General features: G+C 43.3%; 1 long non-coding RNA gene across 5 annotated transcripts; it reads right to left on the bottom strand.

The window, feature by feature from the left end:
* Positions 1 to 68,298: 68,298 nt before the first annotated feature.
* Positions 68,299 to 141,925, bottom strand: LOC111094386. 5 transcript variants are annotated; one of them, XR_005385424.1, is made up of 7 exons: positions 140,527 to 141,925; positions 134,812 to 135,035; positions 127,815 to 127,933; positions 108,203 to 108,313; positions 105,575 to 105,658; positions 104,171 to 104,368; positions 68,299 to 68,537 (listed from the first exon to the last, which is right to left on the bottom strand). It is a non-coding gene; the product is annotated as an uncharacterized LOC111094386 (long non-coding RNA). The 5 variants fall into 5 exon arrangements; XR_005385428.1 differs by having other exon boundaries at positions 140,818 to 141,925; XR_005385425.1 differs by lacking the exons at positions 104,171 to 104,368; positions 105,575 to 105,658.
* Positions 141,926 to 144,179: the final 2,254 nt, after the last annotated feature.

The raw sequence follows: 144,179 nt of genomic DNA, 5'->3' as shown, positions 1-144,179 counted from the left end.
CAACATCTGACATGAAAGACTTAGAAATTATTTAGACGCATTATTTTTCTGTCTTCTGTAATTGTTTAGGATAAACATATCTAAACCAGTACTGTCCAAAAGAAGTTTCTGGGATGATGGAAATGGTCCCCATCTATGTTATCTCATACAGCAGTCACTAATCACATGTGATGTTGAAATGTGACTGGTGCAAATTAGGAACTTGATTTTTCAAATTTTATTTTATTTTAATTCATTTAAACTTATATAGCCACATGTGAACCATATTGGACAGGACATGTCTAGCACACGTTATTGTCTGTGCTTTCCATCATCCACAGCTAGGAAAGGTACAACTACATACTTTATCTCTCTAATTTCTTGCCAGACAATATAATCTCAGACTCATTGCTTCTCAGTTCTTAGCAGAACTCCTTTGAAAGGACAGAGCACCTGGGTGGCTCAGTGGTTGAGCCTCTGCCGTTGTCTCAGATAGTGATCCCGGGGTCCTAGGATCGAGTCCCATATCGGGCTTCCCACAGCGAGCCTGCTTCTCCCTCTGCCTGTGTCTCTGCCTCTCTCTGTGTGTCTCTCATGAACGAATAAACAAAAATCTTAAAAAAAAAAAAAAAAAGAAGAACAAGAACTCCTTTGTTATGAAGGAGGATTGTCTGAAGGGCACTTATTTCTCTTTGGACTTACCTATATATTCGCCACTGTTCATTCAGCTCCTACTATGTACAGACACTATCCAGGCTCTGAGCAAACAGTAGCAAGCAAACCAGACAAGGTCTTCCCTCAGTTTATTCTACAAATCATTTAAAGATGCTAAAAAACATAATACAGTAAAAATGAAGAAAAATGAGTAAGAGAGCCAAACATACACTGCCTATCGGGAAACAACTTAAATATAAGAATAGTAAAAGGTTGAAGGCAAAAGAATGAACAAGGGGCCCAATAAAGAAAGGCCATAGGGAATGATGGGTCTGTGGAACTGGAGAATATTGCCTGGCAAAGGCTAGTCAAAGTTGAATATATATTTTTAACACCCTGCAGGCCAAGCAAAACCTGTCTGCAGACAAGAGCCAGACCACCAGCAGCCATATAGTAACCACCTAAGTCGCCTTATTTAGAACCCAGAGAAGAAACGTCCATTCTGAAAAGCTACATTTCAGCTAATTGACAGGAATATATTTTTATCTTAAGGAAATGGAATCTTCCCTTAAATATAATTTACATGATAATTAAAGTTAAGTATGAAATAAATGCAAATATTTATAAAGTATAGTTTGATGAGTTTTACAGATGGATATCCCCATGTAACCACCACCCCAAGTGGGATTTAGATCAGGAGTTGGCAAACTATGGCCTCTGGGCCACATCTGGCTTGGTGCCTATTTCTGAATGGCCAACCACCTAAGAATGGTTTTTATATTTTCATATGACTGAAAAAAAAATTTGAAAGAATAATATTTCTTGACATGTAAAATACATATGAAATTCAAATGTCAGAGTCCACAAATAAAATTTTATTGGAACACAGCCATGCTCGTTCATTTACATATTGTCTATGGCTGCTTTGTGCTGCAATGGCAGAGCTAAAGAGTTGTAACCCAGACCACATGATGGGAAAAGCCTAAAATATTTACTATCTGATATTTAGCAGATAAAGCTTGCCGACCCCTGATGTAGAACATTACTGTTACCCCAGAAAATTCTCTTGTGCCCTTGTACGGTACATTCTCCATATTCTCTACTCATTCCAGGCAACAACCAATCTGATTTCTATCACTATAGATTAAATTCACCTGTTCTAGAACTTCATACAAATGAAATCATATGAAATATTTTTTCTTTTTGTCTGACTTCTATCTCTAAATACAACGTCTGTAAAACGTAGCCACGTGACATGCATCTGCAGTTTGTTCATTTTTATTGCTGTGTAGTATTTCATCATGTGAATCTACCACACTTGCATTATCTGTTCACCTACTGACACCAGTTCTGAGTTTTCATGAATAAAATTGCTACCATTCATATACAAGTCTTTCAGCTAAACACTTAGTGAAATTAGTGGGTCATAAGATAAGTGCATGCTTAACCTCGTCAAAAACTGCCAAACTTTTTGACTCTCTTCCCAGCAATACCTCAGAGTTACCATTTTAGTACATCCCTACTAGCACTTTTTAATTTAAATCAGTCTAGTGGATATAACTTGATATCTTAGTGTGGTTTTGATTTGCATCTCCCTGGTGACTGAGGATGTGGAGCATCTTTCAATATGCTTATTAGCCATATATGCCTTTTCTCTTGTGAAATATCTAGATCTGTTGAACATTAACAATTATTCCTATTTTCCTATTTGCCTTGACTACTTGGAAGCTTAGAGCTCAAGGAGAGGCCAAAATATAACAACTATACAAAACATCCTGGCATTTGGTGCATTCTAACTGAATCTTGGTTTCATCATCTGTTTTCACCCTTATATCGGCTCTCTCCCATTTTCTTCACCTACTTAATTTTGATCCTGTGTTTTTCAGTTTCTTTAGCATGACTCAAATCCTATTGTGGAATGAAGCAGGTGACAGGCAAAAAGAAGAAGTATGAAACCGGCTGACTTGCCTTTTCTGTACCGAGAACTGTGCTGGGCACTGGAAATACAGAGAGGAACATGTCCTCATCCTCCAGGAGCTCATGGGAAAAGAAACCCGTAATTCGAAGACAAGGTAACAAATGCAGCAGCAGTGGCTTGCCCTGAAGGACAGTGGGCTACGTGGGAGCTTAGGGGACAGAAAACTTTTTGGAGATATATCTTGGCTCGGTGTTGATTGAAGAACGAGTCAGTGTGGCCCAGAAGGAAAGAGGAGCCCTAGGGATGTGATGGGGGTGTGTATGCAAGAGAGAATCTTTTAAAACTAAGGAATATTTCATGCAAGATTGCATGATGCATTCTGAGAACTCACAGAATTTAGCACAGCTGCAACAAGAAATAGGAAAGGTGGAGGAAGTGAAAGGCAGTCATTTGACACCTCCTAAAGTCTCAAACCCAAAGTCAAGGGCAGGGAAATATCACTCATCTTTGTTTTTGTTTTTGTTTTTGTTTGTTTGTTTGTTTTTTTAATCACTCATCTTTGGTAGCAGGACCTGGCAAAGTCACATTGTAAAGATGTGGCCATTCAAAGTGTGAAGAATTGGGGCAATTCATGCAATCTGCCACAGGGGTATTCCACAGAAGAGGTAAGTACCTAAATCAAAATCTGGACAAACAGTTGGATCAGATGGACTGGATTTCTGAACTACATTGGGTGTGAACAGCAGCCTGGGTGCTGCGGTTTCATACCTCTGAGACACTTGAGAGAAATACAGAACAGCACAGAAGATTCAGAACTGCTAAATAGCTACAGCTCAGGTACCACCAACTACAGAGCAAGAGTTAAGTGAACGGGAGCTTCACCTAACAAACTGAAATGTACCCACAATGGCAGCTATCCCACTATCACACTATTCTCTAGATGGAATTTTTGCATTTAGAACTAAAACGGAGATTCTGTTTTAAAAATCCACGTCAAAAAAATAAAAATAAAAAATAAAAATCCACGTCAGCAGTGATTCCATTACCCAATTATCACGAAGTGTGTGATTATAACCATTGGATAATTAAACTATAATGGCACTAATGCAATTGCGTTGTTAAAAAATATCCCTGAGTACCACGCTCCCCCCCAGTACTAGTTAACTACTATGCTAATGTCTTGGCACATGTGACTAATAATGAAATGAGTTATAACTGTGTGTTTGGATCACATTACATTGCTTCAAGTGTATCATAATATTTTATAGTTTAATGGAGAATCTGGCTTATAGCAATACAGGAAAAATAAATCTCGGCCAATCATCATCCATTTAAAAAAAAAATCTATATTCAGCAGCCGACAAGATTTTAACCATCAATAATAATTACCCTGAAACCTTTCTGACACAATAGGTAGATATTTAATATCAATAACATAAAATACACCCTCACTAATGGAGATATATTAAGATATTGATTAGTTATGCAAGAAGGTTTATGCTTATTCCAGTCCCACTAGTAATTATGAGCAGGCTATTGACTACTCCTTGAACCACATCTTTTAGTCCATTTCCCTTTCGCTACCCCAGAGTACACTTGGCTGGCAGATAATCAGAACAAACAGACATTCCTAGAAAATGTGAACCATATGTGCAGTCCGGCGCAGCAGGCGTTTACTGAATGCCTACTAGGTGCACTTTACTGTGTTGCCAAGACCACATGGCTATGAAGGCACAGCCCCTTTGCTCGAGATGCTTACAGTCTAGTGGGGGAGACAGACAGGACCACAGAACGTGTAATGGGGAAAGATGTGCTCCAGGCATGCTGAGAAGCAGCTGAGGTGGGGACTTGGACAAGCAACTAATGACTGTAACATAAGGCAGAGGAAGCAGAAGCAGGGCTGGGAGGAAGCAGGGGAGTTGGAAGACTGCCTCCAAGAGTGGGGCCTTTTCACCATTTTTCTAAAGTTAATATGTTGACATGACAGTTGCTAGGACTCAGGGGCAGGGAAAAATATCAAAGGAAGTAATGTGAAAGCAAGACCTAGAGATGTAGGCAAGAAAGACTGGAGGCTGCCCAGCAGGTCCACTACCTGACCAAGGGCAGCCCCTGACTCAGACCAGCTCCCCGTAAGCACCCTAGGGCCTGGCTAGTCCTCCCAAGGCCCAGGTCAGTACCTCAAAGGAAACACTAACACTATAGGGCTTGGAAGGAGAATGAATGAATGAATGAATGAATGAATAAATAAATAAATAAATAAATAAATAAATAAATAAATAAATTTTTACTTTTTATTTATTTATTTTTTTTACACAGAAAAGGAGAAAGTCTTACCAAGACAGTGAAGAGGAACTGGTGGTGAGAAATCAGAAGAGACTGGAGGAGTGGCATTTGGGAACCAAACTTTAAAATGATGCAAGAAACAAATGGATTTCTTTTGGTGTCAAAATTGCCTGGGATGATTTCAAATTCTCTCACTGTCTCTCTCTTTTTCTCTCTCTGCTGGACTATTTCCAGCCTCTGAGTTTCCATGCCTACACCTAGAGGTGATGGTCCTTGTCCCTACCCTAGTCCTGGATCCTTGTTTCCTGCATTTGTGGTGAGCTGGGGTCTTGAGGGGGCCCGGGACCCAACAGAGAGCCAGAGCCACCACTTTGCAGCTCCAAGCATCCTATCCAGCAGCTATTCTGGATTCAGTAAATTGCTGTATCCCTTTGGGCAGCAGGAGACCAAATGGCGAGGGTGCCACCCCTGCGTGGCGAGTTCTTCCAAGAATGAAGCTCATTAGCAATGCAAAGCAACGGGAAGAGAATATTCTTTTAGCGTTGAAGACAAGCGCCAATTCCCCAGGCAAAGACTGATGTTTTTATTTTTTTTTAGAAACATTTTTAAAAAATAGAAGACTCCCATTTTTTCACATTCCCTTGAATGGTACAGAGGTAAATGGAGTGAGAGAAAGAAGACCCTTTTTTAAATACGATCTGTTTTCTTGTGAGCAGGCTGTTTAGAATGCCAATGCCTGCGGGCTATAGGGGAATTCAGGTGAGAGAATTTCCTTCCTTCCAAATTAGAAAACAAAAGAACTAGACCTCAAGGCCATTTCTGCTTTGAAACTCTTCCTGAACATGGTGTTTCACAATTACAACACAACAATTAACAAAGAATGATTTTCTTTCAACTAGAAGTAGAAATGAAACACAGACACCCTGCCGGTCACTCCTGGTGGCAAAGTTGCTGCAAAGCAAATAACAAAGCAGCAGAACTGACTATGGTTTTCTTATCAGAGCCAGCCAACAAGAAGTTTATATACAATGGTTTGTACAAAACCTTATTTTCCACCTCAATGCACAGAGAGGGGAGCCTCTGCTCACTACAGGGGTTAGTAGAGCATTCCTTACACATAGAAGGTGATGCCAATTAGGAAAAGGTAACCAAACCTTTTAAAGCTCATCAGAGCCCCTTAATGGCCTCTACCTAAAACTGTCATAACTTGAGGCAAATAATAAGGAAGCTCCCACCTACAGTTTCACAGAGCCCTTCCAACGCACATCAACCATCTTGGGGTATCTCTTTTTCAACCAGCTAGTGAGCTCCTAGGAACTGGGCATATTCCATTCATCGTTCTATTCTCACCTCCTGCTGCAGGCTCTGCCTACTGGTCAGCAATTAATATGTGTTTATTAAATAAATGATGTAGACTTTGATGCCCAGGGAGTTTATCACTTGCCCAAGATCACACACTGCTGATTAGTAGCAAAATCAATCCAAGTCTCCCAGTGCCCAAGCCCCTGTGTTCCTTCACAATGCCTCAAAAGGGATTAAGTTGATTAATAATGGCTTCCATTTCATGACACACATGTCCCCTGGCCCAGTACTATCCATACATTGTTAATTTAATCTTTGTTACAACCCTAGAGGACAGATAGTCCCCATTTTATAAAGGCCTACCCAAAGGGCCCATCTGTCTAAAGTCACAATGCAAGGAAATGGCCAAGCTGGCTGACGTAAGTACCTTACACCAACCTGGCCCCACATGCCCTGCTTTCCCCACCCTGAGATGGCCTCCTCCCTAACCAAAAGAAACCAAACACATTTGCCAGCATGGATCCTGAATGGCCGGAGACCACGAAATGACGAAATAAGTTGTTGATGCATTTTTGGAAGGTGTAAAAATCTGTTTCCTCTTGGTGAGAATTTTATGATAAAATCAGAATCAAGCTAAAAGTAGGATGAGGGAAGGAAAAGAAAGGGAGTTTGGAGATGCTGTATGCCTGTTTAAATCCTTTTAAGGCACAAACTGAAGTCCTCTAGGGACACAAACAAGGAGAGGTGTGCTGGGACAACCCAAAGGATTCTAGGAGCGGTTGCCTGCTATGTGCCTTGGTTCTGTGAGATTAGTTATTATTTAAGAAGCACATAGAAATAAGTAAACACACTTTCAAAAGGTTGGACTTCTATCTTCCTCCAAAAAGCCAACAAGGAGCTCCCGCTAAGAAATTGTCACAAACATACAAAGAATCATGTTACTACCACAGGAGTCTTTTTCCTACAGCCTGGAAATGTGATCTTTTCTGTTCAAATGTGGTTAAAATTTGTTGGGGCTGGAAAACAGATTATTCTTTCCTTGAAAGGGCAAACCGACTGCTTTGTGGCTAGTGCAAACAGGTTTTATCTTGGCTGATTTAAACTCCACTTATGTCAGGTGGGACCCAAACAATGTGTCTGCTCTGACTCCCCCTATCTTATCTAGGTAGCTGGATCGCATGGGCTACTGTGATTTGAGCACCAGGATGCTGAATCCTGGTCTTGAGGTTCAAGAACCAAACACAAGAAAAAGAACCACAATCAAATTAGAATCTTACTGACTCCAACATCATGGACTATTTGAGCAAAACAAAGCCAGAGATGATTCTGCCCAATACCCTCATTCTGAGGAGGAAACTGAGCCTCACAGGGAAGTGGCTTGTGGCCTTATAAAGCATGCAAGGAAAGGGGTTGCTTTACACCAATGTCATGAGCCCACAAGGTACCAACCCAGCAGAAATAGCTATGTTGTTTGTTATTATTGTTGTCATTTTTACACTGGAATTAGTTGCAAATATTTTAAAAAATTAGGAGATTCAGGGGCATCTCAGTGGCTCAGTCAGTTGAGCATCTGATTCTTGGTTTTAGCTTAGGTCGTGATCTCAGGGTCGTAAGGTAGAGCCCCATATCCAGCTCCTTGTTCAGCAGGGAGTCTGCTGGAAATTCTCTCTCTCTCTCTCTCTCTCTCTCTCTGCCTGCCCCCCTCAAATAAATAAACAAATCTTTTAAAAAAATAAGATTAGGACGTTCAGTATGGTGGTTCTTAAACATAGAATCACCATATGGCCCAGTAACTCTACTTCTGGGTATATACATGTGAAATAAAATATATATTGGTCTTTGTCCCTGGTTCCTGGCACAGAGCTCTTAAAACTATTGTAATTTCCTAAATGGTAAGAACACTAGGCGAATCCTTTGTTCTAATATGTGGTCTTTGACTCAGTTCCTGAAACAAGGCCCCTAAATCTCCTGGAATTTTCTGGGTGTTAGGCATGTCTTTGGTTCTTATGAGGTAACTCTTAGTGGGCTCCTGGATAGCTTCAGGATGGGAACTGGTCACCAGAAAGACCATGATTAGAAGCTTGGACTTTCAGCTCCACAGCCCCTACATTCTCTGGGAAGGGGAGAGGGGCTGGATATTAAGCTCCCGAGATTCCCAAAGGTGTGGGCTTTAGAGAGCTTCCAGGTTGGCAAGCATATCCACATGCCACCCCAACTTCATGGGGACAGAAAGCCCCTGAGCTCAGGACACCTCTGGACCTTGGCCTATGTATCTCTTCATTTGGCTATTCATCTCTATAATATTGCATATCCTTTATAAGACACTAGTAAACATAAGTATTTCCCTGAGTTCTGTGAGTTGTTCTAGCAAATGATTAAACCTGGGAGGGGTTCAGGGGAACCTCTGATTTACAGCTGGTTGATCAGAAGCACAAGTGACAATGTGAAACTTACAACTATGTCTGCAGGGAGAGGGGTGGGAAGTCTTGGGAGACTGAGCCCTTAACCTGCAAGGTCTGTGCTAACTCCAGTTGACATCATTGAATTGTAGGGCACCCAGCTGGTATCACAGAGAATTGCTTGGCGTGGGGGAGAAAACCCAGACAACTGGTATCAGAGGTGAAGTGAAGTAATGTGCATGTGGTAGTAGTATGAGGGTAAAGGAAAACAGTAGTGATTTTTCCTAGATGATACCCAAAGGAATTGAACACATCTCACTCAGGTATATATATAACCCAAGTGTCCCTCAATAGATGAACAAATAAACAAAATGTGCCATATACTAACAATGGAATATTATTCAGCCTTAAAAAGAAAGAAAACCCTGACACATGCTACAACATGGATAAACCTTAAAGACATGGTAAGTGAAAGAAGCCAATTGCAAAAGGATAGTGTGTAGTTCCACTTATATGAAGACCTAAGGGTAGTCAAATTGGAGACAAAGAGTAGAATGGTGGTTACCAGGGGCAGGCATAGGAGGGAAATGGGGAGTTAGTGTTTGTCGGGTGCAGAGTTTCCATTTGGAAAGATGAAAACAGCTCTATGGATGGATGGTGGTGATGGTAGCACCATAGTGTGAATGTACTTTATGCCACTGCACCAAGTGCTTAAAAGTGGTTAAGATGGTAAATTTTATCATTATGTATATCTTACCACAGTAAAAAAAAAAAAAAACAAGAGACATTTCCGCATAAATATCCAGACTTCCAGTGTCTTTTGAAAAATAGAAGATCTGAGCCCACATTCTCACAGGGATCTGAGAAGCCTCTGTGCCGATTAGACAGAGGAGACACTCCAGTCTTATGTGGTCACCTCCTCTCCCACTGCACCCATCAACCTTACCAGCTGAGCTCCTGAGGCCACTGCGTCCCAAACTGAGTTGCACATTGGAATCAAATAGAGAGCCTTCAAAAAATACCCCATACCCAGGCTCCACCCCATATAACTAAATCAGAATCTCTGAAAGGTCAGGCCAACACACTGGTCATTTTTTTTTTTAATTTATTTATGATAGTCACAGAGGGAGAGGGAGAGAGAGAGAGAGAGAGAGAGAGGCAGAGACAGAAGCAGGCTCCATGCACCAGGAGCCTGACGTGGGATTCGATCCTGGGTCTCCAGGATCGTGCCCTGGGCCAAAGGCAGGCGCCAAACCACTGCACCACCCAGGGATCCCCATTTTTAAAAGCTTCCCAGGCCATTCTAATGTGCCTCCAGAACTGCTCAGCACCACCAGCCCAGAGTTCTGATTCCCAGTCTTGGCCACACAGTAGTATCACCTGAGGGGGCATTAGAAACTATTGATGTCTCCTGTAGATTCTGACTCCATTGTTGTGGAATGTGACTATTAGGATTTTTAAAATTTCATTAGGTGGTTGACTATACAGCAAAGATTAAAAAGAACCACTGTTAGAGGCACTTGAGTTTGTATTTCCATAGAAACACAGCACTTGCTTTACCTTTACTCTTCCACTTTGCCAAGTTAAATACCTAAATAATTCAAATATATGTTGCATATGTATATGTATACCACATGCATACATACATATAAAAACATAAATGTATATATATGATTTTGTGAGACAAGTAATTTAAGCGGCACATAAAACAAGTAAACAAGTCACGGTGTGTGTGCACGTGTGCAGGTACACACTCCATCATCATGCTACCCTCCATGATTGACTCCAGACTCACCCCATAGACCAAAGATAAACCATCAGTGAGACCTACAGAACAGTGCTCACACTAGAGTTTAGTGATGAATGAGTTGAGTAATTGTATCCTCTCTAGAACTGGAGACAAAAATGACTATTTCTTGAGCACTCATGGCACCTGTGTGCTTTCCTTAACTATCTCAATTACTCTTCCCAGGCACACTGAGGGAGATACTGCCATCCCCATTCCAGATGAGGTAAGCGTGAAGACCTACACAGTGAATACTTTGAAGGGAACACCACTCCTTTGAATTTGTAAGTTCTGGAATTTTTCTTAAAATCAGCTATAATCTTTTACAATCACACCTTGTATGTTCCCAAAATATTCTGTTAAATAGGATTTTTGTAATGTGCTTCGCATTTTAAAGGCACTAAGGGAATTTGATATTTGTAAGGAACACTTCAGAGAACCTTTTTATAAAACAAATAACCCTTTAGTACTATGAACACTAATAAGCTCTTAATGTAGCTGTTTTGTGAGTTAGGTGTTACAACTGCAGAGCTGATTTTCTTACAGGATACTGAATCTGTTTCCAATGTATATTCCAAAGAGTATGTGTGTAAATCAGAGAATGTTTAAGAAAGAATGTTCTGGGTAGAAGCAATAAGCTTCCAAATTCTGCCTCCTAAAATAATAATAGTAATGCTAAGAAATATTCTTTAAAGATTTATTTATTTGTTTGTTTGTTTATTTATTTATTTGAGCAGGGAGATAGAGGGAGAGACTCTAAGCAGACTCCTCACTGAATGGGGAACCCCACACAGGGCTCAATCTCACAATCCATGAGATCATGGCCTGAGCCAAACCAAGAGTCAGACACTTTACTGACTGAGCCGTCCAGGTGCCCCCAATAATGCTAAAGTTGTCTTAAGTTTCCTTCTCCCAGTTTTCCAATTGCAAAATTTGTCATTCCTTCCTTTCAAAGAAATGCTGAATTGAATTGAAGACCACATCTCTCTGTCCTATCTAAATGGTCTTTCTATAATCAATTTTCTATCATTGTGGCAGATAGACTATCTATCAGCTGAGGGGTTGCTGGCGTGACTCAGTAGGCTAAAATAACAGCAAGGATGATCCCAAACTCAACTGCTTGTTCTGTGCTCCCCTGTTAGTTCACACAAGAAAACTTAAACTGAGCTGAAAATGGTCTAGTTAGTTGTACCATAGGCAGAGAAATAGAGGTACAGAACTTTAGAACAGAATGTTCCTTTAAAAAGAGAACTGAAAAGTAATTTATTCAACAAGTTAGGAACCAACTACAGCTGTTATAGCCTCAGGCCTCTAACAGAGATAACCTCTCGGGAGCTCCTGGTAAAAGAAGGGGATGGAATACAGAATCAACCCCTGCCACCAGGAATTTGCATTTTAAAGTATGGGCAGTCTTTATTCAGAGGCTGCCTTCATAAATGTTCAGAACTCATAATTTTACAGGTGGTGGTGACATTCCCCAGACAGCATACAAGTGTTTATTTCATCCTTCATGCCCTTGAAGAGGAGCACAGAACCAGCCTTGCTAAGGGCTGGGACCTAGGATGAGGAAAGTGACATGTGATTCTGGGGCAGAAGGAGGAAGTGAAGAAGGTAGAAATCATGAAGGTTTAGGAGGTTCAGGTGGAAAGAGATATGTTGGCCTGAACCAAAATTCTGCAATAATAAACTACAGAATGTTTAGCGTTTCTCTATTTTAGTTTCTGAACTGCATTCCTACTTTGTCCCCAAGCTGCCACTCACATCTACCCTCTTCCCCACCAAGGGCTAACATCTCACCTTGATCTGCTTCAATCAAAGCTCCACTGGGAACAAAGAAGTTCAGACTAACTCCCTCATAGATAACAACTACAGGCTCTGGACAAACTATAAAAACTAACCCTAAGGCCCTGGAGAGAAACCAGAGCAAGGAGAAGGGTGGGGGAAGTCTCACTTAGAGGAGCCTTGAGTGCTTTGATAATTTTCTGCCTCAAAACCAAGTCCCAGAGAAGCTAGGCAGCTAAAACCGAGATTGAAAATTGGCAGTCTACCATCTTGAAGAATGAGTAGACAGAGCTTGGAGTGACCACAGCAGCTAGACAGTGAGGTGGGAAATCCTGGAAAGGAAGGAGCCAAAGAGAAGCAGCCCTGAACTTTCTACCCAAATCTCTGGCTCATTATTGAATTACATGTGTGCAGTGAAGGCTCCAAGGACCCAGCTAAGGCTAGAAGAACTGAATAGATATTGCAGCTCCTGCCTATCTCAGAGGAAAGAGAATTTGGAGTTTGAGTCCACCAAATGCTGCTAACACCAAAAAATCAATACTCTTCAGAGGAACATAACAGAATTCAGAGCCTCTACAGCATATTACTTACAAAATGTATCCAGAACACAAGCCATCCTTATTAGTTGTATCATGACAGGAAATGTGACCTCTATTGAATAGAAAAGGCAAGCAATAGTGACTGACTCCAAGATGACCCAAATATTAGAATTAGTAGATAAGGATTTTAAAGCAGTTTTTATAACTATGCTTAGTGATGGAAAGGAAAATGGTTTATAATGAATAAACAAATAGGCAATTTCAGTAAAGAAATAGAATCTATTTTTTTAGACAAATAGAAATTCTAGTACTGAAAATACAACATCTAAAAATTCACTAGATGGGTTTACAGAAGATGGGAGAGAACAGGATACAGAGCCAATGAACTTGAAGATAAATGAATAGAATGATCCAGTCTGAAAAACAGAGGGGAAAAAAGTGATTTAAAAAAAAGGGAGCCAATATCAAAAAGCCTAACATACATGTAATTGGAGTTCTAAAAAGAAAAAGAGAGAGGAAAATAGGGTAAAAAAAATTTTTTTTGAAGATATAAGACCAAAAAAATTCACAGATTTGGAGAAGGACATAATTTGCAGATTCAAGAAGCCCAGTGAAGTTAAGCAGGATAAATACAAAGAAAAACACACCTAGGCTCATTACAGTCAAACTTCTGATGCCAAATATAAAGAAAATACCTTGAATATAGGCAGAGAAAAGAGAAAAACAACACCTTACCTACAGGGCAACAATAATATGCATTATTCTTGACTTATGATGAAAAAAATGGATGCCAAAAGATGGTACATCTTTAAAGAACATAAAGAGAGGCACCTGGTGGCCCAGTCAGTTAAGCATCTGTCTCTTGATTTCAGCTCAGGTTATGACCTCAGGGTTGTGAAATCGAGCCTGGAGTCAGGCTCCATGCTGAGTGTTGAGCCTACCTGAGATTCCCTCTCCCCTTCTACCTTTCCCTCTGCTCCCCTCACATACATGCGCTCTCTCTCTCTCTCTCTCTCTCTAATGAACTAAAATAAAGAGCAGAAAGAAAAAAAAATGTCTATTCAGAATCTATATACAACAGAAATATCCTACAAAAATGAAGGAAAAATTAAGTTTTTCAAATATATGAAAACTAAAAGAATCCATTGCCATCAGGTCTGCACTACAAGAATGTCAAAGGGAATTATTCAGACTGAAAAGAAATGACACCAAATTGCAACTTGAATCCTCAGGAAGGACTTAATACTACCATAAGTGATAAATATATGGGTAAATAATATGAATTTCTCTCTTAATCTGTTTAAGATATATGACTAAGGCAAAAATTATAGCATCCTATTTATTGGGGTGTTTAGAAAATGTACATGAAATACATATGACAACTACAGCATAAATACTAAAGGGGGAGGGTAAAAGGAAGAAAATCTTAGAGGTTCTTACCTTTTTTTTTCCAAAATAGTACAATTTTAACTATACAAATAGGCCATGAAAAATTAAGGATATAAATTGTAATCCCTAGAACAACCTCACACATACACAAAGCGCAAAATGGTATTCCATTCTTATTAAAAAATAAATAAATAAAAGCATAAGTCCACAGAAATACCACAAAACTGTTCACAGCAGACTCATTCATACGAGCCAAAACTTGGAAATAGTCCAGGTGTACATTCATGGAGCAACAGCTGAGCAACCTGTGATGTGTTCAGACAATGAATACTTAAAAATACACCAAGCAAAACCAGAAAATAACTGATATATGCAGCACAGATGAATCTCAAAAACATTATCTAAGTAAAGTTCTAGAAGACACTAAATTTAACCTGTAGTGGGGAAAAAAATGAAATATTAGGATAGGACAAGGTTTGACTGGGAAAGAGAATGGAGGAGCTTTCTGGGGAGATGGTAATGTTACATATCTCCAGAACAGTTTGTATTATACTAATGTGATGGCATCTTAAGATTTGCACATTTCACAGTATGTAAACTTACCCCCCAAAATAAATTGTACCATAAACAAATACTGAACTCTAGTTAATGACATGCATGTTGAACTATATAGTAAGAGGTATACTGGTATCTTCAACTTATTTTGAATGCATTCCCCCCCCCCCCCAAAAAAAAGAGAGAATGAGAAAGATGAATTGATGGATGTCTATTGGCTAGAAGGATGAATAGATGGATAAATTTGTGATAAAGCAAAATGCTAATTCCAGAACATAGGTAGTAGTTTGAGTCTTCAGCCTCCCCCAAAATGTGTGCATTTTAATCCTTCAAAGCTGTGAATATGTTACAGTACCTGACAAAGTGGGTTTTGCAGATGTTATTAAGAATCTTGAAGTGGGCAGCCCAGGTGGCTCAGCAGTTTAGCACCACCTTGAGCCCAGGGCCTCATACTAGAGACCCGGGATCGAGTCCCATGTCGGGCTCCCTGCATGGAGCCTGCTTCTCCCTCTGCCTGTGTCTGCCTCTCTCTCTCTTTCTCTCTCTCTCATGAATAAATAAAATCTTAAAAAAAAAAAAAAGAAGAAGAAGCTTGAGGTGGGGGCGGGGGCAGTGCCTGGGTGGCTCCATCAGTTAAGCATCTGACTCTTGATTTCAGCTCAGGTTATGGGATGCAGCCCTGCATTAGGCTCTCTGCTCAGTGTGGAGCCTGCTTAAGATTCTCTCTCTCCCTCTACCCTGCCCCTCCCCATGCTTGCACTCTCTGTCTCTCAAAATAAATAAATAAAATCTTCAACAACAAAAAAGGAATCTTGAAGTGGGAAGATTATGCTGGATTATCCAGGTGGGCCCACTGTAATCACAGAGTCCCTAAAGAAAGAGGCAGGAAGGTCAAAGGCAGAAAAGGGGACCACACAAGCAGAGGTCAGAGCAATGCAGCCACAGCCAAGCAATATACATGTCCCCTAGAAGCTGGGAAAAGCAAGGAATAAATTCTCCTCTAGAACTCAACCCTCCTGACACCTTGATTTCAGTCTTATAAGACTCATTTCAGACCTCTGACCTCCAAAACTATAAAATAATATACTAATGTGCTTTTAAGCCAGCAAGTTTGTAGTCATTTGTTACAGAAGCAACAGGAGACTCATACATAGATACATGGCTGTTCACTGCACAATTCTTTCAAATTTCTGTATATTTCGAAATGTTTGTGATAAAATGTTGAAATTAAAAAAAAAAAAAAAAAAACTCCCATTAGCCAAAGGTAAGGAATTGGGTAAAAGGCAAAGTAAACTATTTTCACAATAATCTCTAACAACCTCTCAACCCTCCCAAAGTTATCTGAAAGTTCTAAATAAAACCCCTGTTTGTCATTAGAATCATAATCACCTGATTATTAAAATTAGATTAAGTTATGGGGGAGGGGTAAATAAAATTTTCTGGAAAATGTGAAAGAATCAAACTTTTTATTTAAAGAATCCACCACAGGGGGAGGTCACCCTGGCCTGGTAGCTCTCCTGGATCCCATTCCATCCCATGGTAAGCTTATTTATGTTTTTCTTCTACCTGTGAACCCTTGGGACCTCCAGAATGTTCAAGGCTTATTTTTATTGTTGTTTTTCTTCCTTAGAAGAATCCAAGAATGGAAGAGAAAGTAGGACAAGTAGGGACAGGCAGCAATTACTTAACTAACTGGACCAATTGTATATATTTAAGTTGAGTGTTTATGTATCAGGGACCCTCTGGGTTAGAGAAAACAAGGCTATATTTTACTTCACCCAGATAATAATAGGTTTTGGTCCTTTTTAGGGATCACTGGAATCTGGAAGTTAGTCTTCCTTGCGTCCTTCTAAAGGTGCAAACTGCCTTTGAAAAGAACAGTACAAATTCATACCAAATAGAAAACAAAAAGCAGGCAAACCTTAAAGTTGATTTTAAAATTTATAGTTTCAAAATGGCAAACAAAAGCTTCAACAAAAATTTTAAACCAAGTTTATAGCTCCAACCATGGATAAAAATAGAACAGAGTCATGCACAGAACTCATACACAGCCTCAATAGAGTTGTGTTCTCAGGAAGGGAAAGATCTGATTTCTCAAAATCTGTTTTTCAAGCAAAATGAATAAAATATCTCAAATATTTTATCATAAGTGCCAAACATGGCAGATGGCATTTGCATGGAGATTATATAATCATATTGAAAACCAACCATAAAGTTCTAAGAATATATGCAGAGTGAAAATACCTCCACCTCATCCTCTCACAGATCAGAGCAGCTCTCCTGCAGGGAAGGCCCTCAGCCTCTGAAGGCCAGAGAGAGAAATGCAATCGGGTGAGAATTCCATTTCTCTGGCTCAAGATTCAAACTTGAATCAAGGGTTCAGTCGGTGCCAATGCTTCTCATTATCACAAATACCCAAAACCCAGTGATTAAAGCCCAAAATAGCCATTGAATTCAAGAAGGATCTACTTTATAGATTCTTGCATATTATTTTCATGAAAGACCCAAATTTTCAAATCAATATTTTTTGAGCGCCAATTAGTATCTTCAGCAATCACTATGTTTTGATTAGTGCTTGGTTTTGGTAATGTCTCATCTCAATATATGTTTTGGATAAATGAATTCATGAATGTGTGAAGTTATGTTTTAAGAAATGGTCTTGTTTTCTAATGGAACGTGAGGAAGGCTGTTTCCCTCAACAAGACCACTAGCTGCTGCTTTTCTCACAAGGATCCAGGAGCCTTCACTCCATCACACCTAACAAAAGTGGCACATTGAGCCACTTTTGAAAATTAAATCAGCTTTATGGAGCTGTAATTTACATAAAGTAAAATTCACCAATTTTAAGAGTAAATTAAATGAATTTTAACAAACGTTTATAATTATTGTAGCTACCCCTACATTTATGATCAAGAAAATTGCCATCATCCAAAAAGTTTTTGCCTGCTCCTCACAATCAATTCTATCTCCCTACGTCCTGCCCCCAGGAAACCACTATCACTATTGTTTTACCTTTTCTAGAAACGCATATAAATTGAATCATATAGCAGGTAGTCTTTTCTATATGGCATCTTTCGCTTATCATAATGCATTTGAGTTTTAGCCATGTTGTTGTGTGTATCAATAGTTCTTTCATTTTTATTTTTCAGTAATATCCCATTGTACGGACGTACCACAACCGATGGGCATTTGGGTTGTTTTCGGTTTGGAGCAGTATGAACAAAGGAGCAATGGACCTGTAAGCATAAGTTTTTGTATGGACATGTTTTCTATTCCCCTGGTTTAATTTTTAAGAGTGGAATTACCAGGTCATATATAGTAAGAGTATATTTGACTTTATACTAAATCGCCAAACTTTCTTCCAAAGAGGCATTCCTAAACACACACACACACACACACACACACACACACACACACAGAAGCATCCTCAACAGCAGTGTATAAGAATTCCAGCGTGCAACATCCTTATCAATACTCAGTATAGTTATTGTTGTTGTTTTGTTTTTTTTTTTTAACTTCAGCCACTCTGGTGAGTATATAGTAGTATCTCATTGTGCGGTTTTAATTTGTATTCCTCAGCTAATGTCATTGAGCACCTGTTCATGTGTTTGACAGATCACTCCTGATCACTAGGATGTTGTGTGGTATATTGCTAATAACAGAATCAGAAGGATCAAATAATTTCTCCCTTGAAAATAGTCCAGAGTCATAAATCCAGAGGTATGTAGATTCTGGAATGACTGGCTCAAGATAAGACCACACCTAGAAAAGATAACATACCTTAAAAAGATCCACACTTTAGAAAAACCTTTCAAAGCTAAAGCTGAATAGCTAAAGGCCAAATTAATTGTCTGCCTTCTCTCTTCCTTAGGGGACGGAGGAAAAAATAAGAAAAACAATCACCTCACAAATGGAAAGATCTGGAAATGATACAGCAGTTTTTTCTCTAAAAGACACCCCCACATAGTATATCACTAGCTATCAGATGGCCATATGAGATCTGAAGGCTTCAGAACACTAAATTTGCCTCTCAAAAGAACCAAATGTTAAACTACACCACACATGTCATTCGTCTCTTACAGCATTCAATTTTCTCTTCATCTTATTCTTTTTAGGTGGGATTCAAAACACCCACCAGGGATATATTTTTTTAGAGAAAGAGAACGTTGTTTTGGTAGAAAATGTGTTCAACTCCTAATCATTTGTCAAGGTTTGTTTTTTTTTTATATGAGATGTAACTTTCCATCTACTTAAAGTACAGTAAATTACTCATATTCAGGACATCAAAAAATGTCACCCCTTTACTTAGGAAAAGAATAAAATCAGTCTATACAATTATCCTCTCCATCACTAACAGTCTTTAAAAAAAGTCTTAAGGAACATATCTGTATAATTCTTCTAAATTCTCTACTAGAAACTGGCATCAACCCTGGGAATCTCTTCTCCAGAGTTTCGATCTTTGTTCCAATTGTATCCTCAGACATCTGCTCTCCAGCCTTGAAGTTGAAGAATCAAGCTCAATAAATTGGACATTTTTTTCAAAAGCAGAAAGTCTCCTCAAAAGTAATTTCTATAATAACTTAATTTTTGTCATCAAAAAAGGAGAGCAAAAGATAAAAGAAACAAGGCAATAATCTATTTACCGCTGAGATTCATTCATTTGCATCACCCTTCCTTCTGTAAACCTCACCTGTACGTGTATTTGGTCAGAGAGCAGGAGATGGGTTGGCTAGCCCACATTCTGACCTCACAGGTACAGACATATGGCGATGATGAAATGAAGGAGCCTCTCTTTTGGGGACACTAGATATTTCCATCCTCTTTTATAAACTATGGGGGATGGGAATTATATCTGTATCCAACTAGATTTTTGTTCCCATCTTTAGGATACGGAGAATACTCCATTTTCATAAATACTCAATACTTGACTTATTTCTTTGACAAGCATATTTTCCAATGTAAGATATGCCACTTTAAATCCAAATATAAATTTAAATGCCTGAGATTTGGCCAAGAAACAGATTGAGTATCAAATGAGAACATTGTGGTATTTCACACACTTATGTGTTAATTACTCCAACTAGGATTGATTCCCCAAAGATGTGTTGCTTGACATCCGTCGATCAGTCCTTTTGTGGAAACCAGAGTTATCTAATCAGTTGCAAAACTCAGAATGATAAATACAGTTATGGCTTGCCCCCTCCTCTATTTTCTCATGGAAGTTCTTTGCCATAATCCATCTCTGAATCCAGCCTCAAGATCATTTAACTCTGAGTAGTTGCCCCCAGCCCCAGTACCACCCTGATATACCCCAGCCCCCACACCATTTGTGCACCAACCTTTATTCCCTTCATCTCTGCAGTCAGCAGCAGAAGAAAAATAGTGCAAGCAGTAGAGGGAATAAGGGAATCTGAAAACAGCATTCCTGTAGTTCCTAACACCATCTTAAGTAGGGGCGTTGATCCTGCCTTTTTAAAAAATTCACCACACATGGTAATTATCTAATTCATGTCATTAGTGATGTTTTTCCAACATTGTTTTTTTTAAAAATACATCCAAAGCATTGTTATTCCCTTAAAAATCCACCTGCAGGTATAGGATGTGGAGAGGGGGGCCAAACTCCTCTGCACCACATCTTCATGCACCAAGGCTCATGCCACTCTAAAGAGATACAGATGCAGAAGCCAGGAAGGGCCACAACCTGGAACACTCTAGGGGTGAGCCAGTGCCTTAGAATTCTCCAGCCCGCAGGTGCCAGTGACTGCCTTCCCCCTCACCACCTTCCCCCACCACAAGAACAGGGCTGAGACCATGCCACTTGGTAGCAGCTCTTACATTATTGATTGATTAAACAGCATTGATTAAACCAGCAAAACCTTCCAAACTCTGGGGACTCACAAAGCTCAGGCCTTCTGCGTGGCCAGGTTTTGCTCACCCCAGAGCTCAGGAGAAAAGATTTCTGGGGTGGCCCACCTTTACTCTCCCTGACTGCCAAATGTGACCACGAAGGAGAAATAACTTAAAGGAGCGAAAGAAAAACAGCTCCGAATAGGACATTTCTAATAAGACTGCTCCACTGTAGCCCTCTGTGACATTTACAGGTGTAGGATACAGGAGTCCTTCCCTCTACTTGGGCTCCTTCTAAATACACATAGTTCTCACAGCTTAGAAATGAAGTAAGAAAGCAGAAGGTCATGGAATGTGTAATCTCAAGTCATAGATACTTAGAGCCAGAATGACCCAAAGGTCTTTTAATCCAACCATTTTATTTTACAGACAAAAACACTAGGACCAAGAGAGGCTAGGTATAATTTATTCAGGATTATAATCTGGTTGTCTAAAATCAATTTAATGCACCCTCCTTCCTTTACCTTCTAAGACAAAGAACTATAAATTAGTAAGCCAACAATAATGACGATGATGATGATGATGATGTAAGTTTGTTGTATGCTTACTACTGCCAGGCACTGTGTTGAATGCCTTTCACAGATTTCATTTAAACCTTACAACAAGTCTAGAGGCACATACTCTTATTATCCCCATGTTAGAGATGAAGAAACTGAAACATGTTTAAGCCACCGGCTAGAGGTCACATAGCAACTAGATGAGAGAGCCCATGCCCTTAGCCATACATTCTATACTCACTGAAATTCAATACTCCTGTTGTGACCCTAAGCACTTCCTGAATCATCACTACATAAATTACTCTCAGTATCCTCATAGATCATATTTGGTCATGGAGAACCAGGATAACCCATTTCTCCAAAATATCACAAAACAGATGATAGCTGCCTTTCCACTTGCAGTATAGACTAACTGTTTTGGTATTCTCTGTTCTCCAAGCAAGCTGGACTGTCTACAGAAAAGCCAACTCCATTTGACATAACCTTAAGAAAACCAATCCTTGTTTGGTATTTAAAGGACTTTTCAGTATTTTCTGCATACATTTATTTTACCGCCAAACACGTTTTACCCTACCACCTGTAGCAGGCATGAGTATCCAACTCTGCCTTTGAAAGCCTAACACCAAAATGTTCACTCATCTGACAGCATCCCAGAGCCTGGCCACCATGTGCCAGCAACTCCCAGGGTCCATGAGGATGCCAGAGCACTGTTACTCACATATCAACTTCACCCCATGCACCTGGAGAAAGAGGGCATGAAGACTTGCTCATGAAGAAGTCTGGTCTGGGATATTCTAAAATAGTATAAAGTGGTAACAGAGGCATTTCAAATGAGTTCCCCATACCAGCAATATTCCCCATCTGGGAGCACAGAAGTGGCTGGACAGAAAGACACTCATAGAGGTAGTATGGGGGTCATGGTTAAAGTGAGTGGGCTCTGCCCTCAGGCCTCAACGTGAATCTTGGATCTTACATTTCCACACTCAGAGATCTTCAGCAAGCTATTAACCTCTGAGTCTCAATTTCCCCAACAGTATAAGGGAAAGAACAATAGCAGCTATCTCAGGAAACTAGTGTGAAGATTAAATGAGATAATATATTGAGCGTCTAGCACCATGCGTAGCGCATAATACAAGTTAACTGTCATTCTTGATGTTTTTGTTTTATTAACTCCAGCAGAGAGAATTCTCCTCAACTTTAATCTAGGAGAGGAAAGGATGAGATGGGGCTGAGGAGGGTGGGGGATGGGTGGGAAGTTCATAAAAAATTAGGCAGAAAAATCTAATGCCAGTGGATCCCAAAACCAGGAAAATCTAAGGAGTGACTCTAAGTCTAGGCACAAAAAGAGAATCTGGCCAATTATACCTACTTTCTAAGACTTTTCAAGTATATATTTATAGCGTATGTTTAGGTGTTTATGCTTAATATATAATTAGCCATTTTTCTTCAGCATATCCCGTAATTATTTTATCAAATGCACATCTGTTTTAATTAGGCATGTACACACTTTACTATACTGTAAATGTCAAACACACTGTAAAATAGCTCAGAGTACATTAACACATAAAAACAAAAATTCATTTGACATATCACAAACAGCTGCAAGAAGCTCATAGACTCAACCAGCTGCTACTCGACAGCTTCCAGCCAACGGCTGTTTCATTGGGTCCCTCAAAGATTGTTCCCATGCTGGAGCTGCAATGTCTGTTTTCAGTTCTCTTGCCTCAACTTGATTGTCAGACATGTTTGGGGAAGTATGTGTGGCTTGGCTGGAACCACACATGCCAGTCAGTCCTTAGCTTGCCAAGTTGGAGAATCTAGTGCAACTAATAATACCAAATACCTCAGATCCAGAAGGGGCTTCAGCTGTCAATTAGTAGACTCCCTCATTGCACAGATGGCAACACTGGGAACCCAACAGAGGAGCTGAGTTAGTGAATCTACCCAGGGTTATCCCTGGGTCATTCAGTGCCCAATCTGGTGTTCCTTCTACTCCAGTGGTTTCTTAACCTGAGTGTGCATCAGAATCATCAGAGTTACTGGCATAAATGCCAATTCCCAGAGCCCACCCTGACCAAGAATCTTGAATGGGAGGTCTGAGTACAGCCCAGGAATATATATTTTAACAAGATTGTTGGCAATTCCAAAGCTATTTTGTATGCAGAATATATATAAAGAACTCTTACAACTTAAAAAGCTATGTAACCCAAGACTCGAATGAATATTCTACAAAGGAAGATATAAAAAATGGCCAATTAGCATGTGAATAGTGATCAATTTCATAAGCCATCAGGAAAATGCAAATTAAGAACCACAATGAGATATCATTTCACATGCACTCAAATAGCCAGGGTTAAAAACACTAACACCATCTAATGTTGGCAAGAATGTGGAGCAACTAGAACTTTCACACATTGCTGGTAGGAGTGGAACATAAGTTATTTTGGAAAGCTATTTGACACTTTCTTATCAAGTGAAACATACCTTTGCCCTATGACCCAGCAGTTCAATCCCTAGATATTTTCCCAAGACAAAAAAGACATATCTCCCCCCCCCCCAAATAGTGTAAAGAATGTTCACAGTAGCTTTACTCATATTCTCTAGGAAATAACTCAACATGGCCATCAACAGAAGGAAGGATAAACAAACTGTAGTGTATTCGTAAAGTAAACTACCACTCAGCAACAAAAGGAACTATTGATATGTACAAAATCTCATTGATGTTATGTTGAGGGAAAGAGGTTGGACACAAAAGAATACACCTGTAGGATTCCTTTTCTATAAAGTTATAGAATGAGTAAAATTAGTCTATGATGATAGAATCAGAACAATGATTGCCTATGGAGAGGGAGTTGACTGGGAAGGGGCTTTCTGGAATGATAAAAATATTCTATATCTTGATAGGTGCATAAGTTACATGGATGTATATATTTTTAAAAACTCATCAAACTATATGCTTAAGATCTATGATTTTCATCATATATACTCCCCAATTTTAAAAGGAGGAAATAAATAAATAGCAAGTTCTATAGGGACATATTTTTACTAAATACTGCTATCTTCCCTACTCTGATTCATTTTTTTTTACTCCCTTACCAATATTTCTATCACCTCCCAAATAATCTACTTGTACTCAAATCCTTGTCTTGGGCTCTACTTCTGGGTAATCCCTTTGGCCACATTCTCTGAATATGATGCAATAAAACTAGAAGTTAATAAAAAATATTTAAATAAAACCAAAAAGAAACCTTTATAAACTCTTGGGAATTAAAAAGAAAAATATCCATCCTAAATAATGATAAGGTAAAAATAAAGAGCAGAATGCCAGATAATTATATACATCACATTTACAGGATATGGTTAAAGCTGTACCTTTTATAATATGTAGCTTGAACATGTTACTTTTTTAAAAATAAAATATTGAAGTTTTTAACTCAAGAAACTAAAGAAAAAATGACAAACTATATCTCAAGCAAGGAAAGAAGATAATGAAGATAAATACATACATAAATGAATTAAAAAAATAGAAAAACAAAATTGATAGATGATAGTAAGAACTGGTTCTTTCAAAATTGAATAAAACAAACAAATCCCTGGATAAGCTAATCAATAAAAACAGAAAGTAAAATCATAAATAAATACATTTAGGAATGAAAGATGATAGATGAATGGGTACACAGAAGATTTTTAAATTACAAGTGAAAAATTCACCAGGTGTGTAAATAGATTAGCAAATCTCAGTGAAATGGATAACTTTTGGCAGAGTAGGGGTGGGCGAAAAGCAACAAATTGACTTGAGAAGAAGTAAGTTAATTTTTAATTACCCCTGCCAACAAAAATTCTGGAGCCATATAATTTTATAGGTAAGTTCTTATAAATCCTCGAAGAGCAGAAAATTCTCATTCTATTCTAAACTGTCCCATTACACACACACCAGAAAAAGGACTGTCCACTTTATTTCATAAAGTCATCTTCACTGTGATACCAAACATGGCCAAAATGGCACATGCACACACAGACACATCACACAAATGTAGGTGTCCAGAGAAGGGTTAACAAGCCTGACTGCTAACCTTAGAAAGATCTATTTACAAGACCGGCCCTTGACTGGCATCTGGGAACTTGGAATTCAGGAGGATTCCCATCCTCCTAATTGATAAGAGTGGCTCACCACACCTAAACTGTTTGTGCAACAGTATGCTTTATGCTGAACACCAGCTTTCCCTCTGGCAGCCTGAAATTTTGGTACCTGCCTAGTACAGGCTGCCTATGTGATCAGCCTCCAGTAAAAAAAAACCCTGGCCCCTGAGTCTGTAATGAGCTACTTTCCCAGTAGACATCATTTCACATGAGCTGTGACACTCTGCTGGGGGAATTAAGCGCATCTCATGTGACTCCACCAGAAGAGGACTCCTAGAAGCTTATGCCTGGTTTTCCCTTCACTGATTTTATTCTATATTCTCTTACTACACTAAATCATCGCATGAGTATGCCTATCCACATGCTGAGTTTTGTATATCTTCTTGTGAATTAACAAGCCTGGGGATGATCAACACAAAAGGCACTAGCCCTTATGTATAGATATTAAGGTTTCAACTGAGGTGCTAATAAACATAAAAATCATAATTTTCCAAAGTCAAGTTTGAGTTTAATAATATAAGTGTTAGAAATCTAATAATAGAAAGACAAAATCTAGTGATATAGTAGTGCAGATAGGGGCAGTAAGTTTTAAAGTATATTTTTTTTACCAAAAGAGGGTTGAAAAGGCATTCAATAAAATTTAATATTAAATCCAAAAATTACTTAAAACTGAAAATAGAATGCTTAGAACTCCCCTTCTCCTGAAGATGATGATTATCCTCAAATCTTTACCACGATCACATCAAATAATAAAATATAGTCCCTAAAGCCATCCTCGTTTAAAATTGAGACCAAAATAAGAATTCCCACCATAACCACTACAATTAACACTGTATGGAAACTATTCATGATGCCATAAAATATGAAACAAAAGTGAGAGGCATTATTGTGTTCAGTAGGAGGAGATACTTACATGCCTAGAAAATTCATGTTTAGCAAACTATCTGAACACCAGAAAAGTATTTTAAGAAGTAATTCTTAAAATAGGGGTGCCTGGCTGGCTCAGTCATAAAATATGTGACTCTTGATCTTAAGGTCGAGAGTTCAAGCCCCATGTTGGGAGTAGAGATTACTTTAAAAAAAAAAAAATTTTTTTTAAACACAGAACACTAAAATAGGCCGTGCACAAAAGCTACAAAAGCTACACAGTCTAGAAATAACTTTCAAAAGCAACATGAGTGATCCATCAGAAGTAAATTCAAAACTCTCTTGAGTAAAGGTAAAAGTCAAGAGTTACTTCTTGGATGAGAATACTAAATAGTATCAGGTTACCAATTCTTGAGTAATTGATAGCTTTAATATGAATGACTGAATATACAAATGGACAATGGCCAAGCGTTATATAAAAACAGAACTCTGGCCCACAAGTACAGCTACTGGCCCAGGAAGCCCACCCCTTCTCTAAAATAAACAGATCATGAAGTCAGACTTGCAGGAAGTCTCTACTCTACTAGAGTCTATTACCGTTAATAACAATCCAGGAAGTTAAAAAAAATAACTTCTGTAACTATTAGCCCAAAATGACCAGGACTTGATTAATAACTGACAGCTTCCCTAATTTTGATCACTGTTCCTTCATTTCCCCACTGACAACTTAGGGCCAACCAGAGAAAGCCAAATATGTGCCCCTAAGCAATCACTTAAGATGCCCCACTTTCAGTTCACCTATCTCCCACCACTCCATGCCAACGGTCTCCCATCAGGGCACCCCTGAAACCCTCCCTTCTCTCCACAATAAAGTGTTTCCACTCCTCTGCCTGCCTTTGAGTCTCTGCCAAAACACAAGTGATGGTGGCTAAGTCCCTTGCTACAGAAAACTCTAAATAAATAGCCTTTGTTGTTTTCATGTAGTTGGTCTTGATTTCTGTAACAATACTGATGAAAATTCCAACAAGCCTTTTGTTTAACCCTGGCAAAATAATTATAAAGCTCATCTTGCAGGATACATATCTGAAAATAAGAACATTTCTTAAAAACGAAAATAATGACAGGGTCCCAGCTCTTGTAATATTTTTAAATAATTAATAAAACAACATACATATTTAGCCTTAAGCCCAACACCAATATGTGTAAATTTTCATTACTTAATAATAGAATCATCACAAATCAGTAGAAAAATGAAGATCTTTTCAGCCCATAAAGCTGTGACAATTACCCATTTGTGAAGAAAAGTCCAATTAAAAACATCTCAGGGGTACTTGGGTGGCTCAGTCTGTTAAACATCTGACTCTTGGTATCAGCTCAGATCATGATCTCAGGATTGTGAGATCAAGCCCCATATCAGGCTCCACACTCAGCCCAGAGTCTGCTTGAGATTCTCTCCCTCTCCCTCTGCCTCTCTGCCTACATGTGCTCTCTGAAAGAAAGAAAGAAAGAAAGAAAGAAAGAAAGAAAGAAAGAAAGAAAGAAAAGAAAAGGTCAGTCTAAAAAAAAATCTCAGAAATATTTCCAAGTAAATTCTAGAGAGATTTAAAAGGTAAATATAAGAAGTTACAATGATTAAAACAAAACTATTAGAACACATAAATGAATCATATCTAATCTCTAAAAGTCTAAAAGGAAATTTTAAATAGGAAATAATCAAAAATATATATAATTTATGCATTTAAAAATAAACAGGACAAAAAACAAAATATTTATACTAAATACCACACAAAAATTATAAATATATATATATGTAAATAAAGAGCTTTGATAATCAGATCAACATATAGATAAATGGACAATGTGTGGAAAAGTCATAAGCAGAAACAGAATGGCAAGCAAGCAAAGAAAAACAGACAACAACTCAAGTAATAAGATGCAGCATTTTAGCTTTAAAATTAGTCATTTTCTTAAAAATAGGATTACCCAGTGCTGATGAGGTAGAGCGAAAAGGGAGCTCACTTCTGGTGGACTGTAAGTGGTACAATCTTTTTGAAAAGTGTTTTGGCAGGGCACATGACGAGCTCGAAAAATATTCATATCAGCCAAGCCATTCAGCCTAAGAACAGGAAAAACAGAGTCATGCACAAAGATGCTAAATGCAGTCCTATTTATAATAACAAAGAAGTTGGAAACAACTGAAATGCTTCAGATTGGGAGACTGGATAAGCAAATTATGGTACATTCAAAAGAAAATGCTATTCCCTTATTTAAAATGTTTATAAAGAGTTTTTGGTGATATGGGGCAATGCTTATGTCAAATATTAAGCCAAAAAGCACAAAAGTACTCATTTGTTCAGTTCCATATGATCTCAATTACGTCAACAATCTAACAACTATATATATAGTATACGCATATACATATATGTGTGTGCGTGTGCCAGAGCGCGGCTTGATTGTCTCAGAATGGCAGGATAAGGGAAGACTTTTTGATTGTTTCTACTTTTTTTTTTTACCACTTTTTTCAATTTTCCATTAGAGGGGTTAGAGGAGGCAAAATTTTGTTTAAAAATTTTAAAAATATTGGTATGAAGTTTCTCATACCAATATTAGATTTTTTTTAAGAGAAGAAACTGAAAGAAAGAAAGAAAGAAAGAAAGAAAGAAGAAGAAGAAGAAGAAGAAGAAGAAGAAGAAGAAAGAAGAAGAAAGAAAGAAAGAAAGAAAGAAAGAAAGAAAGAAAGAAAGAAAGAAAGAAAGAAAGAAAGAAAAAGAAAGAAAGAAGAAGAAGAAGGAAGGAAGGAAGGAAGGAAGGAAGGAAGGAAGGAAGGAAGGAAGGAAGGAAGGAAGTATATTGGTGCCTGTGGGCTAAGAGGTTACCTGATTAATTAAATACTGCCAAAGAAGATCTCTACAAGGGGATGTATCCACCATGTAGGCCAAGGAGACATAATTACCATAACATGGAGGGACCCTTCCCCACAACCTTCCAGAAACCTCCTGCTTTTCCAATGTACGGCCAAAAAAACGGACTAGCAATCCTAGGGGGCACTGAAATCTAAAACAGTTGTGAGAAGCTTTTAAGTTCTATTTTTTTTTTCTGACTTTTTGAAACCTATTTCAAGGGGTTCCATCCATGATTTCCAACTATAAAGGCGTTTTCAACCCTCTGGTTTTGTCCACATGCTGTAGAAATCAGTATGAAAGTGATAGTCTCTAATGTGATTTCACCAGGGAAAACGCCTAAGCAATGCCACATAATTTAGAACAATAGATGGTTCCAATCAATAACCTTGGCATCTTCCTAAATCTTTTTATAGCTGTTCTTGTCTTGCCCTGGAATACATATTTGGTTCTATCATCCGTGGGAGGCATGCAGCATGTTTCATCATAACATAACTGGTCAGAACTACTCTGCATATATCAAGTGGAAAGCCATTGTCTCAAAAATCTCCACATGCCTTGTTTGCAAGGAGTCTAGTTCCCTTCTGATACTCCTCTTACCCTTTGATAATCCAAACTGGCTGAGAACATTCCTCCAGAATGGGGATTCCTATGCAGGTGACCACAGTTCTTTCCAGGAGCATCACCTAGTTCCTCGGCACTCAGTTTCCCTGAAGCAGCATCCATGTTGGGCCCCAAGGTTCCATGTTCAGTGCTTTGCTTCGCTAATACAACCACATCTGGCTACGGCTTGGGCCCAGAAAGCAGGTGAGTGGGGGGGCCAGGATCTGCTAACACGAGTCCTGGGGCCCCTTTCTTCCCCTAGGATTCACACCCAGAGGTCTGGACTTTGCCTTCGGAACCATAAAAACACAAAGAACATAGCTAGATGGCATCACCCCCAAAGAAAGAGGCAGTTTTTCTGTCTTCAAAAGTGGATTGCAGGGACCTCTTCCTAACCCCCTGAGACTTTACAAGTGACTCCAGACTACCCACTCTTCTGAGGGCTACCTTCATGGGTTTTGGCAGAGGAGAAGGTAAAATACACAAATGTACCTCCCTCCGCTCCAATAAAGGCCTTCCGTTTCCATGGGCCTTCCCATCACCAGGCAGGGCTGCCTCTTACCAGGTTCCACACGTTAGGAGTTTGAAGCTCAAACACTTGCCTAAGGTTAGATGGCCAAGCGTCCTTTTATAGTTTTCTCTCTTCCAATGTAGGCCCTTGTCCTATTCCCTTCTGTCTCTTCTCTCCCCAGTCATCTTCCTCCTCTCTAGCTTCTCATTCATTAGCAATATTTCTTGAGAACAAATATTAATCTAATATTTAGTAGGACACAAAGACATTAATCCATGCTCTCAAAGAGTCTGTCATGTAGATATAGAAAGAAGACCTGCAAAAGCCATGAGACAACAAGCACTAATTTTATTTCTACTTCTCATTTCATTCTTCACCACAAACCCCACTGTCTGTGTCTTCTGCTACCAAAAAAACAAAAAACAAAAAACAAAAAACAAAACAAAAAACCCAAACAAAAAAACTTTGACTCTTTTTCTTTTACCTATCATTACTGTATGTGTACATCATACAAAGGCTGAAATATAACTACGGTTTCCAGAACAATAATATAAACATCCATGTACTTCCCATTCTACCTAAGCAATAACAGCATTTCCAGTCAATGGTTGTCTCTTAGCAGTTGAGATGGTTAATTTCTGGGGGTGCTTCAGAATGGACAAGCTTAGCAAGACTCAGCATTCTTCCAATTGGAGAAGAGTTGAAAAAAAAATAAGATTATGCAATCAGACACATGCTTTCTGTTGGCAGCCCTTTGGTCCAAAGATGAAGTACAGACTGATGTCAGCCAAGGGCTACAGGGCTTTGATCCTAACACACTGCAGAGGGCTCGAGGAGATGGGGATCCGATGAACGACAAAGATGACCACGAGCAGCTGCACACACAACAAGCTGTATCAGGAAGCATGTGGGCAGAACTGCATGAGCCTCAATGCATGAGAGTGTCCCATGGAGGCTGCTGTCCAGCAGGGGAGGAGGGCCAGGGACTCCTGGGAGAAGGGGGACCAGAGGGGAGCTTACAGGTCTCCTCAAAGTCCAGGGTCAGCAGGATGGCAGGACGTCTCTCTAAAGAGCCCTCACAGCATAGGGTCTTATAACCACAGATGCTGGGGGTGGTCTTGTGTGGTATGCAAAGCAGGCCTGCATGGCTAAAATCATGCTTATCTGGACTACTTTTTTTTTTAAGATTTTATTTATTTTGCATGTGAGAGAGAGAAAGAGAGAGAGAGAGAGGGAGGGAGAGGGAGAGGGAGAGAGAGCTAGCATGAGCAAGGGAGGGACAGAAGGAGAAGAGAGGGAGAGAGAATCCCTAGCAGACTCCACGTTGAGCCGGGGCGCCTGACAAGGGGCTCGATCCCACAGCCCTGATCACAGCCCTGATCACCACCTGAGCTGAAATCAAGAGTCGGACGCTTAACTGACCAAGGCCACCCAGGCACTCCTGGGCCATTTTTAAAATAATTGAATATATAAAATTTTGAGTTGGACACAAGCAGGCTTTTAAGCTATTGGCTCTCAGTCTGCAGTGAAGAAATAGATAACCGAAGGGCCCTCTTTGGCCCACTTCTATAACACATACTCACCTACCCAGCATGGCAAGTGTTTGTCATCTCCCTTGGAAGAGACCTTCCATCACCCACCCTTACCCCTTCACCACTCCCACTGCCCAATCTGACTTTCAACCACTGGGTGATGCTGGGGAGAGGGGAATTCTTCCTGAAGAAGGCACTTGGACAGACCCTCAGCCTGACAGCTGGCAACAGCAGCACATCTGCACATCAGCCCCAAGGTGCCCATATACAGCTGATATACTGCCCCAAGGGGCTGATGTATATAGGGAGGAAAGATGGGAATCTTCCCATCTCTCTGACCATTAGGGTTTTTGACCACAAGTAAACTAACAGCCTTGCAGGTATCTCTATGAGTCAGAAATGGACTTTTCCACCTCTATTTTTAGACACACATACACACACACACACACACACATACACACACACACCTGTATGCAGACTCTTTGTAAACTTTAGAGGAAAAAAAAAAAGGAGATGAAACATCTGAAAAGTAATCTGTGAGATCCTTCTCACTTTATTCCATGATTGAAATATAGAAATAATGGTAAACTTTTTTTCCAAAAATTTATTTTGAAATAGGACCTTTACATATCATGTCATCTGATGCTAATTAGTAAGGAAAAATCACTCAGCCACAAAACATTTAATGGAATGCCTAATAATTAGCATTTATTAAAAATGTATTTATTTTGGCAGAATCAGATGCAAGGATATTTAAAAAGTAATAAGTATCAGGTCAACCAGTCGCCTCAATGATGCAAGATCACTCTTATAATGTACCTACGAGGTCTTACTCATCTAATGGACCCTCCATGGCACCCGTTGAAAAACAACTGCATGGTTTTACAGGGGATCCTCTCAAGAAACTCATTGATAATAGTGATAAAAAGAGCCAACCCCAAGGAAAGGCTAGGCCTCTGGGGTTGAGACCATCTCCCTGCACAAAATGGACAAGGACAATTAGGCAATTATCTAAATAATGCCTTCTCACTTTTCCTCCTTGCTCTTATCTCAAGAAAAGCTTCCGAGAGCTCAGACGAATATGGGTTTTGTTTATTTTTGCTTTTGGTTTATTTTCTTCATGTTTATTGAATCATACAGATAAATACATTATCCAGCCCTTTACTTGGGGAAAAGCAAAGGATCAAGGAACACCTTCATGTCTTTACCAGGCACTGGCAAAAAATTACTCTGCAGCCCTGTACCGGGGCAATGTGACTCATTTTTGTCAGTTTTCTTTTTCCCAGTGGGTGAAATTTAACCAATACTTTGTTAGCGAAGGTCTAGTTGTTCCCCAGAGGAAAATTATAGGAGTGAAGATATAACCTCTGCCATGCCACATTTGAGCTTACAAGGATAGATTTCTGGGTCTAGCCACTGTTTTGAAATTAGGTTTTAAAAGGAACAGGTTTGTTGCTATGGATTTAAGGGGCAGAAGGGCCAACATTCACTTACAGTTCTCAAAAATAACAGCGAGCAAGAATATTTCCATCCTATTACAGCTCAGAAGAAGGATTAAAAAGAGGGGGGGTGGGGAGCGCGAGAAGCTCCCTGTTGGACCAAAGTGAAGCACTGATGTGGCCACGAATGCTAATAACATTAACTCTGCATTATTGAGATTCACACACTCACTCACTTCATTAGCAAGAGCATCCTCCAGATTACAACAGACGTAACTGGTAGCTTGAAACTAATAGCCATGGGCTGCGTGGCCATCGCTCTGTCGGCGCATCTCCGGGACCACTTCCCCTGACAGCTGCTTCCCGTGTATTTCAACCAGCTGGAAAATCTGCCTTCTCCTTCTCTTCTCCCTTTAAAGCAGAAGCCTGCCAGAGGATTTCGGTGCATTAGGACAGACTTTATTAAACAACTTAATCCATCTCTGCCTGCCTAGCATGGCCTAGGGAGTCCTAATTAATCAATAAGCATTTATTGAGTGTTCCAGTGCGCATAACAGTCCTGAGTCAGGTGCTGTGGAGCCTTCAAGGATCTAGTTAGGAAAATGGAGCACATGGCGTCCTAGAAGGTTTCCTGACAGTATGAGTTAGCACGCGGGGAAGAGGAGGTAACGTCTGTGGAGGGCCTCCTGGGCACCAATGCTGCGCTGGATGCTCTATATACATTATTATTTCAGTTCATCTCTATTAATTTGCTGCCATAAGAAAGTACCACGGACTGGGTGGCTTAAGCAACAGAATGTATTTCCTTGCGGTTCTGGAAGTTAGACGTTGAAGAGCAAGGTGCTGGCAGAGTCGATTTCATTCCGTGGCTTCTCTCCTTGGCTCACAGGTGGCCATCCTCTCTCCTGCTTTCACGGTCTTTCTTTGGTAACTCACTCATATCTGTGTCCAGATTCCCTTTGCCTATAAGGATGCCAGTCATGCTGGATTGGAGTCCGCTCTAAAGACCTCATTTTGACTTAATCACCTCTTTAGAGCTCTTGTCTCCAATGAGACACCGCTACCATCCAACCTACTGGGGTTAGGATTTAAACTAGGACTTGTTGAGGGGGTGGGGGGTTCAGTTCAGCCCATAACATAATCATGCCATGGAGGTAAGAGAATATGCCAGATAGGACTCCTTCTGCTTAAAAACAAACCCAAACAGGGCCACCTGGGGGGCTCAATCTGTTAAGAATCTGCCTTTGGCTCAGGTCACGATCCCGGAGTCCTGGATCCGGCCCCACATTGGGCTCCCTGCTCAGCTTCTCCTTCTCCTTTTGCTGCTCCCCCTGCTTGTGGTGTGTTCCCCACCCCCACCCCTGTCAAATAAATAAATAAAATCTTTGGGGAAAATATAAATAAATAAATATGAGCCAAGAAAACAGAAAATTGGACCCAAACAATGGGTTAGGATTAAGGATATAATTTTTAGTGATAAATAACAGGAAAAAAAAATCACAGAGGCTTAATAGAAGTTTGGTTCTTACTTTCAAAAAAGATAAGAAATAGTCCAAAACGGGAATGGCCCTCTAGGACAGCAGGGACCTGGGCATCTTCTGCAGTTTTTGTTCACAAAATCACCTCGTAGTCCAAATGGCTGCTGAAATTTCAACCACCGAGTCTATATTTCACTTGGTCGATTCTGTTCTCTCAGAAAAGCTCTCCTTTCAGAGTTGTTAAGAAGCCTGCAACATACTCAGGGCTTATCTTCCCTAAGCTCCAAATCCAGTGGAAAAGAGCAAGAGCCTATCCTCTAGAAATATCAGCAAAGTTTTGCTTGTGTCCCATTGACCGGGATTGGGTCACACGCCCATTGTTGTGGCCAGAGAAATGTGATGTCCTGACTACCTTGGCTCCAGACACCAACCCAGAGGGGCTGAGCATGTGGCTGGCACGAACTCCAGAGGGAAATGTCATTTAATGCTTTATAGGTGAACGACAAATGGATGCTGTGCAGGACAAACCACAAATGTCCACAGGGTATTTTCCACAGTGTTCAATTCACATCAGGACAATGAGACTGAGAAAGGCCACGTTACTTGGCCAGGCCCCCACACCACTGGTGGAATGAGGATTCAGATGCTACCTGAGACAGCAAAGTCCTACCACTTCTTACTCTGTTGCCTTCATAGATTCAAAGCCCAGGGATATCACCATGGGATGGAGCGAGGTAGGAGGTGCTCCAGAAAGAAGTGAGTTAATGAACCGTGGGTAAGACTTAGATGCCAGGGGAACCAAAATAAAAGTACCACAGGCAAGGAGATTTTCTTCACAGAAAATCGGGGCCTGAAGACAACCTATGGAATGGTTGTCCTGGCAAAATACCAGGGCACCCTCAGCCACCACCACTGAAGACCACTTGGCAAATTTTCAGATCATTAGTAAATATTCCAAGGAGAAAAAAAGAATGTGTTTTAGAATCACATGGTTTGAGTGGGGAAACCTGTCCCCATCCTCATGGAGGGTCAGAGTAAACAAACACAAAGACTCTAAGAAGTCCTGAGTGATTTCATTTGGCTTGACCAGAATTTCCCAAATAACTTTTATTTGTTCCTCAAAGCTTTTGGTTGTTGGTTGCTTTGTTTTGAACACCTATTAATATCTTTCGTATTCTGAGAAACCAACGTTCTTTGGAAGGTACTTCGAGAGGAAGGAATTGCTGATTTAATCCAAAGCCTGCCTTTTTAGAAGAGGAACCCAACGGGTCAGGAAGGTTAAGGGGCATCACCAAGTGAGTGGCAGCCCTGAGACTAGGAGCCAGGCATCCTCTCTTGACCTAGTACAAACCGTTTGTACACACTTGCACAGGGGTGGTGGCTTTCAAAGTACTATTATGTGAAATTATCTGATGTTGAACATGACAAAACTAAACCTGACATTGTTCTCACTTAACATTTCAGGTCTCACTGAATGACAGTGATAGGATCATCTAAGTAGATGAGCAGTTCCTGCGTTTCCAAGAATTGGGGTGTGTGTTTCCACGGGCTCTTGCCTGCACCCCACACCACCAGGAAAGATACTCAGAGTTAAATTACCCGCAGCTCTTACCCTACCTTACCTACTTACTCCTCCTATAGGGCTAGGAATTATTTCCACGTCCTCCCTTTTTCCTGTAAGTTTTGAGCAGATACATCAATCAGTCAATCAAGAAATATTTATTGAGTGTTTACTATGCTCTCAGAACTGTTCTAGGCTCTGTGAGGCACGCAACTATAAATCGACCTGGTGATTACATATTGGATATTTACTATGTGAGAAACCCTGCTAAATATTGTAGGAGGTACAAAGTTAAACAAGCTGTTGATCCTTTCCCAAGAAGCTTCCCATCCAGTGAGGATACAAGGTAAGTGCTCAAATAAACACAATGAAAGGCAACATATGATCATGGAAGGAAACAGTTGTTTGTCGGTTGGTTGTTAATGGTGGGGGAGGCCTTGGAGCTGGAGTTCTAGCATCTGATCCAACTACACTGGCTCCTCTCTGCAGGTGAGGAGTGAAGTTATAAAAGCTGTTGGGCTCCTGATTTTGCAGCTGAATGCAGGAAAGCCTCTAACAGAGGTTCTTAACCCAGACTGCAAATTGGAATCATCTGGGGACATTTTAAAACACAGATGTCTGAGGTTTCATCCCTGACTAGCTGACTCCAAATCTTGGGGCTTAGGGCATTAAGATCGTATTTTCTTTTTAAAGCCTCGCCAGGTGACTTTGGTGGGTCAGGGTTGAAAGCTGCTGGCCTCAAGCTTTGCAACAGGCCAGATGGGAGGCGGGGAGGCTGAGACTGGGCTAGATGGGAACAAGGGAGCAGGAGCTGGACTGGGGCACCATGGTGAAGGAAGAATCCAGAGGCTCATACTTGGGGCAGAGAACAGAGCATCGAAGATGACTTCAAGTGACAAAGCCTAGAATGGCCATGTGGAGAATGTGCTGAGCAACAAGGATTCAAAGGTGTCAAGAACACATTAGAGTTGAACAGCATGGATCAGGTCTGCCTGGAGCCTTTCTCTCCCACCCAGGGAGACTACTCCCAATCAGGGAGACCATTCCCAATCAAGGAGAGCATCCCCAACCAGGGAATGAGCATTCATCCTGAACTAGTTTTTATTTATTTTTTTCAAAGATTTTATTTATTCATGAGAGACAGAGAGAGAGAGAGAGAGGCAGAGACACAGGCAGAGGGGGAAGCAGGCTCCTCACAGAGAATCTGATACAGGACTTGATCCCCAGACCCCGAGATCACGACCCAAGCCGAAGGCCGAGCTCAACCACCGAGCCACCCAGGCATCCCCTGAACTAGTTTTTAAAGCACCTTCAGGGCCACTATTGTGCAAGGATCCCACAGTCAATTCTCTGAAGCATCTTCTAATCACAAGCTAGCCTGCCTCGGGGTCTTGAAATAATAACCTCAAGATGGGCTAAAGCTAGTGAGTGCTTACTGGGTGCCAGAGCTGCACTACAACTTAGGCTCTTATCTCATCTCATCCCCCCAACAACCCCACCAAACCAGCCCAACTGCCATCACAGATAAAGAAATTGAGACACCAAGAATTTAGGGACCGTGCCCGAAGTGCCACATCTTATGAGCAGAAGGACTAAAATGCTAAGGATCAATCAGATGAATGTTTTACTCCTTATTTTCCTCTGTAAAAACATATTTTGTGTAGAGTGTCCATGGCCCAATTTTTGTTGACTGAAATTTTGCTGAATTTCTATTAGTGACAGTGACTGAGTTATGTAGGATCAAAGATACACTCAGAGGGAGCCCCAGAGGATTTGGAACAGGGAAACATATATAGATTCATTTAATTCTCACAAGTCTCTGAGAAGACTGAAGTTCAGAGAGGTTCAGGATCTTTCCCAAGCACCACTGGGAAAAGATGAAGTTGAGATTTTTTTTTTTTTTTTTTTTTATGATAGTAACAGAGAGAGAGAGAGAGAGAGAGGCAGAGACACAGGCAGAGGGAGAAGCAGGCTCCATGCACCAGGAGACCGACGTGGGATTCGATCCTGGGTCTCCAGGATCACGCCCTGGGCCAAAGGCAGGCGCCAAACCGCTGCGCCACCCAGGGATCCCTGAAGTTGAGATTTGAACCCAAGTTTATCTGAATCTAAAAACCAGTGCTTTTACATCATAACCCTGTCCTGCCCCCAGTGTATCTAGGACTAACCCAGGACCCTGACCTGATGGCTGATGTCATGAACAACCCCCCTAATGTGTTTCTCTCCCCCTCACCTCCCCACACACATATGCCCAGCTCCCTCCTCTGCCACCTGCCCACCCCATAGTGGCCCTGGCTCTGGCTCCAGCAGCGGGATAGGCTCCCTCCTAAACAGACCAGTAAGGTGACTTCAGGTGGCAGTTGGAACAAATGGCGTGAGGCCTCCTCAGGCCTGTGGGAAATGTGTTCAGGAACAAAACCCCAAAAGAATCCCCTAGCAGCGCCGGCAGCCAGGTAGAGCAGAGGAAGATATCATGTTGGCGCAAAAGGACTGGACTCCTGCAACATCCACTCACCAAGTGACTGCCGAGTCTTGTTGTCGGGAGCAGGAAGCGGGCAGCCGGGCACATTCCAGCCATTCCATCACCCCCGGGCTCGGCTGTGCTCAGGCCGTCTTGAGGCCAGCCAGGGAGTGTCCGGCCTGCCACCAACTGCTTCTGTCAAGCCACCTGGCTGCCAGAAGAAGGGTCTGACCAGAACCTCAAGAAGTGGAAAACTCCCCATCTCATCTCACCAGTGCCCTGTGACAGATGCCGAGGTAGGCTACAAGCTGAAACAAGTCAGGACCCCAACACCATGTGGATGGTGGGAGAGGGGTGGCTGGGAAAGTGACTGACCCTGGTATGAGTACAACACACTTTGCAAGACAGCTCATTGATCACACCATCAGGGAAGGTGAGCACAATCATCTAGCCTCTTGCTACCCAATGTGTGGTCCCCAGCGCAGCCGCAGCAGCACCAGTACTGCCTGGGAGCTGGTTAGAAATGCAGAAGCTCAGGGTTGTCTGCGTGGCTCAGTTTGTGAAGCATCTGACTCTCAATTTCATGATCTCAGGGTCGTGGGATGGAGCCCCACGTCGGATTCTATGCTCACTGGGGAGCCTGCTTAAGATTCTCTCCCTCTCCCTCTGCTCCTCTTCCAGTTTGAACAATAAATAAATAAATAAACAAACAAACAAACAAACAAACAAATTCTTTAAGAAAGAAAGAAATGCAGAATCTCAGACCCACCCCAGACCTACCAAATCTGACTCTGCATGTTACCAAACTCCCCAGTGACCATACACACACTGAATGGGGTGTGCTGATGGAGAGCACCCTTCTGGCTTTGCAGGGGATGAAGCAGGTCTAAAGAGGTCAGGGGACCTTCCCCAAGGCCTCAGAGCTGGACCACGCCAGACCTGAGATGGATAGTAACCCCCCACGGACCCCACTTTCCCTTTGTTGGTTCACTTACACCTCACAACAGCTGCACGTCATAGGCAGAGCAGAACATACTGCATACTACCCCCACTTTACTAGTGAGGAACTGAGGAACGGAGATTTTAAGGAATTGAAGGAACTGACACACCAGGAACTGACAGCCAGGACTCAGGCCAGGAACTCTACTTCATTCTGCCCAGTGTTCAAGGGCAGGGGCCCACAGACTTTTCTATAGAGGGTCAGATGGCAAATACGTTAAGCTCTGTGAACCATTCAGCCTCTGTTGTGGGTTTGTTTGTTTTTTTTTTTTTAAGATTTACTTATTTCTTTGACAGAGAGACAGAGCACGAGTGGGGACAGAGGGAGAGGGGGAAGCAGATTCTTCACAGAGCAGGGAGCCCAGTGTGGAGCTTGATTCCACAACCCTGGGATCATGACCTGAGCCGAAGGCAAACCCTTAACCAACTGAGCCACCCAGGGGCCCCCCTAAAAAAAAAAAAGATTTATTTAGCCTCCATCATGATTATTCAACTCTGCCACTGTAGCAGAAAAGCCATCATAGACAATAAATGAATGGGCAGGACTATGTTGTAATAAAACTTTATTTTTTTTTTGTAATAAAACTTTATTTATAAAAACAGGCACAGGGCCAGATTTGGCCCCAGCTGTAGTTTGCCCGGCCTCATATCATCCTGCTTAATGCTTACGAAGGCAGTCTCTACACCAGCCTTCCTATCCTACTCCGGTCACTGGGGAGAGGAAAGAGTGAGTGGGGCTTTCTTCCCCCAGGGAGGGCCCCTCCCAGAATCTCATATAGCACAGGATATTTGTCTGGGGAAAGAGAGGCTTTTATCCTGCCCCAAAGGGGTTTGGAACAAAACAAGGTAGACCTCACCAGGGATGCTGCATCTGGTTAGGCAGGACTGGCCCTGAGGAGGCTGGAAGGGGCTTAAATCCTTCCTGCTTAGCCCTCACTGAGCCAAGACGTGGCTCGGGACACACCAGCTGGGGAGAAGCAAGCCCTTTGCTAATTGCTCTGCCCAGAGGGGACCCTTTCTGTAAAGGGGTGGGGGGGCTTTTCTACTTCGTGCTAGCAGCAAACTCTGGTAAATCCAGGTCCCACTGCAGGCTCAGCGCCCTCCCCAAAAGCATTCCTGCAGCAGAGACCTGCTGCAGCTGCTCTGCCAACACACTCCTGTGGCAGGGAGGGCGCACGAGACAAAAGGAAAGAAACCCCAGTAAGCAACGTGGGACTCGGGAACAAAGCTAGGGACCATCCTTTAATGTTTGCGTTCATTAATGTTCCCGTCAATTTTAAACACTGGGGTAGAGTTTCCAGACTTTGCAGATCATTTAAAAGCTTAAGGGATTATCAAACTAGTCATTTAAAATGACATTTTCACTGCGCAAATATTATTCCATTAAAGAGCACGCATGGCACAGGCCGCCATCAGCTTTGGCAGGGTGACAAGGCCTTCCTGCGTCGCATACCCCACTGTTTCTTCATAAAGCTGTCAAGCCCCCGCTTAATGAAACATATATAAACGCAATGATGTTAGCCATGTCACAGCAAGCTAATTCATTTTGGCTTTTTCCCCGTTGTGCTGCCCCATTAAGGCTTTTATCAATGTGTCCTCGTAGGATCACCCCAGCAGGTCTGCCATTGGTCCAAGGAGATGAAACCCAAGAAAGTGTTTAATTTCCAAACAGGCCTAACATCTTAAAGAAATAAATAACCAACAGACCCGGATTGAACGTAATGGTAACATGCACAAGGCAGACAGAAGGAGTTTTACAGACTAAAGAGATACTGTAAGATTAATAAACAGGCCTCATCCCTTCCCAAGGTCCTTTGACCTGAAGAGCTGCTGACCTTAGTTCTTGGGGGTAGGTTTCCTTCTTTAATTACTAAGTGACTAAAAGAGAATCCACTTGGCATAGCCAGGGCTTAGAAAAAAAAAAAAAAAAAAAAACCTCTTGAAGCTATTTCCAGACCGTTTTTCAAGACCTGCATCTGCCTGGCTGTTCTGGCTCTGCCATGCTTGACCTTCTCTGGGTTTGCTCACGGAGTCTGGGAGAAACGGACAGACGCCTCACTGTGTGGCTCTCCCCTCGTCGTAGTCCAATGAGCCAAAAAATGACTTACATGGAAAATGGGGAAGCCTTCACCCACCCCAAAACCTCCAGAGGTCAGACCCTTTTAGACAACAGTGAGAGAAGACTGGCAACATGATCAACCGATGAGGACTCACAAAGCCAGACGGGGCCGCTCACCGACTGTACTAGGGGTGCCTGGACTAGAGCCATCTGAAAAATCCTGTCTCCTTTTTAAGGGTAAATAAGAGGATAGAACTGCTCAGGAAAACAAGCATTTCCAGCGACTTTCTTCTTGCCATAAAATTACTTCCCTTGAACATACATCCCTGAGGAAAATTCACAAATTGGCCCAAATGACTGGATGTCACTATTTTCAGCTGCAGAGATCTGCTTACGTCAACGACAAGCTATAAATACTGAGCCACTTGGGAACAGTGTTTACAACAATTCCACCTAGGACTAGGCTTTGACACTTGAGGCCTAGGAAGAAAGAGTTCTTGAGGAAATCCGTCAGCCTCTCCAAGAGGAGAGAGCAGGTCTGGACCATTCTACCTTTCCAACCACCAGCCCAGATGTGTGTACGCATGCATACGTACGTGCGCACACACACACACACACACACGCACACACCAAGGCCATGTGCCACCATGTGCTGTGTATAACACCTGACTCAGGCCTCTTCTCTCCAGGGACAGCTAAAGAAATGCCTACTCAACCTGTTTCTCATGGGAGCCACTCCTGCCCATTGAAAGAAAGCAGTATTTCCTAGAATGCAGCAGTGAAACAAAGGGTCAGATAATTTGGGGTTAAAAAAAAATCTATCCCTTTCTGGGTGATTCAGAAGAAGTCTGTAGGGCAGCCGGGGTGGCCCAGCAGTTTAGCATCCGTCTTCAGCCCAGGGTGTGATCCTGGAGACCTGGGATCGAGTCCCATGTCGGGTTCCCTGCATGCTAAGCCTGTTTATCCCTCTGCCCCTCTCTCACTCTCTCTCTCTGTGTCTCTCATGAATAAATAAATAAAATCTTAAAAAAAAAAAAAGAAATTTGTATAAATTTGTATATTCAAGGCTCTGGAAAAGTCCTATGATAAAGACACTTGCCAAATTTTGTTTTACCTGGCATTTGGCGATCTTAACTTGACCAGTGAAACTTCTTTTTTTTTTTTAAAGATTTTGTGTATTTGAGAGAGACAATGAGAGTGAGAGAGAGCACAAGCAGGGGGAGGGGCAGAGGGAGAAGGAAGCAGAGTCCCCACTAAGCAGGGAGCCCGACGTGGGCCTCAATCCCAGGACCCCGGGATCATGACCTGAGTGAGGCAGATGCTTAACAGACTGAGGCACCCGACCAGTGCAACTTTTATCCGAGCAATATTCATTATCAAGGAACACAGTCTTAGAAACTTTGATGGAACACTAGTTCGACACAAACGACCCCCCAAAGAAAGAAACTCTGATGACACCCAATCCGTAATCCTCAAACAGAATATTTTCAATTCAGCATGGACACTTCCAGAAAAGGGGGCGACATATTCATGTAGGATAATCCTGATTTTTCAAAACCCAACAACCTACCCTCCTCCCTCCACCGTACCGTTGACTGAAGCAAATACCCCATAGTGTGTGCAGCTGTGGACAACTGACACAAAGGCATTTGTGTACAGGCCTTCCAAGCCATCAAGGGGAGAGAGAAATTTGTTGCCGGGGAAAAACCTAACTGCACACTGCCAACACCAATAGTCTTCCTCCACAACAGACTTGGTGCCCGTGCCAAAAATCACTCTCGGTTCCCTTTTTAATTCTGCCCTCCTTTATCCACTAAGACTGGGGGGAAATTATTTTGATTGGAATTGGACAGCCACCTGCAGCTAGATCTTTAGCTGTTATTAGTATTCTGTTTAAGCCCCTTTACAACAAGCTCATTGAAAAAGACAGTGGACTTTTGAAGTTGTCCAGTACTATCTCCAGTGATTTTCTCAAGTTAACAACCTCCATACCAGCCAATTGTGCCGGCTGGGGAAGGTGATAATCTCCTCCCCGGGGTCGTGGTCAGGAATTAAGGGGTCTGGGATAAATTACAGAAGCAGTCTCTGCCAAGAGCTCTCTTCTCCTTGATCTTACCCCATGCTTCCTCGCTGTATTTTTATTTTAACACAACGCTCAGGTGCTTTTCTATCCTCTCTTTCCTACGTTCCTCCAACAATTCAGGCCCTGGTGTCTTTCCCCAGCCTCACACCCACTTGGAGCTGATCTCTTAGGTGCTCAAATCCTGATCTGGAGTGACGCCTCTAAACATTGCTTGCTTAAAATGATTTCTATCCAGTTACCCAGGATTCTTTTTCTAACAGAGAACACAAACCGCTCCCCTTCATTTTAAAACCTCCAACACTCCAACCTCCAACACCCACTACACTTGTAATAATAAGCCTTTATACTTGCTTATTCATTTACAAAGAATCTCCATATACAAAGTCCCCATTTACCTTCACGTGGTACTGTCACAGGGACTTGGGAATATGCTTCTTGGGTGCTTATTATCCAGCCATTGAACTCAAGAGAGCCAATTTGGTTCCATTTTTCTGTATCAGTAACTGAAGGAACTCAACCAAGTCTGAGCTGGTCTCCAAGATGAATGACAAAGAGAGAATTCAAATTTATCTCCCACAAAGCCAAAGTCCTAAGAACTCAGAAGAGCCCTTAGTTCTTTGTAATACTGAGGATGAAACTCCATGGGTAGCCACAGAGAACAGGCTTTGATCCTCCAACTTTGTTCTTCCTTCCCCTCCTGCCACAGCTGAGACCCATTCCAGGAACATCCACCTTGTGCTATTTTTCTTGGGGGGCAGAGAGGGTTGGCAGGTTTCCGTTTCCTTGCTTTAATTTTTTTATTTTAATCAGTGGGGACTCAACCCTTCACTGTTAACACTTTTCTATCCCCAGATGAAAGTAGAAGTTAATATCACAAGAGTTGAGACAATGGAAAAGCCCAAAGGAAGCACTCCTAATAAGAAATAAATCCACCAGGATTCAAATCCTGGCTTCACCATGTAAGGGCTGGGTCACCTTGGGCAAGATTACTTAACTTCTCTGAGCCTGACAGCCTTGTCTGTAAAACGAAGATAATACTGCCTTCTTCGTAGGGTCCTTGTAAGGATCAAAGGAGTGAATAGTTTCTAGCACCTAATAAGTACTGGATGGCATTTTATTATTCTTCTGTCTGAATCAGCAGAAAAATGAGACTAATAATAGTATGTAGCCAACCTATTACTCTCTTTAGCACAACGAGCACCCAGCGGGCTTAAGGGCTATTGATGAGGTCGTACAGCCCTCCTTTGTCATAAAAAGTCCCTTCCTTCTCTTACAGAAGCTCATTATTAGAAAACTCGTAGAAAGTGAAGGCTACACTCTGAAAAAGAGTATGATATATGTTGGTAAGTTTATAAGAGCTATGAAGGAAGTCTGGATTCACTTTGCTCAAACATTAAAGGCAGGGAAAGTCATATTCATTGCATGTCTTCCGAAGGGCTTGATCCTTACTGCAACCACATGAGGATGGCACCGCCACACCCATCTCAGGATGACACAGGCGGCCTCAGGCTGTCCTCAAGAACTTGCCCACAGCCTTCAGGTGGCAGAGGAGGGATTCAAACCCAAATCTTACTCACCTTAAAAATCTATCCTTTCTACCAAACGCCCACCAAACATCAAAAAGAGGATTGTTGTTCTTTTATCTGTTTGAGAGAAAGACCTAATATTGTTTTAATGCTGACTCATTGTTCCCTGGCACCCCCATTCTACTGCAAAACATCACATTCGAAATCATGACGGATAACAGTATTAAGGCAAGAAAGAGGACAATCAAACTAGAATAGAGGCTAGACAGTTATACCGCATCTGCCTACCCTATGAGGTTCTAGAAGCTTCTAGAATACTGAAAGAGCCAAAGGTTCTCAAGAACCAGGACAGTGCATAATGATGAAGGCCAAGTTGAGAAATGGTCAGCAGGGGGCCTGAGTTTGTTTTTAATTTTGGTGGTTTTTTTGTTTTGTTTTGTTAACCATACAAATTGCAGGGAAGCGAGCCTGCTTCCTACACCTGGGAAAACCTTCACTTAAATGATTCGCAGATGTTCAGACCACATCATCATCATAGCACGGTCCCCAGCGAAGGCTTCTGGAAACCTAACTGAGGCTCCTTAGAGGCCAGGACAGGGCCTGGGAGCTGGACACCGAGAAGACATGAGCTCTAAGATCTGTCCATCTGTCCTCACCCATGTTGGCTTCTGTCCCGCCTCACCATGGCTGCTCACCAGTGAGCTGAAACAAAGTCAGCCTGGACAAGCCAGCAGCTGGATGGCTCTGTAGCTGGTTTCTGGGGTGTCACCTGTCAGCCCTGCTCTGCGCCCCCACCAGGAGCAGACACTAGAAGCTGCACACTCGGCGCAGTGGGAGAACCAGGCCCCCAAGCCAGCAGATGTGGCGCAGGGTGTTGGCTCAGGCACGTACAGGATGTGCAGCTTGACTCCATCCCCCTTCGCGCTCTTCCTCTGTGAAGCGGGGTAACAGTGTCTACCACTGGGGCTGCCGCAAGTAGATGAGTTAAAAGACGTTATACCTGCACAGAACTTGTGGTCGGAGCCATAATAATCACTGACATTTATTGAGAACTTCCAACGAGCCAAGGCTACACACTAAGTGCTTTACGTACATCATCTCATTTAATCCTTAGTGTAGCTACATGCGTGGGAGTCCATTATTCTCCCCATGTTTACAGAGAAGGATGTTGAGGGGAAAGACTGCCAAGTCACTGGCTCAAGGTCACACCGACGGGGTCAGAGGGGAACAGAGCCAGGCAGCCTGGCTCCGCAGTCCATGTTCTCACTAACCAGGACCCAAACACGGCTTCCGTTCTGCCAAAACTCTATCTGCAGACTCTCACCATAGATACGCACGCTGAGTGTCTTCTGTACACCAGACACCAGTCGCAGGACACAGAGATGATTAAGATGCGGTTCTTCTGTGAAGGGAGTGAGCGCTTGGCAAGGGAAGAGCAAAGTAGTCAGGGGGCTTTGGAAAAAGTGCTCCGTGCTATACAGCAGTGCGAGGAAGAGGAGCTAAAGATCGATCCCAAGACCAGAGCACCTTCCTTGGCAAGGGCCCAACATTTGCGTTCTTATAGCACAATCAAGCGCTTCTGGACACGCATTGCTTCCTCTCCGGACAACTCTATGAGGAAGGCACCAGTGCTAAGCTCTTGATGGATCAGAAAACTGAGCCGCAGAGATTGTATTCTCTTGCGAGGGTCATGCGGTCATCAAGTGGTCATCAAGTGCCAGATCCTGTGCATGTGGTACTCTAGCCATCATGTGCTACTACCTCCCATAGGGGACACACCATCGGCCCCACACATCCTCCTCTCTCTGATCCTCTTATCAACCAGGAGAGGCTCGGAGGGGAGGAGCTATTACGTGATTTGCTTGGATCAGCCACAGGGTCAAGCACAAGGTCACAGAGCATGTTTGCTGCTAACACCGTAGCCTGGGTCTCCCCTGACAATGGTGCCTCATGGCAGGCGGGAAGGTCACCCCTGGCAGGCCTGGGGACAGTTGGCAGCCTTGTAGAGACACCCACTGAGGGCAGCCACTGCTGGTACGCCCTCTGCGGGAGCCCAGCTAAGGCCTTGCCAAGTCAGAGGCACACAGCTTTCCTGTGTGAGCCATCCTCCCCTCCTGCCAGCGGGCGTAGCGTGCAGAAAAGATGTGCCGACCCCTCTGTGCCTTGGACCACTCTCCCGGTCTGTTCTCTTAGCCCCGAGAACTCAGGGCCATCAGCAAAGGGCCAGGATAGAGAGCTGCGGAGGAGAGAGGCGAGGGAGCTAGGGTGTGGACTCTACTTCTCCTGTCTGGATCTGCTTAATGTCAGGGATGAGCAAAAACCTTCTAAGGGTCCCTCAAGGAATCTGCAGCCTCACCAAGGAAACAATAAAACTTGCAGGCAATAGCTGAAAATCACGCAGTGCCAAAACGAATGCCAGTGACCTCGAGCCATGTCAAGGGTTTTGAGGACAAGTGGAAGCCCCACAGTGACTGCTGGGAAGATGTCACGAACACGGGGATTGAGCGGTGCCCAGAAGTGTGTACTGCAGCTCAGAATTTTAAATAGGGCCCCCTCTGAGCTCTGTCAACACTGCTCCTCATCCGATGACAAGATAACGGCTGTTTCTGCTACAAATCGCTTTGCAACATCACCCTTCATACCTTTGGTCCCAGATTACGTCTCAGATGCTGCCTGGCCGGGAAGCAAGGCATGCTGGTCCTGCATCACCCTGGTTCCTCTTCCCCAGGGAGCCAGTTGCAGATCTCGGCCCTGGCGTGGATTTAAAACTAGGTGCCCTCAGCGGTCAGATCGGGCCTTGTCACCCAGGTCCTGGCACTGTCTTCTTCCTGTTTCACATTAACATAAGCATTTCTTGAGGCACCCTTTGCATTAAATTAAATTTACAGCCAATAAAATGGGAGGCTCCCTCCACCAAACTCAGCCTCTTTCCGCACCCAGTTTGTATAATGGACAAAGCATCTGAACAGGGCAGACAAAGGGGCGCTACTACAGACTTCTCTATTAAATACTGAGAGTAGGGGCACCCAGTTGGTTCAGTGGTTGAGCATCTGCCTTTGGCTCAGGTTGTGATCCCGGGGTCCTGGGATCGAGTCCCACATCGGGCTCCCTGCTCTGGGGGGGAGCCTGCTTCTCCCTCTGCTTGTGTCTCTGCCTCTGTCTCCCATGAATAAATAAATAAAATATTTTCAAAAAAATTAAAAAAAAAAAAAACAAATACTGAGAGTAGTAAGTGTGGGAGGAAAGGCACATAACTGTTCTCCCTTCAGAGCACGGTGACCTCGTTTACAGCTGTTCTCTGGCAGCTGGAATGAGAACTTGATTTCTGGCTGAGAAAACCAGCACTATCTTTCCCTTTGTTCACCTGGCAAAGATGTCGGATACCGGATACCGCAGCTCCTGGGTCTTGCTGCAAGTCTCATCGATGGCAGTTTGCAGGATGAACATAAAGTGAGTGCTGTCCCCAAAGGGCCAAAGGTCATGGTACCGGAGACTAGATTTATAGACTGTTTCCAACAGCTCCATTGGCTCCAATGAAGGGAAAAATGCCTGTGTCCCTGTGGCAAATTCCAGTTGGTATTTTTTTTTCCCCAAAGAGATGTATGAGATGGTGAGCAAACACTGGACACTGTGCCAGGATTGGTAAAAATGAATAATTCCTACTTGTATTGCTTACAATTTCTTAGACTTTAACTGTTCATCACCCTAAATTTTAGTTTTATGCTCACGACACTCCTACCCCAGCAAGGCAATTTGGTGGAGAATCATATTTTAAGGAATCCATCTAAATGCTCCCAGGGTTTCCACATATTTCTGGATCACTTTTATCACTGGTAGATGGGACCAGCATGTGAGCTATCATCCTTATTCATTACCAACCTAAAATTCAGACAAGCTGAACAGAACAAATTAAGTGAAAATATTAGCTGTAAAATAAAGCCATGTGTTTCATTGCACACCCCCAGGCTGATGTTTGAGAAAAGGTAACACCTGAGTCTGTGTACCCAGTAATCTCTTTTCACAAAGCACTGAGGATGTCCCCACTTCTAAGGCCTGTATCTTGAAACGGTTGCTTTACAGGAGGAACTCAGGATCTGCGAGTCACAGGATCAGGGAGGGATGTGCGCTGAGGCTAATCATTGTATGCGTTCAGACACTCATTCGACCAAATTAAAAGCAACTAAAAATAAAAGAACCCGTTAGAGGTCTCCCCAGTCATACCTCACTGATCTGTCTTCCAGGTGACTATACAGGCGGCCACATAAAAATCTTGGGATTTCTCCCAAGAGAGTCAGGAAAACCATGTCTTCCCCTAAAGGCCAGCACAGAGTCTAAGATATGTGCAAAGAAGAACCTACCAGCAAAAGGAGGCAGGCTACTTTACTGAGATGTGGGGGAACCAGCTCACATTTCCTGAGGTCCTACTGAGTCCCAAGCACCTCGTACACATTTTCTCACACCGAAACCCTATGAAGTGGTGCCATTAGCACCCCCTCCTTATTTTGCAAATGAGCCACAGAGGTTGAGCTGTGCAGAGCAATTGTGAAGGTCACTCGCCAGAGGTGGGTGGCAGGGTCTAAGGCCTGCCTCATCCTAAAGCAGGTGCTGCCTCTGACCATGACACCTAGCAAAGGCACAATCACATAGGAAAGGGGTTTTTTTTTTTGTCAACTGAGAAATGCAGTGCAAATATAAGGGACCTGGCCTGAGATGCGCTCTCCCTCTCTCTCTCTCTCTCTCTCTCTCTCTTTTTGCAGCCGCTACTATTTTAGTAGTGTAGCTGACTCGGTTTCAGAGCTTCCCTTTTCATAATCTTCTCTGTATTTAAAACATTAAGTGTTGCTGATAACAAATACTGACAAAACTAGACAAGAAATCAGGTGTGCCTACAGTAGCAAGCCTTGTGTTCATAAAAAATAAAATAAAAAAAGCAATGCTGGCCTCTGAGCATTGCTCAGCAGACCCTTGATCTCTTGGTGAGCATGGTAGGAGGAGGACACACAACCTGGATTCCAGTCTCTGCCCTACCATTATGAAAAAACCTCAAGCTGGGCCAGCAGACTGTGAACTTCCTAAGGGCAGGAATCCTACCAGAATTACCCACCAGGAACTAGCAAGGTGCCTGACCTCCAATACACACATGGGGACCCTCAATACACACATGCTACTTGATGGATTGGATGAATAAATGAAGGAACAAACAGCGACTCTGATTCTACAAGAAGCATTCATGTAGAACAGAAGTTCCGGTTCTGACATTAGCTGGCTAGGTATCTCCAAAAGTCTATGAAGTTCCTCTGCATCTACTCCTCATCTACCCAAATAGGGTAAAAATGCCTCTGCCATAGCCACTTTATGCAGATGCGATATCAAAGGAAACAAATGGACAGACGAGCTTGGTTCGCACCTATTCGAACATAAGTTACACCACCATATCATAGAGACGAGGAACTGCAGTGCATCACAGCCCACGCCATTGCTTTACAGATGGGAAAGCTTCAGCCCAAAAAGAAGGGTCAAGAACTGGCCTTTTGCTTGCTGCTCTACCTTGCTGATGACATATTAGCTGAGTTCACAGTGCCCTTGCCAGAGACGGCCGATCTTCTTCAGGCTACTTCATTAGATGGACCATAACCTCTTCCCAAATGAGATACTCTTCAGAAGCAGATTTGGACAGAAGATTCCTCCTTACATGCCTGCCTCTGCCTCCTGAATGTATTGGGAGCTATTGGGCAGAGTTATCCAGAATATGGAAATACAGTCTAAACCCAGCTGATAGATTTTTTTTTTTTTTTTTAAGATTTATCTACCTATGTTTGAGAAAGAGAGAGAGAGAGATTGAGAGTGGAGGGGAGAGGAGGGGCAGAAGGAGACAGTCCTTAGCAGACTCTGTGCTGAGCACAAAGCCTGACGCAGGGCTTGATCCCATGACCCAACACCATGAGCCAAAACCAAAGGGGCCACCCAACCAACTGTACATCCTCCGCCCCACCACCCAGCTGACAATTCTTCTCATGATGCTTGGGCAGGTCCACCATTTGGCCTGTTTCTCTCTCTGGCCTCAATCTCCACCACTGTCCAGGAACTCCTCTGTTCCTACCTGCTGGTGTCCTCACTATCCTCTGATGTACTTAACACATGCCAGTCTCTGTGGCTCCTGCTACATCATTCTTCCCTATCTCCTTCCACTTCTCCATCCACGTGCCATACATCAGTGCCTTGAGATGTGATCCCTGACAGCCATGGTTCTGGTTCCTTCTCCCTTCCTCCAGCCAGCTCACACACTGATATCTGTTATGGGTTGAATCATGTCTCCCAAAGAAATATGCTGAAGTCCTAACCCTTGGTACCTGTGAATATGACTTTACTCAGGAATAAGGACTTGGCAGATAGAATCAAGCTAAGAGAAGAACATACTGGCTGAGGGTGGGCCTTCGATCTGATGATGGCTGTCCTTATATACAGAGATGTGAAAACACAAAGGAGACACAGGGAAGAAGACCATGTGAGGACAAAGGCAGAGACTGGAGTTACAATGTCACAAGCCAGAATATCAAGGATTTCGGGCAACTACCAGAAGCTAGCAGAGGCAAGGAAGGATTCTTCCTTAGAGCCTTCAGCAGGAGGAAGCACGGCCCTGCAGACACTTTGATTTCGGACTTCTAGTTTCCTAAACTGGGAGAATAAATTTCTGTCATTTTAAGCCACCCCATGTGGTACTTTGTTATATCCGCCCTAGGAAACCAACACAGCATCTCAGACCATCCCTTAGGCTTGCACGCACCTGGCTCACCACACGGTACTGGTCTCCTTGTCACAAGCATATCATAGACCTATAAACTGCCCGAGGAGAGGAACTGGCTCACAAACATCTTTGTAGTCTCTCTAGTGCCTCGTGCCTAGAGGCCTGATTAATTTAACCTCAAGCAGGGTGACTCATCAGGAACAGAGACTGCATTAGAAAGGGCACTTGCCTTCTCCTCTGATTCAAGTTCTAGCAATGTGGCAAGGTGGAATTTGGAATGTCTTTTTCTTTCTTTCTTTCTTTCTTTCTTTCTTTCTTTCTTTCTTTCTTTCTTTCTTTTTATTTTTATTTTTTTTAGAGAATGTGTATGTGCAAGTGGGGGGAGGGGCAGAGAGAGGGAAAGAGAGAATCTCAAGCAGGTTCCACCTGCAGCGAGGAGCCCAATGCAGGGTTTGATCTCACAACCCTGTGATCGTGACCTGAGCCAAAATCAAGAGTCAGACGCCTAACCAACTGAGCCACCCAGGCGCTCCAAAAGCTCCAACTTATTGAAACAAGCTTACCTAAACTCTTTTCTTATACTTTACTGTCACCAAACCCTACACCAAATATATCCAAACTCCTTCCCCTGCCTCTCTGACCCTGCCTAGCCCTATCTACCTTACTTTCCCCCACTACCATTATACATGTGTGTGTATGCATGCACACACACACACACACATACACACTCACCTATGGCTTAATTATGTTGGACTTGACCCTGTGTTGTGGTCCCTCTCAATCTTCAGAGTCAAATCCTATGTAAAATTAACTCTGAGATTCAACAGTCCAGCCCTGGCATAACTAGACAGAGAGATGACAAGTTAAACAGTCCTGGCCACTTGGCCAGCCACCCCACTCTGTGCACATGGGTGTAAGAACTTGCACTCCCCTCAACAGATCTTAATTTTAGCAGCCTCTGGTGGTTCAAGCATCTCAACACACTGAATATGTATCTAGTGTCTAAAGACATGCATTTTTCAAGCAACACCATGTTGTAAAGTCCACACCTATGCTGGACCCAAGAAGCAATAATCAGATAAAATTCGACTGTAAGTGATTTTCACTTGACCGCTGGGTAGTGTATGACTCGTGGATATTGATTCCCTTCTTCTCTCCCCTGCTTATTCTCTTCTTCACCTGAATCATCCCTTGTCTTACCTCTCTGTGAATCCAAATCCTACCCAGCCTTCAACATTCAATTCAAACACGATTCCCTCCAATAAACTTTCTTTCATTCCCTGAGTAATCACTCCAGTCTCTCAGCTCCCATTGAAACCTCTCTTTTGGCATATGATTATAATTACCTTATTTTATGGGTATTTGGATCTATCTTTTATCTACTAGTTAATTCCAGACTTGAAAGCTCTAGAGAGCAACAATCAGGTCTTGTAATTTCTAAGTTTGGGGAATTAAATGAAAAAATGTAATCAAAGGGCCTACATGATGCCTAGTACATAATACGTGCTCAATAAATGTCAAATCCTTTCCTCCTTGCATATCTCTGTATCCCCAGAGAACTTTGCAAAGTCCCTTGAATCTTGTAGCTGCCTAATAAATGTTAGTTGAACACATGAATCAGTGCATAGAAATTGGTAGTGTTTCAACTAAGATCACTGAGTACAATTTGGATATTTTCATTTTCCTCAATTCCTGAATTTGTGGCCCCATAAAGGTTATTTCTGTTACAAGCCTCTGAAGCAGAAAGTAGTGTTGTGATGCTGGAGGCACATGGTGGAAGGCCAAGGTCACCCAGTAGTCAGTCCAGGAGTAATGTCAGATCACTGCAATAACCTAAGACCTCAAGAGCAGGCGGACAAAATAGGCAGCATCGTAGCCAGCTTTTAAGCCAGTTAATTAATTCAGTCGTTGTAAAGAAATGGCATACAATTAATCCTTAGTTTTGCACTCATCTCATGTCTTTGATATTCTTTTATTAATTTCTAGTGTTTTCATGTTCATATGACAGATCTACACCTCATCGTACATATCACCACTTTGCTTAGCAAGTTTAGCTTGCATAGAGTTGGCACCCTTTGGTACTCTAAGTTATTAGAGGCTGCATAAAATCTAGATGTTTCTGAGAGGGAGAAGCAGAGAACAGATTCAAGAAGATCCTTCCTTCATCCCTCCTCCCAACACCACGGGACCTATGCAGTCCTCCTGAAAGGGAGTATGAAGAATCCCAAAACTCTATAGATGGCTGGTCACTCCAGAGCAGGTTTGCCCTGAGCATTGGGTTACCCTGTTTGTGTTAACAGAAAGAAAAGCCAGCCCAGAGCCCCAGACCCCCCTGGCAGAGCCCTGATTTCACACACATTTTCCCCAGATTCCTATTGGCTTGGCTGGAAACCACATATTAAAACCCACCAATCTTTCCACTTGAGTCTGATGAAAGCTTCAACAGAAACAGCTGCACTTCACATGTGGTTTAAGTTAATATCTTATCCCGACGGTTTAACTCTAGCTGGCTGGCCTGCTTTTTTAATATTCACAATCCTCTTTTGTTTCGCATTAAGAATATGTCTTTCATTACTCGCCAGAGCGGAGGAGCACAATGAAGCTGGTAGCACTTCATTTCTGAAATGTCTGAAATAATTGTTTGTATTCTGTGTTATTTAAGGAACACTCCTAGTTAGTTATCTCAGAAGCATATGAAAGTGTTAAACAACCTAATATGAACATTGCCTGACCTACGGGGAACATTTTCCTATTAAAAAGGTAAAGCCACACACTAATGGCTCAGATTTAGTTTCTAAATCCCAGAGCTTGTTGAGTCAAGCAACATGATAAGTTCACTGTTTTGTTTCCTCCAATGGCTCTCCAAAATATCCCATCCCTTCAACAGATAGGAAAGTCTAATCAATAGGTACCTAATTTCACACGCAGGCACACCACACACATATGCACACACATGCACACACACGCACACACACACATTTCACATCCATACTAGGCTCAACTGACTTTCAAGTTCATAGAAATCATACAACTCTGCTTTCCCTGGAAGAATGTACATCGAGTTCCAAGGTTTACCCACACCAGCTCCTCCTCATAGGATGTGATGCAATCTGGGTACATCTCTGCTCCATGATGTCATTTATTGTACAACGGTGAGCTTGAGGTGCAGGGAATATTTCACAAGTTTCTCTTTGTCCTAGTAGCTCCCTAAAAAGGCTCAAAACTGGAAAGACTTCAACAAGTCCTTTTTGCACTCATTAGTCATTAAAGATAAGGCTACATTTTTGGAAAGATCTTGAATTTTTCCCATGTTTTATTTCTGTGTTTCATCCCTCACTTTGAATAAGAAGAAGAATCACCACAAAAAAGAAAAAGACGGAAAAAATTGCTAACTATTAATGCGTTAATATGTGCCAGGCCCTGTTCCACATGCCATCTAATTTAAGCTTTAAAACAACCAACCCAAGGAGTGAGGTACTATTATTATCCCTGTTTTATAAGAGAAGCTGAAGCACAGAGAAATTAAGGAACTTACCAATATAGCGTAGTTAGTAAGTTACTATGGCAAACAGTACTATGTAAATCCCAATATCTTTTTTTCTCATTGTCCTCTAGTCACAGAACTATAGAAATTAGAGGTGTATTGATTTCTACTGCCTGGCTATATGACCACCCAAATAATGATGATGTGCTAATCAAAATTCTAGGATGGTCCCCAGGACCCCACCCCCACCCCATAGACATGCCCTATATAATCCTCTCCTCTTGAGTATGGGTGGGACCTGTGAGTGATGACTCTTTCAATTAGGTTACCTTGCATGACAATAACAAAGGGATTTTACAGATGTACTTAAGGTTCTAAATCAGTTGACTCTGAGTCAAGGAATAGAGAGTTTACCTTGAGTGGGACTTTCCTAATCTGACGAGTGCTTTAAAGGAACAGGGCCTTTGCTGAAGCAAAAGATTCAAAGTCAGAGAGATGCTCCTGTTGGCCTTGGAGAAGCCATACTGCAGAGTGGGCCACATGGTAGGGAATATCAGGTAGCTTCTAGGAGTTGAGAATGGACCCTAGCTGACAACCAGCCAGGAAGTGGGACCTCAGTCCTATAACCACAAGGAACCACTGCGCTTGACAAAGTACCCCGAGTCTCAGCTGAGATCACAGCCCTGGCTGACACTTTGAGCTCAGCCCAATGAGATCCTGAGTGGAGGACTCAGCTAACCCACGCCAGTACCCCTGACCCACGGAAACTGTGAGGTAATAAATTGGTTTAAGCCAGCACATTTGTGATAATTTATTACACAGCAATAGAACATGAATACAGACTACCTTTCTCAAACTCCTTTGCATCTGAATGTTGCCACGTGACTAAGTTCTGGCCAGTAGCAGAAGTAATGAAAACAATTTCCCTTCCGTGCCCCACACCCTCTCCCTTTCTCTCTCTTTTCGGGCTGGAGAATAGATGTGGTGAGCCATCTTAAAACATGAGAATGAGAGCAACTACCCAAAGATGGTGGAGCAAAATAATGAGGAGTCTGGATCCCTCAAATTACAGGGTTGCCTAACCAGCCCTGAACTATTTAAACCCACAATGTTATGAGGATGTGAAATAAACTTCCATCTTGCTTGTTGAAGGTGCTGTTATTTTGTTTCTGTATCAGGGAACTGAAGCTGTACCCTACCTAACAGTGGCAGAGCTTAAACCGAATCTAGGCATCTGACCGCAGAGCCCATTCACTTAGCCCCTTCACTATCCTGCCTCCCTGGCAATTTATGGCATTGCAGTAGGATTAGAATGCAACACTGTTAGAGCTAAAAAGAGACTGGACTGGTTAGGTCAGTCAAGCTAGTTAAGCAGACAGGAAAAGACACTCAGACTCCCTTGGATGATGAGGATTTATCGCAAGGCTGTGTGGAAAATGGGATGCCATAGAAGTTGCCTCATCAACTTTGCATCCCAGGTTGGAGGATACATCAACCTCATGGAGACTTAGATCCAACTCAACATCTTTGGGCGAGACAAAGCTCAAGCAACCTGTCAGGTTTCTCGGCATTCACTCTGAAGAAAAGACACTTTGATTGGGCCAGATCTCCACCAATCAATTAAGTAGCTTGGTTATGCAGACTCTCCACAAGGTACCTCAGAGCCATCTGATTTCCCTTGCACCAAACACAGACATGGCTACCTGCGGCTGCAGCATGTCTGCCCACCCAGTCCGCGGTAGCCAGGATAAAAGTGGTTTCTCTTAGACCCATGTCCCAGCAATACGTGAGATGCAAGAAAGACGTGGTCTGAGCTCTTTTATCTGACAGAAGTGATGCTTGCTCATATGTGCCACTCCAGTACTGAGACGTGGGTCTTCTCCCATTTCAGGGAGGAAGATCCCAGAAAGGGAAAGAGACTTGGCCTGGTAAAGAGGACAATTTCTTTCCCACTCATCCGGAGTGGTCTGTATCCCCCTACCAGACAGTACTGGTGGCCGTGGCTTTTCTGCTCCTGGAAGCCACCCCTTAGGTAGCCTGAATATAGACATTTACAGGATCTCCGAGACAACGCTTTGTCTGCTGTCTATTGGTGACAACACAACACTTTTCAGAGTCTTGTCACTTCCCGCAGGACACCATTTCAGAACCCAACAGACACATCACAGCATACAAAATGAAATGAAGAATTGAGGCAATTAACAGATTTCTTAAATTCATTTCTGACCCAGGTAGCTAGATAACTCATCAAGTCTCCATTTCACAACGTGTGTTGTTTTGAGGTAAATTCGACCCTAGTGTATTTACTTTTCAATAAGTCCCAAATTCAAAACCACTCAACAGAGAAACCCCTCCTGGGATTTCACAGCCTCCGTAATGAAGCTCCCTTATTGAAACTAACTTAAATCTCTCCGGAGCTAGCTAACGTCCTTCTGTGCCATCCTTGGAAAATACAGAACAGCCGGTGTGCGGGGTGGAGGGGGCGGGCGCAGTAGGAGAGTGAAATAGGTACACAGACCTTGATATTAAAGTTTTCTGATTCTTCAGACTGTCCAGGTGCTTGCTTTTTGAAACTGCACATGGCTTATACTGCTATTCTTGTAGTTTAAGGGGGGAAAAAAAACTAAGTAAAAGCATCAAGAAAGCCAGCGGCATTTTAAGAGATTTCACTTCTACTTGATGCTTGTATCCATTTTCTGGGAGCCAAGAGGACGTATTATATTATACAGGGTCTCTGGAAACACTTAGAGTTCAGAAAGACCTACAGCCTCAATCCAAGCAGAGCAGGGAGAGTGTAAAAGCAAAATGCTGACCTTATTTTCTTCCATATCACACTGGGGTAAATGGCTTGCCCCCTCCAGGCCCAGCCTCTACCAGACTCTATGCCTAGGAGGCCAATCCATCTGCACAGCATCAACGGGCTCCCACATCCTCTGACTTCTGATTGAGACTGACCAATGGTCAGCGTGGCAGTTAACTCTGTGTCAACTTGGCTGGCCATGGTAACTAGATATTCAGTCAAACAGTATTTTTAGATATTTCTGTAAATGGGATATTCTTTTAGATGAGATTAACATTTAAATCGGTGGACTTTGAGCCAAGGGGTTCACCCTACAGAGCATAGGTGGGCCTCACGCCATCAGTTGAAGGCCTGGCTAGGACGGAGACTCCCCTCCCTCCAGAGAGAATCAGTACTATTGGCAGACAACCCTTGGAATTGCACTGTGACTGTTCCCTGTATTCCCAGCGTGCTGGCTTGCCCCATCAGGATTTGGGGCTTGCCAAATCGCGTGAGCCAATACCTTAAATCATTGTGTGTGTGTGTGTGTGTGTGTGTGTGTGTGTGTGTGTGTGCATACAAATCCTGTTGGTTCTGTTTCTCTAGAGGACCCTGACCGATACTGGCAGCCGTGGTAGAAATTGAGTGGCAGGAAAGGGAGCAAGTATCTATTCCCAGCTCCTCCCCGATCACCACAAAGTTCTTCACTCCTGACAGGCACTGTCACCACACAGCCCTGGCCACCTCTGGGTAACCACACCCTCCATTGCATTGTCAGGCCTGCAGATGATGACCAAGCCTCTCTTACTAACCCCAGTGGGACTGCACTAACCCTTAATGTTTTTTCTATACTCTGCTTACCCCTCCATAAATAATCCTTTTTATTACACTCTCCTCAAATTAATCCTAACATGAATGTGCCAGGACCCCAACTGACATAGGTGTCACCAGAATGTGGGGACCACTGTAAAGTTGGTGTGGCATTCAAGGCCTCTCTTTGACCTCCAGGCCTCCCTTCTGGGACCATTTTTCCACCATGTCTGTTTACCCCAATGGACATGAGACACCCCCCACAAAACACTCAGCACTTAGGCAGACCACCTGCTGTCCCTGCCACAGCACCTCTAGTCACCCCTCCGGGTGTCAGCAGCCCACATTACGTACCCCCATCCACATTACAGAAGAGTAACTTGAAAACTCCTAAAAGCTGGGAGCTTCTGCCCATTATGGCTCTGCCTTATTTCATCACAGCCCCCAATTCCCATTCCAGAATCTTCTAGCTTCCATCTCACCAACCACTCAAGTTGTTTCAGTGTGTTGATTGTTGCTGTTTTTCAATCCAAGTCTCCCAAGTCTTCTCCACCCCAGTCATATTTGTAGCCAAGTGGCTACGGTATCTAGGTAGGTATGGAAATCTGTTAGAGCCAGTGACTGCTTCACTTTCTTTTCACACCATTTGCTCAAGAATATTTGAGCAGGTGTGGCATTTCTGTTTTGTTTTGGCATTTTTTTAAGACTCTCCAGAGGCTTTGTTTTTTAAAAAAATAAATAAATAAATAAGTAAATGCCATAGGAGAAAGTGAAGAATGATATAGGTTTCAGATAAAATTATACTCACTTCTCTTCTTCTGGATTTTCCTAGATTGTGTTAAAAATAGTAATACATGTTTTTTCAGCCTACCACTACGTCTACCACAGAAGTAACGAAAAGCAATGAAAAATGGAAATGAGCCACATGACAAAATCAGTTCCCCTGAGGTTTCGGCTGAAAAAGCAAAATGGAACAAACAGAACCAAGGCTGTAGCCGTACCTACAATTAGCATAATCAGCATCAATGAGGTGTCAAAATATCAGAATTAATGGGCCCAGGTCAGCCACCCAGGTAGTTGCCACCTAGTCCAAGCACACAAGAAGGGACTCGTGAGGGAGGCCTGTGGTCAGACAATGGATTTTGAAATTCTAAAGGGAGAAGACAGAAAGCAAGGTAATGAGCCACCCAAAAAGGCAAATTGTCCATATATGTGTTCAAATAGTTAACACTAGGTAACTGGATTTTTTGAAAACCAACACGTGTTCCTAATCTGGACTAGCCCAAAGAAAGCCTGGAAATTTACCACAGATGGCCAAAGAAAGGAAAAGGAAGAATCATTGCCTCGCCTCCTCCCACTTGGGCAACCCAGCCTGACACCCTCACTGGCGCTAAGGTCTGTGGAAAGTTCCACAAAGCCCTGCTCTCAGTTGAGGACTAATTTGATACATAATAGCTCCTAATGACATAAGTCTCACAATGCACACTCCTCAGTGCAGAGGAGACTGACCCTGACCCCTTGTGTCCTGAGCTCAACCAAGATGGATCCTAGGCACTCATGCCATGTCATACCATGTCTGAGTTAATTTTAATTTGAAAGGAATATTGTGCATTTCTTACAAGGTTTCTGGGGCAAGTTCTGGGGCTATAATTATATAGGCTTCTCCATTTCTTTTTACTTCTTTTGAGAGAGAGAGACCAGAGGGGTTGGTGGGGAGGGGCAGAGAGAGAGATAAAATCTTAAGCAGGCTCAACAACGCCCAGGGTGGAGCCCATCACAGGGCTCCATCTTTAACCCTGAGGTCATGGCCTGAGCTGAAATAAGAGTCGGACACTTAACAGACTGAGCACCCAGGAGCCACTGGCCTTGTCATTTTGGTTGATATTACCACACATGGCAATTGGACAGACACAGATTTAAAATATCAACTCTTTGGAAAATAGTTGCATTTTATTAGAAGTCTCTTGAAGCTGGAAAAGTGGGAAGAGTTGAAGGAATGTATGTCTAATGGTGGAAAGACTGGCAGTTGGACGAATACTTTTGGAGAGAAGATTTGCCTTGTCCACTCGTCTCCACCTCCTGTAGTGATGTGGCCCCTGGGAAAACCCTGGTCCTAGATTATGTTTCCAAAATTGAATATCAGTTCCCTCTTTCAAGCTCAGGAGAAGTAAGCAGTGAGTTGCCCTTATTCATGCATGAGAAGAGAGAAGCCCTCCTCTAGACCTTCCCTGAGCCTCTGTGGCCTGGCACCGAGACAGAACCTGGCAGAGACTGACTGCCTCAGGACCATCTCCTCACAACACAAACATCAGCAGCTATCTCCCCTGTATTGGTCTGAAGCTACCTGTCTGCCTCATGCCTCAACATGACCAGAACACACAATCAACAAAAGGACTAGGACCTGGTGGTAGGACTCTTCTCTTAGAAGCATAGACACAATGACTGGCAGGGCAGCCCGAAAGCCAACTTATCTGCCAATATCCTCATTCTACATCTTCCTCTGGTCAGGAGAACATCAAACTATACCCAACCATGCATCTTACCATTACCTAATTTCCCTATTTGTTCCTTTTCAGATGATAAAAATAAAAATTTTTTAAAGAGGAAAGTAATGTGGATGAGCCTACAATTTCTAGCTTAACCCTAAAGAATTGATTATGCCAAAAATAGATCCCCTGATAAGCAAACAAATAAATAAACCTCTCCTTTTAGAGTTCATTCAGAGCAGAGTCTAAGGGAGGCTCTATATACCCCCTACCGTTTTCTCTGAACTATGGGCTGGAAAGCCTCCAGCCCAATGCCCAGCAGCAAAAATCAAACTTCTATGGTTAACCCAATGAGGAACTCAATGAATGGTGGCTTTTTTTTTCTTAAAGATTTATTTACTAATTCGAGAGAGAAAGAGCACATGCACACGCAAGTAGGGGGAGAGGCAAGGGGAGAGAATCTCCAGCAGACTCCCTCCTGAGAGTGGACCTAACTTGGGGCTCAATCCTCTAGCCCATAAGATCATGACCTGAGCCAAAACCAAGAGTCACATGCTTAACCAACTGAGCCACCCAAGCTCCCCATAGTGGCTTTTTTACGAGCTTAATTCCAACCCCCATGGTCATCTCCAGGTGCTGTTACAGGATCATCCTGAGGGTCTCCTGTGGTCAGGCTACAACAATACATCAATCTCAACTGATCCCTGGTTCTTGGTCCCTCTCCAGAAGGGGAGTTCACCAAGATGGCTGCTCCCCAGCCACTGTGGGTTGGGTCCCAATCCATGTCAACTCTACCCCCCTGTAATGTCTTCTCTACTACAACAACCTTTGGGGGACCTTAGAATTAACTTTTAAAGAGTTCCATCATCTCTTTGCCTCTGGCATAAGAGATTCACCTCTAGAATATGCAAGGCCTACCATAGGGACCTCAGATAGGAACTTTGGCCCTTCCTCCGTATAAGTTGTTGCACACAGTTCCTGGCTTAATTTGGTTTGGGTTTATTTGTTTGTTTAGGGATATGATGCTTAAAAGTACTCATTTGTTAAATGCAAACACTGAAATATGCGATAATTTTTCAAACTTTGTCCTGGTTTTACTTCATTTTCCAATAGGTCATAATCCCCATAACTGGAAGTAACCCTGACTCCTTAATCTTCTAAAAAGCCTTTTTTTTTCTTTTTTTAACGGAACCACATCTGCCACGTTCACAGCAGCACAGTACCAGGCTGGTAGTTGGTGATCAGTAAATATTCCTGATTCAACATCCCTCAGATGGCAATCAAGTTCCCATTATTTCTGAGCACAGGTACCAACTAGTCGGTTCTTCCTTCATTAATTTGCTCTGACAGTCTCAATCCTAAATTATCTCTCCTCTTCTCGGCAAAAAGCTACTTTCAGTCACCCTCCATGCTTATCCCCTAATCAATCCACAACACTGGCATTCTCCCACCTTCCCTTGTGATAGTCTTCTCCTCCCACCTTACAAAGGTACCACAGCAAAAATAAAGCAATTTTTCAAGCACCAGGGGGTGAAAAACATTAAAAGCCCACACAGCAGAATACAACCCACATTTAAGTACTGAACACTTTTCAGATACAAGATAAATTCAAAACTATTCTTATACCTAAAGAAGAAGGGTTGGCTATGAATCTGCAAATCCTTCCCAACTCACCAAGTATGATCACTTGCCTCCAAAGATGACCGTCATCAACATTTCCTCCATCTCTAGTCAGGAGGTGAAGTCTATACCTCCACTCCTCTCAGTCTGGGACACTCCAACCAACTGAATAAGGTAGAAGTGACACCTCAACAGTCCTAGACATAGTCTCTCAAAGGACTGACAGTTTTTGCTTTCCCCCACAGAGCCCCAAGCTACTGTTTAAACAGACCAAGTTATGCTGCTGGGGAGAGAGAGGCCATATGGGGATATCACTTATGTGCCAAAAAGGTGAGGCAAGAAACTATCTTGCATATCCCAGCTCTGTCCATTCAAGTCATCCCATGAGATCCCAGACATCCTGGAGCAGAGATGAGCTGTTCCTGCTGTGCCCCAGCCAAATTTCTGCTCTACAGACTCATGAAAAATAATAAAACAGTGGTTATTGTCAGTCCCCAAGTTTTGAGATGGTTTGTTATGCGGCAATAGATAACCAGAACGCCAAGAAAGAATCCATGTCAATGAAAGATTTCAATTTCGGAGTTAGGAATTGCATTTGTATGCAAATAACAAAGGCTAGGAAATACTGCTTTAAGTATACTAGGGCTTTATTTTCTCTCATAGAACAAGGTGCAATGGCCTCCCAGCATCACTTTAGCAGAAACCAGGTCTCTGCAAATCTCTGTTCTTTCCCACGTGCAACGAGGCTGTCTGTTCCAGCTCCAGCTACCAGCATTCCAGGTGTTAGGAAGGAAGGAAGGGATGATGCCTTTATCAGAAAAGCAAAACTTTTCTAGAACTCCCCTACAGGGATCTCTGTTTCTATCTCATTGGCTAGAGATATGTTGCATACCCACCCCATAAAAGGGAGACTGAGAAATATAGGTGTGTAACGGGCAATGACCACCCCAAATAAGACTGGGGTTTGGTTAGTAAAGAAAGAGAAAAGGACACTGCAGAGGCAACAAACTGTTTCTTCCAGTCAATCAGGAAATCAGTTACATTAGCCAAAGTCCAGAAGCACATAAGGCTTCTGGGTCAAGCCAGTGATGTCATCAAAGACCCAGGAATTTCCCATGTCTCTATTCTGCTATTCATAGCTTTGGTCTCTGCTTTGTGGGAAAGCTGCCAATAGTGATCAAGCTACATGCCTTCTTGTTCCTATCCAGCAAGAGAGTCTGGCTTCCGGTCCATCTTTCTTATGAGCAAGGAAATAAGGAGTCACTTTTAAGCATGGATATTAAACTATGCTTTGTACACACTGAATACCTTTCCCTATTCCAGAGCCAACAGGGATCTCACTGCCAGAAAGGCTTTCATTCACAAGTTTCGGTTAGGCTAAGAATGAGAGCTCTGTAGTCAGTCTGCCTGGGTTTATATCCCTCCTACCACTTCTCTAGTCGCATATCCTTAAATAAGTTATTTAGCCTCTCTGAACCTCAGTTTCCTTGTGTGCAAAAATGGGTTAACTAACAGTATCTACTGGTATAGGTTTAATGTAAGGAATGAATAACAAAAATACATGTAAAGTACTTAGCATGGTGCCTAGAAACCAGCAAGCATTCAATAGGTGTTGGCGATTATGATTATGCAGAACAGTTTCACACAGGCCCTGAGTTTTGCAAACACAGAAATAAATTTAAATCAGTTATGCACCAACCCTCCCTTCTTCTTTCTTTGCAGTTTTAATGATACCAACTTTTACACCCTGGAAGACCTAAGACATTTGTTTTCATAAGCCCCTCTTCAGAATTGACCTATTCCATCCCTCATGCTTCTACAGGTGAACTTGAAATTCTAACCATTCATCTAATACACAGACTTGTCTTAAAAGATATCTGCAAATATACTACTAAACAATCCATTGAAGGACCCCATAATTAATCCAATTCAGTCATTATCACATCTCTACTAAACATATCATTAAACAGCTGAAACAGTGCTTTCAGGGTTGGATTTTTTTTCACAATTTATTTCAACAAGAATCTAAGTACCTAATAACCAAATCAGATTGTGCAGTGATTTCATTGTACCATAGTCAGCACTTACAATTACCCCAAAAAGCAAATCTACAGTATTATTTCAGTTTGACTGAATAACACAGAAAGAGTAAAAACATGTTCTATAATAAAAACCAATTGCTAATGGTTATGAACAATAACAGTTGGCATTAGTACTAAATTTACTGGCTACCAGGCATCACTCTTAATGCTTAAATGACATTACAGAGAGTTGCTATTATTATCCCCATTTTATAGATGAGGAAACTGGGAACCTAAGAAGTTATGTGACTTCATTATGATCAGAGCTCCTAAGAAGCAGAATCGGGATTCAAATATCCAGGTCTGTTCTGACACCGAGCACTGAGTCCTTGAATAGCAAGCACACCGATCAATGCTATATCACCTCTTTAGAGAAACAGGCAGATCCTGACAGTTCATATCCACATAGAAAGCACAGTAGGTGCAGAAACCAAAGATCTTGGAGTGAAACCAGAATCTGGATTCACTTCGTCTTCATTAGTTGTATAAACTTCCTGAGCCTCAGTTCCCCCAACTCAGAGTCTGAGGCAAGGCGAGAGCAGGTGCAAATATGCACAAGTGGTCCAGAGCCCCGCATGACAGTGGCCCTCAGTAAGCCTTAGCTTCTCTTCCTCTCATTTCCTTTCCTCTTTCTGTCTAATCCTCATACTGTCCTTTGAGGAAAAGCAATGATCAAGCAAGAGTTATTACTGTCACTTTCACCTTCATCATGTTCTAAAAATACAAAGTACTCAAAACTGTGGTTGAATTAATGACCATTGATAAAAAGTACATGTTTATACAAATTAATGCATTTCTTCTAAACAATGCCTTGTTAAGAAGTCTCATTTTAATTATTCAATAATTACATCCAACATCAGACTTCAGTCCTGCCTACCATCTGTGGTGCCTCCACTCAGGGCTACATCGGTCCCAAAGCCAGGCTCGGTCCCCTCCCAGTCATGCACCTATGAGATTGTAACCAGGAAGGAATCCTCCCGGGAGGTCAGTGGCTAAGAGGGGCCTGGGAATAAGAATGGGAAATGTAATCACCCTACTCAGGAGCAAGCCAACTGGAGTGGACAATTTACCACTGTGAGCTGGATCATCCAGCACGTCTGCACACCTCTTCAATATCTGAGGAATTCTCCACCTTATGAATGCCCATCTCCCACCATAGAAGTTAGGTACCACCAGAGTCAGACTAGCAAAATGGCCACAATACCCCTCATATGTCCACTTGTCCTTCCCTGTGCACTGTGACTTGGCTGCTCCTTTTGAAAGGAAACGGTATTGATATCCTCACCGCTTGAATCTAGGCGTAAGTGATATTTTGGCACTTTGTAACCTATGTCTCAAGAAACCTTGTGACTTCCATTGTCATTCTCTTTAACTCATGCTGCCACGTGACGAATCCTAGGCTAGTCTCCTTAAGGACAAATGACCATGGCAGAAGAGAGAAACAGCCAGAAAAAAAAAAAAAAAGAAAAGAAAAGAAAACACTAGTAATATAAGCGAGGCCACTGTAGACCACTGGGGCCCAGTTGAGCGACAGATGGAACAGCAACATAGGTGAGAACAGTAAAAAAAAAAAAAAAAAAAAGCCATCTAGCTAAACACAGCCCAATCTGCTGGTTATATAACCATGAGCAAATAAAATAGCTGTTTTAAGCCACTAAGTTTTGAGGTAGTTTGCTACACAACAATAAATAACTGAAACACGTATTTTTCAACATTCCTTATAACTAGAAAGAAAACGTGGAATCTAGGCTCCAATAATGAGACACACACACTCACCCCAGGCTTTGATCAAGAGTTAGTGGCTTGAAGAAGCATTCTGTTGGGAGTGGCGACAACTCTATCCGGCTTCCAAGGGGCAATGGCAGAGCTTCTAGCGGTAACATTCAGTGCCAAGATCAACAGTGACATGTCTGTGGCCCAATGGAGGATTATTTGAGGCACCATTTCTAGCTATTTGGTCTCCCAACCTGGCTTTCTGGCTCTCCTAGGGACTCCCTGAGCTTCCTGTCTTGGTTTGAGTTCGCTCAAAAGCAGAGCCTAAGGCAAAAACATGGGTATAAGCAGCTTATCTGGGACATGATCCCAGAATCAGGAGTGAAGAAGAGAGGAGAGTAAGACAGAGAAGGAGGAAAAGTTAATAAGTATGAGTAACTGGGGCTCAGTCCTACTGGGGACCCAGTGAGGAATCATCCAGAACGCACTACAGAACTGTCTCTCTCCAAAGGATGAGAGTCTGAGGCATCCATCCTCTGGCTTCCAGCCCACCGTGGGTTGAGGTTGCGCCTGGAAGCACTGACTCCCCCAAACATCCAGGCTGTCCTGTGTAAGGGCTGGGCAAATTTTATGGCTTCAGGGAAAGTCCCGGACCAGAAAAGGGGATAAAAACAAAAGATACTTGAGGTGGGATGCCCTCTGTGTGCAGTGGAACTGACCGATACAGCTGTAACTGAAATCAGAAGTGGACCAAGGAGATGAGACATAAGAACAGGATAATTTGCTATGCTAATCAGCATCCCACCAGGTGCCAGTAAATGCTTAATAACTGGCTCTGCAGGGGAAAGATGGGGCAGGGGACTCTGGATTGTACTGTTTGGCAAATTCCATGGTGCCAATTTCCACGTGTAAACATTCCTACCATGTCTGATTTCATGCTACCAATGTGACACCAACCAACCTACAAAATTTAACAACTGGCTCTCAGAAACCATTATGAGCTGGGTCCAGCTCACCACCGCTCAAGACTTCTTAATAAATCCCTTTTATGCTTAAGTTAATTGTAATGTTTTCAACTAAAAACCTGAGCAACTAAAATCAATGACAAGAGGGAAGGTTACACAGATTTGGGAATGGGGGAATTGGGCTAAGACCAACATCTAGCATCACAGAAATATCTTCGGGCTCTCTCCTCTAACCAAAATGGCACAAAGCCTTCCCCCGTTGGCTCAGGTCGTTACCTGATCCTCCATCTAAGCAATAGAGATGCCCCAGGAATGTCACTGTAGTCCGGGCAAGAAATTTGAAGGAAAGGGCTTGGGCAGACATTAATAGAAACTCTTTTAAAGATAAACTCTGTTCAATGTCAGGAAATTCTTCTTTCCCAGAAAATCAAATCCCCCATGTAGCAGTTAAATGTTTTTCCACCAGTTTTATTCTTAGTAGAGACAGAACAATTATCCACAACCTTCTGTGGAGTGGTCTTTCACATACTTGATGGCTTTTCTTCTCCAGAGGAAAGAGTCCAAGTTAGGTTGGCCTTTTGTCAGAAATTCAATTTTCATGCTTTAAACTTCTCTGGGGGTTTCTTTCTAATGTTGTCCAAGCTCTACGTGGCCTTATTAGCTGTAGAACCCCAGACCTGAATCCAGGCTTCTGGCTGAGTTTGACTGCAGAAAAAATAAGGAAGAAATGGGCCTCTTAGGATCCATGCATCCCCTGGTTATTTATAGATGCCACATCATCGGGTATTTTCTAATCCAGCAAACAGCCAAAATGGGGTAAGGGGACACTTGGAGGAATAGAAGCAGTCACCTTTGTGCTTGTGATGGCCTCCCCTTTACAGTTAGAGCAGAAATGACCCGAAGTGAAAGCCTGGTAATTTCTTAGAGCTCCACAGTAGAAGTCCTTTCTGTCTCATTGTCCCTTACCACCATGAGGACATGCCCTGGAGCCTACTAGCATCAAGCACCAGGACACTGGAACATTTTTTAAGTTCCAAAAGGCACACTCAAGTAAGAGAATTTAGTAAATCTTAGAAGAGAAACTAAACTCAAGAACAGAGCACAAAAGTCTAAGGCATTTGTGCCTATCTCACTAATTCTCCCTCATTAATTCATGGATGCCCAGATTCAGACCCAAACAAATGATGGCCTAAACAGCACTGTCCAATGGAAATATAATACAAGCCACAAACATGAGTCACAGATTAATTTTACATCTTCCAGTAGACAGTTTCACAAAAGGGGAAGTAGATGAAATTAATTTTAATAATACATTTTATTTGACCCAATATATGCAAAATACCATCATTTCAACATGTCATCAATATTTTAAAATTCCTAATGAGATAGTATACATTCCTTTTTCCTACTGTGTCTACAAATTCTGGTGTGTATTGTACTTAAAACACCTCTCAATTCAGACTAGCTATAGTTCAAGCCCGAGTGGCTTGATAATAACCATAATAATAATAATAATAATAATAACCATATAACTTAGCTCAAATTTAAATTATTGATTCCCCAAGTGTGATCCCCAGACCAACAGCATCAGTATCACCTGGGAACTTGGTAGAAACACAAAATTTCAGGCTCAGCCCAAAAGTACTGAGTCAGAAACTTGGGGCACAGCCCAGTAAGTTGTGTTTCACAAGCCCTCCAGGTGAGTCTCATGAGCTTGAGAATCACTGGCCACATGTTGCAAAATCAGAAATGCTTAATCTGCTTTTAATTCATACTATCACTAATGTCTAATGGGGGATATGAGTCTTTAAGAAACTAACTCTCCCCGTTTTCTTGTTGCTAAGGAGCCTAAAATAGCACATTTGGTTCCCATGAGATATATTTTTAATTCTTATTTTTGTGCCAATTAAACAAGTTTTCCACTGGCAATGTCCTATTTTTCAAATGATCCTTCTTTCTTCTTTGCCCTTGGATTTGGTTCCTTCATCTTCTTGGCTCTTCACAGTGACCACAAGCACACTCACCTTTTCATACATTTCAAAGGTTGCCAGATTTAGCAAATAAAAATACAAGACATCTATCTAAATTTGAATTTCAGATAAACAATGAAGAATGTTTTAGTATAAGTATACCCCATGCAACATTTCCCAGAAATTGCAAGAGACGTACTTACACCAGAAATTATTCATTGTTTATTTGGAATTCAAATTTAGCTGGGCATCTTGTATTTTCTCTGGCCAACCTATTCCTATCCCTCTACATCCTTCTCACTCCAAATTCCTCCAGTGACCAGACGGTGAAGTCTCCTGGGTCAGCTAGGGTGGGCGCTGAAGAGGAGCAGTACTAACTCTGAGAACTGCAGGCCTGTGTTTCACTCCCCAACAAAAAATCATTCTGGATAAAACCAGCTGCCCAAATGTATTCTTTGGCTTTTCAAGGATGGGTCCTCTGGCTTTCAGAGAATGCCAGCTGCCTCTCAGGATCAAGCTCTCATTTAAAAAAAAAAAAAATCAAATCAAACAAAGAGTGCACTGTCAATCAGAGCTGCACAAATGCACCCACTTAGCTCACAGCTCAAAATGGGCCTCCAGATTTGTGCTATTGAAAAGGAAATTGGCCTCACTTGCTTCGAAACAGCCCCAAAGTGGGGAAATTAATACAGAAGACGCCAACTCATAATGAAATCTGGCAAAGGCAGTGGGTTGTGTGGCATCATCCAATTACAGCAAATAGACACTGCCCAGGGGGAGAAGCAGGTCTGGACACTGAGCAAAATGAGGACCCTATGCTGTCATTACCAGCAGAGAAAGGAAATTTGTTAGAATGTTTCAAAAATTTAGAAAGTTTGGTAAATGCAAATATCCTAACAAATGCACAGGATCACTACTCCACATAGCTCCAAAAGAAATGTTCTCAATACATACCAGACCAGACCGAGCTCCTCCTGTGGACAAACCCCCTAGAAAGCCAGATCTTGGCTTCCTCATCACCTCTTCCCTAAGCCCACCACAACCCATCTATAAATCCACATCTTTAGTGAATGCGGATGTGCCCAGAGGTGCTGTTCTTTCCCCTCCATAGCCAGTTAGATTCTAGAAGCCTAGCCAACAGGATAGAGGCACAACAACACCCCAAAGGCCAAACCAGGATGACACCAAGACCCTGAGTGGGAGTGAACTTGGAAGAAAGCATGAAGGAAACAGGGAAGCAAGACAGGGAGACCAGAGGAAGGAGTGACTCCAAACTATGCTCAGCCAAGGTCAATCCACTGAACTGAAAAGCCACCTGATGGTGAAAGCCAAGAGATGTCATCTCCCGTGTTTGGACCCCATGTGGGTTCAGAACCAGGTAGCATTATCTTATTTCCCTCTGCAATCCTTTCCACACTTGGGGGAGCATAACAGAGCGCAGCAAACAAATAAAAAGGGCTATGAAACCTGTCTCAGTTCATGATTTCAGCTTGGAGTTATCTTTAAGGTGAACAATATGATTTTGGGGTGCCTGGCTGGCTCAGTCAGAAGAGGATACAACTCTTGATCTAGAGTCATCAGTTCAAACCCCACCTTGGATGTAGAGATTACTTAAATAAATAACTAAAAAAAAAAGGTGAACAGTGTGAGTTCAACCTATTTACCAAAAAGTGATTGTATGCCCTTGTGCTGTTAAAGATAGAACAGTTCGTTTGATTTTTAGCTTTTTTTTTTAAAGATTTTATTTATTTATTCATGAGAGACACAGAGAGAGAGGCAGGGACATAGGGAGAGGGGGGAGAAGCCGGCTCCCTGCAGGGAGCCCCACGCGGGACTCGATCCCTGGACCCAGGATCATGCTCTGGGCCAAAAGCAGAGGTTTAATCACTGAACCACCCAGGCATCCCAATTCCTTTGAATTTTTAAAGAAAAACACAAGTAATACCCAAATAAGGGTTAAATATCAATTGGATAAAATGAGAAGTTTTTACCATCAAGTCACCTGATTTCCAGAGGCCAACAGAAAATAAAATAAAAAATATAGCATGGATATGGGTCTCGTATAGATGATGTAACAGGAAAGAAGAAAACTGTTATTTTTATAAGCAGAATGCATTTTGAGCCAGGAAACTGAGGAGGAAGACAGAATTTCTCTCTGAGAAAAAAACTTTTCTTTTGGTTAGAAAAACATATTAGAGTATTTGATTATGGAAGATGGGGCCCCTGGAAAAGGTTTAGACAGAAAGAAAGTAGATTGTTCTAGCTAGGTGAACACCAGGATTTGGGGACTTTAGGGTGGCTGCTTACTAGTAACTGAAGGAAGAGATGTGGGAAACATAAAAAGAATAAAGTCTCACAAGGAGGGGCCACCTGACATGAGGGAGTCTCAGGACCCAAGAAGGAAGGTTAGAGAGAAATTCCCATGATGGAAAGAAAGGACCAGGAAATTTGGGATCAGGGGTGGACAACATTCAATAACATGTCTATAGTTCTGGAACATGATCCCAAACATGGGGTAACGTCTGCTGTATGCAAGAGCTTTGCGTTGGGAACTTTGTGAAAGGGTATGGCAGCTGTGTGCTATGTTTAAGATGATGTAGGGCAGCTAAAAGAGATATAGGAAGCAAGACCGCGTGAGAGCAGGAATTTCAGCAGGAACAGGAAGTCAGTGTGGGAGGCAACCACAAGAATATAAGTCCTCAGCGAATTTGCAGAACCACTGGGTAGAGCGCCAGACTTCCAGCAGGACCTCCGATGGAGGCTTGAAATCATGTTTATTCTATCTTAGATAAAGTTAACCCCAAGAACTAAAGATATCTGATTTATACCTTCCAGAATTAAAACAACTAAATACTGGGAGGGAAGGGAGGGGAGGGAGGGAGGGAGGGAGGGAGGAAGGAAGGAAGGAAGGAAGGTAGGTAGGGGATAACAAAGAAAAGCCTGATAACTAAATATTTCATCTGGCATCAGTTTAGTCCTGAAGGATATACATAATTTAGACATCACAGCTAGAACAGGTAAAACTGGTATTGATGAAGGAGAAAAGTAAAATGTAAAATAAAGAGGGTGAAATAAGTAGAAATAAACTTTGTTCATCACCATGTACAGAGCAGTATGTTTTCAACAGGTTAGAAGAGGCTCTCAAATCAGACCGTCCAGGTTCAAGTCCCCCCCACCACTTCCTGACTGATCATAGCAATTAAACTACCTCTCTCTGAGCACTGTCTTCACCTGAAAAAGAAGGTAATACTAGTTTCCTTACACTACCGTGAGGACTAATTGAAATAACAATGTATGCCTATTTAAGTTCCACTTCAGACCAACATTCCCACTAAAATTATTCAGAAAAATGAACAATTCCTTTTTTTACATTAGGAATAAGATCCACAGATCTTTGGGGTCTCCTTCTGAAACCAGATCCAATGTCTCCCCTCCCCAGCTCTTTCCTGAGCTCATCCATCAGGATAAGGCAAAAATAAATAAATAAGTGTCTTCCCTACCTTCCCTATGTGAAAGTCTGGTAGGGCTTTAATCTTCAAAAAAATACTCCTTTCCATAATTCCATTGCAGGAGAAATATGTGTGCAGCTTGTTTCTAGATGTCATGGTTGGGGTTTTTTTTCTTTATAAGAACTCTATTCTATTTGAAATCTGTTTATTTACATCCAGAGAGTACTTTTTAGTAATAAGGGCCCTGGCAGGTATCACTTGCTTAATGTTTAACACTTAATGGTGTTTTATCAAAAAAAAAAAAAAAAAAAAAAAAAAGGCAAGGTCAAGGAAGGAAAGGCAAAAAAAAAAAAAAATAGGTGGGAAAGAGGGGATTGGGAGAAATGAAGGGAGAAATATGAAGTATGAAAAAGCAGCAAGAAAAAAGGTAAAAAGGAGAAGTAGAGCAGAGAAAGAAAATGAACCCTTGGGCAGTAGCCTGAGGGTCGATGCCAACCACCTGTCCAGGAGAAGAAAGGACACACTCACCCAAGAGCACAACACAGAAGACACTAGGTGCATCAACAAGACTTTGTGATTTGGTCTGAATTCTTGTGAACACCCAGATCCTTAAACAACTCACATTTATATGCCAATATAACAAATGCACATGGAGTACTTAATGTTAACAGTACCACTCAAAAGGAAAACCCAGGGTTTTCTGAACCTGTTTTTGCATTCATCATTTTTTGTTTGTTTTTAACCAGGGCTACAAAACCAAGGTTCTGGCAGATTTCACTCATCCTCACAATGACCCTTGGAGATATGTGAAACTCATATAATTGTTCACATTTTCTGGTCTCACACTGAGACTTGTATGGAAATTAAGAGGGCTGTCCAAGAAACATGACCCCAGATGTAGAGTGTATCAGCTTTAACCACTAGATAACCTTGTTTATCATAGTGTGGTAAAAGGGAAAATTTGTGTGGTTGTGTGTGTGTGTGTGTTAAAAAATTGAATGATTTTACATAAACCTTCTGATCTGTTCCCTACAATTTCTCCAAAGCTCTCAGCAGGATATCAAGATGCTTCACTGGATAAATGTCTTTCTGATCTTTGCAGCTAAAGTGATCGGTTTACTCTAGGAAAAGAGTAGGAATTCTGTAGTGACAGTGCTCCAACCCCGAATTTGGGAGACCTAAAGCTAAGAATGTGAAACTCAGAGGCCACAGCAAGCAGTGAAGTCCTAGCTGGTTCCCTCAAGGTGTGATAAGATCAAGGGACGAGGTGTAAAGCATATTAAAGTCCCATTCCCAGTGCCATTCTTTTCAACAAGCTAGGTCTAATTAAGGAGATTTTCCACCTCTTCATCGGTTTTCCCATGAGTTTTGTACCTACTGCTATTAACTTCTGCTAAAAATCTGTGGGCTAACATTGGGCTTTATTGTTCCTCATGAAAATAGGAAATATGCAAGATGGAAAACATATGAGGACAAAGGGGTTATCTTGTTAGAGGGTAAGCTCCTTGTGGAAGAAACAGATTCCATGCTCTAGGTGACTACTTAGGAATGCTTGCTTAACAATGTGTTTTGTTCCCAGTTCTTAATCTATGGAAAGGAACATGACCAAGTATTTATCACAAAGCACTATTCCAGACACCTGGGGAGGCTGTAAAACCTAAGACATAGTATCCCTCCTCAAAGACCATAAAGTCAAATTGGGAAGGCAAGAAATAAAGATATGAAAAGTTAATTAAATAACAACACAGGTTAATTAATAAGACAACAACAAAGGACAAGTCATGAAGCAATGCATTTTTAATTTCCGTATGAATTGCACAGCGAATAAATACCTCAAGAGTACATAGAGATTACTTCAAGCTGTGGTGGAAATGAAAACTTTCATGAAGGAGGTAGGACTCAAGCTGGGTCTTAAAATTTGCATCAGATTTGGATAATAACAGAGCTTATGATGTGTACATGCTATGTGATTCAAATACAGCGGCTCATTTAATAGCCCGCAAGGCCAGGATAGGGTTGATAACCTTGTCCCCATTTTACAGAAGAGGAAAGTAAGGCTAAGATTATGTACTGTCACCCAGCACAACCCAAACCCAAGTTTCGCTCTGAAACTCACATTTCTAGACCACACTGCATGGCCCTTTGATACCTTGAAAAGATTTAAGCAAAACTCAGAGATGGAAATGCATTGTGGCCAGGGTGCACTGAATATACTGGTCTAACGCAGGTGAGAAGTCAGTTGGAACCCTCAAGATGAGGCTCCTGGAACATAAAGTGACAGAGCTGAACAGATAGGTTAAGTGAGATTTACCTACACTCACTTAACTGTAAACAGAGGTTATTATCATGGAAGCAAATTATGAAGGACTGAACTCAGAATATTTCTACTTCTTGTTCTCTATGTGATTCTGCAATATTGAATTCCTTTTAAGAAAAATGCCAGACCTCCAGAATTTTTCATTCTGAACCCAGGATAATCTACATATGATTTTGCATAAGTTTGCATATCAAGTTCAAGAACTCCTCCTCCCCTTGGCTACATGATGTTAATTAATTGACTACTGCAACCTCCAGCAGCTTCCCTGTCCCCTACCTCCTCTGCTTGCTGCCCGCCAAGGTGCAGGTGTTTCACTCCAGGGAGAATCCGGGGCCATTCTGGCAGAAAGCAGTTGGCACTGCTGCTTATCAGCCCAGCTCCGAGGCTCTGGAAGAGAGAACCTGCCCCACCTTGTCGGGAAGAATGACAGTGAGCACTTGCCCCTGTGATCCCTGCCTGCCCTCCCTACAGCTCAGAGGCAGAGAGGAGGTGTCCAGAAGCCCTTGGTCTTTAAATAACAACCTGGGAGAGGAAGAGGTTGGGGGAGAGGAGTCAGCCTCAGATTACCTGCAGAGAAGAAAGAAGCGTGAAAGACAGAAAAGAAAATAAGAAAATCACGGCCAGAATGGGCCTCGGGTAAGATTTCAACTTTTTCCTCTTTTGTCTTCAGGCAGTAGAAAATTGTAGAACTCAAAGTCCCACAATATCATGATAAATAGCTAACACCCCCTACCTGAAAGGGGACTACAAACTCCCCTCACTACTGCTCAGGAGAAGAACAGTTACCAAGGCCTACAAAACAGCCACAGTCTCCTGAATGCCTTGGCCAGTCTCTCTTACAAGTTATAGGAAGCACCAGCCAATTCCCTCCTCTTACCTGCTGCAGTGGAGGAACAACTAATTTCCCTCTACCTTTCTAGATTCTTGGCTGAGACACCGCCCTACACACACACACCTATATTTGAAAGGCAGATTAATAGAAAAAAAGCAACAGAAGTTTGATACCCAGAGAAACTAACTCCCTGAAATGCCCTAAGCTACCACATTAAATACCATCTCCAACTCAAAACAAAAAGGGTGTTTGGGGGGGGCCAGTTATGCGAGATTATCAGGCAAAGCAAAGTCAATAAGGGCAGGGTTGTTATTTATGTCATCATTGCCTTTCCCATTGATTAGAGTTTTTAGTGATTTGTTCATCCTCTTCTTCCAGGTAAAGCAAGGGAAATGGTAAATGTCAGTGTCTTAAAATATTTATTTATTTATTTATTTATTTATTTATTTATTTATTTACTATTTATTTATTTATTTATTTATTTATTTATTTTAGAGAAGTGGAGAGGAGCAGAGGCAAAGGAGAGAGTCTCAAGCACACTCCCCACTGGGCACAGAGCCTGACTCAGTGAATACATGAGAGCCAAACCAAGAGTCGGTCACCCACCCAATCAGCTGAGCCACCCAGGCACCCCAAATGTAAATGTCTTATAATAAATTTCCCTTATAAATGTAAGTGTCTCTTATAAAAAGGTAACTTGTCCATTTTCAGAGCTTCTCCTGTGTCTGCACTGTCTTAAAAATAACCAACTAAAAATAATCCTTATGCCAAAGAGGCATATCTTGAGGTAGCATATTCTGTTCCCTTTCACTGCCCACCACCTTGGTCCAACCATCTGCACAACCCAATGTGGCAGTCAGGTCCCTTCATGCCTGTTTTCCAGAATCAGCAAAAGCCCAGATTCTCAGTTCCTGGAAAGCTGGGCATAAGTCCCCCTTCTAAACCCTTTTAGCACCTAAAACGCCTCCCCACTCAGCTTTTCTTTGGAGATGTGAGAATGACTTCAATCAAAGTGTTATCTCTCTTTGAGCTCAGAAAATGGAATGCTCAGAAGGGTGAAATAATTTTAGCAAATAGTGAATTTTAGCAAATAAGGGGGTGGCTAATGCTGGGGACAGAAGGACCTTTTTTTGCCCCTAAAATCATATCGCACTTGTGAGTCACCATAAGGCTGATCTTGAAGGCAAGCCCAGCTTTAATTATTTTAAGATACTCTGAAAGAAAAAAAAAGTTTGCTCGAAAATCTACAGTCTTGAGTCATAAAAGATTAGTAGAATAATTGGAACCAATATTTCTGAGGAATCAGATTTAAGTATTTGTCTTTTGACAAGTCTGTGTCTGTGAGTAATGTTTGGTTTTGGGTCCCTCCATGAGAATTAAACTATATCCATGGTGTCAGGCAAAGAGTCAACAGTGCGACCATTGTTTTTAAAACACTGAAGAACTTGCAAAGCCAGAAAAGAATAACTAAAAATACAGTTTCTTCTTAAAAATAAATAATAAGCACAATCATTTGCATAAACCATTACCATTTATTGCCTAATTAATATACAACAAAATAATCATGCATATTGCCAGATTAACTTTTAACATTATTTATTATAACCCTGAAATGTTTATGTAAATGTATTCTTTTTTTTTTTAAGATTTTATTTATTTATTCATGAGAGACACAGAGAGAGAGAGACAGGCAGAGGGAGAAGCAGGCTCCATGCAGGGAGCCCGATGCGGGACTCGATCCCAGGACTCCAGGATCACGCCCTGGGCCCAAGGCAGGCGCTAAACCTCTGAGCCACCCAGGGGTCCCTGTAAATGTATTCTTAGTCTTTCTCCCATTCCACAAAAGCATGTTCTAATCTCCCTGACTCAGTTTCTTTCTCTCTCCTTTGAGAAGAGCTCTGACATTGCCAGGTTTGTTCTGTGGAGCTTTTGTGAAGCAGAATTGAGGGGAAGGGGACAGACAGAAAGAGGTAGAAAGAACAAACACACCACCAAGTCTAGACCAGAGGGAAGTGAGTTCTCAGAAAGTTTAGAGGCAGATCTAGGGAATGTGAGACCACTGACCACAAGAAAAAGGCAAAGGCAAATTTTTAAATTATTATCAGGGACTTTGCATCCAAGTCATGATGTTTGAAAAACTGCAAGAACCAAAGATATTATAAAATTGCCTTTTGGTTCCTGGGCTATTTCTTTGACTGTAACTTTGAGAGTGTACCCCATGTGGCCACAGGTTCAGTAGGGTTGCATGGGATAAACCTTCTTAGCTTGTACTTAAAATTTTAAAAACTGGAAGGGAAATTGCTCTATAGCTGCAAACTCTAACTCTCACCTCCACCTCCACCTCAACCAAAAGCCCTCCCATACTAGTATGTTCTTCCTTATATAGACATTGAGTTTTGTGTTTGCACATACAACTAGTTAAAGCTGTTTCATGAGAGCAAACAAGTTAATGGCAATAGATCAATGCTCCCAGGGTGATCTGGGTTTTCAGCTTCCCTCCCAAAGCAGTTATGAAGATTAAGTGAAATAATGCAGAGTGCTGATAAACTGCAAAGAACCATATGAATGTGACATCTCTGCAAGTGATCTTGGACAGCAAACTCTGCAAAAGATGTAGAAGTTTGAAGCAGCAATCATAATTGCTGAATTTAACATTCAGATTTCTATCAGAACTTCAAGAAAATGAAAGCAAATATATTCTGTCTAGATAAACATCTGGGGTCTCATTTCTTCTCAATACGGGAGGAAATCTGACTTAAGCCCCCATCCTACATATCAAAAGATTTCTTGTTGATCCCTAGGGGTCTTAGATGGTCACTCCAGTCAGATTTCCTGCTACTGGCGATCTCTCACATTGTCACATGTCCCCTTCTGTGGTCACTCTCTTTCTGACCTTCTCCAAGTTAAATCTCCAAAGCCACACCCACACTAAAGTTGTTGCATATTGCAGATAGACATTTTTTTTTTACTAAAGGTCTGGGATTCCAGAAGGAATTCCATCCCAGCACCACAAGCAACTTAAAACCGGAGCTCCTGGGCTATTTCCTTCAACAGACAACAATTTTCTTCAGCATCCCCCTCTCCCTCCAGTGGCTTCTGTCTCTGCATCACCCCCTCTTCCCATTCACTTTTCTATATCCTCTCTTCTTTACTATGTAGAGTCATCCTGTCCTTCCTTTGCCTCACCCCTTTCCAAATTAACCTCTAGAGGAGGAGGGAAGGCTTCACTGTTCACACCAAATAGGCCATTAGGATACTTTGCTAAACAAAGAGACATCTCCCCTAATGGGAAATATGCCATTGGCCTAATATGGCAAATCGTATATACCTGCTGTCAGTTCCTATTCTCAATAGGGATTTTCTTTCTTCCTGCTCTATGTGCATGCGCTGATGGAGAGGGAGGGGCTTAAGGAGATTTTCTTGAATTATCCAGACTATGCCTTCCCCTTAGTGCTTGATTTTACATGGTTAGAGAAAGCCAGAGTGTGCTTCAGTTTCCCTGCTGTTTTTCATGTCTGTGTAATGAAGGAACAGCTGATCCTTGTTTTTTAAAAATCCAGCAAAGTAGCCAATAGCTTAAATGTGCAAATCAAAGTTATTACACTGGCCCAAATTGGGCCACTGGCCAATCAAATGGCTCTACAGAGGCATATTCATATTCATGTTAGATCCCTCTGCTGAGAAAACAGCTGGAGGAGCATAAATAAGCAATAGCCACAAGAATCCAGCTAAACCTGTTTCTTGACAATTCACTGCAAAAGACTTAGAACATATGGTCCTTGCTTTGGATTTTTTAATGCTTACAGAAAATCGTGGTGTGGGGGGAAGAGTGACAGCAGATATGAGTTCAAATCTGCTTACTGCCTCTTTCTAGCACTGAGATTTTGGATACTTCATTTGGAAACTACCTTAAATCATTTCTGGAGCCAAATTTTTTTAATATATATATATAAATTTATTTTTTATTGGTGTTCAATTTGCCAACATATAGAATAACACCCAGTGCTCATCCCATCTCTGGAGCAAAATTAAGATGGATGATGGGCATTCATCTGCGAAAAGGAGACAATAATATCTACATCTACCCAGCCTATTTTTCAGAGGTTATTGAACACGTTGCTACTATTGTGAATTTTTTTTTCTTTTTCTTCTACAGCCAAAAGAGACATTAACGTTAATTTTTTCTGGAAGTACGGATATCAGTGAATTTCTAAGGGGCCATTACCAAAAGAAGTTCTGAAGTTACAGAGGACACATCTTCGGAGCAAGGCAAAGGACAATAAACAAGCTCCCTCCCTACTTCCCCTGCTAGTTCCCACCTCTTCCAATCTCCCCTCCGATACTCCATATTTGCCATCTATCATTTCCCACCCTGTCCTTTTTTATCCTAAAGCAGTACTTGTTAAAGGCTCTGTGACCACTCCAGCTATTTCCTTTGAGGATGATAACACTGCAGCCAAAGCTTCATTATTATGCTAATCGAGCTTGGTCTGAGCTGCTTTCATAACTGCCACATTAAAGCAGCCCATGAAGGAGAGGCCTCCAGAGCCATTTGCAAGACACTGGGTGAATATTAATGAAGGATGAGTCCTGAGGAGTTGTTTTTGAACCCCAGCCATCAGGTGAAGGGACCCAGCTTTCACTGCCATAAATAAATAAATAAATAAATAAATAAATAAATAAATAAATAAACAAACAAACAAACAAAAACAAACAAACAAGCAAGCCAACTATAAAATACAAATGAGAGAGAGCAAAGCTTCAGAGGAAGGAAGAGAGAAGACTATTGCACAGGACAAATGCAGTCCACTGAGTGGTGTGCATTGCTCTTTCAAGGTGAGCATAATTATCCATATTTTAGAGATGAAGAAACTAGTCTTCACAATTGTGAAAAGACTTACCCTGGGAGGCCTGGGTGGCTCAGTGGTTGAGTGTCTGTCTTCGGCTCAGGCTCAGGTTGTGATCCTGGGGTCCTGGGATGGAGTCCCACATAGGGCTCCCCACAGGGAGCCTACTTTTCCCTCTGCCTCTGTCTCTGCCTCTCTGTCTCTCATGAATAAATAAATAAAATCTTTATTAAAAAAGAAAAAAAAAGACTTATCCTGGACCCTACAGGTCCTCAGGGACAAGGCTTTGCCGCACTTCTGCATGCAAGCCAGCCAATGACAAACTGGGAAGCCAAGTTAGGTCAGACCGCTCAAAGTAAGAAATGAGAACATGATAGATCCAAATCAAGTTGAATGCCTTCAAGATTTGAACCCCAGGAAAAGAAGTGCGCAGCTGTACACGCTGATGAAAAGATATTATCAACAACCCCTATGTTTACTTTGGCTACTTTTCAGTGGCATCTTTTGAAAAGGGGAAGGTGGGATAAGACCTGTAAGTCCCAGAGGCACTTCTGGACCACTGGGTGGACATAGGAGAGGAAAGACCCCATACCAGCAGCATCAGGGTGTGGGAGAGGAGTCTCCTTTCCCTCCTGGCTAGAGGAGAAGGTCTGTGCTGCTCCCTCCCTCTATTCCAGTGTCCCATCACAGGAGCACCCATGAGCAGCCCACCTCAATAACTCCACCTGAGCAGCCCGTTTCAATAACTCATATATCCTACAGTATTTCCATTCCTTTCTGCTCCTAGCCCAAAGAAATCCTGAAAACAGCATCTCTGGCTGCTACTCCCACGAGGTAGCTGTGACTACATGTTGCATATCTTTCTCACTGAGAAGACGGTGGCTCCGAAATCTTTCAGTCAAATGGGAACACTCCTCATTTATTATTAGGCGCTCAGCTTAATTCTTCTAACTAGACAAATAATGACTAATATGTGGTAGGCCATCCAACAGTACTACCAGCCCCTTTCTTCCCAGCTGGCAGATGTCTATTGATTCTCCACGTGTTTTCAGCAACTCTCCTTTCCTCCCTTTTGTCTTTGGACAAGGACACTCTCCTCCCATCCAGAAGTAAAGGTTAAACATTGATTAGTTTAAGCCAGTCATGTTGATCCTGTCCACGTGCCAGTAACAGATTTAGACTTAGGCACAGGATGTAACCCTGGCCCATAAGACAGAAGCACAATACTCTCAAGGGTCACTGGGGAAGTTTCCATTGTTCTAAAAAGGGACTCAAGGCAGAGACTTTGCCCTCTTCCTGAATTTGAATGTGGCAGTGCTTTAAGCTGTGGCAGCCATAGTGAAATCAAACATATCCATAAAGCCAAGAAAATCATGAAGAGACCAATATCCTGAGGGGGCAAATCCACCAACTCTGGAACCACCTACTGCTGGTCTTTTTGTTACATAAGATAATGAAAATTTTCTTATTGTTCAGGTCATTTTTATTTGGATGTTCTCATACTTGCAAACAAAAATTGTCCTAATATACCCCTGTTCTACTGGAATACAATCCCAACTTTGTTTGGGTAACCCATACCCCTAGATAGACTATGTGATTAGCTAAACTAATGGTACTAGTCACATTTCCTTACCAGGGATTGGTTTAGGGTGCAAATGTGACCCAAATATGATAATCAAGTAAAGGTCTTCTGGGAGCTTCTAGGAAAGGTTTCTGGCTTTAGGAGGAAAAAAAAAAAAAGACAAGAAAGAGAGATTTTTCTTACCCTGCTGGATATCCTCATGTTTGGACGTCCCATGCATGGAACTATAGCAGTCATCTTGCAACCATGAGAGACATTGGTTTAAGGACAAACTAACATGCTAAGATTAGTGAATCCTTATTGTTAAAAGAATTTCAAGTTGGGTCCTCTATTATGTGGCCATGCAATAAAGACCTTTAGCTCTGCAGTTTAAGAAGAGATTATTTATGGTTATCCAGCCAGTCACTTGCCTTACAAATGCTCTCTTGAATGGAGAGGAAGGGATGGTATGGCAGCTAAATAAAAGGAATTTGTAGACACTCATATCCTATCCTATCTAGGCCACAGGAGTAGTGAGTTAGGGATGTACCATTAATATTGGTGGCAATTACAGATTACCGTGGTGCTTGTGAGTTTTTATTTTATTATGACTTCCGTTTTCTTTTTAATTTAATCATCACTAAATTTTTTATAAGGAAAAAAGAAGGCAAGGATAGATTTTAAAAGCCTGTAAAAGGCATTACAGCTTTAAAAGATGGATTTTGTTATTCACATGCTTTTATAATGCTTTCATGATATCAAGATCCCACATACCCTCCCCCTCCAAAAAAAATAAAAAGAAAGGAAAAAAATGAGGAGAAGGAGATGGTTGTGGTGCTATTTTCTTTGCTTGCCTGCAAAATGGTTTGGATTCTTTGAAAATCCTGGGCAGGCTCATTACCATGTATCCAGCATATGATCACCATCTAAGGTGTGTGTCAAGGCAGAACGGGACTGAGAACCACTGCTCTGGCCTGTCATCATTGACTTTAACTGCTACTCATTGGGGTCTATCAAACGCTTCTAGCCCAAGCAGCCAAAGACAAAGTTGGGGAAATTATCATTTTATTTTACAAAAGCTGCCACTATACATCAACAAATACAATCATGCTAAATAAATATAATCAGTTCAGCAAAAAAAAAAATATATTATTTTATGATCCCTTCTCTTCTTTTCCAAGCTGAGAAAAACAATACCTGCACAAACCAGTGTGGGTTGGACTAGTTTGATCCGTGTGGTTTAGGCTAGTAGAAGCCTGCACAGTCAATGCCAACTCATAAAGGGGCTCTAATGGAGAAAAAAAAGATATATATAACCAATGACTTAGAAGACAAGAAGAGTTCATTCTTTTGAGAGACAGTATAGAAGAGTACAAAGAGCATTTGCCTAGAACCAAAAGATCTGAGTAGCAGCTCTGATTTCATCAATAAGTAACTGTATGTCTTTGGAAAGTCATTTCGCCTCTGGATCTCACTGCCCAGTCTTGTGTCCACCAAAAAGATATGTCTAAGTCCTATTCTTTGGTGCCTGTAAATGTGACATTATTTGGAAATAGAGTCTTTGCAGGTATAATTATGGATCTCAGGATGAGATCATCCTGGATTTAGGGGGGACTCTAAATCCAGTGACTGGTGTCCTTCTAAGAAAAAGCAAGAGATGAGACATGGACACAGAAACACAGAGAAAAAGGCATGTGAAGACAGTCAGACACCGGAGGGACACATCCACAAGCCAAGGAACTCAAGGATTGCCAGCAGGCTCCAGAAACAAGGAAGGAAACACACAACAGATTTCCCTTCAGAGCCTCCAGAAGGAACCAACACTGCCAACACCTTGATTTTGTACATCCAGCCTACAGAACAGTGAGAGAACAAATGTCTGTTGTTTTAAAGCCCCCCAGTGCATGGTGCTTTGTTAATGGCAGCCCTAGAAACTACTACAGATCTTCCAGCTTAGAGAGATAACACCTGAAAGCATTGGTGTGATTAGCATCAGCTCTCTCCATTCTGTGATTTGGGGTGAAGTCACAGGGAAATTAAATTTACATTAAAAAAATGAAGACATCTGAATCCTTTGTTTTGGGGTTGGAGGAAAGAATGGTGCTCAGATTTTCTCATTCTTTTTCTTTTTGTTTTCCCATCGAGACAAGGCACTAGACCGCTCAAGAAAGGACTAATTTTAAATATTCTCAGCTTGTCAAAAACAAAAGCAACATAAATATAAGTGGGAGGTATATGATTCGACCAGGACAATCACATTTACATTGTGATTAGATTAGAAAAAACCTCCATCTTGTTGGGACATGAAGAATGAAAAAAGCAAAGGGATGCTTATTTCAGCAAGACTCTCTCATCTTAAAAATTTCTCCTAAAACACAAAGTCTATAACTCAGGAACGAATCTTATATTCAAGCTGATGCTTACCTGGAGACAAATAAGCAACTGCATCCATTCATCCATTCATCCATTCACTTATTCATTCAACAGGATATACTGCACCCTCATCATGCACCAGGAACCGAGTTTGGGGCTGATGATACAGTGGAGAGCAGAGAAGACAAGACCCTGGCCTGATGGAAGACCAGGTGTTGGGAAGAAGTAAAACACAGAGAATAAGCAGGTACATAAATGTATAATTACAAATTATTATCAGTTCTATACAGAGTTCAGGGTCAGACAAGGAATCTGCAATATGGGAGGGCCTCTCCATAGATACTGTGTATTAAACCTATAATATTTAAAATCTGAAGATGGAAAGGAGCAAGCCAAGCAAAGCATGAGGGAGGCAGAGGGAGTGTTCTAGGCAGAGCGCACCACATGTAAATCCTCAACATGAAAGGAGCGAATGTGTCCAACGGACTGAAAGGTGGCCAGTGTGGATGGAGGGTGAGGTTAGGGGAAAGAGAAGTATCAGATGACTCAGGAGAAGTAGGCAGTGGTCAGCTCTCACAGGGCCTTGAGGGCCATGATAACATGACTGGCTTTATCAAATGTGCGATGAGAAACTGCTGGAATATTGTTAGCAATTTGTGTTTATGGAAGCAGGAATAAGTGTAGGGAGAACATTAGGAGGTTCTGGCTATAATCTGGGACAGAAATGACAGGACTTTGATGACATGGTGACAATGCAGGTGGAAAGTAGTAAATGGATTGAGCGGCATCTCCACCAAGAGGCAGCTAGCAATGGTTTCCTTCCATCGCACTGGCATTAATTTGTAGAGCACTTGGATTGTCCTCCAGGTGAAATCATCAAAGAGATAGGTTCAAGCATTATCCCTTGACATCCTTGTAATCCAGAAAGCCAGGGAGGAAAAGAAATGTTCACACAAGTCAACACTTGCATTATGAGCTTGGACCTATTTGGGAATCTCATGGAAAACCCCAATAATTGCCTTTGTATTTTGAGATTATTGCTCCATTTCAGAACCTGGAGCTCGACAGCTACTAAAGAGGCCAAGCCAAACTTATCAGCATTCGGAGAACAAGGATGGTGATGCTGTCCTGCCAGGACATTCCAAGAAGGGCCATCAGATTTGAGGGAATGGAAAACCAGGGTAGATCAGAGGAACTATAGCAAAAATGGGATGGTTGGCCCGGAAATGAGAAAGCTCAGGGGGCACTCTCACAAAGAACAGTCCAGTTGTTGCACGAAGCTGCCAAGCACCCAGCTGGATCTAGTGTTACAAGCTGCAAGTGGCATCAGAATGAAGAGGAACTTTCAAACTGTCTGAGCAGCCACAGTGCCCTGGGCTGCTTTGTGGGGAGCTCCTCATCTCTAGGGCTGTTTAGGCAGACAGGGAAAGACTGCCTACCAGGAATTTTGTAGAAGGACTCATATATCTGGTATGGGCTGGGTGGTCCCTAAGGGCCTATTAATCTTCCTTTTAGCAGCTGTTCATGTGTATGATCACAGGGAACTATAGGTTGGAAAAAGATCCATCCCTCCAAAACATTCCCCCGCGTTTTGAAAGAAGATGGTCCAAGACCAAATTCTTTCTTTCCTCTCCTGAGCATTGCACCAGCTGATACTACAGCCCCCATAATAAACAAAATTTCTGCCGAAAAACTTGGCAATCTCTCTGTCTCTCGATCATTCCTTTCAACTGCTTCCACAGCCAGCAGAATCAGGGCCCTCACTAGCGGCCGCAGAGCTGCCTTGCTAACCTTGCCGTGCGAGGGACCCACATCAAAAACTTGTCATGTTACAATGCCTTTCTCCCCAAATGATGCTAAGTTGGGCCGTGCTCCTGGTGCACATGTGAGACATCATTAAATCTCGTGACAGGATGTGAGCAAAACATCAGGGGCCTTCGGGGATCAAAGAAATGCAACACAGTTGAAAAGCAGCTCTTTAATAGGAGGGTAGGAGCAGGAAGTCTCCCTTTGTTCAACAGCAGTTCTAATGACTTCTCTCTGCTTTCCTCATAAAGGCTGCCTAATTATGTCACATATGTCCGCACCTCACATTCAAGGCCCCCTCAGTGTCTGGGTCCCCTACTGTCAACCTCGCAGCCCTGGAGGTCATAAAAGCCAGGGGAGACTGCTGTTGGAGAGCTGGTTTTTCTGGCTTCGGACAGACAGACAAACTCTCATTATATTTTAGCAGGGAAACGGGAATGAAGAGGAACAGTCAGTTTTGCCTCCAATGAATCTCTGCTTATTTCATCTTCTTTCAATCCAGCGGGCCCATCACAATGGTGTTTAAGATGAAAGGTGGCATCTCATTTTCAAACAGAGAGCTAAAGAGATCTAAACTCTATCTCAGCAGTGGGTAGACCATATATGCAATTTGTCTGTATTAAGACTAGAACTAATTGGACTCCCAGCAGTCTCGCAGGTGCCACGATGGTCCCTGAAGGCAACTAAAATGGCCCAGACCAAAGACCTCTCTCTTCTGGGTCTCTGGAAATACCCAGTACCTAGACCACCCATTTTGATACTTTAGACACCTCATCGCCCTATGATTTATCTATTCTTAGATGGATCTCTCTCTCTCTCCAAGTTGGATGAAAGCCACTTAGGAGGGTTTGTTTAGTTTGGTTTTGATACATCTCAATGGGCCCCAATAGAGGATGAGGCAAATAGCAGAAAATGGACGGATAGATGGCTAGCTGGGTGGGTGGACGGATGAGTGTGTGGGTGGGTGGATAGATATGGATGGATGGATGGATGGATGGATGGATGGATGGATGGATGGATAGACACTACCATGTTCCATATCATTAAATACCATTTTAAGGTATGAATCCACAGCCTCTCGAGTAGGTTGTATGACCACATTGATCATATCTGCAATATCTGAACCTCAATTCAGAAGAGCCCTGGCCTTAAAGTTAATTCTGTCACAAGAAACTTTTCTCCCTGGTACTGTACACTGCAGTGACTCATGAATATTCCAGTATCATAAATCTGAACTCTGGCCTTTGGAAAAGACACATGAAAACCTTCCGAGTAAAAAAAAAAATTTAACTCATATGTAACCTATTTCTGTAGGCCCCCTTGTGGCCCATTGCCACCCATCATAACTGCCATGCAAAGCTCACCCACCTGGCTTCGGGGGCAGTGCTCCTGAGGGCAGTATAATATGATGGATGTCACCCTTTGAGTTGGACAAGTCTGAGTTTAAAACCTGACTCTGCCACTTTCTAGCTTTGGATGGAACATGTGAACAACCTCTCTGAGCCTCAGCTTCCTGGTCTATAAATTAATCTGCACTCTGTTGTTGGAAAGGTTTAAGGCAATACTGTCCATGCAGACCTAGCATGCAGCAATGTGCTCACTGAACAGTCGCTATTACTACTATTCCCTGGTAGAAGAGCTTGTTCTTCAGGATTCACGGTAACTAAATTGAGTGCCTACCTACAAAAGACACAATGAAAGCACAAACACATCATGCTGAAAAATACTTACACATTCTGCAAGTCAGCCAGCAAGCATCAGGTGTTTATGAAAGCACCTGTGCCAGTTCTGAATTGAACAACTAAACAAGGTGTTCATGGTCCCCTTTCACAGGTAAGAAAAATGAGGCAGAGTAGGTAAAAAAATAAAATAAAATAAAATAAAAAACTTTATTAAGAGCAATGACAACCCTCAGTGTCAAGCTATATCATCTCTTCCTCAAAGAAGGCATTGAATTAATGTTTGTTGAACTATTGGTGGCCCCAGGCATTAAAGATATGCTTGCTGGTATTATACAGAATTTTAAGTCTTAAGTTTGATTCAACATTTTGAAAAGATATTAAAATTTCTGCTTCTTTACAATAGAGTTGGAGGTAGATTAGTTGAGAGAATGCTGTAAAAATGAAGAGGCAAGAGTATAGAAACATCTGACGTTTGAATTTGCTTCTGAGAAGAGACTCTTTTGGATTTTGCTTGTTGTGCTTGACAGGTTACTGTTGTTAGGGCAATCACAAAAGCTCCCCAGTATGTGGTCCATTTGGGAACAATAAAAGAAATACACGGGCCAGAACCAGCTCCAAGAAGAACATTTTTAGTTTCTTCTTTGAAGCCAACATTACATTGTTGGCACTGAGACTAAAGGCTGTCTCAATCTGGAGCTATGTTTTATCTCAAGATGCAAATTCGTCATGCAAACACACATATAGCTCCTTCACGTTGGTGCAACTCTGAGTTGCACACTCACAGAGCTCTAGGAGACCCATCTTGCTGCTGACTCCAACAGGAAAGAGAGAAAACCTCCTTCTGGAGCCCTCCCTGCCTCAGTCACCCATGAGGGAGTTTGGTGTCCCTACTCCTTGGGAAACCTGATCCAATTCTGGCATCCAGCTATGCTGCTATCACCAAGTCAGCACTGAACTCTACACGCATTTAATCCAATTTCTCTCCCAATGCAAGAAATCTTTTCACTGTCACTCTGACTGGTGGTCCTACTATCTCTAAATGAACTCCTCTATTGACAGGGAGCTCACTCCTTTGCAAATAAGACCATTCTACGTTGAACAGCTCTAACTACAGAAATGTTTCTCACAGTGAGCTGAAATCTGCCACCATATAATCCCTACCTATTGTTCTTAGTTCTCCTCATTGGAATGCTAAAAATAAAATAAACTAATATCTGAAAGGGTCAAATGATATTGAATTTACCACAAACACAAATATTTTTTTGAGTATTCAAAAAAGTTGCAAAATCCATATGGCTTTCCCCTTCCCTTCCTCTTTCCACTTTAAAAAAATATTTGTCAGCCTCCTCCCTTATTTCCTCTCTCCCTACCTCTCACCTTCCCTCCTTTCCTCCTTCATTTTTCCCATCTTTCATCAAAAATGCCATTCGGCAGGTCCAAATGAGACAAGAGGTCTCGGGGAAGCAGGCCCAAGTTGGCGTCAGGGTCCCATCCAAAGGAGGGGTCACAGGATCTAAAGATTGCCTAACTATGTAGAGTATGCAAGATAAGGGAAGCCTAGTTTCTCACAGTCAAAAAAGGAGATGCAAATATGGAAAGGGAGAAAACTAGAATATACTCTGTGATGCCGGATTGAATTAGAAGCATCGATATGAACTCATGGTTTTCAATATAGATGTAAATTTGTGTGTATTATATACCGTCTCATTTCCTAGCTCTGTCCACTGATAGAGCCTGAGAGCGGTGACATCCCACTAGCAATGAGCACATCTCTGGCCCAAATCTTGGTTTGGAAATACTGTTATCTACTAAAAGGAACCAGGGTCTCTTGGAGACATGGCTGATTCTAGGGCAAGGGAAGGAAAGTAGATGCATTGCCAGAAAGTAAGGAAGTGCTTTAAAATGACGGAAATTTTTAAAAACAATATAGGAGCCAGTTTGAATGGGTCCCTACTGACCAAATCTGGAAGAACTAGAGCATCAGAATAAATGGTGATAGTAAGAAAATAAAAATAAAAATAAATTTAAAAAATAAAAATAAACAGTGATAGTAAGAAATTGTAGCCATTGAATAAAATAGGAACCCATAAATCTATAGAGATATAAAATTTTAATGAATAAATGAATGGGAAGAAGAAAAGCTTTTCCATGCAGTAGAAAGGCAACCACCAAATGAAGATGGAGTCACAGTAGTTGAAATTCACCATTTGGAAACCACCACAGTAACAATTAATTCGGGCAAGAAAGATCAAGAGACATTGCTGCCAGTGGGTGAAGACGGAGTGAGGAATGGATTTTACGCAGTGTCAAAGTACCTCCCTATAAAATATTCATTAAATTAGAAAAGGGAGAAAGGATCTCTCTAAGTGGAGAAACTTGTAGACACCATCTTAAGCAAGTGATCAAAGTTAACACCACCAGTTACAGGACCAACAGACACCACACAGCCACCACTAGAGAGGTTTCCATGAAAAGGGCACAGCATTTATGATATTCTGGCTAAAAACATGTAGCCAGGGTCTAATAAAGAGGAAACAATGCACAAACACAAGCCAAGGGACAGTCTACGAAATAACTGGCCCATACACCTCGAAATTTTCAAAGTCATAAAAATCAAAGGAAAAGGAGGAACGGTCCCAGATTGAAAGAGCTGAGAAAGACATGACAACCAAGTGCTACGTGTGATCCTGGATTGGAGCCAGTGCTATAACTGATGTTACTGAGACACTAGAAAACCTGGGAGTCAGAGTAAAAGGTATCCAGGAGTTCTTTGTACTGTTTTTATAATTTTTTTTAAAGTTTGAAACTGTTTTAAACTAAAATATATTTTTTAGATTCATGCAGACAGGAATCTGGGGCTTTTTGAAGCTTCCCCCTTAAGAAGACCCTCTCTACTAATGATACCTAAAATTCCATGAATATGGTTTCTACCTAGAACAGCCCTCTTCTTCCTGAGGCTTAAAACTTTGAACTTTGTTAAAATGCAAGTATCCCTGGGAGAGGTAATATTTTAAGCCAACACTCATTTTCAAAGGTGTTTCCCCAAGCGTCTCACAGTATATTAGGTCTATGAGACCCTTGCTGGTTGGTATTAATTGAAAGGAGGGGGTTTTGTTAAAGAAATTTGGAAAACACTGAGGTACACCAAGATTCTTTACTGCAGGACTCCTCAGAGCCTTTAAGTTGATGTGTATTTTAAATTGGCCTGAGAGGGAAAGGTGCATTTGGAGTTATTTGATCATTGCACCATAGGTTCCAGAAAACATATTTTGGAAAATGCTAGCTGGCAGATTCCAATCAGCAGGCAATAAAACATAGAGTTTGGCCTCTAGAGTAAGATGGGTTGGGTTCGAATCCTGGCTGCCCCACTTAGTAACTGTATGGCTTTAGGCAAGTCAAGTAAATTCCCATGTAAAATGGTGATAATAAGAGTTCCCTCTCAGTGTTGGGATAGTAAAGTACTCTTGGGAGTCTATTTGGACTGCAACAGAGCCTGAGGGTGTTAGGAGTTAGTTGGGTCAGTTGGGTGCCAGGGCCAGGCGCCCCAACAAGAAAACATGGAGTCAGGACAGCTAAAAGAAAACAGCCCTGACATCCTGCTTTGCAGCCTTTGCAGAAATGACTTCTGCAAAACATCCTAAAAGAAGGCAATTACACCACAAAGCATTTGTCAATATCACAGGTAAGGGGCAGTTAAGACCTAAGTCCCCAGATGTCAGCAAAAAAGACCATCAGCACATCAACATTAACCTACATAGGTAGACAGATACATGACCAAAGCCCTGATTGGCATGACTTAGCACCCCTTGTTTGTTCAAGATAGTTCCACAAAAGAGCTCATAAAAACCCCTACACTTAGAAACTCTGGGGGCAACCCTCTTGGGTCCCCTCCCTCCCCGGGAGCTTTATACTCTTACTCAATAAGCTTTGCTTGGCTGCCCACCACTCCTCGTCTGGTCTACTCTTCATTGTTCCAAGTGGTGTAACCAAGAATGGAGAGGAACTAAAGGCAGAGAATTCCTGCAACGAGGGGTGGGAACATTACAGAAGGCCACCCCACCAAGCTCAGGAGAAAAGGGAATGGGCGGCAAGAACTAAGAAGCTGAAGGTACTCAACACAAACAGCCCTGCAGCCCACCTTGGAGAGTCCTGGCAAAGCCTCCCCGACCTACGCATCCATCTAGACTCCCCCCAAGAGCCGCAGTGTGCCCGTGGGGCCAAGGCCCAGGTGGGCCAGACTGCCCCAACCTTCGCCCACACCAGGATACCCATCTTCCCCAGGGAAGAGCAAGAAAACATCGTTCCCCTTGGCAAATCACGGTCGCCACTGTCCTCTCTGTAAAGATACTCCATGGGTCCGCCGAGGGAGCAGCCCACCCCCTGGCCCTGGCCCTGGCCCCTCGGCCATTCCCTCCTGTTGCCGCAGACAGGAAGAGCGGTTGGGAGACTGGCTGTCTGCCAAGTGGGGTGTCCAAGCCATAGCCCCGCGCCCCAGAGTCACCGCTGAGTTACTGACCCACGGGGCTGTCAGTTCACCACAGACAGGCTTCACCAGCGCTTCAGCAAATGAAAAGCTTTATTAAACTTTCAAGTCCAGAACAGATGTGTCCAGACATAAATATTCAAAAGATCCCATCTGTTAGGTAAATCGTCTTTCGATGTAGTAACGGAGGGACCGTACATTAGCGAGACCCCATAGCTCTGAGGGCCCAGGAGTGTCGGAAATCCTGCAAGCAGATGCTCCTGGAATCAAAATAAAAGAAGCCCAAGTAAAACAAAGGAAAGTCAGGGCAAGACTGGGCAGTGGGGAATTTCATGGCCACGCCAGTCAGGGCCCCTGCCAGGGTCCAGAGGCCCCAGAGAGATGAGGCCAGTGATGGAACCCACCCCCCTAAGGAGTGCTTGGGTAGGGGCGGGCGGGGAAGTCAAGACAAAATAACCATGGGACAACCACACACACCCACAAGCCAGATTTGGCTGGAAATGTTGAGGTTCTCCAGGCAACTGCTGCCATGCGCTGCTTCTCCCTGAGTTAGCTCACACCTCGGGCAAGACGCAAGCGTGTGCACCTGGGCTTCCACATTTGGAAAATTAGATTACTGAGCACCGGCTTCAGGCAACAGTCTGCATTAGAGAAAGCATTGTGGAAGGGAACAAATAATAATAAAAATAGGAAGCAGCTTACACTTAAATAGCCTTACTCTTTGTCAGGTGCAGTTCACAACACTGGAATGTTCCCTGACTCATTTCAACTTCCCAGCAACCCTCTGAGGTAGATACCACCGTTATTCCCATCTTACAGATGAGAGAACTGAGGCACGAAGAGGGTGAGTGACTTGCCCAAGGGGTCATGGATGGTAAGTGCGGGGCCAGGATTCACACCCAGGCAGACCACGTCACCACAGGCTGCGTGCTGGGCCACCACGCTGAAAATGAGAGGAAACCAAGAGGCAGAAGTGCTCCCTGCCAAAGGGGCTCACATTCTCATGTAGGAAAGTGAAAGGTACATTGGAAGACTGAAGGAAACATCCTCCACTGCTTAGGAATCCTGCTCCAGAGAGTACGACCTGGTGTTTCAGGAATGGGGCTGCTGGGGGCTGGGGTTTAGAATGGGGTTTCAGGTGGGCTGCTGCTCCACCTCCCGGGTCTAGAATCCCAAAGCCTGGGGTGTCAGCTCCCACACTACCCCGCCTGCTGTGCCCTCCTTCCCTAAGGGAAGCAGCCAGGCTGATCTACTCCCTTTGTCCTGACCACACTTTGCATTGCCCTCAGTCCACACTGCTCACCACCTGCCTTCAGCATCATCACCTTCTTCCTTGCTGCCCACGATCTCCCCACAGACCCCCCAAAGACTCCACAGTCTCCCCACAAGCTCCCACAGGCTCTAGCCCTCAACCTAATCACCCAGCAAGCTCCCACCCTCCCCTGGAGTGTTGCAGCACCTATCACATGTCCCATGCTTTTAACATATATTTTCAGTCTTGTGTAGTTAGATATTCAAGTGCCAGACATGGGCTCAGTTCCATACACACACACACACACACACACACACACACACACACACACACTACACTCAAGCTACACTGAGCCTCTCTACCCTCCTATTGTTATCATCACAATTTCTGTTTGGGTCACAGTAGACATTTCATTATAAAATAGAGAATTCTGACCACCAAATCCAATCTAAGCCCCCCAAAAAAGAAAGAAAGAACTCAAAGAAGGGGAATATATTGGTTCCAGCAACTGAGATGTCTGGGCGTGCTGCAAGCCTCTGAGTAAGCTGGCACAGCTGGCTCCAAATGCTCAAGCAGGGTCCATCTCCTCCCTGCCGACCCCACTCTCAGACTGGCTCAGGATACTTCAGCAAGATGCCCACCTATTGCTTCAAGCTCCCACTCCCATCCCACCAGCCCAGCAGCCCCAGCAGAGATGGGTCCTCTTTGCAGTTCCAACTGGCTGGGGTCTGGTGCCAGGCATCATCTTTGAGCCAATCACTGTTCAGGGAGACTCCATGGTCTCATGGGCCTCACCTAGGTCATGGGGCCCCCAAGGAAAGGCAGGGAGGGCAGCACACCGATATGGTCTGACAGCAGGTGCTTCATGGAAGGGAATTCTGAGTGCTGTCACCAGAAAGAATGTCCGTGAACACCAAAGAAGGCAGACACTACAACATCAACCACCAAAACGGACATTCACTAAAGAGACCCATTTGCTAAGTGTTTACCCCGTGCCCCAGATGGCATGAATATTACCCATGAGTGAAGATTATATGACATATTTCTAGCACTTTGCCCAGGCTGAGTGCATAGTAAATGCTTAGCAAATGACACTGAAATACGGATGACGAGGTAGGTTCTATTATTATCTGCGATTCACGGGAGGGAAACTTGACTGAAAGAGATGAAGTCATTTGTCTCAGGCCACACAGTTTTGAAGGGTCAGAGATGCCAGTTTCGGAACCTACTGAAACCTATCTCTGTCCTTACTCTTCACAGAAAACCAGTCCAGAGCTAGCTCACGTCAGTAGCATCCTTCCCTGGCACTTGGCACATCCCTCCACTACAGCACCTACAGCTCCGTATTCCAACACTTTATTTTCTCCATCCCAAGATGTGTATTATTCTCACATTTCAAAGTTTCCAAAGCTAAAGCTCAACACACATTGTGTCTAAGGAAAGTGGTAGCAGTTCTTTCATATCCCAAAATCTGTTTTTATTTTTTTTATTTTTTTATTTTTTAATTTTTATTTATTTATGATAGTCACAGAGAGACAGAGAGAGAGAGGCAGAGACACAGGCAGAGGGAGAAGCAGGCTCCATGCACCGGGAGCCCGACGTGGGATTCGATCCCGGGTCTCCAGGATCGCGCCCTGGGCCAAAGGCAGGCGCCAAACCGCTGCGCCACCCAGGGATCCCCCAAAATCTGTTTTTAAATTAACACTTGACAATCAATCATATAATCAAGGAAATATCTGTGATTTCTCTATAGGTCTGCACTACAGTGTGAGTTCCTCAAGCAGGAGCTTACTCATTTTGTGTCCTAAATACTCAGCACAGTCTTTTCTGTCTGTGCTTATTAACCCAAGTAGGGCTATTCAAGAAAAGACACCTTTAAATTTCATTCATTCGACAAATTGCTGAGCACCTACTATGTGACACGCATTGCAGAGGAGTTAGGGCTACAGTGTCAGGCAAGCCTGGCAGGGCCTTGCTCACACATCGGGACAGACATGAATCTGAGGGTCAAGGGCAGAGTCATGCCCCAAAGCTAGCAATTTATGTGTGTTGTGTCGGGCCAGCACAAAGATGAGAAGCCAGGAGGCTGCAGGAGATGAGGGCAGTTAAACGTGAGTTTGCAAAGGTCTTAAAACACATGCTGGGGAGTTTAGATTAAAGGTGGGAAGCAAATGGGAGCTCCTGCTGATTTCTGAATGGACAAGTGACAAAATCAAAATAGCACTCAGAGAAAATTAGCTCAGCGATTGGGTACAGAATGGGCCGGGAGGCATGGGGCTGCAGGTGGGAAGGGCTCACCAGGAAGGAGGCTGTGCAAAAATCAGCACATGAGGCCATCAGAGCCCGGATGCCAAGGGAGGCTTGGCCGTGCCAACAGCTCAGGGAGGTGGGATCCCAGAGATAGAACTGCCAGCCTGTTCTGTGGGCAGAGGACAAGGCGAGAGGATAGCAGGCCAGGTGCTGATGCCCTTGGGAGGCCCAGTCGGAGAGAGAAGGCGAAGGTGAGGGCTGAAGAGGAAGAGAGAAGATGAAGCTCCTCCACTAAGGCGTGGGGTGCCACATGTGGGTGTAGCTGTCCAGAAACCAGAGAGGAACCCTTCTCCCTTCTGGGCCTCGAAAGGCAGCTCTGTCTCCCTTTCCTGGCTCGAGAGAGGGAGACCAGAGTGAACTCACTACTTACCTATTCGTCTTAATTTAAGTCAACAATTATGCAGAAGACCCAAGCTCTGAACGGCTAATTGACATGACCCTGAGTCACGGCAGAAGCAAGACAGTCAGGGAGGATTCATTAAGCCGCAAAAGGAAAGGCACAGAGCCCAGGGCCACACGGGGCCCAGGCTCAGCCTCCAGATCCCCGCGGAAGCTCATTGTGCCCCTCTGGCCCCAGTCTCATTAGAAGCCCTAATGCTCACTCCAACTTCTGGTCATGCTTTACTGCACTTTATGGGGGAGTGGGGTAAACTACAGTGGTATTTTCGAATTTGGTAATTCTCAGGACCTCAGCCTTCCAGATGTTAATGGATTAGAGGACTAATGAGCAAATGAACAGAAAGTTCCTAAAAGGCCTGGCACATAGTGAGTGCTCGACAAAGGCTGGGTCTTGAGGATGCATTTGGCTATCAGGGGGCCCGGGAGAGATAGGAGAGAGACGCGGACTCTGCTACAAGCTCTGAAAGAGACTCATGCAGTCAGCAAACCTCGCCTTAAATTGCCACAACCTCTCCTTCCTTCCACCCGATTTCTAACACAGGAGTAAAGACCCACAACTCCACTCCTCTACCTTTGGAATGGTGACTGGATCCTTCCTGTCGCATGCTTCCTCGGGTCCACTTACTGATGAGAATCACCTCCCCGGGGCTATTTACATTTCCAGCTTCCTGGCCTCTGAGACTAGGCCCACTGGCGCATCTCCTGCCCGCACAGCCTCTGGGTGCTTCAAAAAAAAAACGGGGGGCGGGGGGGGGGGGCTTCTTCAACGTAGAGGCACCAAACTCCCAGGCGTTGCTGGTGGGGATGTGAAATGGTACGACCGCATGGCGTGCATACGCAGAATTACTGCACGATCCGGCAATTTTGTTTTTGTTGTTGTTGTTGTTGTTGTTGTTTTTAATAAATTTATTTTTTATTGGTGTTCAATTTACCAACAACGATCCGGCAATTTTGATGCTACGCCTAAACTCAGGATAACCAGAAGTGGGACGCCTCCGTACGTGTTCACAGCAGCACCGATCGCAATCGCCAAAAGGTAGAGACCCCCTAACCGTCCCTCCGGGGAGGAATGGATAAACGAAATGCACCCGACACATACAATGCATATTTGTGCTCGCTTCGGCAGCACATATACTAATATTTCTCAAAAAAGGAATGACGCTTTGACCCGCTACAACGTGGGTGAACCCTGAAGACCTAACGCTGAGTGAAGTAAGCCGGACACCCAAGGCCGAATGGTGAACAATTCTGCTCAGGTGCCTACGTAGTCAGACACTCGGAGAGACAAAGTAGAATGGGGGGGGGGAGTTCTCATTTCATGGGTGCAGAGCTTTGGTTTAGAAAGATTAACAAAAGGGCAGTCCCGGTGGCTCAGTGGTTTAGCACCGCCTTCGGCTCAGGGCCTGATCCTGGAGACCCGGGATCGAGTCCTGCGTCAGGCTCCCTGCGTGGAGCCTGCTCCTCCCTCTGCCCATGTCTCTGCCCCTCTCTCCTCTCTCTCTCTCTCTCTCTCTCTCTGTGTATCTTCATGAATAAATAAAAATCTTAAAAAAAAATAAAGATTAAAAAAAAGTCCCAGAAACAAGGGGTGGTGGAAAGGGAGGTGGGCAGGGGGTGGGGGTGACTGGGTGACAGGCACTGAGGGGGGCACTTGATGGGATGAGCACTGGGTGTTATTCTATATGTTGGCAAAGTGAATACCAATAAAAAATAAATAAAAAAAAAAAGTCCCAGAGACGGATGGTAGCGATAGCCACCCAGCAATGCGAATGCACTTAATGCCACCGAATAGTCTGCGTAAAAATGATTAAAATGGCATATTTTATGTTCTGTGTATTTTATCACACACACACACAAAAAGACAACTGAAAAAATATAAAAAGAGTAGAGACACTTAATGCTGCCTTCTCCTCTATTTCAGCTCCACAGGGCAATTTCGGAGCCACTGCAAACCTTCAGGTGCCCTGCTCCGACCTCGGCCCAGTCCATCGGTCCCCTTTGTGCACCCTCTTCCCCGGCGTGGCTGGCCAGCCTCTGGCTCGACGCATCCGAGCCAGGAGGCTCGCCCGCCTCTCAAATAGCGTGGCTCCTGCTGGTGACAGCTCTGGGGGGCAGTTTCACTTTTCTTTCCCACACTGCTCAGCCTCCCCTTAATCAGATTCCTGGGAGGAAACTAATTAGTCCAACCCCCCTCTGCTGTTTTCCCACAAAAAATAGAGACTCCAACCGTTTTATAGGGGATGTGACTAGACCAGTGGGCACCTGTTTTTCTTTACACTGTCTTAAAATGGGGAAGCATGCGGATCTTATGTTTTAGCCCGACTGCAAAAGCTGTCAGGAGGCGAGGTGCAGGAATTTGCCTCTGGCTTAGGGATCAGCGGCGCTGAGGAGTCCAGCCTACGAAACGGCCTCGACCATCCACCAAAATGGCTTTTGGAGAAGACCCACGGAGTTAGCAGGACACGCCTGCAACCCAAGCCTACCCACGGCGACCGAGAAGGGCAGCACCAGGAATCCAGCGAAGAGAAAAATGAACACATTTGACCATGGGAAGGCTCTGAGCGTCTCGAGCTGCCCTGATCAGACCTTTAAGGAGGAAAACAACAGAGTCTGTGCCTGCAGAGGGCAGAGGTACCCAGCAGGGCCCGCCCGCCCCGTGCGCCGGGAAGGACACTAACCGGCTCTCCCGTCCTTGGGCAGCAGAGGCCCGCAGGACTGCCTCACCCCTCTCCCCTCCCAGGACAGGCTCGCAGCCCCTGCACCCCCTTTCCCCCATACGTGACCCGTGATCAGAACAATGGGGCTGCTGTCACGCGGCGGCGGCTGCGCTACTGGAACGTCAGAAGTCGTGGCACTTTGCAGAACTGCTTGTTTTGGGGGCGGGAGAGACGATTTGGTTTTGCTCTAAGTAAAACCCTAGCACCTCCTGGTCATCCGCTTGGGTTCCTACTTGGCCTCACAAGCAGATGTGAGCAGTCAGAAGGTCCATATAGGCCACAAGTGGAAGAAACCCCCTCGGCGACTACCCCCACCCCGCTGTTTCGTAGGTGAGGCCCAGAGATGGGGTGCCCCAGCCCTGTCAGGAAGGGGCAGCGCAGGATGACACCTAAGCCTGTCCGGGCAGATGCCCCCCAACCCCGGGCCACGTAGCTCACCTACAAACACCCCTAACGGCTCTATGAAGCCTTTCACATCTGTTAGTTCTTTAAAGGATAAAGACTGAGAATTAACCTTGTTCCCTATTCCCCGATGTGTCCAGCCCCACGTTGAATGTGTGGTCGGAGCTCAGTAAATTCTTTCTGAATGAGAGAATCCCCGGGACAGGCTCAGAAAGAACACGAGGCCAAGCCCACAGAAGTTCCCCAAGCCTCAGCCAGGAGAGGAGGGGGTGGGGGGAGAGGGCCTCCTTTCACTCCCTTGCGATGACGTTAAAGCGGATAATGTGTCTCTGGTGTATGACATCTATCCTCATGTGCTCTCATCAGCTTAGGCCCTGTCTCTAGGGTCAGGCTCATATCCCTTGCCACCCTACAGCAATACCCCAATCCCCCGTCCACGCGTGCCCTCTCCCCATGGGACAGTCCACATCTCAAGTGCAACAACCTGCCCAGCAGTATTCTCTGACCCTTTCCCCTGAATGCATGAAGCAAGGCAGAGGTCCTCCTCTCTCCCTCATGCCCCCTCCTCTTCCCATCTTCCCAAGCACTGCCGGGGGCCCCTGCAACAAAAAATGACACCTAGTTATGTTCGTAAGTGGCAAAAAAGAAGCACTAATTTGGTTTTATACACAGCTGTCCAGAAGGCCACCGTTCATTGACTGACATGGGACCACCTTTCTCACCCACAATCTCAGTCTCAAAAAGGTTAGCCTGGTGGCTATATATACATGGCCCCAGAACAGAGGTAAACGCAGGAGTCTAATTCTTTGAGGAGCTGGGGGTTTTAACGAGGCAGATTTTCCATTTCATCTTTACTTACACTTTCGTCCTGAAACCTGTGTGTCTCTGTGGCACTGAGCTCTTTCTTCTCCAAAGGTCTGTGGACCTCAGAGGAGAGATTCACTGTTTCCCTCCCCTTGCCTGCCCAGCTATGCATCAGCCCCCCATCCTGATTTTGTCTCTAACACCTTCTCTGGTCCCTATAAATGGGCGGAACCTTTTTACTATCAAGAGCCGCCACCCCCACAGACACGATGAAGGACCACACAGGACAATCCCATTCGGCTGACTTTATTGCTTAGCTGGTTCTGGAGAAAAGAGAACATTTTTTAACCTGCTGCATTTTAAAATCACAAATAGGGAATGCGAAACTTTATTTTCAGTGAATAGAGCCTGCCTCCAGCAATCCTGTAAGATGTGGAGGTATAGGTTTTGTTCCCTAATATGACATTGTTTCTCTTTACTTATGCCCTCCACAATTTCTCTGGTGATTTACATGGTTCTGTAGCATGTACTTGGATGAGATACCTCAATTCTTTTAAGTCAGGATGTAAAAAATACATACATAAATTCAATTCAGGGATGCCTGGATGGTTCAGTCAGTTGAGCATCCGACTCCTGATTTCAGCTCAGGTCACGACCTCAGGGTCATGCCCCACATGTGCCTCTGTGCTCAGCAGGGAAGTAGGGAGTGTGCTTGTCCCTCTCCCTCTGCTCCCCCTACCACCTCCACTGGCTCTCTTTCTCTAAAATAAATAAATAAACAAATACAAACTTGAAATAAATAAAATTAATGTCCCATAAAATAAGAAAACTACATTTTTGTAACACACACACACACACACACACACACACACACACATATGGCCAGTGAAAGGAAAAGAAAAGCAAAAGAGGGAACAGGAAGAGAGGAGGAAAGATAGAAAAACAAAGAGTAGTCAAAGAGCAAAAGGGAAGGAAAAGAAGGAGAGAAAGGTTGGGATGGTGAAAACAAGTCTCGTTAACCTGTGCCTCTGACAGCTAGCACGGACACACATCTCCCCACTGAGTAGAATTTTCTCACCAACTGGTCCTCTGGACACAACAACAAGAATCGCTACTAATTATTGAAGGCCTGCCTTGTGACAGGTGCTATGCATTTATCATTTACAATCTTCAAAATAGCTATAAAGTAGGAATTTTACACTTGAAGAAAGTAGGCTCAGAGCAATGACATCATTGCCGAGGTTGTACCGTAGTAGATGTGGGCTGTCCCTGTTAGTTCAACATCCATATGCTCTTGCTCCCCATTGACAAGAAAGTCTCACTTTCCCTCTGGGAAAACATTTTCCTGCCAATAATGTACTCTATCCCCCCCACCCCCAACCAAGACGGATTCAGGGGCAAACACAAGACCCCATCCAGACCAACGCAATTCAACTCTGAGAACGTGGTTCAAAATATTCAATAAAAAAGATTTCTTTCCACTGGGGTAGAAAGTGAAGCAAGGTAGAAACCGGAGGAGATAAGGATGGCAAAACAGAGAAAGACACTAAGAGGCAAGTCTTTACAAGTTCCTCTAGCTCTTACATACAGCCGTGACTGCACTTCCAGCTTTGGAAGCCAGTAAGTACCACATCATCACCATGCCCACCACCACCTCTACCACCACCACCACCACCCTGCTTTCTATTTTTGACAAACTAGTTCAAATTCTGCCATTTGCAACCCAAGAAGTCTTGACTAGCATTCCTTGTGGATGAGCAACTGATTCAGACTAGGCCCATCCAACCCCAAAGTGTGTGCCCTCTTTCTCCCACCACACTGCTCCCCTAGAGCACAGCAGGTCTGGCAAGCCAGGCATCCTGCCCCATTCCTTCCCTAGAGAAGTCTGAGGCCCTGGCTCCTGCCTCCCACCAAGCCCAACATCCACCATGCCCGCTTGTCCCCTGGAATATGCTGTCTCAGAGTAAAATAAACAGTCATCCAGCAAAGGCCTGACACAGCTTGACTGTACAGTTGACACATGAGTAAAAACTCTGAGCCATTTGAAAGGCACATAATCGAGCTCGTTAATTACAGCAGGAAAGGCTGGGATGCTGAAAAGATGATGCAGACAACTTGTCTCAAAGAAATTAAAGCCACAAGAGTTAGAGCAAGCTTGGAGTTTGAGGTTCCCCATCCCTGGCTAAGAGATTTCTAAAGAGGGGAAAAACTGACAGGAGTCAACTCTAACACTATGGCAGAGTTTATGGGACACAAATCCAAGTCGAAGATCCTGGACATGGTGGGAGTTTATAAATCATCTGGCCCAACATCTCCCAGAACCAGAACTATCTCCCAATATCCCTGAGCACTGATTCTCCAGACTTCATCTGAATTATCCCCGTGACAGGAAGATCCCTGCCCTAATGGTATCATCCATTTCATTGCTGAGCAGCTCTGCTCCTCAGTAACTTCTCTCTCAAATGATGAAAATAAAAATGATTAGTTAGTGTCCCCCTCCTTCACCATTTTTAAGGAGAATTCTATCTGCAATCTCAGTTTCTGGGACAGTGGCAAGAAAAAGGACAGAACTGGAAATGCAAAAATGGGATATGTGTATCAGAAGTTGGCATGGACACAATCAAGGCAGAAGGAAAGGAGAAGAGGAAGAAAATAAGGGACTCGCTAAGGCAGAGTGATGGGAAAATGCTTGGTTTAGAATTGGAGTGAAGGAGAGAGGAGTTTGGTGGGGCGGGGATTGGAAGATACGGAAAAGTTTAACAAGTCTTGCTGTACATTAAAAATATATTTACTTCCCTTGACATTCTTCCCAGAGATACCAGTAAAGTTTTAATTTAACTTAATTGCTTTTGGTTCCTGGATGGTGTTCCTTAGAGTGCAATTCTCTGCCAAGGCTAGCCCACATGAGGCCCAGTTTGGGGTTGAATTACGATTATATTAATTTCAAATCTACTTCCTTTTAAATCCCACCCAGGTTATAAGGGAAGCGATGCAGGGATGAGGACACAGAACCAAGTATGGACCTGGGATACAGGATGGAGACTTGATTATAAAAGAGTTAAAAATGAAGTTACTACAAGTAGAGCCTGTGGTCAGAAGGAAAGTAGCTGGAAAATGACCGATTTGATAATTACCTAAGTAAATTCTCCAAGAACACCATTGGCAGCAGCAGCCACACTCTGAAGCCAAGTGTGGAGAGAGGCAAGCCACAAAGATGGGGACCCATGCAGGTCATTACAGCAGGGGTCTGCTGGGGGTCTTCACTGCAAACAACAAAAGCTCCTCTTCCAAACATAAAGGTGTACAGGATGATCAGCAGCCCAAGAAGTGAACTATGACCAACAAAAAAATGGGAGAAAGAAGGGGGCTAACCATCAAACTCCCCAACGATAATCTCTTCTGGGCACAACTATGAGGTATGGTTTCTCCTTAAGTACAGTTTCTCTTTCCAGTCCTACAAAGTCCCACATGTCAAGCAAATACACCTGCTGAGTGACCTGCTGTATTTCATAGAGGTTCACTGGGAAGCGCTGACCACATTGCATCCCAGTGTTTCACATACCTCTTTGCCTCACTTCTGCTTTTTCCTCAGAGCCCTAAGCTTATACCTCCCAAATAAAATGTTAGCACTTTAACCTTTGTCTCAGGCTCTGCTTTCTAGAAATTGCTAGAAAATTCTAGAGAACTCTAAGCTAAGATTTCCATTATCTTGACTCCCAGCTTTAATGCTTTTCTACCACTACACCACATCAAATGTGGGCGGCTCCCCTCAAAATACGTAAGTATGTAAGTGTGTGTGTGTGTGTGTGTGTGTGTGTGTGTATGCATTTCTCCCTGACCCTGAAACCCACAGCTTTAGCCTAGCTCTTGACTGCCTCCAAGGAAAGTTGATCTGATTCCCCTCAAGGTCTCAGCCTCCTCCCACAGAAGCCACATTAGCAAATTTTAAGTGGGAGTTAATGAAGTCCTCTTTCCTGACTTGTTTGACACTATAAATCCTCAAACTGCATGGATATCTACATTAAGACATTCTTAACTCCAAGGCCTATTTGCCATCTCCTTTCACTCATCCCGATTTTTCCTACTCACTCCCTTACTCAAGTAATTTCTGCAATACAGACTTAAAGCTTCCTCTGATGCCATTTTCTTTCATTTTCCTAAGCCCTGCTCTCCAGCTTTTCAAACATCTCTTAAAATTCCAGCTCTCTAAAAATGTATTCCTTAAAAAGCACAGGTGGTGTCTGGTTACCTCCACCACTCAATCTCAGAGTTAATAGGGTATGACGCTCCAGACAGTACACCCCGTATGAATAACCCGAACCCAGTAGACCTGGAGCTCCTACATCTCCCCAGACATACCTGTGTTCGAGCACTTACACTACAAACTGTAATTACTTACCTATCTGTCCTCCCAAGTAAACTGTGGGCATGCTGACTATAAGGGCCAGGCCTTATGTATTTTTGAACTTCTCATACACATTAATACTTCTTGAATGGTTGGTGAATAGATGAATAAATGGATAGATGCATTTACTTACATGGATTAATTGCTGTTGCAACAAGTTCCAAGAAATCCATTTGGATTTGTTGGTACTCTGGAATACTTTGATATCAAATACTACCTAAAAGATACATGATTCTAGACAGGAAAAAAAAATTATTATGACCCAATGGAAAATTGGGAAGTGATAGAGTCAATGCAGCAAAATACAAACAGAAGTGGCCCATAAGCATGAAAAGATACTCAACAGTGTCACTGCTAACCAGAGAAGTGTAAATTAAAACACTAAGTATCATTGGGGAATAAAAACTGGCATCGACTTTTGAAAGGGCCATTGGACAGTATTTATTGATATCTATTTGTTTTGATGAGACAATTCCAATTCTCAGGAACTATGCTACTGAAAGGCCAGGAAAGGTATATGTGTAAGGTGATGACTACAGCACTGTTTGTAATGATGAAAAACATAGATTATTTGAAATATAGGTTAAATAGAGGAACAGTTAGTGACTTGTGGATATTTGTATTAAAAACATTAAGAGTTTAAGAGGATATAGTAGGGCTATGTATTCATAGAAAGTCTGCTGAGAGAGATGATTTACATGTGTATATAGGAAAGGGAGGGGGACAGGGCCATAAGGGGGGATGGCTGAATGCGAACTCTTACTTTTCATTCTATATGCTCCCATGTTGTTGGAAGTGTTTACACTGAGCATATGTTCATGTACTACTTTTGCAAGTTAATAAGATGGCTGGTGTTATGCAGATATCACTCCTGTGTCAATTCTTAGAACCAATGAATGTGTGAACTGCAAGAAAACTTAGCATCATCTACTCTGGGAGTTGGTACATTGCTTTCCCTAGGGCTCCACAGGCTTCCCCAAATGCAGCAGAAGGCACACTTAAATCCATTGCACATTAACTGGCGCTTGGAGAAGCTCATGTTCATGCAGTCCTCACACCAAACCTTCTCTATTTAGCTAAAAATCTTCTGAGACTGCCAGATAAACCATCAAAAACAATTACATGTGCAACTACTTATGGATATGAAACTCAACGTTCTCATTGATGCATATCCAATATAATATGCAGAGTTCGATGTGATATTTAGGCCTCAGTAGCAAAGGTTACCCATAACCCTGATTTCAAATGTTTATATTCATCAGAATAGCCCCATTATTCTCAGTAACTGCATTTATAATAGGCAAATCTATAAAATAAGTCCATGCTAATAAAATATTATTTCTTAATTTTATGTTGAGGTCTATAAGTGACTTTATTTTTTATATTTCCAGAAGGAAAAAAAAAAGCTTGAAAATAATTTTTCAGATAAGGAAACTGAGCAGAAATAAAGGTGAGTAACTGGCCAAGAACCCACAGATCACTGCTCAGAGCAGAGCCATGCAACCCTGAGCCAGAGCCTGAGCATTAAGTACGTAATCATGACCTTCCTACATTCCCAAGGGTTAAGCTCTTTTCCCACATGCTGTCTAATGTGATCTCACAGCTACCCAGTGGAATAGGGGTTGTGATACTGTCAGTGAGATAAACAAGGCTCTGACATATCAAATAACTTTTTCTAAATCACACAGCCAACAGGTGGTGTGGCTCAGCCTCCAAAGAGAGACCTCTTATGTCTACATCACTAGATCGCTATGGGGGGTGGGGAGGGGAGGTGGTTTGTCTCTAGTCTAGATCATAAACAACTCGTGCCAGGTACTATACCTAGCATTGTCATCTCCACAAAGCTGCTAACGGAACATAGGATCATATGAAAAAAATGCTCACTAATTAGCCTTCTAATACGCAAAGATCCACTTGTCACTTGCTCTCTGTCTAGGCAAATACTTACGGCAATGGACTTTTTTAAAAAGAAGTTACCACCATCATTTTGAAAATGTACTCTAGTGCTGTTCCAGGCAGGGTTCCTGGTTGCACAAAATATAAAACTAATTTTGCTTAACTTAAATGGAATCTCACATTGCAGAAGTTGCTAGTAAGACTAGAGAGTGAAGCTCTGAAAACAGGTCTCCTGTTTGGAGACCAAACCAGCAGAATGATACCCAAAATCACACCACAGGAAAGATGGGGTCACAGATGCCACACAGCACACAACTGACCTTTGCAGGTGGCCCACCAAGCTGGCCAGGCCCAAGGCAAAAAGCATACTGCTTATGCTCATGGTTGTTGACAAAAGACACCATTTGCTGATATTGCTGCTTCTGAAGGGATTTGTTCTACACTGGATTCTGCTTTATTATAACTGTCTTCAGATTCAAGGTCTTAAACCAAGCATCTGATTGACCCAGTGCAGGTTACAAAGCCCAAGCATAAGCATCCGATAGGTTCAGTTGAAATCACATGCCCAAGCACTAATTGCCAGGAATCTGAAAGAGGACATTTCCACCCTCAGTCTGGTTTCCATTGTGGGAACTAACTGGAGCATGCCTCCCTTTGTGTATTAGTTATCTATTGCCGTGTAATATATCATCCCCAAACTTAGCAGCTTAAAACAAGAAACACGGGTTATCTTCCTCAGTTCCTGAGAATCAGGATCTGGAAGCAGTTGGGTAGTTATGGCTCAGAATCTCTCATGAAATTGCAGATAAGATATTACCCAGGGCTATGGTCCGAAAACTTGACAGAGGCTAAAGGATGCACTTACAGAGTGGTTCACTCACATGGCAGCTAGTTATTAGCAGGAAGCTTCAGTTCCTCACCACAAATTCTCCATCAGGCTATTTGAGGGTTCTTATAACATGACAGCTGGCTTCCCCTAGAGCAAGGGATCCAAAGAAAAGCAAAACAGAATCCATCATGTGTTTTATGACCAAGTCTTATAATCATACGCAATCGCTCCTGTGGTATGCTATTGACCACACAGACCAACGCTAATATAACGTGGGAGGGGATGATTGAGGGCATGGAGACAGGAGACAGGGATCATTGCTGTCTGTCTTCAAGGCTGGCTAGCATTTATCTGAGTTTTGCAAAAACAAGGAAAAGTGTTAAGAGACTGGGTAACCCATAACAGTCAAGGTCTACTGCAAGCACCTTCTAGGCACAAAGCCCACCTTCTAGGTTGTGGGCACTGTGATGGAAGAAAATATTAACAAGATATAAGATAATGCTATCTCAGTTTCATATAAATAAGTGTCAAATTATATTGGAGATTCCCTGGGTGGCTCAGCGGTTTGGCACCTGCCTTCGGCCCAAGGCATGACCCCGGAGTCCCAGGATCAAGTCCCACATCAGGCTTTCTGCATGGAGCCTGCTTCTCCCTCTGCCTGCTTCTCCTTCTGCCTCTCTCTCTCTCTCTCTCTCTCATTGTGTGTGTGTGTGTGTCTCATGAATAAAAAAATAAAATCTTTAAAAAAAAAAAGATTTAACGTTAAAAAAATTATATTTGCTCTGGGTGGCATAATACACTACTTTGAATTGGGTCATGAGAAAATGGAGGTGGGATGGCCTTGAAGACAACTTTATAGATCTATTTGGACTTAGCCCTAGATGTAACCATTTGCACATTCAAAGCTGAGATCCAGGGACGCCTGGGGGGCTCAGCGGTTGAGCGTCTGCCTTGGGCTCAGGGCATGATCCCGTGATCGAGTCCCACATCGGGCTCCTTGTGGGGAGCCTGCTTATGTCTCTGCCTCTCTCTCTCTGTGCCTCTCATAAATAAATAAAATCCTTTAAAAAAAAAAAAAGAGCTGAGATCCAATAGAAGAATATATATTTCCATTCTGAGTGTGTTCCTAAGTGTCCTTTGTTCCCCTGGCAGCAATAATCTCAGTAATTGGGGTAATCCATGACCTGCCGAGGGGTTCCAAATCTTCGAAATCAAGCTCATTAGAGTTCTGGTTTCATGATGGACTTTTCTATATCTGATTGCAAATTAAAGGAAACAAGTATCTTGAAAAGCTGGCCAGGACCAAGGAACAGAAACATAAAGCATATTCTCCTTCCTTTTTCCAAATCACTTTTTTCTTAGGCACGAAAATACCAAGCCCAGCCTCTCTTGGACTTGACCCATCAGCTTGACTTGCATACATTCTATCCCTTCCCTCTGCTCTTAAATTCCCATTCTAGTACTTTCTTCATATTCCTTTTATTCAGGATGAAATTGCCTCCAAGTATTCCCAGAGTAGAAAGTACTAAATGAGGCTGGGGTGGGGGGGCGGGGGGCTTCTTATCTGTTTTGTTTTCCTGTTCTGGACAACTAACATCATTCTCAGAATTCTGATCCAGTGCCTCGGAGAGAATGGAGTCCGTTTTAAAACTCAGGGCATCTGGGGTCCCTGGTGAACTAGAGTCCACAACATTCCTAGACGACTCCAAGCAAGAAATGAAACATATCTTTAAGTTTCTCGGCACACTAATGTGCATGTGACAAGAGCTGTAATCAATAAGTAACTTGATAAAGTGGATAGAAATTGACCCAGGAGAGGAGTGTAACATCCTATTAAAGCAAATTCAGCCCAGACCACTTTCAATCAGGCATACCACACTGCAAAACTCAGAGACCGAAGTCTCTGTGGGAGAAGCTAGATCGATATATTAAGCCCAGACTCCTTAACTTTGTACTAACAACAAACCAGAAAAAAAAAATTATTCCCTCTAAATTTAAAGACAGAAAAAAGGATGGGGAAAGCAGGGGAGGGGCAAGAAATATGTAGGTTGTAAGTCACCCACAACTCCCAAGGAATAAATCTGTCTTTCCTGAACTAGACAAACACTTAAATCCACCAGCCCAGCCGCAAATGATTCTTCATGAATACTGAAAGAGGAGAGGGAAATATTCAGGTCACAAATTTATCTGATTGAAAGTCAGGAACTAAGTGAAGCCTGCAAAAGTTTGATTTCTTTTTCATTAATTTTGGGGGAGGAAAGAAAATACTCTGAGATGCTGGGGCACACAGGAAAGGGAAACATCACAGGCTGCAAATTTTTTTGCCAAATTGCATGAATACCATCATATAAATATTTTCACTTGTGCAGGAAGTGCGATTCTGTGTGAAAGAGTTCTCATGAATAAGTACCAAATATTCAAAGTAGACCACCTCCATTGGAATTCCGGAAGCATTTGTGCCACCCCACCTGAGCACCAGCCTCTTCTTACCCAACCACAATAGCCAATCAAGAAAGCAATTCTCAAAATTACAGTCTGCGGAGAGAGAGTATCAGAGGCTGAGGTTTGCAGCACTTTGATTGGATTCTAACTTATGGGGGCCATCAAATATCCACTCCCATAAAGTCCAAACAAAGAGATGAAAAGTGAGAAATAATGTCAGTAGGGCCAAACTAAATTATTTTATAGTCTTTTGCCTTCCACCCTGGCGCCCCTTGAAAGGAAATTACCTCATCAGAACTACTTCTAATTGTTCCCCTTGCAACTTAATTTATTGTGGGCTTATGAGAACCTACTATGTGTTAAGTACTGCAGGGTATGTGGAAGAGAAAAAAATGCCCGAAACAGGTTCCTCTCTCAGGTTGCTCCAAACCGTCCAGTGTTTGGGTGAAAAAGGGGTGGCTGGTAACAGATGATGTTCGTAGAGTCAGCTGGCAAGAGGGTGTTGCCATTCACACCAGAGGTACTTGTGAATGTGCCTGAATGGAAGCGATGGGGTCAGTGTGGTCCAGGAGCACCTGGGTGGCTCAGATGGTTAAGCACCCGATCCTTGGTTTCAACTCAGGTCATGATCTCAGGGTCTTGAGATCAGGCTAGCTCTGCATTGGGTGTGGAATCTGCTTGGGATTCACTCTCTCTCAAAAAAAAAAAAAAAAAAAGTCCAAGTCCTGGCTGTGCCACTGAATTTGAGCAAAGAACTTAATATATTTGGGCCTCAGTTTCCCCATCTAAAAAATGGTCATTTGGTCTTACAGGATATTAAATGAGAGAACATATATAAATCATTAGGGAAATACCTAAAACTAAGTAGGAACTGAGCAAATGTCAGCTACTTCTCCTGGAGGCAGCAAGGGAGATGAACTCACCGGCCCCCACTCGCCCTGTCAGCTCACCTTGCTCCCTGCTGCAGAGCTGACCAGGAAAAGAATCTGAGTGGGGAAAAAATGGAATCCCACTCTGGGAAAGATGATTGAGGCAACTCAAAAATTGAAACGGTGATATAAACAGTTTTCAGAGCCATTCCTCCTCCCTTGTAACTGAACTAGTCCACGGACCCTTGGAGGAGGGGCGTGTCTTTGAAAGGACTCACTAAGGAAAGAATTGAGCTAGACACTGGCATGGATACGGGGGCAGTCAAGACCATGTCCTGGCCCCCAATGAGCCTACGAGTAAGGGGTGGGGCACAGGGAGAGGAGAGACAGAAATGTATAAAAAGTTGGATGTCAACTACAGTGTCTGCCATGGCCACTCCCCATCAAAGGGACACCCTCACCCCACCCCACCCCCACATGCTTCGTACTATGTGATTTCCTCCACCTGTAGCCATGCATGGGAGATGCAACCGAGAGTACCTGAGGAACCAGGCATGTATGATGTAGCCCAGATACAAGAACAGACTCTGAGCCCATCTGACACTTGCTCAAAAAATTTAACCCCTTAGCAGTGAGAGCTGAAGCTGAGCCAGAGAACAGCAATGAGATGGACCACGTGCCGGGTCCAGCTGGGAAGCTGTAAGAAGCATGAACAAGAAGGCAGGGGGAACAAATGAGGCAGTGCCGGTTGGATCTGTCAACCCACCTGTCGAGGTCCTGGCAGGAAAAGGACGATACACTCAAATTGAGTAATCTGAGAAAAGTTGGATAAAGAGATTATGTTCCAAGAGCCGACCACCCCGAGGCCTACTGTTGTCAGACCAGGAGAGGGGAGCTGAGCAGAGGAGACTGCCCTGGGGCCAGCCCAGAAGGAAAGTAGCCGGGGAGTAAGCCTTCAACTTCAACTTCACCCTCCTCCTGCCCCGTGCTCCTGCCTTGCCTCGATTACCTCAAAACCAAAACTGAGTCCATGGAACATCCATTTAGGTGTAGAGGGAAAGTGTCCTCCTTGCAGCACAATTTGCTTTGAATGATATCAAAACTGAGTTTGTGCTGTGGCTGGTCCCGACAAGCTGGAACTGTTTACCCGCTGTGCACCTTGAGTGATTCCAGAAGGCCGGTCCTCAGCAGACCTTCCTCACCAAGGAACCATGGGGCCTGTTTGGGTGAATTGGGCTCGGACCTATAGAGACTGCTAATCTTGATCCTTAACTGGCATTACCGTTCTGACACCCTCTTACTAAGTCTTTATTTTTTTTTTTACTTTTTTTTTTTTTTACTAAGTCTTTAAAAACAAAAACAAAAACCCTGACTTTTACCAAAGCAACTCCCGTTTTATTCACTGAATTTATTCATCACTGGTGTGTATTCATTTGCCTGGTAGGTTCACAGACTGTTTCTGTTTTAGCTCTAATAGTCATTGTTTTTACATGGGTCAGCCCCCCAGGGCAGAGAGCCGGGTAGGGAGGGCTGAAAGGTGCATCTGAAGGGGCAGACACAGCTATTCAAAGTGGATGTTGGGGGGAAGGTCAGTAGAGAAAGAAACGTAAGGAGTAGACAAGCAGGGAGGAGCCAAGTCCCTGAAATGATGGAACATGCTTCCATCCATTGCCACGTTCATAAACTCTTATGCTCCCCAAAGCCAGCTTTGGGACTTTAGGTTCAATCTCCAACCCCACTCTTCCTCTGGCTGGTTCTTTGGTTCTGTCTGGATTCCCATGCAATGTTTCCTTACGTACTGAGATCTCAATAAACCTGGCCACTTTGACCATGTCTCTTCGGTTTCCCCTCCAGGAGCTATTCTCCTCACCTGCTATCTTTCTCCAGTTCCTCCCAGGGACTCAGTGGGCTACCATTAGAGGGGTTAAATGTAGGTCCTTCCATAGTTAGGATGCCCTCCCCTGGGGCGCCTGGGTGGCTCTGTGGTTGAGCGTCTGCCTTTGGCTCAGGGCATGATCCCAGGGCTCTGGGATCGAGTTCCGCATCTGGCTCCCTGCTGGGAGCCTGCTTCTCCCTCTGCCTGTGTCTCTGCCTCTCTCTCTGTGTCTCTCATGAATAAATAAATACAATCTCTAAAAAAAAAAAAAAAAAAAAAAAAAAAGGATGCCCTCTCCCCAGTGAAGTCATCAAGGAGATGGGGTGAGGCAGCCCCCTACCCTGTTATACTCTGTCTGCAGCCTCCCAGAAACGTCCATACCAGGTTGAACAGGCATTTAGGAAGTTCTTTATTGAAAGCTAGGACAAATTCCAAAAGGGAATGATAACATAGTAGAGAACCAGTCAAAGTCCTTCATAACTTAATCTTTCCCCAGTGTCATCCAAAAAGAAGTGCAGCATGGCTTCTTCTTAACTCCCTCTTGGCAGCCAAACTCAAGAGAAAAGGAACCTACTTCTCTTTTAATGGTTGCCCCTTGATTACCATAATAGATCAGTCTAGAAAGGTCAGGATTAAATGTTGTTGTTTACTGTCAGGGAGAGGGACGGGGAACAGAGAGAGCATCGTCAGCCCCCTCTAGTCACACTTCTGAGAGGGTCCAGAGTGCATAGGCAACCCGAGAGAAGGTTCGCTCTTGCCACCAAAAGTCAGAAAGTGATCGCTATGGGCTAGTGGGGTCCAGCCAAAGACCACACTAAATATGTCCTCTTAAATCAGCATCAGCTTCCAGGCAGCAAGGCGGGAGGGGTAAGGAGGGGGTCAGTAACACAGTATAGTCAACTCAGGACTGAGAGCAAGGAGGAGTTAATTTAAGTAGACACATGCACTATTTAATCTGCAATTGGAAATTCTGCAGCCAAAACATGTGGAAAGCAGCTCTGTGAGCAATATTTTACAGTTTTCATCAAAGAAACTCTGCTGCCTGCCTCTCTTGGGCTCATTTCCCAGGAGAGAAGAAAGGAAAAAGCATGCAGGGATGCCCTCTGTGTCCTTGACTCTGGTGTGTGTGTGTGTGCGTGTGTGTGTGTGTGTGTGTTTGGGGGCACATGAGGGAGGAGAGACTCATTGCAAAGAAGCCCCAAGAGAGGATGTGTCCAAACCACGTTGGAGAAGGAAGGGAGTGCCGGCAGCAGGGTGAGCTGTACAACCCTGCTCCTTGGGCCACCTTCTCAAAGATATTATGACCCTGCTATGAGCAGTAACATCACCCATCCAAAGCCAACTTCGTTAAAACGGCCACTGGGCAGGTCTCGCACAGGAGCAAAGCAAGGAGTCATCCAGATGCCTAAAAAGGGGTCCAAATGCTCCCCCAAATTTCACTCCACTGACTTCTGTAATGCCCCCAAATCCCCACTAGGAGATTCACCTCTGCCCACAGCTGCTCCTCTGCTCCCAGGCAAACGTCACCTCCACAAGTCTAAACAGGCGATTCTCAAACCTCAGCACGAATCTGCTGAAGGGCTTGTGGAATCATGAGGTAGCGGGGCCCCAACCGCAGAATTTCTGACTCCGCAGACCTGGAGAGGTGCCCGGGAATTTGCATTTCTACAAGTTCCTGGGTGATGCTGCCACTGCTGGTCCCGAGACCACCTGCTGAGAACCACGGGCCTGTGCCCAGAGACACCGCTGGTTTCATCGAACCCGCTTCTGTTATTCGGCAGAGAGCAGATAGGGAAGAAGGGATAGGACACAGGAGCTGTAACATACGACAGTGGGAGGCGGGAAAGGTGTCCTGGGGGGGAGGCACACCGCCCAGCAGTGAGCCCCCTCCCACTGGGCGACCAGCCTCCGCCAGCAAATCCTAGGAGGCCAGAGGAACACGGTGGGCAATCAGATGGCACGCACGGGGGCCTTTGTTCCTGTCCTTCAGAGCCAGGGGGTCACAGCCAGGCCCCTCCAGAGCGGGAGGGCAACCTACACTTGCCACCTGAAGTCTCTAACTTGGCAGGTGTGGAGCAGCCCCATGGTGGGGCTCGAGGGCCACTGGTTCCTTTTGTTTTAGGTTTACTGTTCATGTCCAAAGCTGCTTCTCCACGCTCAGGCCTGTTTATCCAAACCCTGCAAATGAGGGGCCCTGCATGTGACTTTGAGACATCTGTTTTCTCTTTGCATGTTCTCATTCTGATTCCTCTCTCCCTCCCACCCCTTGTCTTTCTCTATCACAATGCAGTTTCCCAGAAATAGAAGTCTGACAAGCTCCAGGAAAATCCGAAGGGTCCACTCGGTTTAAACTACAATTGAAAATCTTCCTGCTTCCACTCTGAAAAGGAGAGCACGTGTTTTTCGGAATGGGAGACAAAAGGGCCACCCCCTCCCCCCCCCCCAACCACACAGTTCTGCAGGATTGTTTCGAGACTGCAATTAGAAAGAGCTCTTTGGATTTTAAAAATGGATTTCTAAATAATACATGTGGGTTGTGTTTTGTTTTGTTTTGTTTTGTTTTGTTTTGTTTTTTGCTGAGAGAATAGCTTTCAAAGGTCCAGTTAGCTACTCCTTTGCGTATTAAGGAAAGCTTTTTATCTATCAAAAGTGCTCTGTGGAGCAGGCCAGGAGTAAGCACAGAAACTTAAAAGATTGGGAAGAACCAGCTGACCAGTAAAGATAATAATCACGCTTTGATACCTATGCAAAGAAGGCAGCGCTGCTCTAAGTACTGATGCTAACATGCCTACTCAGAAGACTGTGACTTAATGGATTAGTGGAATGGCCTAGAACAGAGATGGCCAAAGATATACCTGCTTTCATCAGTGGCTTCTTAGATGCAGTTTTGTTTGGGGCACCTCTTTAAGGAGACTGCTGAACTGTGAGTCACACTCCCCAGCCCCATCCTCAAACCCCACAGAGCTCCTCCGTGACCCGATGGTCCACTCGTCCCTTCCTAAGCATCTACAGGGATCTCCCTTGGCAGCCCTGTCCCCGCCACCCACTCACCCACCAACCAAGTTAGTCTTGCTCATAGCATTATGAGCACGTGTGCGCGTGTGCACACATACACATGCACACATGCAAACACGCACAGCAGCTATCTTTCCTCATCCTCGCTAAACTGCAGTCATCATGAGATGTGTTCAAATAACAAAATCACTGTTCTGTGTATTTCTTGGCATTTACAGCAACACCTTGTCAGGTTTCCCCAAACCCATAAATACTCCGTCACAAAGGTCCCCCTTTATAGCCCAGTGTGGAGGAACTCAGCCATCTGCTTCCAGGCTTCAACCGTTTTCACTTATCTTCCACTTTGTTTTATGGGAAGGGATTAGGGCTGGATTTCTGTCAGTGCCCGGGTTTCATTCCACTGCCCTGGCACTTCTTCCATCTCTGGCCACATGTGCAGGCTGATAAGCGGAACTCAGACACTCATCCAGCCTAACCAGTGGGTCCTTGTCAATGAACTTTAACCTCTTTGGTGACGCCCATATAATGAAGCACATCTTTCACCCTCTCTAGGAAAAGCTAGAAAAAAAAAAAAAAAAAAAGAAAGAAAAAAAAAAAAAAAGAAAAAAGCCCTGCTCTGGAATGATGCAGTTAAACGTCGCAGTTCAAGAAAGCACAACGGCTGCGGAATCCCTCAGCATGAAAGGATACTTCATCCATGGATGGCTCTCAGGTCCCAAGGGAACAGAGTAGCTACACACACTTTTGGAAAAAGAAGGACATTCTAAGAAGACAGGAATTGTGTCCTTGAAGGAGGAGGAGGAGAGATCAAATCTACCGCCTGGGCATAAGGCAGGGGCACTTGTGGGAAGGGAAAGTTCTACAACAGCCTCCAGAGTGGTTCTCAAAGTGTGGTACCCAAAGCAACTTCAGCAGCATCACCAGGGTACGTGTCAGAAATGCAAACTCTCAGCCCCACCCTAGACCTAGTCATCAAAAGCTGCATTCCCTAAACTCTCCTGGTGACTGTAAGGCATACCAGAGTCAGAGGAGCGCTGGCTCGGTGATCAGCGTGGGGGTGGTGTGTGTTGGCCCTGTGTAACCAGCAGGCTGAGTGGCATAACAGGGCAGAGGCCCACCTGGTTCTAGAACAGCTGGCAATCTGGGTCAGTCACTTTACTACTTGGGACAGCTGTAGAAGAGCCCTGGTTTTCCAGATTCCAGATGGAATCATTTCTCAATTCCAGATGGACTCATCTGGAAAATCAGGTCCCACCCTCCAAGATTTTGATATAATGAGTATGGAGGACAGCCTGGGCATCAGGACTTTTTTCAAAGCTTCCTGAGTGATTACGATATGAAACTAAGGGTGAAAACTGGAGCACTTGACAGCCGTTAAGGTCTTGCTAGCTCTAAAACTCAATTATTTGCCCAATTCCATGGCTCTAGATAAGTACTATAAGTTAAAAAAAAAATTTAAACAAAAACAAATTTAAACCTAAAACTAGGATACACCCAAAGTTTCTTTTATTTGATTTATTTTATTATATCCTGACTTAAGTAGATTTAAGAATAATAATTATTGAAAGTTCTGATTAGTTTCCAGTTAATTGAAACCTTATTCTAATATATTTCTTTTAGTCGATTTTGTACTTCATATAGGAAATTTCACAGCATGGCCCCTGTTTCTCAACAGATCTCCACTCTTAAATTTTATTTAAGAAGTTGATGACTTGCCTATCTATTTTTTGCTTTGAAGTTCAGTTATAAATGTATAGTGAGTTCTATCCTCTAATACCAACCTAGGATCTTTTTCAAATCCACATGTCCATTGAAGTTAAAGGAAGATATTTAAAAATAAAGATGAGCTGTTTTCAATCTCACTTCTGAACCACTGCATTGCATTTCATCCCTTCCTATGTGGATTTCTTACTGTTTTATTTGGGGAAAGACACTGTGGTTTGGGTTGCCATGGACTGACCTATTTAGCTTCCCCACTTTGGATAAGTTTGGCTAGGTGAATCAATTTATATAGTCTCCTCTGAATTGTCACTCTTAGTGACAAGCGAAAAATTGAAATTTGCAAGCCACTAGCTGTTAAGATGGTACATGAGATTTTAAGATTTGTTAGGGAAAAAAAGAAAAGAAAAACTCAACTGGGCAGATTAGGAGTTCTTTTTTTTTTTAAAGGCTCTATATATCCATGGTGTATTTTTAAGAGGGTTTAAATAAATGTTAATAGGAGAGAATGCATCTCAGCCTCAGGCAAAACTGAAAAGTTGTCTGCAGGGCCATCAGGAATCAGCAGGCCAGTTCCTCTCTCAGACACCCCACTTTTGGGGTGGCTACTCTCTCTAAACACTTCTCTGTCCAAGAACCAGATTTTTCTGAATCCCCAAACTCATGACAGAAAATGGCAACCCACCACTTTTGAGTTTATTATACTCAAGCATAAGCAAATGGTCCTTAATGAACATGACTCATTTGGTCATGGTTCTGAACACCCTCAAGGGAGGATGTGATAGCACAGGTTGTGTTCACACCCATTTCAGTCTATGGCCACTCATGGGTAGAAGGATAGTTACTACAAACATGGCTGCTATCACTCACCATGTTGGAATTAAAGTGAATTAAAGCTCAGAGAAAAGGGAACATCAGGAACTGGGCAGATTCCCCAAAAGGAGTTTTCAACCATTACCCACTTATTGGAATAATAGAGTTTCATCAGCATGTCCTCTGAGCCCCACCAGTATTCCTTTTTGTCAGGAGGGTTGGAGACATTGCCCCCCACCCAATCCTTCCCATGCCTCACTGAGCAGTGATGAAGGCAAAAGATGACCTTGTGTTCTATATCATCTCAAGTATGACTCACATGAGAAAGATTCATGGTTATCCCCAATATCTATTTCTTCTTCTCCTGTAAAATTAGAACTTGTGGTTAGGCGGACGGCCAGCCAGAACAAATATTACATTTCTTAGCCTCCCTTACATCTAGGTATGACCATTTCACTAAGTTCTGGCCAACAGGTTCTGAGCAAAAATGATAAGTGCAACTTTTAAGCCATGTTCATAGAGGGAACAGGCTTCCCCCCTCCTCTTCCTTCTTCCTCCATCCTACTGCTAAGAACATGAGCATGGCAGCCAGTTATCTTGGATGGTGAAGATCAAGGAACACTGGCAGAGTAACAACATAGAAGGAGCCTGGGCCCCTGACGATGTCAGAGAGCAGAGCCACCATATCAGCTGACCGTTTACATGAGAGATACATACAGCCCTACCTTGTTTAAATCACTTTTATTTTTTATGTCTGTCACACAACAGCAGAAACTACGTCGTAATACTGCTTGTACTGTCATAAACTTCCAGAACTTTAATGTCATAATATTATTTAGAGATTATCCAGCCCAACCCTTCATAGTGCAAATGAGGAAGAATTTAGCAACTAAGAAGAGAGAGTGAATGCCTCATGGCACATCTGGGTCTCAACCTAGGTCTTCTGACCCCTTCCCACCCTCCCTCCAGCCCCAGAACTTTTTCTGACTACACTGATCTTCTCCACTAAGAAGGTAGTGAATATTCAGCAACGTATGATTGAATTTTGTTTTTAGAGACTTTTTCCTACCTACAAGATGATGTGTACATGAAACAATAGCAATCCCCCTTTTATAAAAGGAACAAAGGGTTTTGTTCTGGGTCTGCCCACTTCTATTTCTTTACAGCTCAAACTTTGAATCCTCACTACATCTGCACTCCCTCAAAGCCAGATCTAGCATAAGGTAGGTGCCATGGGACATGCAGGAAGACACTGAATCTCCCTGGGCCTCCCATTCCTCCTTTGAAAAATAAAATTAGACAGATCCGTTCACCTCTGAAATTCTAAAGTTCTGTTAAGGTTGTATAGGCTCTCCAGTCTGATCCTGACAAAAATGTGATTTCCTAGGAAACCATTTCCCACTTTCAAAGGACAAAACTAAGCTTTCGAACATAAAGGCTTCAAGCACCGTGCATCCCATGCTCCCCACCACCCAGGCCTCAAGAAGACCCTGCTGGGCACACAGGAGTTGGCATATGGTAGGTGAAGTGCCATGACCAATCGTTCACAATCAGCTCTTGTTGTGCTAACCTGTTATCTGCCCTTTCCCTTTTGTGGAATGGACGGAGACAGCTGGGTTCCCAGGTGCCCCAGAGTGCATCTTGGAAACCGGGACCTACAAGACTAAAGGCAGAGAGGGAAGATCAATGGTGATACTGCTCTTGCACTTAACTTCAGTGAGCCCTTCTTGGTCTTTACAAGACCAGAACCTGGGTTTGAACTCCTATCTTCACCCAATTTATGGGCAAGGAAAGGCACATATAGAACCCCAAACACCCACAATCTGATCATACCCCACCTGGGGCCATCGCTTGCTTTTAGAAAGAAAAAACTAAATACCCGGGGAGGTGAAATCAGAAGAAAGTTGAAAAGCCCCCAAAAGTTGTTTGCCTCAACTAACTGATAAAAGAACAAAGAGCATAGAAGGAAAAATCAGACCAGAACTCAAGTCAGATGTATATAGTCACCTACTTCTTCCCTTTAAAATAATAATTTAAAATTACGCTATCACTAATTTGAAATTAAATTTTGACTCTCTTTTACTTCTTTGCTACTTACACATTAGCTCCTCACTGGAGTGTCATGTCACTCGCTACAAAGCAAGATGTAGCCTCCACCACCCCCTTGCAAGGGGATTGATGCTCAAGCACCAGGAGTCTAGGACAGTGATCACACCTCCTAGATCACACACGGAGAACTTAGGGAGCCTTTCAAGGTGGTTCCTAATCCCTCAGTCAGAAGTGGGGAGGCAAAAGGAAAACCTCGTGAGGCTTGCAGGAGTGTTCTCACTCTGGCTCTGGTGCAGAAGTAGCACCTGGATTAAGCCACATGGTATCCTTACCAGAGAGAGCTGCCCAGGAGCTCGAGACATCCTGTGTACTCCTGGCCTCAGCATGTTTCACCTTTCCCCATTTGTCTCCCAGGCCCTAGGGAAACATGAACATTTGTCTGCTGGACACGGAGGATGAACCTAAGGCCAAGAGTGCTACCTGAAGCCCAAGCCCAAGGCTCTCCTTGGAGTCACAAGATGCCAGGCTCTGCCAAAGGGAAAACAGAAGGCCTTTCAGGACAAGCATCGCCAAGTTGAGGATGAGAGTCTCCAAGGCAGGCTGATTCCTCCTACCTGTCTTGAGCATGAATGACCATCTTCTCTTTCTAAATGACAGTTTGGCTGGTTGTGCCCCAAGAGGCTGAAGCAAGGAGGGAATCAAGCCTGAGGCCCTAACCACACATTACCTCATTTAATCCTCATAACCGCTTGAGAACCATGCATGATCTTATCCCCATTTTACAGATTTAGAGAGTAAGTGAATTGTCCAAGGTTGTAGGATCAGTCAGTGGTATAGTCAAGATTCCAACCCAGACCTGAGCTCGGCACCAAATCATAAAGTCTGCCAGAGCACAGACATCCATCGGGGAAGCCACTACGTGGGCCTGGGCTCCAGTGTGTGTCACCATCCTCTGCGTCCTGAGACGCAGAGGAAGTGTCCTCTCAGAGGACAACTGGAACTGCCTGTTACCTTCCACTTAAGAGTTGCTTTTCTCCCAACATTTTGCCACCCTGTGGCTCACATTCTGAGAAATTTATAATCAGTATAACAAACTTTTTTTCTAGGTTCTCGCTTTTGAATGCTCTCCATTTTCAAGAACTTGGGTTCCCATTCTAGGAACTACTGGTTGTTTCAATCACTGGGTTTCTCTACATATTTCTGAAAAGCTTGAAAAATCCAGTTGAATTGATGACATTGTCATTTTCTTTTTGCCACACAGAATTTCTCTAAAATGAACCATCATTTCTATGCCTTGTAGATACTCAGGCTTTCCCTTAAATAAATAAATAAATAAATAAATAAATAAATAAATAAATAAATAAATGCAACACCTTGTTTGCAAAGGGCAGCTCAAGTTTGAAAAATGTGCCAGGGAGATTTTTATGTTAGCACTCTGGATCAAGATTTCAGTCCACTGAGCTAGTCGAGCCTGCATTTACACTAGCAGGCAGAGGTCTCAGGTGGCCATTGCGGCCCCCCCCCCCCCCACTTACCCTCACAGCTTCTGTTCCAACCCCTGGCGCCTGCTCCACCAGTTGACACCAACTGCAAATAACTGTGAATTATAAACTTTCCCACATAAGAAATTGTCCTTAAGAAAAAGATTGTTCTTTCTCCACTTGAGATAGCCACTTCAAATTTCAAATGTTAATGGGTTAAAGAATGCTAAGGAGGCAAAAACAAGGAGCAGACAATGGTAATTAAACCAGAATCAAATTACTACTTAAGAATAGACCCAGGAAAACAAAACTTGCTTCAGCCAAATTGAAACCTATTTAAGTTACAAGTTGAACTCCAGGCATTTAGCCTTTCAGCTTAAGTCACAACACAATTTCGGGATAAGTGTCTGCTGAGCACAAGGAGCCATCAGGGTGCCCTACACTGCAGCCAGATTCTAACACCTCCACCGGGCAACATCGTAAACTGCGTGGATAACCTAGTCAAATAGCCTCCTCCGCTTCCATAAATTCAATCGTGCCAGTATTTGTGAACACTGAATTCTGAAAATCATGTCATAAATAAAAATTTCACAAGCCACCACTTCTTCTTTAAACTCGGGCCATGGATCATTAAAAAATTATGAAGTTACATCTCTCCAAAATGTGCATGGTCTCTGGGGCCATGGGAGCCTTAGCAGAGGAAAGGGGAAGGCGCGTGGGCCCTGGAGACCCAGGCAGCCTTCCCCTTGGCCGGGAGATGCCTCACATCTTGTAACTCCCGCAGCTTTTCCCTTAGAATGAAAACTCAGATGCTTGCCTCATCTTCCCAAAGATGCTGCCCAAAGTCCCCCATTTAGAAGTCCTCCGAGAACTTGATGACACCATGAAAACAACTGTATACCCCTTTGTAACTCCATATATTTAATTACCTCATGTGATTCCTCAAACTCGGTCTGTAATATTGGAAACACGTTCAGAGAGACCAAAAAAGATTAACTCTCAAGTCACCGGGCTAGCAAATACGGAAGCAGAACGCGCACTCGGGTCTTCTGGCTCCAAGTCTGTGCTCTTTGCACTAGGTGATGCTTTGCTCTCATCACAGAAGCCTCGAAATGTTGTGTCGGGTATTAAGGGAGGAGATGACACATCGGAGCTATGTTAACATACGTTCAATGCTGTGGGCATAGGCTAAAGGTAAGTTTCTTGCTCTCCAGAGGTAGACCAGTCGAGGCCCAGATCCTCAAATCAAGGAAAGATGAAAATATAACATTTTTACGTTTAAGAGAAAAAGCCTGCCTTCGAACATGTATTGGGACACGGATGTGGCATCGGTAGCATCCTGGCTTTTGTTCCTTCTAAAAATTAGCACACCATTCCTGAAGATCTCTTACACATCTATTTACAAGTGGCTATGAATTCAAATCAGCTGGCAATCCAGGTTCCAGCTGCTGCTTCTCCCGCTCACAAAAATCTCCACGAACCCCCAGGGTGCTAAATTACTACCTCCGTCCTCTTCGTTTAACCTCAAACTGGGTCACCTTCTAATCAAGAAAAATTAATGACTAGCAACATATTTTTCTTTTCCTCTTAATTAGAGTAATTCCACCCTGGCAGTAACTCTCAAACTGAAACGATGCTAATGACAAAGTTTTAATTCAGAGAAAAGGGACAAGCCATCAAAAAGTAACTAGCCCATGCCATGCCTGGTTGATGGCTAGTCCAGAGACCAGGCTCAAGGCCCACTTACTACAAAGCAAATGGGGCTTCAGCTTTGGGGACCCTCACACAGCCGGCCCCTCCCAAGGCCCGGAACTGTCCTGCAGTTGGTCACACATGTTTGTAAAATTTTCAGAGGTAAGACAGTTTAACCACAATTGGTTCAGATTAATCCCTTTCCATCCTAACTCTCCCTCGGCCCTACTTCCCCTCAGATCAGGCGGTACTACAGCAGCTGCTGGCATTTTTGGAATCCAGGCAAGGGGCAGTGTGGAATTCATTTAGTTTGGGTTTAGAGATCCGTTCGTCTGTGGCTTGCAGTCATTTCCATGTATAGGTAGGTTAGTGCCATCTGTCCTGGTCAAGAGGGCTTTCATGAATACTCCTCCCACCCCCAGGGCCCAGTCACCAGAGCTACAGAGAGAAAGGGCCAGAGATCACACCAAGTTACATTGTCTATATTGGACAAAGTACTTTAACTCCTCAGAGCCTCAATGCCTCAACTGTAAAATGTGGACCGAACATCACCTATCTCAAAGACTGACATGATTTATTAAAATTGATAATTATTAACATAGCGTTACTCTGTATCAGGCAGCTATGCTATATGCCTAACATACGTTACCTCAATTAAGCCCAAGCTTAGAGAATTACATTATTTGTCCAAGGTCACGATAAACTGAGGAACCAAGAGATGAATAGAAGCAGTCTTTCAACCCCTATGCCACACAAGGGATCGGCCTAGATGCTCAATATTACCATGGATGCCTAACATTTATGGGCATGTGGGCCAAGCCAAGACCAGGCACTCACAGGCGAGTGATGACAGCCAAGGTCACGCGGGGGGTGGAGGTTGTACAGGACAGACAGAAGGTCTAGGCTATTGTCCAAGGAGCAGGATAGGGATCATAACAGGCAGGGAAACAACCACCATGTGCCAAAGTGCATGATAGGCATATCCCATTTATTTAAATTAAGATCCTTTTATATATATTAAACCAGCAAAAGAACAAAAGTTTAAAAACAAAATAATAATATTCAATGCTGGCACCATTTTGCCCGCCTGCTACATTCATTTATCCATGTCAGGTATGTAAATTGCTACACTCCTGGAAAGCAATTTGACAACATATATCAGAAAACTTGAAGATATTCATACCCTTTGACACATTAATCCCACTGCTGGAAATGTATCCTAAAGAGATCTTTGAAAGAAAGCAAAAGATCTATTTACACAAAGATGCTCACTACAATGATATTCGTGATCCTGAAACTCTGGAAGCCTCTAAAATGACCAAAGGAGGGGGATTGATAGGTAAATGATGGCACTCCACCTTGATGAGCTCGTTAAAATGATTCACGGGATCTATGCAGAACACGGACAAGCACATCACACGTGCAAAAGGACTTGACAGCAATCATGCTATTTTTGCAACTGTAGATCTATATGGATGGAGGCAGGAAGCAAACCCAAACAATTACCTTAGGGTGAGGTTTTGTGGAAGATCTCATTCTCCTAGAGGACAGAGTCGAACGAGGACAATGGACAATTCCAGCAAACAGCCTTGGCCCACCAGCCAAACCAGGACTCTGGCCTCTCCACCCTCCCCATCAGCAGCACCCAAACTGCTCTGAGTCTCAGTTTCCTTCATACTATTGTACTTAAATGTACTATTACCTTCTGGGGACAACCTCACAGGGTTATTGGGGGGTCATTCAGATAATGGTGTTTCACTTAATTTAAGAATATCTTTCTGGCATCTGTCCAGAAGACTTCAGAAAGTTCGGGTGCCTGGGTGGCTCAGTTGGTTGAGCATCCGATTCTTGATTTCCGCTCAGGTCATGATCTCAGGGTTGTGAGACTGAGTCCTGTGTTGTGCTCCACATTCAGTGGGGAGTCTGCAGGAAATTCTCTCCCTCTGCCCCTCCCCCTGCTCATGCTCTCTCTCTCTCTCTCTCTCTCTCTCTCTCTCGCGCTATATCTCTTTAAAATCAATCAATCTTAAAAAAAAAAAAAAAAAAAAGACAACAGAGAGTCAATGGTACAGTTCCAGGCTTCCATTCTAGATCTTGGGGTGGAACAGGTTTACACCCTGGCACCTAAGTCTCTAGCTCAAGTGCTCATATGTAATAAATGGTCTGGCCACCTCACTAGCCTTGCGAAGGACAGGCTCAAGTTAAGTCACTTTTTTTTTTTTTAAGATTTATTTATTTATTTATTTATTTATTTATGATAGACATGGAGATAGAGAGAGAGAGAGAGAGGCAGAGACACAGGCAGAGGGAGAAGCAGGCTCCATGCCGGAAGCCCGTCGTGGGACTCGATCCCAGGACTCCAGGATCGCGCCCTGGGCCAAAGGCAGGCGCTAAACCGCTGAGCCACCCAGGGATCCCCAAGTTAAGTCACTTATTGAGGGTAATGTTCTTACTCTTGCTATCTCCAGTGTTATCTTTCCTGACATGCTGGACCCACCTCTTCAGGGCCAAGAGATCAAATTCCTCAATTCTCCCTCTTGAGCCACCATCTAAAGGAAGAAATCTCATTCTCCTACCCAGTTAGCCCTACCTTGCACCATGGTGGGAGCAGGGACTACCTGGAACCAGCCCTGAAGCCACTCAGGAACACCAACACTGTGAGCTGAGCCCCTCAAACCCAGAGCCTCACCTCTTCTCAGTCTGGTCCCCCCAGCATCTGCAAAACCAGCCTTCCCTGGTTGCTGTCTGGTAGACTCCAGCCATGTTTAAGGCCCAGCTCAGACCCTAGAGGACTGCTTCCCACCCCTGCCACTCTTGACATTTGGAGCCACGTAAGTGTTCCTCGTAACAGGCTGTCCTATGCATTGTAGGACGGTTAGCAGCATCCTTCTACCCATTAGATGCCAGTAGTAACTAACCCCCAACATCCAATTTTGATCATCAAAAATGTCTCCAGATATTGCCAAATATCTCCTAGGGAACAAATCACCCATTGCATCCTCCACTCACTGGAGAAAGATTTCCTTTCCCATCTATTCATTCCTGTAATCTATAATATATAAATATCTCCCTTTTATCCTTATTACTTCATCCTATTTCATCCTTTTTCTACCTCTTTCTACCTGTCTGTCCCAGGGCAGATCTGATGTTCTCCAAGGATACAGAGGCTGTATCCTGAACAGTGTTACATCCCCAGCACGTAGCACAGTGCATGGCACAGAGCAAATGCATAACAAGCCCAGTGGAGTTCAGTGATGGCTTAGTGGATCCCATGACACTTCAGAGAAAAATAGAGATTACCTGACCTAGAGCTGTAACACTTCATTCCATCCCAGATTGGAGTGGACAAACTGGATGGTATGCGCATTTATTGGTTGAGGATAAAAAACTAGACTTTACTTTTTTTGCTGACAGAGATGCTCAAGAAAGTTTGGAGTTAAAAAAAAAAAAGAAAGTTTGGAGTTGTGTTGGGGATTACTTTCAATAAGTTTCTAGTTTGAGATCTTGCTAAACCATACCCATGGGGTCTAAACTGCATATTCCAAGAGAAAAGACAAGAAGGAATACTCCCAAAGCCTCAAGGCATTGATTTACACTTGGTGAAACTCTCCCTAAATATCATCTGACTTCACTTACAATAAGATGTCCTGTGACTCCCCAGTGGATAGACTAACAAGTGAAAACGTGCTTACCCTGAGCCCTGAGGGATTTGGATGAGCCATGGGTTAGAGGCCACTGTGATCAGGGACATGAGGCACTGGAGCTCAGCATCAGGTTCCAAAAAGATGGATGCTGAGTTGTCTCCAATGCTCTAGAGAAGAAAAAAGAAAAAAAAAATTTTTAAAGGAAAAAACAAGAAAAGTGGATTTACTTTCTGTTGGATAAGCAATACCCTTCCCTCCAGCAAAATCTATGTAAATAACCTTGATGTAGAACACCTCTGAAAGAAATTGATCTTCTAAAAGATAAATTGAGCCTATGAGGAATTTTCTTAAGACTTTAAATGAGCTTAGAGAGCCTGAAGAAAGGATCTCTGCCCCCACCCTCTCTAGATTGAGTGTACATGCGTGCGTGTGCGCCTGCACGCATGGACTGTGCCTCTTTTCTTTGGTGGTCATTCGGGTTGCCCTTGCCTTTATGCTTGGGACTCAAGAAAGAGGAGTGGGTGATTTCAGTGGGACCAGAGCCAATGGTGGGATTCAAGAGCTGTGTTTCCCCAGGCGTCCTCTGTACACTTAGAGGCCTACACCCCATCCCACCAAGCTCTAGGGCAGCTAAATAGCCCAGGCCCACCCCCCTCCCATTTGGCCTGGCAAAACAATGTCATGCATGGCCCTGTTAGCCTCAGAGCTCCTTTCTCCAGTGGAGCTAAAAACAGCATTCAAGTGAGGAGTGGGAGTAGGCAGGGGGTGGGGCCTGGGCTGTATCCAAGAACTCCCGGGAGACCCCCTTCAGTTAAACCTGTCCATAAAGGTAAGAGCAGGTGTGCTCAGTAAGGATCCCTCAGCTCCCAAACAAATACCTTCCCTCTGTCCACTGAGCCTGGAAATCCCCAATGAGAGCTAAGGCTGAGAGGTGATACACCAGGAAGAAGTAATAAATCACCCTCAAAACATTCACTGCAAAGTATGAACCACTCCTCTCTGAGGTCATCTGCCCCCTTCCCCTACCCGTTGACCTCCCTTTTTCAATAAGGGTACCTTCTTATCCTTCAGGCTGGAGGTTCGATGCCTTCCCCTTCAGAGAAGGCTTCCCTGTTCACCCTGCCCTAAGAAAGTCCTCCTGGGAATCATGATCATGACCCCCCACTATGCTGGGGTTTTATCTGTGGTATAAGTATCTCCCCCACTCAACTTTAAACTCCCTGAAGAAGAAGATCATGCCCATCTTGCTCACCTGAGCTAGTCTTATGCCGCATTTCTAGCAGTGCCTGGGGCATAGCAGGCTCTTCATGAATACTGTGAAATTCACTCATTCATTCATTCATTCATCAATAAAGACTTTTCTCCAGAGAAAGTATTCAGATAAATGGCCAGGCATGCCCACAGACCAAACGTGTGACTCCTACTTACAATATAGTCTGTGGCTAACACAAAAATATGGCACTTTTAATATGGTGTGACTTTGTACCCAGAGCCATAACAAATCCCAGGTGACATGGTTTGCTAAAGACAGTTGTTGCAACCAAACAATAAGTGTAGATTTCAGAGGAAAATCTATGAGTTCTAGGAAATATGGATGAGAGCCTACTGTCTAGGAAAGGCCAGTTTCAGGGCTTCTGCTGACCTGTAGGATCTCTACCTGAATACGAAGATAAGCAAAAGTATCACCTGAGCGCCTCACACATGATGGAGCTCAACCTAATAAGAGCTCGTATCTTTTAGGGAGATGTTTGTCCTCTAAGCTCAAGGCTATGAAGTGTAATTTCCACAAGACATATGTAAGTGTCCATTCTTTTATATTTTTTAAGATTTATTTATTTGAGAGAGAGAGCATGTGAATGAGAAAGAGAGAGGGGGAGGGAGGGGCAAAGGGAGAGTAGACTCTGTACTGAGGACAGAACCTGACACAAGGCTCCATCTCATGACTCTAAGATCATGATCTGAGCTGAAACCAAGAGTCGGAGGCTTAACCAATTGAGCCACCCAGGCGCCACTGTAAATGTCCATTCTTAATGCTAAACCTCTGTTAGAATAACCCCAGACTCCACTGAATATGAGAAGAAGGGAAGAAGACATGAAAGATTAAAGGAAAAAGACACCAATAGGTTCTTGAAAGTGTCAATCATGATTGAATTTACCTATTGCTTGGGATAGAACCTGTACCCCCTTGCTGCCTTGGGGAGCTAAAATAATAACAGAACTCTGCATTCCCACCCCCACTTCACTGCTCCATAGTCATGTGTCTTGCTTTGGTCCCTCCCTTGGACTAATACACAAGAAGACTGGTCTGAAACATCTGTAAAACCACAGTGTAACCTGGAAATTGAAGGACAGAGCTTAACACATCAATATGAGACAGTCCGTAAGTCATGACTCAGGGACCTAACAAGAGTCCAAACACTAGATCTGCAGTGACCCTACCCCTTGGAAGACGTGTCTAATCAGCCAAATATAAAGAGGGTATCTAAGTTAGCAGCCAGGTAAAACAGTCATAACTATGCCTCCAATGGGAGAACAACTCCAAATAAATCTTAAAGCACATGAAGTTTGAGTCCATCAAACACTAAAGCTCAACAAGTTTCATTAATTTCCTGAAATGTACTTGCTTATTCAAAATCGAACATAAATTCTGTTTGGGTGATCATCTCTTTGAATCCCTAAACCCCACTTTTGATTTTCAATCTCAGACAAGTGAAGGAAGAAAAACGAATTCCTCAACTTTGAACTCCGAATATCCTGGCAACTTTGGGCCCCCCTGAAGGCTTCAGGTGAGATCCTCACTTGCCTTCCTCCAAATCTCCAAGTTCCATGGAAGGTTTCTGGTTGAGAAACTAAATACAGCACACAAACTCCACTGAGGTCTTGGCCAAGAATTTTTTTTTTTTTTTTTTTTTTTTTTTTTTTGGCCAAGAATTTTTGAAATCAGTCACGTCAGACTCTAATAAAGAATTTAGGATTCTTTTTTCCTTTCCTTTTCTTTGTTTAATGTGGCATTGGCATGCAACCTTCCTCAGGTAGATCTCACCAACTGCAAATAAACAAAAGGCATATTTTAAAAAGACTTATTTATTTATTTGAAGGAGAGAGCATGAGCAAGGGGAGGGGCACAGGGAGAGAATCCCGAGCAAGCTCCCCACCAAGCTAGGAGCCTGTTGGTGGGCTCCACCTCACAACCCTGAGATCATGACCTGAACCGAAATCAAGAGTTGGAAGCTCAACCAACTGAGCCACCCAGGTGCCCCAAAAGGCATTTTAAATCTTATTAGTGGATTCCTTTTCTTACTGACAATACAATAAAGTAATGGCCTCTAAATTTAACCATTAATGAGCCTTTCCAGCTTCAAATATGTGTGAAATGTCACAAAGATTTAGATAGGAAAACATCTAACACAAACACAGGGGGACCCGTGAGGCAACTCCAAAGAGTTTCACTGGAAATTTATCTTCTCTCCACCCAGACCTCAACACAACACACCTCTAGCAAAGTGAAGCAACATATTATTATTAACTGAGGTTTTGACCCTAAACTCCACATTGGGGGAACACTATTTTCCTAAACTATTAGACTTAACTAACCCCCAATTAAAGCAACATAAGGCTGATCCTATCCCACCTAAAATCTTCAACCAAGACACAGATTTTAACTTCTGCATGACAAATACCCCACAACTTAGTGGCTAAAAGTCATTTTCGGGGCACCTGGGTGGCTGAGATGGTCAGGCATCTCTTGACTTCTGCTCAGGTCATGATCTCAGGGTTGTGGGATCAAGCCCCATGTTGGTCTTCACACCCAGCATGGAGATTCTCTCTCTCCCTCTCCTTCTGCCCCTCCTCTCCTCTAAAAACAACAACAGTCATTTTCTTTGGTTCATGATTTGGTCAATCACGAATAGAAGGGATCTTCTCTTCTGGGCTGGAGCCCAGGTTAACACACGGAAGAGGGGAAATTGGGCAAGTAAAAGGAGTAAGGCAAGCCACAAGCTCCTGTGGACAAGTGCCCTCTCCTGAGGTGCAGCAGCTTCTGCCCACGTCTGCCCGGGTCTCTATCAGGTTTGCTGTGACACCCTTTGCCCCCAGCCTCTGTGCTTGCGGAGGACGTCCCCCTGGGTCACCACAGCCACTCGGAGGCCCGGGGGTACCCGGGAGTGACAGCAGGAGCCAAGGCCTGCCTGCTAAGAGTCTGGTCACCCAACAGGTTGGAACATCACCTGGACTCTCACCCCTGCTCAGCTCTCCTCCTCGTCCTATTCCTCTGCTCCCCTATTTGGACCCCCTGGGGGGAACATCCAGAATCATCATGGTCACTTCACATGAACACACATGAAGGAACCCAACCTGAGATACTAGGGGAGTGCCAATAACCACGTCTGGTTTGAGTTTAACCTTATTGGGCCTAAGTTACCTCCAACCAAAGAACAAAAGACTGACCCCGACTATCCTTCCTACCTCTACCCCCAAAAAAATTTGTTTTAACACTTTTTTAAATTTTAAAAGCCAGACTCAGATTGACTGCACTGCAACATAGAAGACCCAGAAGTGTTAGTCCTGTTCCCATCACGTTGCATTGAAGGAACAAGAATGGCCTCACATCGTCAGCATCCTCTTCACTCTGGAGTCCCCACAGAACCTCACAACCACAGACGAGAGGCATCAGTCATCCCATTTTGTCTTAAGCAAGAGTAATAGTCAGAATTTTTTTTTTTTTTAGATTTTATTTATTTATGTATTTGAGAGAGAGAGCAGGAGAGCGAGAGAGCATGTGCACAAGCAGGCAGAGTTGCAGGCAAAGGGAGAGGGAGAAGCAAGCTCTGAGCAGGGAGCCTGATGCAGGGCTCGAGCCCAGGACCCTGGGGTCATGACCTCAGCCGAAGGCAGACATTCAACCAACTGAGCCACCCAGGTGCCCCAGTAGTCAAAATATTTAACAACAGCACTGGGACAGGCACTAACCAACAGAACAGGTGGCAGCCTGAAAGAATCGGCATCCCTTGGTTCTCTGATTCTTCTTGGTTATAAAGGGTCTGGCCCTCTATAACCTGTAGCTTACTACTGCCCAAAGATAACATTTTGAACTTCTTTATTACCCCCAGTGCCAGGTCTGTCATCTACTATCTGGGTGTCCTCAGACACATTGTTTCATCCCTTCAGCCTTTGTTTCTTCTTCTGTAAAATAGAATAACAGTGATGCCCTCAATAGGATGGCTATGAGGATCAAATGAGATAGTACATGGAAACCTTAGTGGGAGTAAATTAAAGGGACCTTAAAATGTACAATGGCCCAAACACAAAAGATTGCTTGTTCACATGATAGACCCAGAAGTGTGAACCTGGTTCACTTTGGCCTTACCCCACGTGACAAATCAACAGCTCAGGCTCACTACATCTTGTGGCTCTGGGGCCACATCACCATCTGCATCCAGCTGGCAAAAGGAGGGAGTTGGGAGGATATAAACACCCACTCTTGGAAAGGGCTCAGCCTGGAAGCAACACACATCACTTCCCCTTACAGTGCCATGAAAGGACGTGGCCACATGTCGCCACAAGGGAGTCTGGGAAATATAATTTGGCCATGTGCCTGGTTACACGTCATCCCTCTAGGGGAAGCAGGCCCTGGATTCTGATAGCCAGCTTGCATTCTCTGCCCCAGAGATTAAATGTAAGCAATTGCTCTTACTCTTTTTGTTGGGTAAGCCAGTAGGTATTTGCCAATCATTTGATAGATTCGGTGAAAAAAAGAAAGAATAAAGCAAGTAAATGGATGTTGCAGGGTGGAAACAAGAAGAAACAGGAATAGGGACGAGCGGAGAGAGGAACGTGTAAGGGGGTGGTACACAAAATGCAAGTGGTAGAGGAAGCAGTTCATGTCCACCGCACCAAGAAATGTTAGAGAGAGAGTCTTCCTGGGACTCCTCACCAGGACCCCACGGCAGGCACCCAAGCTTGGCCTTCCAAGTCATGGCCTCCAAATGGTTTGAGAGTCCCCTTACGATCCTCACACTCACAGAGCAGCAGAAAAACCCTCTCTTGCCTTGAACTTCAGGGTGTTGTAAGTCTTCAGGCTGAACCAATTTGCATGTTCAGCTTTGAGTGGGTTAAGGGCCAGAGGAAAAAGCCTGCCACTCTAACTACATCCGAGGAGTGTGCTCAGTTCTCGTGGATGGTAATTAGCATCCCGCTTCTTTACTCTGCCTGTACAGTATTTTCAAATCAATTGCTCAGCATTAGTGATTCTGCTGGGATTGATTTAATAGTCTAATATGAAGTCTCAGCCCTTCTGTACAGGTTAATTACATGTGGTCTTATACATTCTAATTTAAAATACTGCCTTTGCAATTATCATCAGCACTAAAACGGAGCACTAGTAATGAAGCTGGGCTTGAATTTTTTTTCTAGAAGTAATGAATTGAAAAACTGAAATGACTTTTAATTTCTTAGGCGCTTACCATTTCAATATCTCTTCTCCTCGGCGAGAAATATAAATCAGAGTCTCCTCCTTATTGCAGATTGTTATGAAAACAGGCAAGATTGCCCTCAAGGAAGCAGAAGGCTTTGATTTTGAAACAGCCAAGATTTGATTATGTGAATTTTTGACCAACCGAAACGGCACTTCCGGTACCCTAATCCCCCAGTTAGGTATGTATTTACGTGTGAATGCATACCTTTGACAAACGCTTACATGGTGTTTACTGTGTGGCAGGTATTGTTCTAGAACTTTGTAAATATCAACAACTCTATGAGGTACTGTATTAGTTATGGAACAAATTCCCCCAAATGTATCAACTTAATTAAACATTTAGGGGCGCCTGGGTGGCTCAGTCCAATGGACGTCCAACTCTTGGTTTCTGCTCAGGTCAGGATCTCAGGAGTCGTGAGATCAAGCCCCGAGTCGGGCTCCATGCTCAGCAGAGAGTCTGTCTGAGATCCTCCCCCTGCCCCTCCCCACCATGTTCTCTCCTCTCTCTCTCTCTCTCTCAAATAAGTAAATCTTTCTTTAAAATAAATAAACAAACAAAAACATTTGTCTCACAGTTTCTGTGGGTCAGGATTTGGGGAAAAGCTTAGCTGGGTGGTTCTGGCTCTGGGTCTCTTTACAAAGATGGAACTTGGGCTGGAGCTGCTGTCATCTGGGGCCAGAGGATCCACCTCTCCTGTGGCTGCTGGCAGGGCTAAGTTCCCGCCAATGTGGATCTCTCTACAGCCAGCCCGAGTGTCCTGGCTTCATGGCATCTGGCTTCACCTTGAGCAAGTAATCTGAGAATAGGAGAGGCAGAAAGTACACAGATTAGAAAGACAGGGAACAAAGCTGAGGCCGCAGTATCTTTTATAACCTGATATCAAAGTGATCCATGTCACTTCTAGCATATTCTCTTGGTCACCTGGATGACCTTGGTACAGTGTAGGAGGAGATACACAGGGTGTGAGTACTGGTAGGTAGGGATCACTGGGGGCCAGCTGGCTACCACAAGTAGGTGTTATTCTTATTCCTGATTTACAAGTGAGGCACAGATGGGTGAAATCGCTTGTCTGAGGTCACCGTTAATAAATGGCAGAGCCATGATTTGAATCTGGCTTATCCTTCGGCCTCTAGAATCCAAGCTCTGAACAACTACTCACACACAGAATGGTGCACACTCATTTAACACAGGGTTTGAAAACAGCTTCTAGGCCAGCCAACAGCGCTTGTTCTAAACGAATAGTTGATGGAAACCCTTTGCTGAGGATACAAGCTCTAAAGGATTCGCCATCACCAAAAAAACACTCCATGTCCCCTGGCTTCTGTTGTATGAAATTAAATATTCCTATTTGCTAGAAGAAATCCTTTATTTTCTTGGAAAATCAAACAGCCATCACTATCCTTAGAGTCTTTCTAAATATTGTACCTCCCATCGCACCACTAACCCATTTCTTCCTGTTCAACTCTCTGAGGAGATGAGGTCAGCTCTGTGGAAAGACACAACTTGTGCTAAAACCCATTATTAATCACACTCATCTTTCACATCCAAGGGCACACTATCCAGACGCTCCGGGGGTCCCTGATACCAGCTCTGGCATCAGATTCGTGTCTGAACATCTGTGGATCAGAGACCAAGAAGGATTGATCATCAGTGTGTCTTAAAAGGGATTCTGCTGGCCTGTATTCTAGGGACTTAACATATATTATTTCATTTAATTTCCTGTATCCTATAAATGTAATCATGATAATCATAAATCACAGCTGGAAAAGATTGTAAGTTTACTATGCACCAGGCTCTATGCTAAGTGTTTTATATACATTAATTCATTTTATCATCAAACTTGAGAGGATAATTTGACTATGGTTCACCATATTACAAATAAAGAACTTGAAGCTCATAAAGGTTAAATGACTGGCCCAAAGTCATAGAGAGGTGGGATTCAAACCTGAATGTTTTACTCTAAGAGCCCTCTGCTTTCTAACCCTACCAGGAAGCATAGGGACAGGGACATTAATCGTCCATTTTTATACAAAGCAGCTAAGTGCTACTCCCCACCTACCCTGAGGCCTGTCCTTTCACATCTGAATGGTCTATTTGAGGATTTTTCTAAATAAAGACAATTCCTTTTCTAGAAGAGATTCTGGGGCCAGGTGTTAAGATGCCTTTTTTAACTTTTCTCCACTGAAATAAAGCAATATATCAGGGGGTTAGCAAGTCTTCTTAAAGGACCAGATAATAAATACTTCCAGCTTTACTTCTGGGCCATATGGCCTCTATCACAAATACTCAACTCTGCCATTGTAGCAAAAGCAGTCATGAACAATATGTAAATTAATAAGCATGGCTGTGTTCCAATAAAACTTTATTTATGGACCCGGAAACTTGAATTTCATATAATTTTCTCAAGTAATGAAATATTCTTCTTCTGACTTTCTTTCAACCATTTAAAAATGTAAAATCCATTCTTAGCCCCTGGGTCTTACAAAAACAGATGGCCATAGTTTCTGGGCCTCCACGATTTACAACAGAGGAAGTCAAATTCTCTCAATGAGTTGAGTGACTTGGATTTTATCAAATCAACAAAAAGCCACTTCTTGGGAAACATTGTCTACAGGGTTGTTTTGAACACAAATGTACAGGGATAAAATCAAATGGATGCAATTTCCCACTTTTCTCACTTTCCACATGCTTCCCAAAAGACTGGCCGGGGAAGTCAATAAAGGATGTGATGTGCCCTCAGCAAATCATGCCTTTATGACAGAGACTTCATTTCACATTATCTCTCCTGTTAGATCATAACAGGGGCTGAGCCCTACTCACCTGTATGTCCCCACACTATCCCATTCCAGCCTCTTCCAGAACCTTAACTGTAACCCAGGGGCCATATTGCCCAAACCAGAGACAAAAGCCCAAGGCCTAGCAAGGGTGGTTTGTGGGGGGTTTTTTTCCCCCATTTTGTGGGTTCTGTTATGTGAAAAGTTTAACAAGGATATTGAAGCCAAATCACATTTAGTTGAATATTTAATAAAATATCTTCTTGAAAAAGTAATAAAATTATATAAAATTGGGTCTATACTGGAAAATCCTAGATATAGAACACCATGAATTGCAGCAGGTTTTCAATAAATGTTAAATTAAAAAAGAAAAAAAGAAGAGAGGGAGGAAGGCAGTGGGTGGAGAGGGAGGGAGGATAGAGGAGGGAGAGAGGGAGGGAAGGCAGACAGGCAGGCAGGAAGAAGGAAAAGGCCAAATACAGACTCCTTCCTATTAGGCTTGCCCCTAATGCGTTCAATAATTTATTTAATAGATGACAACTCTCTAGCAAAGTCAATGATTCACTCTACATCATTTCTGAGTAACATACTATTTTCCAGAAATACTATCCTCACTTCTGTTCAACTACCTTTTATAGTAACAAGGGAAATTATTTACATTTGTATGTACTTTTTAAATTTTAAGAATATCAAGATTATGTTCAATCTTTCCACTCACTACATCCAACCACCCTCTGGAACACAGGGTAAGATAACCTGGCTTCCCCATAATACACAGTACAAGTTTCTGTGACAATGGGACCAACCCCACTAGACTCCAGGGGTTGGAGGGCAGAGACAGTCTTATTCACTTTAGCATTCTGGGGACCTGGAACTGAACGGCATTTGATAAATGTCTGTAGAATGAATGAAAAAGCAAATGAGGGAAATGTTTCACCTTAAGAGAATTAAAACCTATTTTCTAACAAGGCAAGAGCACTTGAACAAGGCAAGTGTTCCTGGGAGATAAGAGACACCGGGAGAATCAACAGCAAGAGACAATGGAGAGTGTCGCACATGTCGGGGAGGGTGACACCACAGGGATATTCCCGTGCTTAGAGCAAATGCTCCCTGTAAGAAATGACTTGATGGTAAGCCATCTAAGCTTACCTCTTTGCCTAAAATGAGAAAATTTGTCTTAAACTGCCCTATGCTTAAACACAGGTAAGTTTCAATCAACATTTTCTAGGATAAGGAGAAAAGCAAGGAAGTCCAAATACAACTGTTAGATCCAAATTGGAGCTACTGTCAAAGTTGTGTTTTATTTTGCAAAGACCACCAACATTAAAAACAGCAATCATCACTGTTTCTGAGCGTGTGTCTGGGTTGTTCCTCCAGCTAATATTCATCTCAGCCAGAACGATCTAGTGCTTTTCTGACCTCCTGACCTTGTCTGAGTCTCAATCCATTGCCACCAAATAAATACCAGTCAGAAATGGAAGTGTCATTAGTTTCCCTGTGTGTGGAAATCAGGGCAGTTTTCCAATCGGGGCACCCACAGGGCAAGGAAAGTGACTTTTGTGTTAGGGAAGGGACATACTCCTTGGGCAGTTGTTTACTGGCGCACCAGCATAAAGCCTCACCTCACACAACTCAGCCAAACCACCTTGGCAGATGGGATGACCCTACACATGAGGCCATGGGGCAGGCTCTGGTCTCCTCCAGGGCCTGGCTTTGGGAGACAAAGAACAAATGGGGTTACTACTTTTTATATTCACACTTCTCTACAGTTGCTTTTGGGTTTTATTTTGTTTTTATTTTATTTTACCAGCACAGTTTCTTTTATAAGACATAAAGTATATGCTCCTTTCTATCTAGCCTTATAATCTGAGAGAAGTCATTGCTGTTTTCTCATGCAATCTACCATGGGATAGTTAAGAGATATGGCCAAGACTGGCTGGCTAATCCCCAAATCCGTTTCCTCTTCTTCCTTGGTGCACAGCCAGCCTACACTTCCCAGCACCCTCCGCAGTAGGTGTGTCCATGAACGAAGTTCTGACCATGGATTGTGAGTGGAAGCGGTATACACCACAACTTCCAGATGTCACCCATAAAAACCATTCCCCCACTACTATCTTCTTGTAGACAAGCACAATGACTCTGGGAATCATGTGTCAAGATGGCAGAGCCACAAGATGGGAAAGGCCTGGGTTCCTGATGACTTCTTGGATGACAGCCACCTACCCATCATGAACACTATTGCAGACGTCTATTAGTTTACCAAGGCTGCTGTGACAAAGAACTACAAACTGGGTGGCTTCAACAAGAGAAATTTATTGTCTCATTCAGTCTCCAGTTCTGGGGGCTAGAGGTCCCAGATTAAGGTGTTGGCAGTGTTGGTTTCTCCTGAGGCTCCCCTCCTTGGCTTGTAGATGGTCCCCTTCTCCCTGTGTCTTCACTTGGTCTTCCTTCTGTGCCTGTGTCTTAATCTCCTTTTCTTACAAAAACATCAGCCATATTGGATTAGTGCCCATCTTCTCAACCTCATTTTAACTTAATCACCTCTTTAAAAACCTTATCTTCAAATACAGTCACGTTCTAAGGTACTGGGTTAGGACTTCGACATATGAATTTTAGGAGGGACACAATTCAGCCCATAACACATAGCCAAGCCCAACATCAATGAGACAGGGAAGTGGACCCCACCTGCCATAGCAAAGATGGGAAAAACAGCAAGATATGAGCAAAATAACATAATCCGCCACCAGCAACGATGATATGGTGCTGTAAGTGCCAAGAGGAAGTATAACATAGTTGGATAAAATTCAGAAATACTTGGCATTCAAACCCCTTGAAAATCTGTCTCCTGATTATCTCTCCTTCCTGACTTCAGCTTTACTAAAGAATAGCATCGAATCCCTGTACAAAAGGTCAGTGACAAGTACAATGTGATATAGTAGAAAGAATATACCCAGATCCCTAGGACCTGCTACTTTCTACATGAGATCCTACTTTCTCTTCCAGCACGAGCCAAAAACCATCTGTGTGATCCTGGGGAAACTGTTTTCTCTCTCAGGATCTATAATCTGATTTCTAAGATGAGGAAACAGACTCTAAGGTCCCTAAGATTCTTTGACTTGGTTTCTTTTCTTTGCAATGTGTGTTCCAGAGAACATTAGTCCCAAGTGATCCCATGCAAATAAATGTTTCCATGAGCAAATCACTTGGAAAATGCTGCCTACAATATCCCTTTCCTAGAATACCAAAGGTTATGAGAAGTCCTGCAATTAAAAAAAAAAAAAAATCCTGTTTTACTTCAACTGTTTCCCAGATGTATTTGGCCTAAGAATTTCTCCTTCTGCCCCTTGTAACATGGCCCAAAGCAAGGAACTAACTCCCTAGGTACACACAGGTTTGGAGAGTTAGATTTGTTAACACCCATGTCCAGCCTCTCCTACCTGCCCCCAGAGAGCATGGTGCTCAGCAAATCCTTGCTTCTAAGCCAGGAATTCCCACAGACTAAGACGTGGTTACCTCTCGCAGGCCCTCTGGGGCCACAGCTCCATCTTCCCTGTTGTCTAAGAGCTCCACAAATAGGGTAACAAGAGCAACCAGGCATCCCATGCGCCCACTGGCTTATGAGGACTCCATGCCCTTATTTCCAACGCTACTCAAAAGACTTTTTGCCCCTCCTTTCTGGAGATTCTCTTCAGTCTCTAACATATTTTCAAAATCTCTTCAGTAATGGCACCTCTTCATCCTTTGCAGGGGAGATCTGAGTTTTGGAAACAGTACATGTCCACTGGAGCCAAGTCTGGTGAATACCTTGGGCGCTGAAGCTGAGAAAGAATGTTTCTGCCTCGGAAATGGAGAGTACGATCCACCTCATCATTCAGTCAGCCTCGTGCTCATCTGGCTCCCAGGCTTCTGGAACAAGAATAGTCGTTCCAAATGAGATTGCCCGTGCATTCCGGAATCTCCACACACCATATGCTGAGCGGTCTGTGGCTCCCTTGAATGGCAAACAATTATGTCCACTTGTTTGTTTTGTTCCTTTATTTGGCCCCTTGTCTGAACAGAGACGCAGAATCCAGTGTTTCTTGCATCGTGAGTTCTCGTGGGGCCACTCATGTTTCTGTTGCCAGCTATTGTTCTGAATTCAGAAGACTATCCCCAAATTGTGCACTCGCATCCCTAATTGAACTGAAGCCATCCTAACACCTCCTCATCTCCCCCTCTCCTCTTATCCCCTGCATAGCATCTCCCTGCCTCTCTCTGGCTTTGATCCCGGGGTAAGGATTGTTTTGTTAACACGATTCCTGTTATTCAGTAGTCAGCTTACGTTTTTTTTCTTTCCTTCAGATAATATTTAATTGCTTTAACACAACTTTTGCAAGGAGGCAGAGGAGTGTTCTTTGAAGACCCAAATTATCCTCAAAGCTGGTCTCTCAATGTTGCAAAGATTCGTGCTGACTTTTAATAACCAGAACGCAAAACAAAAGAAAGTTTTTCTACCACCTTCTCTGAGAGCATTCGAACTGTGTGGCTATATAACCAAAGATTGTCAGAGCTGGAAGGTCAAGTCAGGGTCATGGATTCTTAATGGGTTCCAAACTTCTTTAGCTATGGGACTCCTTTCAGGCAGAAGCTTCCAGAATCCCAATTATTAAACAAAAGCAGTCAGGGTAGTTTAAATCTTCAGATGGGCTTTAAGTGCTTCCTTGTTTACAGGTCTACCGAAGTATCTGAAGAATCTTCTCCTGGATTTTGATCACAGCTTAAAAAGACAGGCATTTTACTAAACTCAAAAGTGAGGTCCAAGGACATCTGGGTGGCTCAGAGGTTTGGCACCTGTCCTTGGGCCCAGGGCGTGATCCTGGAGTCCCAGGATGGAGTCTCACATCAGGCTCCCTGCATGGAGCCTGCTTCTCCCTCTGCCTGTGTCTCTGTCTCTGTCTCTCTCTCTGTCTCTCATGAATAAATAAAATCTTTAAAAAAAAAAAAAAAAAGTAAGGCCCAAACAGAATCAACTAGTACAGCAAAAAACAGAATCTTCACCTCCTTGTTCCTACACTAGGTGTAGCTGTAAAGCCAGCTGTGCATCTGAAGCACTGGGGAGCTGGTTAGAAGCACTGATTCGGAGGCCCCAGCTGCTGAGGATTCTGATGTAGTAGCTCTGGAGTGAGAACTTGGAATCAGCACTTTCTAAAAGTTCCCTGAGTCTCATGGAAACCCAAACTTAGGAACCACAGATTTGTAGTATCCAGTCCTCCATGCCCTGGTATCAAAGGCCAATTGATTCTTCTTAGGAAAAGCAAACCAACCCACAGAAGAGCCTAGATTTGCTTATGATGTGACCATCACTACAAATAATAAATTGGGACTGCTCTAACCAGGCCCAAAAATTAATTAGTGGGTTCAATGGGTTATTTACGAAATACCATGCAGTAGTAATTTGACCAATGTTTTGTATTCCTAGGTAATTGTGCGGCACTTTATAGGAATAATCTAACAGTAGAACCTTAAGATTGATCATGCTTCACCTTTTACAATGTGGCTTTCCATGAATTATCTTTTTCAGTTTGTTGGACAATCCACAATATGGGTAAAGCAAGTCTTATTTTCCCTATTTTATACGCAATACGATTGAGATTCATAGAAAAGAAATGGTGCACTGAGAAAACATAGTTAGTAGAGCTTGATCTAAAACCAAAATCTTGGATTCTGAATCCAATACACCTCCTTAATGCATCAAAAAAAAAAAAAAAAAAAAAAAAGATCCATACTACCACAGCCTCCTCTTTTCTGCTCACTCCAGCATAATCACAAATGGTATTGTAAAATGGAAAACTCGATAACTCTAATAGCTATTAAAAAAACACTATTGATGCTCACAGCCAGGACCTCATGATGTTTATTCTAATGTCCTCATTTACTACTAAGCTATCATTGTAAAATGAAAACCGTTCAACAGAATTGTATCCTTTGACTTCCCGAAATCAATTTCTGCTTAGGATAGGAAGTACAGTAGTAGGGTAAAACTCAAAAAATGGGAAGACTCTACATCAGAAATTGTTCATCAACAACAACAATAAAAAATCAATATTTATTTCAATTTTAAGAGGAAATAGAACTTGTTAGGAATCAAAATAAGGAAAAGCTACTTAAGAAATGTGAGCATTTCATACTTGGGTGACATTCAGAGAACCAGGTTTGCCATGGCTAGAGTAATTTGAGGATTTTTTTTCTTCTCCTCATGATCAACCTTCCATCAGTGAAGTACACAGAGGATGTTGCAATTTAATTATTACCCTGGCTAAAGTCCTTGCTCTATCCCTAGGACTTCTCATTTCAGTTACGTGGATGTTGTTGTTGTCACCCAGACATGAGAGAGAGCAGAGCAGATGGCTTTGACTGAACCTGAGGATACCCCAGCAACACTCCCCCTGCCCTGGGGAGATGGGACCAGTCCCTGTGCTCCAAAATCTTTACCAGTCAGAAGGTGGTTTCCTATCCTCTCCTCCCTCCCCACTAAATCCCTCTGCTTCCCCTTTCTCTTGATCTTTGCCTATTTCACTGATCCTCTAAGAGATAGTTCTGGAAGTCTTACCCTGGGGCACCTGGGTGGCTCAGTAGGTTAAGCGTCTGCCTTCGTTTCAGGTCATGATCCCAGGGTCCTGGAACTGAGCCCCACATCTGGCTCCCTGCTCAGCAGGGAGTCTGCTTCTCCCTCTGCCTCAGGCCCTGCTCATGCTTTCTTTCTCTCAAATAAATAAATAAAATCTTAAAAAAAAAAAAAATAGTTCTGGAAGTCTTGCCCTGGGGCACCTGCGTGGCTCAGTCGGTTAAGCATCCGACTCTTGGTTTTGGCTCAGGTCATGATCTCAGGGCTCCTGAAGGGCTCCAAACTCACCAGTGAGTCTGCTAAAGATCCTCTCTCTCTGCGCCTCCCCCGACTCGCACACACACATGCTCTCCCTAAAATAAATAAAATAAATAAATAAATCTCTAAAAATAAAACCAAAATAAATAAATAAATAAATAAATCTTTCTCTACCCAGGATTAAAATGTACTATAAAGCTACAAGAGTGAAACAACATAGCAGAGGTTCAGAAATAAAACAAAGGGATCCCAGTGTCCACTATGTCTATTGGTAGCAAAATTGTTTGTCTCCCTCCTTCCCCTT

Source organism: Canis lupus, chromosome 37 (genome assembly GCF_011100685.1).
Source record: "Canis lupus familiaris isolate Mischka breed German Shepherd chromosome 37, alternate assembly UU_Cfam_GSD_1.0, whole genome shotgun sequence".
Taxonomy (NCBI): domain Eukaryota; kingdom Metazoa; phylum Chordata; class Mammalia; order Carnivora; family Canidae; genus Canis; species Canis lupus.
Note: the sequence above shows the minus strand (reverse complement) of the source record. Positions and strands in the feature narration are given on the sequence as shown.